This window comes from Saccopteryx leptura, chromosome 2 (assembly GCF_036850995.1).
Source record: "Saccopteryx leptura isolate mSacLep1 chromosome 2, mSacLep1_pri_phased_curated, whole genome shotgun sequence".
Taxonomy (NCBI): domain Eukaryota; kingdom Metazoa; phylum Chordata; class Mammalia; order Chiroptera; family Emballonuridae; genus Saccopteryx; species Saccopteryx leptura.
Genome location: NC_089504.1, coordinates 226,038,930 through 226,182,133, shown reverse-complemented (window position 1 = coordinate 226,182,133; position 143,204 = coordinate 226,038,930). Strand labels below are relative to the sequence as shown.

At 47.6% G+C, this 143,204-nt stretch overlaps 1 protein-coding gene across 4 annotated transcripts; it reads left to right on the top strand.

Moving 5' to 3' along the window:
- The first annotated feature begins 31,690 nt into the window (after positions 1 to 31,690).
- On the top strand, positions 31,691 to 137,482 carry HUNK (hormonally up-regulated Neu-associated kinase). Of its 4 annotated transcripts, XM_066370368.1 has the most exons (12): positions 69,370 to 69,387; positions 69,663 to 69,833; positions 70,189 to 70,481; positions 82,708 to 82,763; positions 88,265 to 88,400; positions 105,774 to 105,901; positions 116,766 to 116,901; positions 121,582 to 121,744; positions 125,178 to 125,261; positions 128,433 to 128,480; positions 132,603 to 132,783; positions 134,387 to 137,482. In XM_066370368.1, the coding sequence occupies exons 3-12, from the start codon at positions 70,276 to 70,278 to the stop codon at positions 135,043 to 135,045; spliced, it is 1,797 nt and encodes a 598-aa protein (XP_066226465.1). In that variant the 5' UTR covers positions 69,370 to 69,387; positions 69,663 to 69,833; positions 70,189 to 70,275; the 3' UTR covers positions 135,046 to 137,482. The 4 variants fall into 4 exon arrangements, with proteins under 4 accessions (XP_066226462.1, XP_066226463.1, XP_066226465.1 ...); XM_066370365.1 differs by lacking the exons at positions 69,370 to 69,387; positions 69,663 to 69,833 and adding an exon at positions 31,691 to 32,505; XM_066370366.1 differs by lacking the exons at positions 69,370 to 69,387; positions 69,663 to 69,833 and adding an exon at positions 34,907 to 34,960.
- The last annotated feature ends 5,722 nt before the right edge of the window (positions 137,483 to 143,204 follow it).

The window sequence follows — 143,204 nt, the reverse complement described above, 5'->3', positions numbered from 1 at the left end:
CCAATAATTTGATCTTAACTTCTGGCCTTCAGAACTGCGAGAAATTCCTGTTGTTTAAATCACACATTTTGCCTGACCAGGTGGTGGCACAGTGGATAGAGCGTAGGACTGGGATGCGGAAGGACCCAGGTTTGAGACCCCGAGGTCACCAGCTTGAGCGTGGGCTCATCTGGTTTAAGCAAAAAAGCTCACCAGCTTGGACCCAAGCTCGCTGGCTCGAGCAAGGGGTTACTTGGTCTGCTGAAGGCCCACGGTCAAGGCACATATGAGAAAGCAGTCAATGAACAACTAAGGTGTCACAACGCGCAACGAAAAACTGATGATTGATGCTTCTCATCTCTCTCTGTTCCTATCTGTCTGTCCTTGACTATCCCTCTCTCTGACTCTCTCTCTGTCTCTGTAAAAAATAAAAAAAAATAAAAAAATAAAAATTAAATCACCCATTCTGTGGAACTTTATTGTGGCAACTCTAGTAAATACATCCAAGGGGTAAGTGTTATTTTGTGGACTTTTAACTTCAAATGCACATACATATGCACACATACTCTTTCTTTAAAAATTTTTTAAAATGGTTTTTAGATTTTACTTATTCATTTTTAGAGAGACAGGAGAGAGAGAGAGAAGGGGAGGAGGAGTAGAAAGCATCAACTCTCATATGTGCCTTGACCAGGTAAGCCCAAGGTTTTGAACCAGTGACCTCAAACTTCCAGGTTGACACTTTATCCACTGTGCCACCACAGGTAAGGCATACGCATTCTTACTACAGAGTGATAACCTAAAATTATGGAAGAGTGTTGAGTTAGAACAAGGCCACCACATTTCCATGTTCAGGAGCCACCCAGGTGATCCCAGTGACGATAGGACATGGACCCTCCCAACCAGCGCAAAGGTGGCCTGTGGTGTCCCCAGGAACAAGGAGGAGGAAACCCCGGTTCCTGTCTGGGGAAGCTAGTGCCTCTCTTTCCTAGGGCAAGAGAATTTGTTAGAAGGAAGCCACAGTCTCTAAGTGCAGATTATTTATGTTGATTCTTTTTTTTTTTTTTTTAACAAAGTAACTTATTACCTAGTGAGCTTAGCCATTTGGAATTTACCCAGGAGCCTAGGAGAAGGCTGGGCAGCTTCCAAGTCCGCGAGCCTCCCACGAACTCCATGCTCTGAAGTTTCCCACCTTTATTCACAGGAAGCCTTCTCTGGCTCTCACTCAATCTTTTTATTCTTACTTTACACCATCACAGTTTTTATTTATTTATTTATTTATTTATTTATTTATTTATTTATTACAGAGACAGAGAGTGAGTCAGAGCGAGGGATAGACAGGGACAGACAGACAGGAACGGAGAGAGATGAGAAGCATCAATCATTAGTTTTTCATTGAGCTTGCAACACCTTAGTTGTTCATTGATTGCTTTCTCACATGTGCCTTGACCGCGGGTCTTCAGCAGACCGAGTAACCCCTTGTTGGACCCAGCGACCTTGGATTTACGCTGGTAGACTTTTGCTCAAACCAGATGAGCCGACGCTCAAGCTGGCGACCTCGGGGTCTCGAACCTGGGTCCTCTGCATCCCAGTCCGACGCTCTATCCACTGCACCACCGCCTGGTCAGGCACACCATCACAGTTTTAAAAGAAGTATTTGAACTTGAAAACATTTTAAATGACACCGTATTTGTTGGCTAAAACAAAGCGTGGATTCTCTTCTTCTCTTCCAGCCTCATTCTTGGCAATGAGGCAAATGTTGCAGGTCACTTAACACTTTGAATCCTCAGAGTCACCGGCTTTCCTCTTATTTTCTATTTAAATATAGAGTACATTAAAAAAAATATATATATATATAAATATATATATAAATATATATATAAAGAAAATCATGCACAGATCTCTGTACTGCTGATGAGATGATTTACATCTCTCTGGGTCTGAGTAGACCAGGATGTTTCAACTTGTAAGGAGCCTGTACTTGGGGTCTGCTCAGAAGGAGGGAGTGCTGGATCTTTCTTCCAGCCTCTTTCTGGGGGAAATGTGACTGACAGCAACAACAGCCACTCACATCTCCACTACCTGACTGGGGCAGGCTTAATAGGCCCGCCCTTTTCAGTTCTTCAGAACAGATTTCTTGCAAGGACTTTCTTGCAATGTTGTGAAGTTTATATCTCTGATACGGTGCAATGTAAAGCTATCAAGTTTTTTGATATTAATAAAACTTGTCTTTTTGTCTCCCCTCTTCTCTTCCCCTCCCCCCCCCCCCAAAAGAGGGAGAAAAATTACAAATGCTGAGGATAAGTAGTACCGTCAGGCTTTTAAAGAGAATATGACCAAAGATCTCCCAGGACAACCAACCAGAATTTTAGTAGCATCCTAATTAGATAGAGTTCCCACAAGCCTAGCAGTCTGACTCCCGAGTTCACAGCAGACTAGACATAGCTATCTGGAAAGCCAAGAGTACTGACAAGAGTAAAAGTGACAGCTAACAGAATAATAATGAGAGTGACAAGCAAAATATTAGAGCTAGGTGTAAGAACTTGGGAAGCTGTCTCCAGGGGCTGTTGGAAACAATGTGCCAAGTATACCTCAGTAGTCCTTGAGGGCACAGCTGTGTTTCAGACTAGAATGATATTACTGGGTAATCAGGAAGACAATCTGTGATACCACTGATTAATGACAAAGATTCTCTCTTTCACCAAACTTTAGGCGGGCACCTCAGAGCCCTCGTCTTTGCCAAGTCTGCATAACCTTGTTATAGCAAGTCAGTTTAGAAAGAATCCCTCTTGTCTTGATAGCTGTACATTGCATGCATCAGAACATCATTCTTTTTTATGGTTGAGTGGTATTCCATTGACCAGTAGACCATATTTTATCTGTTGATAAACACTGGGTTGGGTGGAAGAATGGATTTTCTGGGTCATCCGGCAAGTCTATGGATAGCTTTTTGAGGAACCACCATTTTCCATGGTGGCCACACTGTTTTACATTTCCAACAGTGATGCTCGAGGCTCCCCATTTCTCTACATCCTCACCAGCATATGTTAATTTCTTTTAAGTTTATTTTTAAGGTCTTATTTTAAAAAATCTTTATTTTTTTTACAGAAACAGAGAGAGAGTCAGAGAGAGGGATAGATAGGGACAGACAGACAGGAATGGAGAGAGATGAGAAGCATCAATCATTAGCTTTTCATTGCGACACCCTAGTTGTTCATTGATTGCTTTCTCATATGTGCCTTGACCATGGGGCCACAGCAGACCAAGTAACCCCTTGCTCGAGCCAGCGACCCCGGGTCCAAGCTGGTGAGCCTTGCTCAGACCAGATGAGCCCGTGCTCAAGCTAGTGACCTCGGGGTCTCGAACCTGGGTCCTCCGCATCCCACTCCGATGCTCTATCCACTGCGCCACCGCCTGGTCAGGCTATTTATTTATTTTAGAGAGGAGAGAGAGAAAGAGAGAGAGAGAAGGGACAGAAGCAGGAAGTATCAACTCCCACATGTGCCTTGACCAGGCAAGCCCAGGGTTTTGAACCGGTGACCTCAGCATTCCAGATTGATGCTCCATCCGCTATGCTGCCATAGGCCAGGCAGCATTTGTTAATTTCTGATTTTATTTTTGTTTCTATAGTCATCCTAGGTGGTAGGAAGTGAGATATCATTGTGGTTTTGTTTTTCTGCCAAGTACTACATAGATTCAATTAGTTGTCATGGATGAGGGATGAGTAAGGAAGAGAGAGAGAAGAGCTTTTGATGGAGGGAAGAGAGAAGGCATGGTGGGTTTGATTTGCCTTTTCCTAATGACTAGTATTGAGCATCTTTTTATGTGCTTACTGGCCATTTGTATATCTTTTTTTTTTTTGAAAAGTGTCTATTCAAGTTTTTTTAAGCCCATTTTTAAAAAACAAATTACAACTCTTTGTGTGTGTGTGTGTGTAACAGAGACAGAGAGAGAGGGACAGGCAGACAGGAAGGGAGAGAGATGAGAAACATTAATTCTTCTTCGTTGTGGCACCTTAGTTATTCAATGATAGCTTTCTCATATGTGCCTTGACTGGGGGGCTACAGCAGAGCAAGTGACCCCTTGTTCAAGCCAGCAACCTTGAGCTTCAAATAGGCAACCTTTGGGTTCAAGCCAGCGACCATGGGGTCTTGTCTATGATCCCACGCTCAAGCCAGCGACCCTGCGCTCAAGCTGGATGAGTCTGTGCTCAAGCTGGCAACCTCAGGGTTTCAAACCTGGGTCTTCTGTGTCCTAGTTTGATGCTCTATCCATTGCACCACTGCCTAGTCAGGCTTTAAGCCCATTTTTAAATTGGGTTGTCTTTTTTTTTTTTTTTTTAAGCATACAAGAGAGACAGACAGACAGGAAGGGAGAGAGATGAGAAGCATCAACTCATAGTTGCGGCACTTTAGTTGTTCATTGATTGTTTTCTCATACGTGCCTTGACTGAGAGGGGGTTCTAGCCAAGCCAGTGACCCCTTGCTCAAGCCAGTGACCTTGGGCTCAAACCAGGGACCTCAGACTTCAAGCCAGCAATCTTTGGGCTCAAGCCAGTGACCATAGGGTCATGTCTATGATCCTACACTCAAGCTGATGAGCCCACACGCAAGCTGGTGACCCCGTGCTCAAGCTGGTGAGCCAGTGCTCAAGCCAATGACCTCAGGGTTTCGAACCTGGGTCCTCAGTATCCCAGCTCAATGCTTTATCCACTGTGCCACCACCTGGATATTTTACTCTAGTCAGATATATGATATGAAAGTACTTTCTGCTATTACGTAGTTGTCTTTTTGTCCTTTGTTGGATAGTTATATTTTTTCATTTTAATTAAGTCCAGCTTACCTGTGTTTTCTTTTGCACCTTGTGCTTTGGGATTGTATCTAGGAATCCATTGCCAAATCCCATGCCATAAAAATTTATCCCTATGTTTTCTTCTAAGACTTTTATGGTTTTAGCTCTTATGTTTAGGCTGTTGATCCATATTGAGTTAATTTTTGTCTATAGTGTGAAGGAAGTGTCCCAACTTCATTCTTTTGCATGTGGACATCCCGTTGCCCAGCAACATCTGTCAAAGGGACTGTTCTTTTCCCATTGAATAGTCTCAGAACCTTTGTCAGAAGTAAATTGGCATATCTGTGTGTGGGTTTATTTCTGGACTCTATTCTATTCCACTGCACTCTTTGTTCTTATGCCAACACCACACTGTTTGGTTACTTTCACTTTGAGTAAGTTTTGAAATTGGCAAGTGTGAGTTCTCTAACTTTGTTCTTCTTTTTCAAGCTTGTTTTGGTGATTCAGAGGCCCTGGAAATTCCATATAAATTTGAGGATTGGCTTTTCCATCTTTTTTTTTTTAAAGATTGTTAAGATTTTGATGGGAATTACATTAAATTTGTAGATCACTTTGAGTCCGGCTCTGGCTTTTTTTCTGGGACTGTTAGGATTGTGGAGGAGCCTTCTTACCTGATTCCAGAGGGGCTCACCTTGGAACTGATTAGCCAGGAGGCTCGGAAACTGCCCAGTGCACTGTCCACGGTAAGCTGATGAGTTCGGAGCCCTGAGGCTGGTTCAAACACTTAGTGCCTGCCTTTCCTCCCAGCACTGGTGGAGTGCATCATTCCAAACAGCACGCCTGTCTCCTGTATTCGTCTCAGCCTTTAATTCATAGTTTAGACCACAAGTTAGGACCCACTGTCTTACTGATTGATGAATCAGCACCCAAGTAAGGAACTGAAATTGGACCAGCTCGGTGTTCTGAGGCTGATTGGGAAGCAGAATGGGAGTGATTCTTAGCTTTCCAGTAACTCTTTCCTTTCTGTGGATGTACTTTAGTACCTTTGTGTCTGAATATACTTTGCAGTTTGCATAGGTGTTGGCTAGGGATGCATTCAGTTACCTGTGACAGAGGCTTTATTTTTCTCACACAATGAGAAGCACAAAGGTAGGTGGCTCCTGGCATTAGTGTGGTATTAAGGATCTCTGAGTTGGCATCTTTGCAGTTCTTTTTGCCTTCACTCACGGTCTCAAGATGGTGTCACCACGCCAAATACCACATTTACATTCATAACAAGAAAGGGTGGGAGAGGTGCTCCAGAGCTTACTGCAAGGAGACAGAAGCTTTCCTGGAAGCCCGCAGAGTAGTCCTGTTACATTTTGGTAGTCAGAATTGTGTCCCATGGCACAGCTGCAAAAGGTCCGGGGATTCGGAGGACAAGATTATAATGACTGGTTTGACCAATCCTGATCCATTGCTTGGAGTTGGGCATGATGCCTTCCCCAACAAAACTGAGACTTTCTGGACAAGGAATAAGAAGGGGTAGGATGTCAGTGCACTAGTATATGCACATGTTACTTTACTCCATGTTTCCTGAACACTCTCTATCTCTGTGATCTTGTTCTTGTCCCTGGAAGTCTAAGAATATCAGAAGGCATCTTGTCCTCTTTATATCCCCACTGGGACTGATGGTGCTTTGGCACCTAGGAAGTGCACAATAAACATGGGGTGATCTCACCAACAGACAAGCTAGGAAGTTGACTTCTTCAGGAGAACACATGCAAGAGAGGGCTAAAAGATGGTGTTCTTCCTCCGTTGAGGAAAGTGTGATTAGGTTAGTGTAGAGGAGGCAGGATGTGGACATCTTATGTGGCTGTCAGCTAATTTGAGCAAGGTTAGGGGCTCTGTGCCTTTAAGATCTTAATTCACACTATCTTTGGGCTTTAAGCCAGCAACTGTGGGATCATGTCTGTGGTCCCATGCTCAAGCCAGCGACCCCATGTTCAAGCTGGTGAGACTGCGCTTAAGCCGGCAACCTCAGGGTTTCAAACTTGGGACCTCAGCATCCCAGGTTGATGCTCTATCCAGGCGTCCCCAAACTATGGCCCTGTGGGCCGCATGCAGCCCCCTGAGGCCATTTATCTGGCCCCCCACCGCACTTCCGGAAGGGACACCTCTCTCATTGGTGGTCAGTGAGAGGAGCACTGTATGTGGCGGCCCTCCAACGGTCTGAGGGACAATGAACTGGCCCCCTGTGTAAAAAGTTTGGGGACTCCTGCCACTGCGCCACCAACATCCTTTAAATTTTACAAATTCTTTTCTTGCCATTTAGAGGAAAAACTCATGCTTCAAAAATTCACCTCATCAATGATTCAATCAAAGAAATTTCTTAATGAGAAGACAAAGACAAAAAAACTCCAACATTATATTTGGGTATATTTCCATAGTTAATTTAGGTTTCCAAATGTGAATATAAATTAAAAAGGCTAAATACTTAAAAGTCAAAACTATTCCAAATTTGACATTAAAGTCAGTGACTTGATCACATTTGCTAAACGCAGCTAGTAAAAAGTGCTAATTTATGGCTCAGTAATTAAACAGGGGGACAGATGGAGAATCGGATGAGTTTCCCTCATGTCCAAATGTGTGTGCTATCTCTGATGGTACACATACTCCCTGCGCTGTGTGGTCCCCACAGTCCTGGAAGAACATGGGAAGCTGTTAGTGTCAGCTATGCTCACACATCCCGAAGGAAGAAGAGGGCACTTACACAGACACACAGACTTGGAAGACAAAATACAGAGCTCAGTTAGACGTTCTCACCTGTTCCTTCATTCCTTTTGCTTCCAATTCTTTTCTTTTCTTTTTTTTTTTTTTTTGTATTTTTCTGAAGTTGGAAACGGGGAGGCAGTCAGACAGACTCCCGCATGCACCCGACCGGGATCCACCCAGCATGCCCACCAGGGGGCAGTGCTCTGCCCATCTAGGGCGTTGCTCTGTTGCAACCAGAGCCATTCTAGTGCCTGAGGCAGAGGCCATAGAGCCATCCTCAGCGCCCAGGCCAACCTTGCTCCAATGGAGCCCTGGCTGTGGGTGGGGAAGAGAGAGACAGAGAGGAAGGAGGGGGGAGGGGTGGAAAAGCAGATGGGCGCTTCTCCTGTGTGCCCTGGCTGGGAATCGAACCCGGGACTCTGCATACTTCCAATTCTTAATGGGAAGAGCACACAGCTGTGAGCTCATGGAGTCTCTCCATCCTCTGTTGTGTAAGGGAACTGCTCTGGTCTGGGAGTCAGAGACCATTTAGTGCCAGTTTTCTCAGGAAGTAGGTACATGTCACGGGGTCACCCTCTTCTCTCTCGTCTTTAGTTGCCCTGTTAGCAGCTGAGTATCCCGTTGACTACTAGACTATCTCCAGGCAGTGTGGTTGGCACAGGACAAAGCATGGGTCTTTTCAATCTTGTGCCAACCACATACTAGCTGAGGGGGCCTAGGCAAATGACTTTGACTACTGTGCGACAGCTTCTCATCAGCACAATGGGACTGTTGGCGGGTTATTCTGCACATAGCCCTTAGAAAGTGCCTGGATATAACGTGATGACACGCTGCTCCCACTCTGCATCAGTTTGTGAGCAGGAATTATTTAACTGTCGGGACCTTATTCACACTGCCCTCAATGCCACAGTGCCACCAGGAGTAAGAAGTCCAGCCCCTCCAGGCTCAGACCCACTGGAGTGGCATGGATGGTTCATCAGCAGACAGTGCTGTGCTCAGACTGCTGGTGGGTCCTGCAGAAGGCAGCCGCAACTCTTCCCATATCCCATGCCTTTCATTCCACGCTCCACAGAGAGGACCTGGCTGTGGGTGTCCCTGGGGTGACTAGATGTGGGCTGGCAGATGCCTTCCTGCACCCACACATGCCCTGGCATGGAGCTGCACCAAGGAGAGGGGCCATTTCTTTCTTCCTTCCTTCCTTCCTTCCTTCCTTCCTTCCTTCCTTCCTTCCTTCCTTCCCTCCCTCCTTCCCCTCTTCCTTCCCTTCTTCCCTTCTTCCTTCCTCCCCTCCTTCCCTCCCTCCCTCCCTCCCTTCCTTCCTTTCCTTCCTTCCTTCCTTCCTTCCTTCCTTCCTTCCTTCCTTCCTTCCTTCCTTCCTTCCTTCCTTCCTTCCTTCCTGTGACAGAGACAGAGGGACAGCTAGGGACAGGCAGACAGGAAGGAAGAGAGATGAGAAACATTAATTCTTCTTTGTTGTGGCACCTTAGTTGTTCATTGATTGCTTTCTCATATGTGCCTTGACTGTGGGGCTCCAGCAGACTGAGTGATCCCTTGTTCAAACCAGTGACCTTGGGCTCAAGCTGGTGACCTTGGGGTTTCGAACCTGGGTCTTCTGTGTCCCAGTCCGATGTTCTATCCACTGCACCACCGCCTGGTCAGGCAGAGGGGCTGTTTCTTTATCAGTGTTAGCAGAACTCATTTTTTTAACCTTTCATGGAATTTTTACTTCTCGTGACTAGGATGCCTAGGTGCCAGTTGGTTTTCAAGTTCACTGCAGTTCCAGTTTTGTGGTGTAGCCACTGTTTGGGACAACAAAAGTCCCTAAGTCTTTAAAACAAAGTCCTAAAAGATATCCATGGTGGACATCACTGTTTGGGTAACTGGGCCACCTTGTTTTCCTGAACATATCTTCATTTCTGTAATGTCTTACTCCTGAGATAACCAATCAAGATGCTCTGCCCTCCCCTACACTATGGCTGAGAAGCAGGTCCAGACCAGGCAACTGAGATTCTCCTTTGACTTACACAAAATGACATAAAAATGGGTGGTAGACATTCTCTATTTGTCTCGCTAGTCCCTCTGTCCAACCATCCCCCCTGCTCAGTGTCTCGGGAAGTTGATCTTTCCAGACTGCATGGGTGGACTTGACTTCTGACTTCCACCTGGGTTTGGCCAGGGGTAGGAGGCCAAGAGTGGAGGAAGAGGAACGTGGGTATTTTTTCCCTTCCTCCCTGCCAGGCACTGGGGTTGACTCTCTCCCTCTGCCAACGCCTCGACCCCACAGAGCAGCCCTAAACACAAACAATTTCTTTCTTGCTTATGACCACCACAGAGCGGCAGTCCTGGTTACAACTCTGAAAATCAGTTTCAGTGTAAGTTGAAAACTGGAAATTCTGCTTTTATTTGTCTTTTTTTTTTAGCGTCTGAATTAATTTATAACCTCTCTCTTTTCCTGGAAAACATGACTTTCTAATCAAAGCATTGTTGCTTTTAGGGTTGTTTATTTCCCCAGTTATAGGTTTTTTTAACCACTTTAAAAATGGAAATATAATGAACAAATCAGGAAAACTCATCCTTTAAAATTGTACAGTTCAGTGGCTTTAGGTATAGTCACAGAATCATGCAATCAATCCCACTAATAATTTCAGAAGCTTTACATCATCCTGACAAAGAAACACCGTACCCATGAATCCGTCTCCCTTCTCCCTAGCTGCTGGCAACCAACCACAAATCTATTTTCTGTCTCTACGATTGTGTCTATTTTATACATTTCATATGAATGGAGTCATACACTGCATGGCTTGTGTGTCTGGCTTCTCTCATGTAGCAGAGTATGTCCAACGTCCACCCATGTTGCACTGTGTATATAAGAACTTCCTTCCCTTTTATGATGGAATAGCATGCCGTTTTGTGGATTCCACGTTATGTCTCTCCAGTCATCAGTTGGCAGACATTTTGGTTGTTTCCAGTTTTAGTTATTATGAATAATGACCAATGAGAATTCTTGCACACGTTTTTGTTTGATACACCTGTTTTCAATTTCTTTGGGTCTAAACCTTGTAGTGGAATTGCTAGGTCATATGGTAATTCTGTGCTTGACTTTTTCAGGAATGATTAACCTGTTTTCCAGAGTGGCTGGACCATTTTACACCCACCCTCCCCAGCAACATTTGAGGATTTCAGTTTCTCGATAGCCTCACTAACACTTGTTATTGTCTGTCTTTTTGATGGTAGCCATCTAGAGGATCTCACGGTGCTTTTAATTTGCACTGCTCTACTAGATAACGCCGTGAACATCTTTTCTTGTGGTTACTGTCCACTTTTATGTCTTCTTTGCACGTATACCTATTTGACTCATTTGCCCATTTCTTAATTAGTTTGTCTTTTTATTGTTGAGTTGTAAGAGCCTTTTATATTGTAGGTGCAAGCCCTTTATCAGATATATGAATTGCATATATTTTCTCCCATTTGGTGAGGAGTCTTTTCGCTTTCTTTTATTTTTTTTAAACATTATTTATTTATTTATTTTTAATTTTTATTTATTCATTTTAGAGAGGAGAGAGAGAGACAGAGAGAGAGGAGAGAGAGACAGGGGGGAGGAGCTGGAAGCATCAACTCCCATATGTGCCTTGACCAGGCAAGCCCAGGGTTTCGAACTGGTGACCTCAGCATTTCCAGGTCGACGCTTTATCCACTGCGCCACCACAGGTCAGGCTTAATTTATTTTTTTTACAGAGACAGAGAGTGAGTCAGAGAGAGGGATGGACAGGGACAGACAGACAGGAACGGAGAGAGACGAGAAGCATCAATCATTAGTTTTTCATTGTGCATCGTAACACCTTAGTTGTATATTGATTGCTTTCTCAAATGTGCCTTGACCGTGGGCCTTCAGCAGACCGAGTAGCCCCTGCTGGAGCCAGCGACCTTGGGTTCAAGCTGGTGGGCTTTCGCTCAAACCAGATGAGCCCGCGCTCAAGCTAGCAACCTCGGGGTCTCGAACCTGGGTCCTCTGCATCCCAGTCCGACGCTCTATCCACTGCGCCACCGCCTGGTCAGGCTCTTTTCACTTTCTTGATGGTGTTCTTTGAGGCACAAAAATATTTTTGCTTGGTGAAGTCCAATTTATCTATTTTTCTTGGGTTGCTGTGCTTCTAGTGTCATATTTAAGATAATACTAGTCTAGGAAATTCTCACTTAATTATATCCTGGTATTTCCTCTCTCTCATGAAATTCTGAGGACATATATTAGATATTCTGACTTAATCCTCCAAATCTCTTAACCACTCTTTCATGTTTTAGTTTTATTTTTTAAATTTTATTCTCAGTTTGAGAAACAATTGACATACATCACTATATATGTTTAAGGCATATTGCATGATGGTTTGATTTTATATACAGTATATTGTAAAGTGATTATTACAATACATTTAGCTAACATCTATCTCCTCATATAGATAAAATTAAAAGAAAAAAGAAAATAAAAAAGGAAGAAAAATTTTCTCTTTGTGATGAGACTTTTAAAATGAAAAGTTCTTCATCTGTTAACCTTCTATATTAATCATATGGAAATATTATATATAGTTATCATATTATACATTGCATTCCTTGTACTTTTAAAAGGAGCTTTATACCTTTGACCACCTTCCTCCAATTCTCCTTCTTCCCCTCTGCCTCTGGTAACAACAGACTATTCTCTTTTTCTATGAGTTGTTTTAGATTCCACATATAAGTGAGATCATACAGTATTTGCCTTTCTCTATCTAACATAATGTTAAGGTCCATCAATGTAGTCACTCACAAATGGTAGAACTTCCTCTTTTTTAAGATGGCTGAAATAAATAAATAAATAAATAAATAAATATATATATGCATTCACGCACATGCACACACACACAACTTCACAGGCTCCTTATCCATTCATCCATTGATATACACTTAGGTTGTTTTCATGTTTTAGCAGTTGTAAATAATACTGCTGTGACCATGGGGGTGCCAATATCTTTTTGAGTTAGTGTTTTTTTTGTTGTTGTTGTTTTTTCATTTTTCTGAAGCTGGAAACGGAGAGAGACAGTCAGACAGACTCCCGCATGCGCCCGACCGGGATCCACCTGGCACGCCCACCAGGGGCGATGCTCTGCCCACCAGGGGGTGATGCTCTGCCCATCCTGGGCGTCGCCATGTTGCGACCAGAGCCACTCTAGCGCCTGAGGCAGAGGCCACAGAGCCATCCCCAGCGCCCGGGCCATCTTTGCTCCAATGGAGCCTCGGCTGCGGGAGGGGAAGAGAGAGACAGAGAGGAAAGCGCAGCGGAGGGGTGGAGAAGCAAATGGGCGCTTCTCCTGTGTGCCCTGGCCGGGAATCGAACCCGGGTCCTCCGCACGCTAGGCCGACGCTCTACCGCTGAGCCAACCGGCCAGGGCTTGAGTTAGTGTTTTTATCCCCTTTATTTTTGTTTTTGTTTTTTTAGATTTTATTTATTCATTTTAGAGAAGAGAGAGAGACAGAGAGAGAGGAGAGAGAAGGGTGTGAGGAGCCAGAAGCATTGACTCCCATATGTGCCTTGACAAGGCAAGCCCAGAGTTTTGAACTGGCAACCTCAGCATTCCAGGTCAATGCTTTATCTACTGTGCCACCACAGGCCAGGCCTATTCCCTTTGGGTATAGTCCCAGAAGTGGAATTTCTGGATAATATGGTAGTTCTAGTTTTAATTTTTTGAGGATTCTTCATATTGTTTTCCATAATGGCTGAACCATGTTTTTCTTTCTGTATTGCATTCTCAGTAATTCCATCATGCCTATCTTCTGTTTCACCAATTCTCTTTGCAGCTGTGTCTAATCTGCTGCTTTTCTGTCTATTGAGATTTAATATCATTGAATATTTTGCATTTTTAGAATTCCTATTTGACTTCTTTTCAAATCTATTTGTTCTTTTTTATTTTTATTATTTTTATTTATTTTATTTTTTTATTTATTCATTTTAGAGAGGAGGGAGGGAGGGAGAGAGAGAGAGAGAGAGAGAGAGAGAGAGAGAGAGAGAGAAAGGGGAGAGGAGCAGGAAGCATCAACTCCCATCTATGCCTTGACCAGACAAGTGCAGGGTTTTGAACCAGCAACCTCAGTGTTCCCAGGTTGACCCTTTATCCACTCCGCCACCAGAGGTCAGGCTATTTGTTCTTTTTTATAGTTATTTCTTTACTCTGTAGGGTTTCATATCTCCTAATTTTTAACTTGTTTATAGCATATTTAATTTGTGTGATTTTCCAGATTGTTGATTTTTTAAAAAAATCTTAAAGTCTTAGGGTCTCTAATCTTCTTGTGTGTTTTGTCTTGTGATACTTGTGGATTATGTGTGTGTGTGTGTGTGTGTGTGTGTGTGTGTGTGTGTGTATGTATATATTATATATATATATGCAATTTTTTTTTAGAGAGAGAGGAAGGAGGTAAAAGAGAGAGGGAAACATTGATTTGTTGTTCCCCTTATTTATGCATTCATTGGTGGATTCCTGTTGTGCCCTGCCTGGGGAATGGAACCTGCAGCTTTGGTGTATCAGGATGATGCTCTAACCAACTGAACCACCCAGCCAGGGCTACTATGACTTTCTTTACAGAGTATCTGAAAGATCATGTTGTATTTTCTTCTGTTCTGGGTAATTTTTTCCTACCTCAGAATCAATTTTTACATTAATGTCCAGTTTTGATGTTTTCTGCACTCTATAATTAGTATAAATTAGAATCTCAGATGCGTGAAGCAATGGCTTAGTTTTCATGTCTTTTCATTTTATGCCCAGAGCCTGAGCAGAAAACAGATGAGCTGTCTCCTTAAGATCTGGCTGTGCTGATGGATAGATTTTTTCTGGTCTACCATGTTGCTGAGGATGTGGTTGTTAGACAATCGAGCTCCATTCAGGGATTCTCACTCTCCCTTCTTCATCTCATCTGGGGCTTCAGCATGGATCCCCGCATGAATATTGAAACCCAAGTGCCTTAGTCATTTTGACTGGGACCTACCCCGAGTTTATCTACAGTGTCTGCTCACATGGCTGCTTTCAGTTCTCTTTTTTTTCACAGCCCTGGGGTTTTTTCTTTCTTTATTGTGAGCTCCACAGTAAATTTTTAAAAGGTCTGTCAAAGCCATACTTTAGGCAGTGTCTCTAGGAGCTTACTGAGAGAGGTTGATGTGGTGTTAGCCTGCCTTCTCGCCAGCAATGCTTGCCCTCCCCACCCTTTCTCATTTTTTTTAAAGCACCTTTTGCTAAGAGATCACTGTTACTGGAATGATGTGAGCATGAGGCTTGTTCTGTCCAGCAGGCTACACTATGGGAAGAGAGAAGAACATTGAACAAGGAGAATTCTCATTGCCATGAAACTGTAATTGGGAGCCAGTTCTCTGGACTGGTCAGTTTTTCAGTTTTCCCTAACATATAGTCTAAACACGGGAAGTTGAATGACTGTTTTATGACTAATTATCCAATGTGTAAAATATCAGATCTTTTGCCTGTATTCCTTTTTTTTTTTTTCCCCGAAGCTGGAAATGGAGAGAGACAGTCAGACTCCCGCATGCGCCCGACCGGGATCCACCCGACACGCCTACCAGGGGGCGAAGCTCTGCCCACCAGGGGGCAATGCTCTGCCCCTCCGGGGCGTCTCTCTGTTGCGACCAGAGCCACTCTAGCGCCTGGGGCAGAGGCCAAGGAGCCATCCCCAGTGCCCGGGCCATCTTTGCTCCAATGGAGCCTTGGCTGCGGGAGGGGAAGAGAGAGACAGAGAGGAAGGAGAGGGGGAGGGGTGGAGAAGCAGATGGGCGCTTCTCCTGTGTGCCCTGGCCGGGAATCGAACCCGGGACCCCTGCACGCCAGGCCGACGCTCTACCACTGAGCCAACTGGCCAGGGCCCCTGTATTCCTCCCCCCCCATTTATTTAGCATTCCTACCATTGGCTGGACCATGAACAAAAGATGTCATGGGAAACACTGAACAAAATTATTGAAAACTGTTGGCAGTGACAGTCAACATTCATCCTCATTGGTTGGGAGTGATAATACCCATGTCACTGTAGTGGGTAAAGCCACACCACCATTCCCTCAACTCCACCTCTCTTCTGTCTTTTCAAGATGTGTTGTAAAATATTAGAAGGAAAAAGTCCAGAACTTCTAAGGAGGAAGAAGAAATCTACATTAGCAGAGTGCCAGGCTGTGCACCCCAAGGAGTTGAAGAGTCCAGCTCTGGGGCCAGATTGTAGAATACAGGGCTTAAAAACTAATCTGGAGCTATCCCATGCAAAACAAATCATCTGCCCAGAGGGAGCCTCAAAGGATTGCAGAGCCTGCAGGAATGAAATGGATTCCAGACCACCATGGGGGTTTCTCTTGATTGAAACAAGACCAACATATAGACTCATGCTCTTGTGAATCTATGCTTTCCACCTTTTCTGCAAAAATTTGAAGGAAAGCGTGTCGACATTTTTTTGTGGAGCTGGACTATGCAGAAGAAAAATGCTTCTTGGTGTGAAAAACGGTATCTGGAGGAAAGCGATGGTTGGATTCTGCAGTGTGGGCGGCAGGAATTTGACTCACTCTATCTTTAGCAAAAGGGAACACACTGGAAGGGTCTGTGCAAGCATGCCCTGACTGCAGAGCTCCAGCGGCCTGGCTTCTGCTCCCTCTCAGCATCACCGCTCATCCCTTGGGCCCCTGTTTCTGCGCTCCGGCCACAGCGGGCTCCTCCCCTCCATGCACAAGCTCCTTCCCGCCAATGTGCTGCAGCAGTGTGGGTCTCTTGGTCCTGCATACTCTTCATGTGACTTACTGTTCTCAGTTTAACATCTCTGTCCAAATATTGCCTCCTCAGAAAGGTCTTCCCTGACCACCCTCATCAGGTGACTGCCCTAGTGATTCCTTAAGTGTTTAGCAAGTGCCTACCATGTGCCAGACATTGTCCTAGGGCTTGGGACAGTGAATCAAGCAGACAAGAATGCCTTCATCCCGTGGAGGTTGCTTTCAAATGGTGAGAGTCAAACAATAGACATGATGGTTAATTTTGTGTGCCAATGTGGCCAGGCCATGGGCCCAGATGTTTGATCAAACAACAATCCAGATGTTTCTGAAAAAGTGTTTTATAGATGTGATTAACATCTGGATCAGGAGACTTTGAGCAAAGCAGATGATCCTGCACCTGGTGGGTGGGCCTCATCTGATCAGTTGAAGGCCTGAAGAGCTGAGATGGAGGTCTCCTGGGGAAGGAGGGAGGGATTCTGCTTGGAGCCAGCCTTCAGGCTGGAGACTGCGGACTTAGCTGTTTCATGGCTCTCGGCCTGCCCTGCAGACTGTGGACTTGCCAGGCTCCCAGTAATGTGAGCCAGTTTCTTACAATAAATATTGTGTGTGTATGTATGCACATGTATGTATTTGTGGGGCTCAGTGTGAAATGATTATGTAAGACTCCTTTTTAAAAAAAAAAAATTAGCAGCAGGCCCTGGCTGGTGGCTCAATGGATAGAGTACCATCCAGAAGCACCAAGGTCGCTGGCTTGAGCCTGGGGTTGCTGGCTCCATCCCAAGGTCACCACCTTGAACCCCACTCAGGGCACGTATGAGAAGCTATCAATGGCACAGCTAAGTGGAAGAATGAGTTGATGCTTCTCTCTCTCTCTCAAAAAAAAAAGCATAACAGCATAGGGCCCTTCTGAGAGTGGGTCTTGTGTGCGGTCCTGTGTGTGGGTCTTGTGCTCATGGAGTCGACCCTGCTCCCTGGAATGGGCCGCCTTAGCATCCCTCCAGGGCCCCTGGGAAGTGTGGCCCCAGAGCCATGCGGTCATGGATTTCAGAGCCTGCCAGGCAGGGCCCTCGGTCAATTCCCTTCCCTGTCATTGAAGTCCTGGGAGGTGCATTTTCACAGCAACCCACAGGTGTGGTCAAATTTATCATTTTTTTTTGGTGGGTTTTGCTTTTTGTCTCTTAGGAAGGCTGCGAATGAATATATCAGCCTTTATTTTCAATGACTACCTTAAAAATAGGGCTTCAATCCTAATATAATTGATTTGCACTGATGATGTGAAGTAGGGACTTAATTTGTGTGTGTGTGTGTTTGCACACCTTTCTAGGAACTCTTTATTTTTAACTAATTTTTTTTCAATTTCAGTTGACATTCAATATTACATTATTCAGCATAGTGATTAGACATTTGTATACCTTACAAAGTGATGCCCCTGATAAGTCCAGTTCCCGCCTGGCCCCGTCCATAGTTGTTGCAGTATTGTTGGCTGTACAGTATTCCCAGTGCTGTCCTAGGAAATCTTCTGAGGATAAGTTCCTGGGTCAGAAGGGTGCACATGTCTAAGTTCTTTCACATAGATTCATATGATATGATTTTTTCCTTTCTGAAGAACCATAACTGAGTATTTAAGAAAATTCTTGCTGCATTTTAAAAACTAGGTTTATTTTCTTTAAAAACAATAAAGGGTTAATATATTTTCAACTCTTTGAAATGTTTATCTTTATGGCTTTTGCTTTTCTATACTTGGTATTTCAATAAAATCAGTAGTGCTTTTGAAAAGAAATATCAGGAGGTTTTCTAAAAATACTACATCTTTGCAAAAAATGTTCAGATTTGAAAATGAAATGTGCCCCTAATAATTGAATCCCACTGAAAACCAATTCACCGCATTTCTAAGGAGCAAAGAAAATTGTATGGTGAGAGGCACAGCAGTCGTGCATTACCTATGGGTTGCAGACTTGCCTGAACAGAAACCCAGATGTACACAAAGAGAAAATTCAAGTTTTTAGTTTCATGATAGTGATGACACTTCATCTCTTAGCACATGAGAGTGGGCAATGAGTTTTAATCTTCTTAGGGACCATCTTGTCTTTTTAATTTTTGCAAACATCTTTAGTTATGTTAATGGTGTGTGTAACAATCTAGTCGTTGAAATTGCACTAAAGCTGCAGAGTAAAGAGACATGCTCTTGTATCATTACATCACATATCTATAATGCAGCCATAGGTGCACTTGCAATTATAATCTATGGGATATCAAGCTCTCCCTACACTTGTATTTTAATTTCTAGATGCCTAAAAGTTGCATGTTCTATGAATTGGTTGGTTTCACAGTATCTAATATTGAGTTTAGCCAGTGTGATATCTAACTACTTCAATCGAGTATCAGAAAGATGGTCTGTAAACATCTATCTATCTATCTATCATCTATCTATCTATCTATCATCTATCATCTATTTATCTGTTTGTCAGTTTGTCTGCCTGCCTTAGAGTGAATGATATCAACAAAATAAAATACCGAAGGCTCCAGGTTCTTAGATTGAAAATAAAAATGATTTGTATTAATTTTATTTCCCTCTCCTCCTCAATTTTTACCAATATAATTGACATATAACATGACATTAGTTTAAGGTGTACAGCATAATGATTTGATATACGTACATATTGCATAATGACTACCAGAGAAAGTTTAATTACTATCCATGACCTCATAGAGTTACAGTATTTTGTGTTGATAGGAGGATGTTTAAGATCCACTCTCCTGGAAACTTTCAAGTATACAGTACAGCACTGTTAGCCCCAGTCATGCTGCTGTGCATCACTTGCTGGACAGGGTTTGCTTGTCTTGTAATTGGAAGTCTGTACCTTTCTACCACCTTCACCTATCCTCCCCAAGTCCCAACCCCTACCGCTGGCAACCACCAGTCTATTCTCTGTTTCCATGAGTTTAGTGTTTATAGATGCCACATAAGTGAAATCATACATCATTTATCTTTCTCTGTCTGACTTATTTTACATAGCATAATGTCTTCAAGGTCCATCCATTTAGTTTAAAATGGAAGAATTTTCTTGATGGATAAATAATATTCTATGTTCTATATATAAACTTTCTCATATATATTCTAGTACATATTTTATAATATATACACACACATTCTTTATTATTTATTTGTTTGTTTATTTATTTATTTATTTATTCTTTTCCAAGTGAGGGGAGGGGAGATAGAGAGACAGATTCTTGCATGCGCCCCAACTGGGATTCACCCAGCAACCCCTATTTAGGGCTGATGCTCTGCCTATCTGGTGCCATGCTCACAACTGAGCTATTTTTAGTGCCTGAGTGGGAGGCTCCATGGAGCCATCCTCAGTGCTGGGAGGGTTGATATTCTCAAACCAATTGAGCCATGACTGCAGGAGAAGAAAAGGGAAAGAGAGAGAAGGGGTAGGCGGGTGGAGAAGCAGATGGGTGCTTCTCTTGTGTGCCCTGACTGAGAATTGAACCCAGGACTTCCACACGCTGGGCCAATGTTCTACCACTGAGCCAACTGGTCAGGGCCAAGATTGCTCTAGCTTAGTGGTTGGCAAACTCATTAGTCAACAGAGCCAAATATCAATAGTACAACGATTGAAATTCCTTTTGAGAGCCAAATTTTTTAAACTTAAACTATATAGGTAGGTACATTCTTTATTGAGGTAGTGCCTGCATGTGGTATTTTGTGGAAGAGCCACACTCAAGGGGCCAAAGAGCCGCATGTGGCTCGCAAGCTGCAGTTTGCCAACCACTGCTTTAGCTATTTAGTGTCTTTTGTGATTCCATAACAGTTTTAGGATTGTTTCTCTATTTCTGTGAAAACTGCTGTTGGAATTTTTTTTTTTTTTTTGTATTTTTCTGAAGCTGGAAACGGGGAGAGACAGTCAGACAGACTCCCGCATGCGCCCGACCGGGATCCACCCGGCACGCCCACCAGGGGGCGACGCTCTGCCCACCAGGGGGCGATGCTCTGCCCCTCCAGGGCATCACTCTGTTGCGACCAGAGCCACTCTAGCGCCTGGGGCAGAGGCCAAAGAGCCATCCCCAGCGCCCGGGCCATCTTTGCTCCAATGGAGCCTCGCTGCGGGAGGGCAAGAGAGAGACAGAGAGGAAGGAGAGGGGGAGGGGTGGAGAAGCAGATGGGCGCTTCTCCTGTGTGCCCTGGCCAGGAATCGAACCCGGGACTTCTGCATGCCAGGCCGATGCTCTACCACTGAGCCAACCGGCCAGGGCTTGCTGTTGGAATTTTGATAGAGATTGCATTGAATCCTTAGATTGCTTTAGGTAGTATGGGCATTTTAACAATACTAATCCTTTGAGTCTGTAAGCCTAGGTTAGTTTTCTGTTTATTTGTGTTTTCTTCAATTTCTTTTGTTAATGTCTCATAGTTTTCAGTGTACAAATCTTAAAGTTATTCCTAAGTACTTTATTCTTTTTGATGTAATTATAATTGGTTGTTTTCTTAGCTTCTCTTTCTGATTGTTGTTAGTGTATAGAAACACAACTGATTTTTGTTTTTGATTTTGTATCCTGCAATTTTAAAAAAGAATTTATTTATTCATTTTAGGGGGGCAGATAGAGAGAGAGAGAGAGGAGGGAAGAGGAGCAGGAAGCATCCATCAACTCCCATATGTGCCTTGACCAGGAAAGCCTGGGTTTCAAACCAGGGACCTCAGAGTTCCAGGTCAACAATTTATCCACTGCACCACGACAAGTCAGGCACGTATCCTGCAATTTTACTGAATTTGTTTATTAGTTCTAACTGTTTTTTGGTAGACTCTTTAGGATTTCCTATGAATCTGCAAATGGAGACCTTACATTTTTCTGATTTGGATGCCTCCCCCCCCCCCCCTTTTTCTTGCTTATTGCTCTGGCTGGTACTATGTTCCAGTGCTATTATATACTATTTAATAAAAATGGTAAAAGTTGGGGTTCTTGTCTTGTTCCTGATCTTTCCCTCTACATCCAGTTTGTTGAGAGTTCTTACTGTGAATTTTGTCCAGAGCTTTCTCTGCATCTGTTGAGACGATCTGTGGTGACTTTCTGGGGCTCTGTCTGTGCAGAATGATTACTACCAATGACTCGTCTCTGTGAGCGGTGCCAGCCGCTAGAGAACAGTACCACCATCTTTGTTCAGTAAGGGTTTCCTCTTGTGTCTTTCTGAGTTCTTGTCTTTGTAACACGTCCTCCCTCTGTGACATTTAAGTGACCTCTAGCATTGAGGAATCCGTTGAAATAGTGTGAGTCCTGGTCCAGCCACAGCTTTCCACACTTGCGTGTGTCACTCTGGGCTCAAACCTGGCTCCCTCTAGCCCTCTTGAACACTGGTACTTCCAGTTGTTTCTCTGCTCTGGGAGGAAGAAAAACATTTGCACATGAAGGGGATATAAATGAAGTTTAAAAAATGAAATCATTAACCTTTTAAGATCCTTTAAAAAAATAAACAAAAATGTTCAGATGTGAAATTAGCTCATTCAACAGATTCAGGCAACAGTTGTTGTTGTTGTGAGACCAGGCAAATTTCTGTTATACCATGGTATTTGTACTTTGTATCAGCCAAGATTTGGGGGCTTAAATTATTCAAGTAGTTACTGTGTACTTGTAACAAGGTGTCCTAGCTGGGCGAGGTCAGTATGGTTCCTGGGATGTTGGAGCTATAAAGTATACTAGCCACATTTCGGAGTATCTGCATTATTTTCTGTTGCTTCTCTGTAGTCCAAGCAGTTCCTTGGGAGAGAAATTTACCCTGTTGATGATGGCTTCTATTCATAGCTCACGATGTCATGACACTGCAGCTGTCCCTGTCCTGCCACCTGTGGAGATACCCAGATGTTCCCATAGTCCCCAGATTCTCTGGTCCATGTCAGAGTTGTCTGATCCCATTTAGAGTCTGCAGAAATTGTGGAAAAACATTTCTGAGATATTGTTATTCTTAATTAAAATTCCAGGAGGCCCGGAAACTCATGCACAGCACAAGTAAATTGAAATAGAAATACTTCATTATCTCAATTCATGGATGACATTTCCTTCTTAAATTTCTTTTCTTTTTTTTCCCCTGAAAAAATAAATGGGGGCGGGGGAAGCCCAGTGGTTCCTTTTAGTACATTTCTATCAAGTTATTTTCACTTTGGTGCCTGGGTCTTTCTTTCTCGGAGATTTTAACATTCTCTTGAAGGTGACGACACATCATTGCTCAGTCACCAAAGCTTTATTTTATGCCTATTTTTTTGTACTGCATTCTGTATCACCAAGAAAAAGCTATAATTGGTTAATAGACCTCATTGAAATCTATTGCATTTTTGGTACAAGTCTGGACCCTGAATTTTCTATTGTTCATTTAGACCCTTTTGCCGAAGTTTAAATGTGCATGTTCTTATTGACTCTCTCTTGAGATTGCTTTGTATTGTGAACTCTGTGCTTTTGATTTAAAAATAACATTGAGTTTTCACATTTTTAAAACTTTTTATGCCCCTTTTGACCCTGGAGGACTCTATTATTATCTGTTATCATCATCTCATCTCTCTTTTAGAGGCTGGCACTTTCCTCTTGCTTGAACATCATGCAGATCAGTTGGTCCAATCTCTCCTCCTATGAGTCCCATAGCCTATAAGGCACACTATAACATGCTGGTGAAGTGCTGGTCTGAATATAGAAGCAGTGTGACCACAGGTGGAAGGAGCTGCGGGACTTGGCCAATACATGCTGTGGAGGCCAAAAGGGAAAAGAAGGAACTGGACTCTCAGGTGCAGAATCAAGGGGAGTGGAATAGAAAGTTGGTTAAGGGAGAGCTTATCAATTTGGGAGCCCTCCCCTGGGATATAGGATCTAACAAGCTGCACAATGATTTATTTGTTTTTTAATCTGTCACCAAAATGACAGGAAACAAAAGCACATACAGGCAAATGGGATTGCATTAAAACCAAAAAGCTTCTGCATAGCAAAAGAAACAACCAACAAAATAAAAAGGCAACTTACCGAATGGGGAAAATACTTGCAAGCCACATGTATGATAAGGGGTAATATCCAAAATATATAAGGAGTTCATGCAACTCAACAGCAAAAACAAAACAAAACAAAAAACAAAAAAACAGATGATCCAATTAAAAATGGGCAAAGGCCCTGGCTTGTGACTCAGTAGATAAAATATCATTTCAGGTTTGATTCCTGGTCAGGGTATGTAGGAGAAGCAACCAATGAGTGCACAACTATATGGAACAATTAAGTGGAACATTAAGTTGATGGTTCTTTCTCTCTCTTTCTCTGAAATCAATAGAAAAAAAAAATGGGCAAGGACCTGAATGAACATTTCTCAAAAGAAGATAGACAAATGGCCAACAAGTACATGAAGAGGTACTCAATTTCTCTAGTCACTGTGAAAATGCAAAGCCAAACCACACTGAGACATCGCTTCACACCTGTTAGGATGTCTATTACCAGAAAGACACAAGATAACAAGTGTTAAGAAGGGTGTGGAGAGAAGAGAAGCCTCTTGCACTGTTGGTGGGAATGCAAATGGGTTCAGCCACTGTGGAAAACAGTATGAAGTTTCCCCCCAAAATTAAAAATAAAGTTACCATATAATCCAGCAATTCCTCTTTGGGATATATATTTAAAGGAAAGGAAGTCAGTATCTCAAAGAGGTATCTCCACTCCAATGTTCATTCAGCAGGATTCACAATAGCCAAGATTTGGAAACAACCTAAATGCCTGTCCAAGTGTGAATCAATAAAATGCAATATATAATATATATATGTACAGTGGAATATTACTCAACCATAAACAAGAAGAGTCTATGTCCATTTGTGACAACATGATGATCTGGAAAGACATTATGCTACGTGAAGTGAAGCTAGACTCAGAAAGACACATACTGCATGTTCTGATTTATATGTGAAATCTAAAATTGTCAAACTCATAGAAACAGAGAGTAGAATGGTGATTAACTAGAGTTGGGAGGAGGGGAGTCTAGGGAGATGTTGGTTAAGGCTACAAAATTTCAGTTTTATAAGATAAGTAAGTTCTGGAGAGCTAATGTCTAACAATGTGTGTCTACAGTTCACAATATTGTATTGTATACTTAAAATCTGCTAAAAGGATAGAACTCAAGTGTTCTCAACCACACACACACACACACACACACACACACACGGTAACACAGGGATATCTTAATCAACTTGGTTGTGATCAATTTCACATTGTGTGTGTGTGTGTGTATGTCAAATCAGCAAATTGTATTCCTTACATGTACGCATTTTTAATTGTCAATTAAAATTCAACAACAACAAAAGACATTGAGGCTTCCTCCTTGCCTTCTCTTAAAGACCACTGCACTGGGGGGATCCAACTACCCTGTTGTGAAGATGCTCAAATCACCCTTTGGGGAGGTAGGTCCATGTGGCAAGGCGCTGTTGGCCTCCTGCCAACCACTAGCATGAACTTCCCAGCCCTCCATCTTGCAATCACAGTTTCCATCCCCAGTCAAGCCTTCGTTTGACTGGAGCCCCCGCCCACACTTGGCTGCAACCTTATGAGAAGCCCTGTGCCAGGATCTCCTAGGTAAGTCACTCCAAAATTCCTGACCCACAGAAACGCTGTAAGATAGTGAATATTTATGGTTGCGTTAAGCCATTACTTTTGTGGGTAATTTGTTACACAGCAATAGATAATTAACATAGAGAAATGCCCAAACTCTTCAATGACTGTTTAGATCTGAACTGATATCTGGAAAACCAAAGCCTCATTGTGGGCCCCTGTTAGAGTGGTGGCTGAGGGGGACAAGTAGAGTCTTGGTCCAGGTTGAGCCGACAGTGGATCCACCATGTCCATGGACTCATGGAGTGATGTTTCTACAGCGTCCAAATGTACCATTGGATTGGACATACTTGATACCCATTATGACCACAGCACTGATTATCTGGCCTGTGGGGTAAAAGATATTGTAATGGAGAAGACCAAGTGGAAGATCCTACGACCTACAACAGAAAGACCACTGCTTATCCCAAGAGGAATGCTAGAAATTAGTTCCACCATTAAGGACTTAAAAGATGCAATGTGATGTCCCTGACCTCTTTCCAGTCGACTCACTAGCCCGGCCCCTGCAAAACTACTGACTCCCAGACAGTGACAGGGGTCATTTACTGTAGACTTAGCCAGAAGGAGCTGCCACTGTGTCTGGTGTGGTGTTTTTATTGAAGCAGATGAGCTCTAGTACCTGGTATGTGGACCTTCATCTGATGATTGTATTCTTTTCCATCACTATAAGAAAGCAGAAGATACATGATTGTCATTCCCTAGGAACAAGAAGTAATATATACTAACAGTTTCCCCTTGGGCTATGTGCACTCTCCCCCTCTGTGCCATATATAGTCTGCAGAGAGCTGGACCAGCTGGACATCCTCTATCAAAGCCTCATGCCAATCAAATGGATGAGCAGAAAGCGGCAGGTGTTCCGGAGGCCTTGGTGAGGCATGTGGGTGGCTCAACATCGCAGGAGATAAGCCCACATTTCAGAAGTCTGCCGCATCATTGTACAAGTCTAGTGGTCTGAGGCATGCTGCAGCCTGCCCTCCAAGAGAAAGGACAAATTATTGCATCTAGCATCTCTTACTGTCAAGAAGGAAGCACAATATGCCACAAATGTGGAAGTCCACATCCATATTCCATATCTGAGGGTCCTCTCCGACCTGGAGGTTGGATTACATGGAGGGCAGGCAGCTGTAAGGACGGCCCTGGGGAAGAAGGTGGGGGGGGCTCTGGAGGAGGTCCAGACTGCCAGCAAACATCCTGCTACTAGGGCTCATGAGCCAGCACAGCTCAAGGTGGCAGAGGTGTCAGTGGTGGGAAAAGACCACCTCTGCAATTTACAATAAGTCCCAATGGGAGAGTCAGAAATCTCTTCCCTCAGGCTCTGGACAAGGCCACACCATGTGCCATGGAGAGTTTTACATTTTTATAAAAAGAAGCTCTTGGTGCCTTGCTGCTGGACCCTCTTAGGTATAAAATGTCTGGACATGGGACACCAAGTGACATCCTCTAGAACTGCCCACCATGGGTTGGATTCTGTCAGACTCATCAGGACATGACTCACGGGATCTGTGGCATCTGGTGCAGGATAGAAGCATTGTGTCTGGTATTGCACATGCACAGGGCCTGTGGGCTCCAGCAAACTACACAAGCAGGTGGCTTGGACCCCCATAACCTGTATCATTTGCACCAGCAATGCCTCAATTGGCCACATTTGGGAAGGGTCCCTTACGACTCCCTGACAGAGGAGGAGGAAACATGAGCTTAGGTCTTGGGTGGCATGTGTGGGTACGAGCCCACAACAGATGGTGGCTGCCCTCAGGATTGGCCTTAAGGACAATAGTGAGGGGAAACTCCTTCTAATGGGTGGAGCTTCAGGGGAGCCCCTGGTCATCTACCTGATCTGGAAGGAGGATATTTATCACATCTATCCATCCACATGCAGATTCTTCAGCAATAACAAATGGCTTGGTCAGGTCTCAGGACCCTGAGGAGGAAAAATTAGATGATCAGAATGTGTGCTGGACAATGGGCACAGTGTGAAGACAGGTATAGCCATGCCAGGGCTCAGCAGAAAGCCTCCACCTTGCCAGGAAGAGGTGCTGAGCAACCACAGTTTCCAACCATCCACTTTTCATGTGATTTTAAGTTCATTGTTTTCTAATTTATGTTCCAGAGACTTTCCACTTTGACTTAAGACAACAAAAGCCAAAGTAGTTTCTATTTATTTTTGACAGAGAGAGAGAGTCTGAGAGAGGGACAGATAGGAACAGACAGACAGGAAGGGAGAGAGATGAGAAGCATCAATTCTTCGTTGTGGCTCCTTAGTCTTCTTAGTTGTTCACTGATTGCTTTCTCATATGTGCCTTGACCGGGGTGGGGGGGCGGGGGGGGGGGCGACTGCAGCAGAGCAAGTAACACCTTGGTTAAGCCAGCGACCTTGGGCTCAAGCCAGCGAGGGGTCATGTCTATGATCCCATGCTCAAGCCAGTGACCCTGTGCTCAAGCTGGTGAGCCCACACTCAAGCTGGATGAGCTCGGGCTCAAGCTAGTGACCTCGGGGTTTCAAACCTGGGTCCTCGGCATCCCAGTCCGACACTATCCACTGCGCCACTGCCTGCCTGGTCAGGCAGTTTTTATTTTTTTGTGGCCTATTCACATATATTTGCCTCATTTAGTCCTGAGAGCTAGAAATGACAGAGAAGAGTTATTTCCTTTACCAATGGATAAAATTGATGTTCTGAGAAGGTAAGTTCCCTGCTCAGGGTCACCAAGCCAGCAGGCGGGGTGGTTCTGGTTTCTGTGGGCAGAGAGGAGCCCATTCAACCAGCAGGGGGCGCATGCCTCTTCTTGTCGGTATCTGGCCACCTGCTGTCCAGAGCAGCCTTTCGCCTTGTGTGCGTGTATGCGCGCATGTGTGTTAAATCCACTTGAAGTCTGAGATCTCTCAGATTTTCGGAAATGAAGAGAGCTGGGCACAGGTTTCTGGGTTCAGGGAAGAGATTCAATCTGGAGAAAACGTTTTAGGGCTCCTCAGTAATGGGGGCAGTTGTGTTTGTGGAACTCTGGGGCTCTCCTGAGTGGCTTCTGTTGAGTGTTGTCATGATAACAGTATTGATGGAAAGTTCACCATGTACTTATACTGTGGCAGGCAATGGGCTAGGTGCTTGATGTTCATAATCTCATTAAACGGTCACACTTCCTCGACAGTACAGCTGGAGGAAACTGAGGCACAGAGATGCTGAGTCACGCTTTGGTTTTAGAGAAATACTTCACGTTAGGGTGTGGCCGACAGCCTGCTCTGCAAGACCAGGCACACCAACTAGTCTTTATGGCTCAGAAGCCCTTCCTTCCTCCGCCTTCATTGCACACATTCAACAGCTGGGGGTTGTGAGGAGAATCATGGTAGACATGCACTCTGGGGGACAAGGGTGCAGGTCCTGCTCGATGACTTCCTGGAAGCATCCTTAGGGGAGAACTAATGTATAGAGTTCACAGACTGTCTTCCAGGCAAAGTTTATTCATGCCTGCTGTCTTGGCTTTGCTCTCAGTTCCTTTTCCATTCCCCAGCCAGCTTTTGGCAGCCTAATCCTCTAACCAACTTCATTTCCTGGCCACGCCAGCCTGATCACTTCTAATTGTCTTTGACTGCTTCCAGCTGGGTCTCCTGGCTGGCGTGCTGTGGGACCATATGGGGGGGGGGGGTGATGGGGAAGGAGAAGGGGGGGAAGGAAGCAGCTGGTACAAGTGAAAGGAGAAGCTTCTCGAGCCTTCCTAGCCCACTGAGCTTGGTACTGTTTTTAAAGGGTTAACTTATTCAGGTTAGAGAATGGCCCATATTGTACTTATGCCCCCTCCAAAAGGCAATCAACAACTAACAGCAAACACTTTTAGAAAGTTACTAGAACTACTGTCCCCCAGGACAGATGGGATCGTCTCTCAGGAGCTATGAAACTCCACTCACTTGAGAATCAGTGAACAATGACTTTCATTCATTTCCTCCACAAACATTTATTGAACAATAACCACATCTCAGGCACTGTGCTAGGTGCTCCAGGGCAAACGAAATATAAGACACAAATCCCATTCTCAATGATTTTAAAAGAGAAGAAAAAATAGACCCCCATCTTAAGTAACACAGGTCAGAAGAGTGTGAAGTGAGGGGTATTTAGTAGGAGAGAATAGAGGAGCACCCTGACTCTTGCAGAGCTTTGACTTCAAAGGGGGTCATGGAAAAGGGACATCTGGACTAAGTAGGAAGGAGGCAGAGGCTGCAGATTGGGGGTGGGGTAGTATAGGAAAAGGTGTTGGGCTGAAATCTGGTGCCCAGGGTGACCCCACAGGGGGAGAAGAGATTCTGTTTAGGACCATGAGAAAGTCTCTAATGCTGGATGGCCATTTTCCAACCAGATATTCTTTGCATCTCTGATATGAGGGCGGTACACTGTTTTGTGTGCTCATTTGTCTTACATACACTGTTTTGTGTGCTCATTTGTCTTACATATGGGACTTTCTGGGGTTATTCCTTATTAAACAAGGTCGTTTCAGAGAGCAGGGCCTGTAGTTCAAACACCAGTTGCTAAGCCCAAGCAGGCGTAGGACTTGGACTCCTCTTTGGCATTCGTCCCAGCTGATGGAATTAGCAGTGAACTTGAATCAAACCCAGGCATCAGGCTTGAAAAAGATTTAATGGGCTTGGTTTTTCTCTATTCTTCACCCCTTTCCTGACATCCACCCTGAGAGGATAATGAAAAGGAAAGAAAACCTCTATTTTATCATTAAATGTCTTTCACCATTTTCATGACTGAAGCTAATTTTTTTCCTTTTAGGTCATAATGATGCTTTGATGAACAGTCTCTGACATTTGCCTCACACCATAATAAGAGGGTTTCTAAATTTTCTTATACAGCTATTGTCCTGAATTAAAAACAAAATAAAAAATAAACAAACATACAAAAAAAACCCCAAAACCAAAACAAAGAAAACCAAGCCATACTCTATTTTTTTTTCTTGGTAATAGCTAGCTAGCATTTTATTTATTTATTTACTTATTTATTTATCTATCTTTGTATTTTTCTGAAGTGAGAATCAGGGAGGCAGGCAGACAGACTACTGCATGTGCCTGACCAGGATCCACCTGGCATGCTCACCAGGGGGCGATGTTTTGCTCATCTGGGAAGTTGCTCCGTAGCAACTGGAGCCATCCTAGCGCCTGAAGCAGAGCCTATGGAGCCATCCTCAGCATCTGGGCCAACTTTGCTCCAATGAAGCCTTGGCTGCAGGAGGGGAAGAGAGAGATAGAGAGAAAGGAGAGGGGGAGGGGTGGAGAAGCAGATGGGCATATCTCCTGCGTGCCCTGGCGGGGAATCAAACCCAGGACTTCCACATGCCCGGCTGACGCTCTACCGCTGAGCCTGCCAGCCAGGGCTACAAGCCACATCTATTAATACAACATTGGGGCAACTCCAAAAGCTTTTCAAAAAAGGAAGATTCAGAATGGTTTTGACCCCAAAGTGAGCTCTGTATTCCCTTCACTAGGATAGTTGTCCTCCCCATGTTACTGTCCTCTTAAAATTTGATTATTGAATTAGAGACATTAAAGAGATTAAATGGGCCTTGCAGAAATCCTGGGAGGTGGGGGTGGGGGTGGTGTGGCGGCAAAGAAGTCCCTTAAACACAGCAAGAAAAACATTTGACACTGTATCTATCCTGAATACTGAAAATTTGAAACAATAAGCAGACTTGATACAAAACAGCTCAGTTATAACAAGGCTGGTGACTTGTAAACAGGCGAGTAGTGGGTTATGGAACAGTATTTAAAATTAGATTTATTTAAAGTAGACGCTTCTCTTGTCCCAGAGCTTCCACCTTCCAAGACGCTGGATTAATGACAGTGTACCCATACCCCCCCGCCCCCCCCCCCCCCCCCCCCCCCCCCCCCCCCGGTTTCAGGGCACTGACATGGATCGTGTCAGACTTGCCTGCCTAGAAGTTAAATGAAAGTGACTTGGTTGGGGCTGAATCTTCTTCCCTTTTAACTTGGACGGTGTATGGTCTGTGCTAAGTATGCGTTAAACGATGGCGCATTTTATCTGGCTGCTCAACAGGTAGCCTTTTGTAGATGTCTCTCCCCTCCCCGACCCCCCTGCTCCCCCCAGCTTCTCCCTCACGCGATTCCTCATTTTTGGTTTAAGAAGGCGTTGGGAATCCTGGAGAAGATATGAGTCGTCAGGGGAGCTGCACTTGCTCAGGAGGGACGAGCACACGGGGTGCGCAGAACAAAAGCGCAGGGAGTGCTGGCCTCAGTCGTCCCACCATGGCTCCGCGACATGGCAACGGAAAGCAGAGGTGTCGACGTGCAAGCCGAGGCTGCAAGCACCCTGGTTCCTACGATGCAGTCGCTCCTGTTGTTGCGGCTGCTCTTCCTTCAACAGGGCAGTCCCATGTGCTTGTGAGCCTGGGCAGACGCCCTGCCACCTCCCCGTCCTGCTTACCACCCACCTACCTACCCATCCATCCATCCATCCAGCCAGCCAGCTAGCCAGCCACCCATCCACCCGTCCATCCATCCATCCGCCCGCTCACCCAGGGTCCAGAGGGCCCTACTGTGTGCCCAGCCTGCGCAGGACGCCGGTCGGGAGCCCCTCCGGCTCCCTGGCTGGGTGGGTGCGGCTGGTGGGGGCTTTCACAGCCGAAAGGTCCAGAAAGCCGAAGCGCAGAAGCCGGCGGGAGGAGCCGCTGGAGACTGCCCGACTTGGGCGGCCGGGAGCGCGCGTCCGCCAGACCTCGCGGGGTCCCCCTGTCCGCCGCTCGGGTGGCTGCGCCGCGCCCCTCCCTGGCCCTCCCTCTCCAGCGAGGGTCGAGTGTGGCTGTTGCGCGCGGAGAGGGAGGGGCTACGAGGGATTTGAAAGTGCACGGGCTGAGCCGCGGAGCTCGCATCTGTTCCCGCCGCCCGCGCCCGGATTGAATTTCTGCAAATTCAGACTGAATGGGGCTTTCTTCTGCCGCCGTCCAGAGGGCGCCTGCAGCCCGCCGCGCGCCCAGCTAGGAGCGGACCTGCGAGTGGACCCAAGCCCGCGCGGACCAGCCGGCGGCGGCAGGGCGGAGGCTGCGGAGGCGCCGCGCGCGGGGACTCAAGCATCGGACCGCGCCCCCACCGCCCCTCCAGGGCCAGAGAGGTGCCCCGCGCCCCGGAGAGCGGTCACTGTCACCGGCTGCCCAGAAGGGACTAGGGGCGGGGCCGTGTCCTGAAAGGGGCTAGAAGACCCTCCGAAGAACTTGTTGGGGGCGGGTCCCCGGCCCCCGTCGCCTGGGCGGCCGCTATTGTCTGCGCGCGCTTGGCTGGCTGAGCCCGGGGCGGCGGCGACAGAAGCCGGAGCCGCAGGAGCGGCCGCGCGGGCGCGATGCCGGCGGCGGCGGGGGACGGGCTCCTGGGCGAGCCGGTGGCGGGGGGCAGCGGGGGCGGCGAGGATGCGGCCAGGCCGGCGGCGGCCTGCGAGGGAAGTTTCCTGCCCGCCTGGGTGAGCGGCGTGCCCCGCGAGCGGCTCCGGGACTTCCAGCACCACAAGCGCGTGGGCAACTACCTGGTGGGCAGCCGCAAGCTGGGCGAGGGCTCCTTCGCCAAGGTGCGCGAGGGACTACATGTACTGACTGGCGAGAAGGTGAGCGGCGGGCGTTGAGCGGGCTGGGCGGGTGGGCTGGACCGGGTCGCTCCCGCCTTTCCTTTCGGGACCGAGGAGGGTCGAGTCCCAGGAGCGCGCAGGCCCTGCAGCCGGCGACGGTCTGGGGTCATTCCCGAGGGGGTGGGGGTGGGGGGCGGAGAGGCGGCTGGCTCACCCTAGGAGCCGCCTGCAAGCCCTTTTGCTCCGGGAAGGGCGCCGCCTGGCGGACACCAGCGCGGGGTGGGGGCTCAGCCCTGGGGAGGGGGCGTTGTGGCCACAGATTAGCAGAGCGGCAGGAACCAGGGCGGGAGTGCGTGCGCCCTTGTGATCAGGGTGGGGGCGCCGATTAGCCAGCCCTTAGAGGAGCCTGAAGTCTGAGCCTCGACTTGGGCTCTGGGGAGAAGGTGGGGGACATTCCTCTCCACCTGTGCGCCGGGGCAGCCGGGGGAAGTTTTTCACGCCGGAGGAAGGTTAACCTACCCTGCCTCTGCCCAGCCCCTTATCCGCTCCACTGCCTGCGTGGAAGCTGCAGGAACGACCCTGCGCTGGCAGCTACAGACCTAGAAGTACACGCCGACACCCCCATACTGCAGAGATGGGAGATGCATTCTGATATTTTTGAAAGAGGAGAAGGCAGGGAAAGACCCCTCCTACCCTCACCCAGACCCGGAGGGGCACCGTCTTGTGTTATTAGTGAACCCTTGCCAGGCGAGGCCCAAGTCTATTGTAACTTAGATCTGTGAGAAGAAACCCAAGATATGATGACTTACTTCTGAGGTGAGAGGCCCAGGCACGGGGTCACTCCTAGCGGTAAGGCCGCTCCAGCCTGGGAGTTGCCTGGGGCTTGGAGTTACTTCAGCCACAAGCACAGGTCACCTCACTCAAGGCTGAGGTTGCTCCACCCTGGTCTGGAAGTGGTCGCTTTTGTGGGCCACAGCCCAGGGAGACATCAGCAATATGGGGAGAGGCAGGGAAACGGGGGCTCCATACCCACCCTTCCCCCAACCTGGGATTCTCTGCCCAGTCGGAGAACTCCTGGGAATGTTCTGGCCAGGGACTGCTGATCTCTGTTTGAGGTACCCTGCCGTCCTGTCCCAGGCTCCTGTGCCCTGGAGCCCCTTGCAATTTGAGTACAGGACTCCATCACCTCTGTCGTTTGCCCTGGGTTTTGATAGCTCTTTGTTTGGGGTAAGTGGGGTTAAAGTGAGTACTTTAAAAAGTGCCTCTTGCTTGAATTTCCGTTCAAAAAGGGAGTGTTCACGATGAACTCACTAAATCGAGCAACTCTTCAAAGAAGACCAAAACAAAACAAAACAAAAACCTCCAGACCTCATTCTAGTCCAAAGGGAACAGGTCACACTTCACTGGTTGGTTTTCAGCGGCTGGCGACTTACACATCCCCTCAGGGCATGGGTGCCCGAGGCCCCAGCCTCCTAAGGACAGTGCGTGCATTCACTGCCCCTTCCCTGTCCCCATTTGAATTCATGTCAGCATGGGTGGTAGAACTTTTAGTTTCATTCCAATCCTATAAGATTCAGTCTGGTTGTGTACGTTTCCTCGTGAAACTTAGCAAAAAGAGACGAAGCTTTATGCTAATAGCAAATGGCCATGATTAAGAGCACATTTACCTCGCCTGCCCTGTGCTGGGCTGTTTCTGGTTTCCCTCCACTTCCCAATCTGTGTCCTGGCTCCTGCTCCTTGCCTGTGTACATTTTTGCTCCATACTATCAGTCTGTTGGCCTTGGCTGCCCTGTGCAAGGTCACACTCCGAGCTCAGTGCCCACCCAGCTGCTCGGGTTCCTTCACACCAGGCAGTCTGGAGTGCAGGGAGTTCCTGCCCAGATGGGGTCGAAATGGCGAGACCCCTACACCCCTAAGTGCTCATGTCCCTTCTCCTCTTCCTTTTCTTAAACAGTTAATCTTGCTTTCAGCAAGGGCCTATGGTTGTACAATTACTGAGCTGGACCCTCTGTTTGGATCCAGTTAAGGATGGTGGTTCTGAGGGGGAGAGAGTGGGAGGAGGTGGGAAGATTTCTCATGTGGGCCCAGCCTCCAGTGTCATGAAGAACCTGGATTTTAGTTCCAGCTTTAAAGAAACAATGGGTGTCATTCATAGTTGTTATCTCCCAAATTCAACAACTTTAATGCTTAACTAATAGATTTGAGTTTGGGCAGATGGCAGAGATTAAAATGTGTGTGTGTATGTCTCTGCTAGGAAGGTGGCTGAGTTCAGGAGTCCCCATCCCCATGCATGTTCTGGCTCTTGTCATACTGAGGCCAAGACAAAGGTGAAGTCACCCTCACACTACTTGCTGCCTTTCTGTCTCTTTAAGAGATGAGTTATTAAGAGGGTTCTCCTCCCGGAAGAGGGCTACTCCCTTGAGCCAAGCAAAGGGGAACTTGAGATGACAGAATGCTGAGGAAGGGGAATGAAGTGACCCCCAGGATGGGTGATGTGAGTAACTCAGAAAGGCCTCTCACCCTGACACTACCCCCTTCTAGAACGTGTATACTTTTTGAAGAAAGCGCTTCACTTTTCTCCTCTCCTTTTTTTTTTTTTTTCATTTTTCTGAAGCTGGAAACAGGGAGAGACAGTCAGACAGACTCCCGCATGCGCCCGACCGGGATCCACCCGGCACGCCCACCATGGGGCGACGCTCTGCCCACCAGGGGGCGATGCTCTGCCCATCCTGGGCGTCGCCATGTTGCGACCAGAGCCACTCTAGCGCCTGGGGCAGAGGCCACAGAGCCATCCCCAGCGCCCGGGCCATCTTTGCTCCAATGGAGCCTTGGCCTCGGGAGGGGAAGAGAGAGACAGAGAGGAAAGCGCGGCAGAGGGGTGGAGAAGCAAATGGGCGCTTCTCCTGTGTGCCCTGGCCGGGAATCGAACCCGGGTCCTCCGCACGCTAGGCTGACGCTCTACCGCTGAGCCAACCGGCCAGGGCTCTCCTCTCCTTTTTTAAAGGACATAGACCATAACAGAAGGGGAAGTAAGACATGAACACTATAGTAAAATAGGTGTATGCCCCCATGCCAGCCCTGGGTGGACCCAGGGCAGCAGTGGTGGGGATCAGCTCATGAAAAAGCTGAACAGGCTGTTGGGGGTGGGAGATGGAGGGGGTGTGTGTGTGTTGTGTTTTAACTTAGTGCCCATTTCCAAAAAGATTTGGGTGAAATCCTCCATTGCTTGCTGGGAGTTACTGTGTGGGTCCTTATGACAAATAACCACTTTTTCTGACTTTCACTTCAGGCTTCAATCTTATCTTATCAAGAGGCTTCTCTTCCCACCACTGCCCGCAGGACAGTGCTTTGCCTGACTTTCCTCTGAAGTTGTTTGTTTGAAAGTCATTTGACTCTAGATGGCCCTTTTACTGCTTGAAAGGAAAGGATTTATTTATTTATTTATTTATTGGCTGAGACCTAATTTTGTCCTCTAGTTCTGAGTTGAAGCAATCTCTGTTAATGTGGCTTTAAAAATAAATAATTCACTTGGTTATATGAAACTGTTAATTGGTGCGTTCTTAGTCAGGGCTGAGCGCCTTTGACTAAACCTGAGTTGATGATTGGAGGAGGAAAAATGATCAGAAAAATCAGAATTTTGAAAAGTATTCTCTCTGGCTTTGAGACAAAGAACAAAGTTGCCGAGCAGCAGTATGGAGTGATGACTTTGAAAGACCCAGAAAGATTGTGCTCACTGCCCCTGCCCCGGTCCCTGATACCTAGGAAATGCAGAGTCTTTGGCCCATAATAGGTTCTTAGTACATTTAAAAAATTATTGATTGATTTTAGAGAGAGAGGAAGGGAGAGAGAGAACAAGAGAGAGAGACAGAAACATCAATCTGTTTCTGTACGTATCCTGAACGGGGATCAAACTGGCAACCTCTGCACATCTGGATGACGCTCTATCCAGTGAAACTATCCAGCCACAGTGGTTCTTAGTACATTAAAAAAAATCTGATAAAATTAGTTGGAAAGGCTTATAGAGAAAAGCATAGGTAAATCTCAGCTTGAGATAGAGCTGGTTTCATAGGCTGCAAAAAGGGGAGATAAGTTGATGCCACAATTACCTAATGATTAAAACACAAAGTTGGGTACATAACGTGATTGGGTACAATGCTTAAATATCTTGTTCTAACCCTTGGTTTAAAAAAACCAACCTGTTTATTACTTTCATTGGAGCTATTTTGGGGCCAAAAAAAACCTCCTGCCTGCTTAGTAAGTTTTCAGTGATTATGCTTTGAGCACGACTACCAGATACCTGGAGTGAAGGAGATGCTAAAAATACAACTTACTATGTTCTGCAGAGCAGGAAATGTGACTAATTTTAAAAGTGGCCTTTTGGCAGATCTGTTTTTAGCAAGTATTTCTGAAACAAACAGGTGCTAAATCCTGTAATTTTTTTCTTTCTTTTTTTTTTTTAGTGCTAGAAATTTAGGGTTAATGGCTTTGAGAAACAAGAAATGCTTCGAGAACTGGGGATTCCTATTAGTGCTCAGCAGGGGCTTCTTGGCAAGCTGGAGGCGTTTGGCAACAGCATGGCCCAGTGCCTCCTGTGTGACAAGGCAGTGCCCACAATTCCCGAGGTCGCACGCTGCCTCAGCGGGCAGCCTTTGAGCTTCCTGCCTGCTCCAGGTTTCTGAAGTTCTTTTGAATGATGGAAATTGGTACATAGGGCTGGCAGTGAGTGTTCATTGATACCCAGATCCTACGGACTTCAGAGGGTGCCTTGGGTCCGTATAACAGAGCTGAACACTGCCCACGGAGAGGAGTACAGCCTGAAATTTTCTCTGCAGGTGTGGAGTCACGGGCAGGTTCCAGGGCAGCATGGCAGTCATCTTCCCTGTGGTTACCCCTCCCAGAGGCATGGAGGTGGCAAGCTGTGTCTGCCCCGGGAGATGGGCAGGCCAGTGTCCTCTGTGGGAAGGCGGCTTGGGCACAGAGTGTCGTTTACCTTGGAATAGACACCCCGTCTCGATTATTCATGGTAACTGAGCGACCTGCTCTCCTGCCTAACGGAAAATCATCCATCGCCTAACCTTATTTTTGCAAACTGGCGCAACCTCTTCCTCCGCTCAGTCTGGGCTCTGGCCAGTGCCGAGTGCTGCATTAAATTTCACGCTCTCTGATGGGTGCCGCTGACTGGTAAGATGACCAGTAGGAAAGAGCTGAACCACGGGGCCTTAGTTGTGTCCGAGCTGCCTGATACCTGTACAAGGTCGACAGAGCTATTGCTTCTCCTTTGTCATAAATACCAGTCCAGTGGTGCAGTGTTTAGTGGTTCACTTTGGGTCCTGCGGGCATGCCCTCTTCAGGGGCGTGTGGGGACCCTAGGCATTGATCTGAGCACCAATGCCCCCAGTAGGCATCCCTCTGACCTTCTCCTGTCCATTGGTGGGGCTGCTGTAACAATAACCACCACCTCGGAGGGCTTAAAACTAGAAGTTTATTCTCTCATGGTTTTCCAGGCCAGAAGTCCAAAATCATGATGCCTGTAGGGTGTGCTCCCTCTGAGGGCTCCAGGGGAGGATACTTCCCTGTCCGTTCCAGCTTCTGGCAGCTGCTGACCATCCTTGGCTTTCCTTGGCTTGTGCCAGCCTCACTCCAGGCTCCGCCTCTGTGTTGACACGGCTTCTTCCCTCTGTGTGTTGCCCGTCTCCACATCTCCTTTTCCTTCCTGCTAAGGACACCAGTCGTCGGATTTAGGGATGGCCCTGATCCAGTAGGACCACATCTTGACTTGATGATATCTGCCAAGACCCCATTTCTAATAAGGTGACATTCGCAGGGACTGGGGTTTAGGGCTTGAACATGCCTTTTGGTGGGAGACAGTCCAACCCACATCATCTTCTTAAACTGTCAAGATTGTGTCGCAAGTGATTTCCTGGTGTGCAGGCCTTGAGGGGTGGGTGAATGTGGTTTTAGGGAATGCTCTCAGGATGAGTCTCTCTGAGGGGGGGAGGGGAGGGGAGAGGTGGGGGAGGGGGGAGAGGAGAGCAAAGCAGCACTGGGCAGAGGGAGAACTGGGCTCCTGTGCTGTCCTAGCTGGAGGCCCTGCCATACCTCGGAGGGCTCTGGAGCTGAGATGCTCCTTCAGAGGTGTCTGAACTGGGGTGAGGGACTGGCCTTTGTACCTCTGCATGGGTCTGTCCTTGGATGGGGGCTGCTCTGAGAAAAGGGCAGGCCTTGGACACCTGCTGAGGGCAGTGCCTGGGGCAAGCTCACCACTGAGAGCCAGCAAGCTCTTCCGCCCTGCAGCGAGATCTGGGCACTGGTCCTGGAGTCCACTCTCTGAAAGACCGGGTCGGGCCCAGGGTCTTACCTGAGTCCCAGCTGGTTCCGTAAAGAAAGTGGGCAGCTTCCCTGCCCCAGCCGCCCACCCAGGTGTTGGTCCTTTTAGCCTGAAATGAGTCTATGTTCCAGCCACTCTGAGCATCCGGATAGTCTGGCCTCACGTGTCTCTTTAGTTGGAGTCCTCTGTGCTCTCTGTTGAGTTTGAGGGTACTTTTATGTATTTATTTATTTATTTATTTATTTATTTTTTTTGTATTTTTCTGAAGCTGGAAATGGAGAGAGACAGTCAGACAGACTCCCGCATGCACCCAACCGGGATCCACCCGGCACGCCCACCAGGGGCGATGCTCTGCCCACCAGGGGGCGATGCTCTGCCCCTCCGGGGCGTCGCTCTGCGGGGACCAGAGCCACTCTAGCGCCTGGGGCAGAGGCCAAGGAGCCATCCCCAGCGCCCAGGCCATCTTTGCTCCAATGGAGCCTTGGCTGCGGGAGGGGAAGAGAGAGACAGAGAGGAAGGAGGGGGAGGGGGTGGAGAAGCAAATGGGCGCTTCTCCTATGTGCCCTGGCCGGGAATCGAACCCGGGTCCCCCGCACGCCAGGCCAACGCTCCACCGCTGAGCCAACCAGCCAGGGCCGAGGGTACTTTTAGAATGCGTTGATATATTCCCTATGTTTTCTGTTGAGGACTTTGTGTCAACAGAGTTCGGCTAACTTGTTGACCTGTGTGCTTAATGCAGAGACACTGGAGCTTTCCTGGGGGAGACCCTCCGCCCCACCTCTCCTGAGCTGGGAAGAGTGGTGAGGAGTTGTGGGAAACTAGATTGTTGTCAGAGCAGTGATTCGGGTCAGAGCCATCTGTTAACATCCTCTTATTCCCTCTACTGTGCCCTCCTGTGCCACCGAGTGAAGTGATGGCCCGAGACGGGGTTCTGTGTGGTTTTGAATCGTCTGTTTTTAAGATCCATGTGGTTACATGTTGGTGTAGTTCGTACTGACACCTGGTCTGAAATTCAAAAGTGTCGAGCGGGTGTGCAGTGAGAGGTAATCCTACCAGACCTGTGCCGTGTGCATACGAGTGTCTGTACATGTTTGTAAGTTACAGGTATAGAAAGATGTGTTTTTCACTGTACATGCTGTCCAGTAGCTTGCTTTTCTAACTTGGCATTACTTCTTGAACATTCTTCCTCAAAACTACTGTAGGGTCCCTTCATTTCTTTTTAATTACTGCACAGTATTTACTGCACGGAGGTTCCGTGTTTACTTCTCCGTTCCTTGTTGGTTATGTTGTTGGACATTACTTAAAGAATTAAGGACAATTAAAGAATAGGCCTTTAGGTGGTATGCAATTTATTTTTGTTATTCCCAAACCTTGCTGCAGTGAATTTTGTAGCTATTTCAGTTATATCTGAGGGATAAACTCCTAGTCTTTGGTGGAAAGGTCTGACTGTTTCAACTGTCGATACATGTTGCCAAGTGTATCATGAAGGCTTTCTCTGTTTATACTCACATCAGCCTGGTGTGGGGGTATCTTTCCACCTCTTGGTCCACACAGGGTGCCCTCCAACTCTTTGAGCTTTGCTAGTCTAGTAGACTAAACGTGGTATCTTATTTTACATATGGTTTCTCTTATTTGCAGATGAGTTAAGCATACTGTCATATGCAGTGATAATAAGCATACTGGCATATCACTTCTGTTCATTGTTCATGTCTGTTCACTATTCCCCCCAGGGGGGTTTTGGTCTTTTTTCTTATTGATTTATAGGCACGTTTTGTACACACAAAGGCAGTCCTCTTTTGGTGACATATCTTGCAGCCTCCTCCATCTCCCCTTACTCTTTGTTTGTTCTCTGTCTTTGTTTCTTGATAATTCTTGCTACTGCAGAGGGCATATCTTTGGGTCCATGAACCCCAATAAGTTGTATGAGTGCAATTATATTTCTGGAGGGAGGGACCGTGGCTCTCATCAGGTTCTAAAAGGAGTTATTTACTCCCAAAATGTTAAGAGCCACTGCTCCATTGCCCACGCCTGTCAGCTGTGTTGACCAACTGGGGGTTTGTGAATTGTTAGGATGAGGATTTGGGCCGCTTTGGTTTGTTAGCACCTGTGCTGACTGGGCTAATGTTGCAGAAGATACTCAGGCTAGGCAGGCTGGTTCTACAACCATGACCTTGAAGTAGGGTCCAAGGATGCCTGATTTCTGCTTCTTGCCTCCCGCCAAGCCTGCATCATAGGCACAGGGTATGATAGCGTGTCGCTGGGGCTTTAGAAAATGTTGACTGTTGCTGGGAATGCCCTGAATGTCCCATGATGTGTTCATGGAAAGGCGAGAGATACAACTTATGGTGGGTGATTGAGAGAAAGAAAGTTCGGGAGGGGGGATGGAGGGAAGTGAAAATCTTTTAAGGAGCAGTAGTTGCCACTTAATTTGCACTAAGTGTGAGTACGTGTGTAAAAATGTGCCTCAGAACCCTGTGGGATATTTTGTCTACAGAAGGGGCCCCCTGGGCCGTGGTCCTGGGGGAGGGAACAGCTGGGCCCTGCTGTTTGAAATCAGAGGTCAGCATGCCCTCACTTAATGACCCTCTCTAAAATGTCACCTGTCACTCTCTGCACCTTCACCCTGTTTTGTCTTTCCTCAAAGTGTTTCTGACCACCTGGATTACTTTGCTAGGGCCACTGCAACAAAGTACCACAAATTTGGTGGCTTAAATGGCAGAAGTTGACTGTCTCCCAGCTCTGGAGGCTAGAAGTCCAAAATCCTGGTGTCGGCAAGCCTGGTTTCTTTGGAGGCTAGGAGGGAGGACCTCCCCCAGGCCCTGTCCTTGGCTTGTAGATGGCCATCTTCTCCCTGTGCGTCCTTTTCTCTCTCTCTTTTAAAATTTCTCTTTTTAATTAAATTTAATGGTGACATTAATCAATAAGATTACATAGGTTTCAGGTAAACATTTCTGTAGTCAAACTGTTGATTGTGTTGTGTGTCCATCACCCAAAGTTAAATCATTTCCCCTGTGTTTCTTTTGTCATCTTCCCTGAGTCTGTATTGCATTTCCCCTTCTTATGAGGACATAAGAAGAATAGAGTTCTTCTCAACCTCACTTTACCTCGATTACTTCTGCAAAGACATATGCTCCACATCAAGTCACATTCTGAGGTCCTGGGGGGTCAGGACTTGCTATAGCCTGAATGTCTGTATTTTCCCCAAATTCATATGTTGAAACCTAATCCCCAAGTGATGGCATTAGGAGGTGGGGCCTTTGGGAAGTGGTTAGGCGTGAAGTCAGAGCCGTCACAAATAGGATCAGTGGCCTTAGGAGAGAGATCCGGAGAGCGCCCTGGCCCCTTGTGGGGACACAGCAAGAATACAGCTCTCCAGGAACAAGGATAAGAACTCTCACCAGACACCAAGTCTTCTGGGGTCTTGATCTGAGCTTCCCAGGCTCTAGATGTGTAGGAAATAAATGTCTGTTATTGATAAGTCACCCAGCCTATGGTGTTTTGTTACAGCAGCCTGAGTGCACGGAGACAAGACTGAAACATACGAATTTTGGGGGGGAGAGACACCATGTACCTTATGACATCGCCCGACCCCACAATATACATTTCTGTGTTTATGTTTGTCTCCTGTGAGGAAGAATGCTTGCTTCTTCCCTGGTGCTGGGAGTAGTTCCTGAGACGGAGAAGCGCTCAGTGCACAGATTCTGAATGGATCCAAGGATGCTTTGATCATCTGAGGACATGGGGACAGGACAACCTTCTGGGTGACAGTGGTCAGGTCAGCAGGGAACAGTCTGGAGCACTGTGTGTCTTGCTGGGAGCTCCTGAGTGTGCCTGTGGGAGGGATGAGATGGAATAGGTTGTCCAGCTGGTGCTCTTTGAGAAAACTTCCGGCCCTGGAACAGCTGTGCCCTCTGCAGAGCCCAGGGGGACAGGGAACCAGCCAGAGCAGGAAACATTTTGCCCTGCCAGGGGACTGTTAATGAACCCTCAGCTCCTTCCCGAGAAATTGTACCAACAGCGCAACAGATGGATGAAGTTGCTATTTGCAAACATACATTTTTTTGGATGTGCCCCATGGAGATATATGGAGGCTTGGATCTGTCTGTTTGACTGTAATTTTTTTATATATAAGTTTGTCAGTCTCCTAAGCCAAGTGGCTGTGCAAACATTTTATAATCCTGCTTGCCTTTCGCCTGTTCTCTGAGCCATGATTCCTCATATCCTTTCCTGCCTTACTCTGCCGTTTTTGTCTCCTGGTGAGTTCTGTCTTATGTCCCACCTCTTGGCTTTTTGGTAATGGGTCTGGCTGTCTTTCTGCCTCTGCTCAGATGCTCTTTGCCAGAGTCCTGTGCACAGCATAGGGGAGCGTGGACAGCAGTGTCAGGCACCCAGTCGGCTCAGAGCATGGGCCTCAGGGACTAAGGAAGGAGAGGGTGCAGCAGCTGCCTGCAAGGGTCTGGACATCCCTGTGTACAGATCATAGGCTGAGTTCAGGCTCCCCATGATTCCTCTGTCTACCTGGAGGAGAGCAGGGATTTCATGACTTCCCAAATCACCAGAAATCTCCAGGAAAGAACAGAAGCCCACGAGCATGTCACACTGATGACAGTAATGAATGTATGGGACTCGTACTGTCTTCTGGGATCTGTCCCAGATGCTTTGCTACATAATATAACTATTGCCTACAATGGCCTTTTGTGGTGGGTGCTGTCGTCCTGGTTTTGCAGATTGGGGTGACCAGCTGTCCTGGAGTGTCCAGGACCCTCTCACGTTTAACATCAAAACTTCTGCATTTTGGGGAACCCCTCAGATAACAGCAAAACCAGATTCACCCAAGAAAACATTTCATCAGAGTGTTTGAAATCCCATTGGGGGTTTTCAAATAAAAGTATGAATGAGTAGCTACCAGGTCACAAATCAGAGATGCATAAACTGAAGCCCAAAGCCCAGGGTGTGAGTGGGGTGCGTGTTGTGAACGACAATCTCCCCGTGTGGTCCCAGGTAGTGAAGGTGCTTTTCCTTTTCTTTTGTTCCAATGTGATAGGTTCACACTGTGTGCTTTCTCAAGTGTGTTACTTGGTACTGGTCTGCGGTTTCTTATAAGCTCACTTTGAAGTGAGATTGAGCTGTGTGTGTGTGTGTGTGTGTGTGTGTATCCCATATACACAAGTGCGTCTATGTGTATTCAGCTGACCCTTGAATGATGCAGGGGTTAGAGAAGCCGACCCCTCAGTGCAGTCTAAAATCCACATACAACTTTTGATTCCCCCCAAAAAACTTTTACAATTTGCCTTTATATCCATAGGTTTCCATTCACAGACTCAACCAGTTGTGGACTGGAAGCAGTGTTTTCCGTCTGTGGTTGGGAATCTGTGGATGCGGAAGGCTGACTGTACCAATAGCCTACTGTTGGCCGGGAAGCCCTACCAGTAACACAAACAGTTGACTAACACGAAGTTTTTGTGTTATGTGTATTACACACTGTAGTCTTACAATCAAGTAATCTAGAGAAAAGAAATGTTATTAAGAACATTATAAGGAATAGAAAACGTATTTACTGTGTTTGTTGAAAAAAATCCACATGTAAGTGAACTGGTGCAGTTTAAACCCTTGTTGAAGGGTGAACTGTATATATACATATATGCTGCTCACAAAAACTAGGGGATATTTCAAAATGAATGTGAAGTGATAAAAATATGTGTACATATATACAGGTGGATGCGTGCATATATATATATATATACTATTAAATATAAATTACTGAACATTATGCTAAATATAACTTTCTTTTTAAAAAAATTATTTGTTTCAGAAAGAGAGGAATGGGGAGAGAAATAGAGAAACATTGATCTGTTCCTGTGTGTGTCCTGACCGGGGATTGATCCTGCACCCTTTGTATCAGAGCAATCCTCTAATCTAACCAACTGAGCTACCCAGCAACCAGGATGGTAGCAGACTTTTCTTTTTATAAAAAATTTTTTTTCCATTGATTTGAAAGAGAAAGGGAGATATAGGGGAAGGGAGAAAAGGAGAGAGAGAGAGAGAGAGACAGAGACACAGAGAAAGAGAGAGAGATTGAGAAAGAGAAGTCCCAACATGTTGTTCCACTTGGTTGTTTCATTTAGTTGTACCTTCATTGATTGCTTCTTGCACGTGCCCTGACCTGGGATCAGACCCACAACCTCAGCGTTCCAGGACGATGTTCTATCAACTGAACCACCCGGTCAGGGCGCAGACTTTCTTAATGAAGGAAGCAGCGGGAACTTTCATTAGTTCTGGTCAGCAGCACTCAAGTTTCAGAGCCTCTTTTCTGTGCAGGAAGGAGAGAAACCTCTAGGAAGGGAGTGAGGGTGTTGAAGAAAACGGTGCAGCTGTGAGGGCTTGTCTTGTGCAGCACACCCCACCATTCCCGAGGGTCTTCTTGTTAAACCACACCCCTCACCGGAAACAACACAGATAATTTATTACAAACAAAGCCACACAGCCTGTGCTGGCTTGCTTACTGTGCAGACGACCTGGAGCTAAACCAGCTTTTCCAGGCTCCGATTGGGCTGGGAAGGGACCTCAGAGGCAAATGGAATGAGGAAGTGCCTGGCAGACGTGCAGAAGCTCCAGGGAAAGCTGGCTGTCCAGTCTGGGGTCAGAGTATTCCAGCAGTTTATCTGAGCTCTACTGTAGGGAAAGCAAAAGGACAGAGATAAGTGTTATCTGTTGTGTAATTTGTTTTTTAGTAAGAATCATGGCAGCCCTGAGGGAGAGGTCCAGCTTTATAAGAGCATGTTTTTCATTCCAGGTTAAAAATCAGGGAGAGAGACGATGACTCAGCTCTCAGTTGAACGTTTACATTTAATTATATAAATCCGAGAAAACTTGTTTTGAAAACACTTCTCCAGGTTTGTAGAAGTGTCATTCCCACAGGATGACATTTTATTCTATTAAAAACTAACATTTGTGAGCAGTAGTTGCAATTTCAAGCCCAATTTGATGTAATGAAGCTTGAATTTCCCTCTGGAGGGGCTGGGCTCTACAGCTCCCATACGGCCATCCGATTCATTACTTGAGATAGTCCTTCCTAGATTACGAATTATCATAGAGAGCCATTCAATTAAAGCACTGCAGAGTATGTGGAGTAACAGATAGTTTCTTGCCAATAATCAGACTTAGAATAATGTCTTCCAGATTCCAAAGGGGCATATTTATTTAAAAATAAATACAAATTATTTAATATAAATTAGTGTTTTCTTTTCTTTTTTTTTTTAGTGAGAGAAAGAAGGGACAGACAGGGACAGACAGGAAGGGAGAGAGATGAGAAGCATCAACTTGTAGTTGCTGCATTTCAGTTGTTCATTGATTGCTTCTCATACGTGCTTTGACTGGGCGGTGGTGGTGGTGGGGGCTCCAGCTGAGCCAGTGACCCCTTGTTCAAGCCAGCAACCTTGGGCTTAAAGCCAGCGACCTTGGGTTTAAGCCAGTGACCTAAGGCTTCAAACCAGCGACCTTTGGGCTCAAGCCAGCAACCATAATGTCACATTTATGATCCCACGCTCAAGCTGGTGAACCTGTGCTCAAGCCAGACAACCCATGCCCAGGCCAGTGACCTGGGGGTTTCAAACCTGGGTCCTCAGCATCCTAGATAAATACTCTATTCACTGTGCCCCCACCGGTCAGGCCAGTGTTCTTCCTATGGTCAACTGTAACTTTTAAAAATAAAAATTTAAAGTATAAATATTTTATTTTAATTATTTTAAAGTATTTTAAAAATTAATTTTAAAGTCTTTTTGACCAAGTACTTAGTGTTTTAAAATTCTTTAAACCAGTCCACTCACAGGTATAGTTTAGACTATTTGAAGTTACTAATCAAGCAAAATAAATCATGGCAGTTTGTTGACTGCCATGTATTTTTCTTGCCTAGCTACTGATGTCTGCTCTTTTCACTATTAAATCTGCCACCTGCTACTACACTTGACTAATCACATTTCATTTTCTACTCTCCTGTTTTAGATACCTTTTAAAAAATTGTCCTTTTTCTTCTGATTAATTAAATATGATTTTTTTTACCCCTGGTTCCTTGTGGAAAATGAATAGAAACACAAAGGAAAAAATAAAAATCATGTGGAATCACACAAGCCAGCAGTAATCACTTCGAATATTTCAGTATTTGAGCTGGGTGTGTGTGATACAGATGTATATAGACATATACATATATGGGCATGTACCATGCAACAGTGTGTGTGGATCAACAATGGACCATGTATGTGACAGTGCCCCCATAAGATTATAATGGAGCTGAGAAGTTCCTATTGCTTCGTGACCTCACCATCCTTAACATTTTATGCAATGTGGGAGTCACGTGTTTGTGGTAGTTCTGGTGTGAACATACCTGTTGCGCTGCTAATTGTATAACAGTACAGCCCACACAGTTAGCTACAATGTATCATACTGGATAAGGATAATAAACGACTGCGTGCTACTGGTTTATGTACAGTATTTACTATGCTTTTTAAATCACTATTTTGGAGTGTACTCTTTTTACTTATAAAAAATATTTGCTGTAAGTGTATGCCTTGTTAGGCGGGTGGCAGCCTCACATGTCTTGTGTTCATTGAGTCTCTTGATGCCATCATTTTCTCTTGTGCTTGATTTAATCTTGTGTCTTGTCCAGTGACATGCTCTACAGGGGTGTGTGTAGTCCAGGAGCAGTGGCTGTACCATATAGCCGAGGTGTGTAGTAGGCTACGCTGGCTGGGTGCGTGTCAGTGCCTCTGTGATGTTCTCACCACGCTGACAAACTCGCCTAACAATGCATTTCTCAGAATGTAACTCTACCATTAAGCAGTGCATGACTGTGGTTGATTTTTATACTTCTTTGAAGCTATATGTTACAAAACTGAGCTTACGATGTTCATATTGTAACCATACTTCCCTCTGCCCTTATCTTAATACATTGAGAACATGTTCCATGTTATTAAATAGTCTTTAACATCTTGATTTTTGGTGAGAAATAGCATTCCATTATTTGGAGTTACTTATAATTTTAAAAGCTAGTTCCCAACGTTGGCTGTTGAGGTTATTTCAAAATTTTTCTTACATAAATAATGCTGTTACTATCCTTGTAAGCACATCTCTGAGCCTTTCCTTAAGATAGATACTGAGAAGGCTTTTGACATGTTGCCAAATTGCACTTCAGAAAGATTATGCTATATTTTTAAAAGTGCAATTTTGTAATTAGTAGGATTGATAATTATTTGTGTACTTGACTGAAAATCTGTTTCTTCTTTTAACTATTGTTAACAATTTCCCTCCATTTTTCTCCTGTTTGTTTTATTGATTTGTACACTCTTTATGTCAACACAATACATTAAAAATTAAAATTAAAATAATTCACTTCCTGATTCTCCATCCTTCTTAGTTTTGTAAACATTTTTTTGTTTATTCTCACTCATTTAAAAAAATTACAATTGATGTACAATATGTCAGTTTCAGGTGAATATATAGCATGGGGGATTAGACATTTATATATTTATGAAGTGCTTTCCAGATAATTCTAGTACTCATCTGATACCACGTATAGTTATTACAATAGTATTGACTACATTCCCTGTGCTGTACTTTACATCCCTGTGACTGTTCTGTAGCTGCCAATTTATACTTCTTAATCCCTTCACCTTTTCACCCACTCCCCCACCTACCTTCCCATCTGGCAACCATTCTCTGTATCTGCAAGTTCTCTGTATCTATGTATCTATTGTGCTTGTGCGTTTGTTTATTTTTTATTTTTTAAGATCGCACATATAAGTAAAATCAAATGGCATTTGTCTTTCTCTGTCTGACTTATTTCACTTAGCACAGTGCCCTCTAGGTTCATCAAGGCTGTTGCAAATGGCAAGAGTTCATTTATGTTTATGACTGAGTCATATTCCATTGTATGTATGTATCACATCTTCTTTATCCACTCTCTACTGATGGACCCTATGTTGCTGCTATCTCTTGGCTATTGTAAATAATGTTGCAACGAATAGGTGGATGTTTGTGTCTTTTCAATTTAGTGTTTTGGGTTTTTTCAGATTATTACACAGAAGTAGAATTGCTGGGTTCTTCTTTGTCTCTTATGATAGCCTTTGTTTTAAAGTCCGTTTTATCTACCCCAACTTTTTTTGTTTGTTTGTTTCTATTTTTTTGAAATATCTTTTTCCATCCCTTTACTTTCAGTCTCTGTGTGTCTTTGCATCTGAAGGGAGTCTCGTATAGACAGCATATGTAAGGGTTTTGCTTTGTTATTCTTTCAGTCACCATATGTCTTTTGATTGGGAGCATTTATTGCATTTGTATTTAAAGTCATTGTTAATAGGTATGTATTTATTGCCATTTTATTCATATTTTTTATTTTTACTTTTTCTTAAAGAATACCCGTTAACATTTCATGTAATACTGGTTTGATGGTGATGAACTTCTTTAGCTTTTTCTTGTCTGGGAAGTTCTTTGTATGTCCACTGATTCTAAATAAGCTTTGCTGGGTAGAGTAATCTTGGTTGCAGGTCCTTGCTTTTCATCACTTTGAATACTTCTTGCCAGTCCCTCTGGCTTGCAAAGTTACTGTTGAGAAATCAGCTGACAGCCTTCTGGGAGCTCCTTTGTAGGTAACTAACTGCTTTTCTCTTGCTGCTTTTAAGATTCTCTCTTTGTCTTTAACCTTTGGCATTTTAATTATGATGTATCTAGGAGTGGGCCTCTTTGGTTTCATCTTGTTAGGGACTCTGTGCTTCCTGGACTTGTATGTCTATTTCCTTCTCCAGGTTAGGGATGTTTTCTGTCTTTATTTTTTTTTCAATCTTTTGCTCTCTCTTCTCCTTCTGGCACCTCCACGATGTGAATGTTGAAGTTGGAGGATCTGCTGTGCAGGGGCCCACCCCACAGAGCAGGATTTACTTCAGTAGGGGCTCTGGTGCTCACTGAGTTCACTCCCTGAGAGTGTTGATTGTGGAGGTGGTTGGGTGATGCTTTGGCTTGGTCTGAAGCTGTACACTGGGCGTGCTGGCTTAGCCAGTGACATGTGAGCCAGTGCCTGTACCCTGCCTGTGGCCAGTAGACATGAGCTACAAAGTGATCTATAGATGGCTGCTACTTGAACTGGGTTTGGAGGTGCCTGGAGGAGGCCAAGCTGTGAACCAAGGCCAGCTGCTGCTAGCGCCTGGCCTGGGGCCACTTTATGAGAGGTATGGGGTTCGCAGAAGCCAGATGCTGCTTATTTGAGAGAATTTAGCAAAGTCTTAAGCATAAGCCAAGTCAGGCCATTTGTATGGAGAAACCACTGGAAACAGCCTGAGTGAGTCTACAAGTTTGGTGGGGCAAAGTTTCAGGGAGTCACCAGGGTGGGGCAAACGGTGATAGGTTGATGGAGACTCAGATGTGGTGCCTCCTTGCCTGCTCTGTGTGTGGGGGTCTCAGAATAGGAACAATGGCCCCTGCCACACTTCTAACTGGGAGAAAGCTGCCCCTCAAGTTCTTGCTCTGATGATGGACAATTCAGTTTCTTCCCTGTGTCCCTGGTTCCTCTTAAGCTGCTGCCCACTGCTGGAGCTTGGAGAGAGTGCGTCTGAGTCAGTCCATGTACAGGCCCCTCAAGAGGAGCTGCCTGGGACTCCAGCAGCCTCCATCTCCCTCAGCCTCAATCACTGCTGGTCTTTACAGCTAGCAGTTATGGGGTCTTCTCTTCTGGGCACTGGAACCCCTGGCCCAGAGGACCTGGTGTGGGGCTGGGACCCCTCGATCCTCAGAGGGGTCCTCTGCAACTGAGATATTCCTCCCGAATTTTGTCCGCCGCAGGTGGGTGTGGGACCAGCCCGTTCTGCATCTCTACCCCTCTTACCAGTCTCATGTAGCTTCTTTAATCCCAGTTGTAGGGCTTCCATTCAGCCAGATTTCTGGTGGTTCTGAATGGCAGTTATTCTGTAGTTCAGTGGCAATTTTGATGCAGTCATGGGAGGCAAGTTACAACGGTTCCGGATGCTGCCGTCTTCACCTGAAGCCTCGAGCCTTTTCTCTTCCTTCTGTTGTGGATATTTCTCCCACTTGGTCATTTGCCTTTTGATTCAGTTTTTGTCTCTCTTTTTTTATTTTGGAGGGGGCACAGAGACATTTATGTTTTGTCTAGTCAAACCAATTAGCCTTTTTTTCTTTAGTTTTTCTCTTATTTTTTATGCTTAAGTAAGCCAGAGGAGTTTGTTACTGGGTTTTGCTTCTTAAATGATCAGCGAGCCTTGACGATGTTTCACTGTTGTTCGCAGAAAAAAAGCCTTTGTATTGGGTAGGGATTTCTAGCTGTGTTTTCTAACTTGTCGCATAGCAATTTAAGCTAGTGGTGTGTGAGCGTGTGTGTGTGTGTGTGTGTGTGTGTGTGTGTGTGTGTGTTTCTGGTAGCCTTGGGTTCCTGTCATCTCTCTGCTGCTTAGTAGCTGTGTGAGCTTCTGCAAAGGGTTCAAACCCTCTAGACTTTAGTTTCTGCATCTGTGAAATGATGATAATACCTTGCGAGAAGTCAATGAGAATTGGATTCAATATATATGTATACATTACAAATATACATATATTAAATATAGATGGATATGTATATGTGTGAAGCACCGAGCCTGCAAATGTATTCAATAGTGTGTTGGGGAACACACGGCCATGGTGGTAATTTTCTCCTGTTAGACTGTCACATTTATACTTAACCCTTCAAGGTATGTGTTAATGAGGCCTTTTCAGATACCAGAAACAGACACCCACTCAGTTTATCTTGGATGGATGACTGGATGACAGAGTTTTATTTTAAGGATAGAGAGAGGCTGGGAAGGAGGTTATGGTTACACTTCTCACTTCTGCAGTCAACACCTCCCTGAGGCCTGGAAGTCCACTCAGGACACCCCATGGGGCCGAGATGTCTGCATTCCTCGGATTCCGCATCTCTCCTTCCTGCTTCTGCTGGGAGCTTTCTGCAGCTTCTGTGGCTCCTAGAGAATGTTCCTCAGGCTGGGGCCTCTCCCTGTTCCTGGCTTCTCTCCTGCCTGATGTTTACTTTTTTTCTCTCTAGATATGACTGAGTTCCCTTACATTTCTGGTGTTGGCAACAATAGTGCTAGAAAGGTGTCTTCGAATCCTTGGCACTGAGCATCCTTTTTTTTTTTTTGTATTTTTCTGAAGCTGGAAACGGGGAGAGACAGTCAGACAGATTCCCGCATGCGCCTGACCGGGATCCACCCGGCACGCCCACCAGGGGTGACGCTCTGCCCACCAGGGGGCAATGCTCTGCCCCTCCGGGGCGTCGCTCTGCCGCGACGAGAGCCACTCTAGCGCCTGGGGCAGAGGCCAAGGAGCCATCCCCAACGCCCGGGCCATCTTTGCTCCAATGGAGCCTTGGCTGCGGGAGGGGAAGAGAGAGACAGAGAGGAAGGGGGGTGGTGGAGAAGCAAATGGGCGCTTCTCCTGTGTGCCCTGGCTGGGAATCGAACCCGGGTCCCCCGCACGCCAGGCGATGCTCTACCGCTGAGCCAACCGGCCAGGGCTGGTTCTCAAACTTTTTGAAGTCAGGGTGCATTTAAAATCCTACAAATAATTGTAGGCGCACTATATACAAATTTCTGAGAAATATGTTATAATAATTAAGTCAAATATTAAAGAAAAAAATATATAAAGTCCAAGCTTGCTTTTATGGTAATTAAACAAAATATATATGACAAATTAAATTTATTCTGACATTAAAAAACCTTTTTATGTTACATTTTTTGAGTTATGCTTTTTAGAATTTGTAAAAAAGAGGGGTTAAAAAATAAAGAAACAAAAAAGTTATCTTTTTATTTTATTTTATTTTTACAGAGACAGAGAGAGAGTCAGAGAGAGGGACAGATAGGGAAAGACAGACAGGAACGGAGATAGATGAGAAGCATCAATCATCAGTTTTTCATTGCGACACCTTAGTTACTCATTGCCCTCCCATATGTGCCTTGACCGTGGGCCTTCAGCAGACCGAGTAACCCCTTGCTCAAGCCAGCGACCTTGGTGGTGAGCTTTTATGCTCAAACCAGATGAGCCCGCTCTCAAGCTGGCGACCTCGGGGTCTCGAACCTGGGTCTTCCGCATCCCAGTCTGACGCTCTATTCACTGTGCCACCGCCTGGTCAGGCCAAAAAAGTTATCTTTTTATGTACATAGAGACATTCTTAGTAAGATTTAGTAAATTTGGCAGGTCCTAGCACGAATGTGTTAAGTTTTTTCATTCTTTTGTTTATGAGAAACATGAGCCTGATGTGTCCGAGCGATTTCTTCAATGTTTGGGCATCTATTTGAAAGGAAAACTCTCATTTCCTTGTCAATACATTGAAGAATTCCTCTCTTTTTAATCTTAATTGCGTTGTGTGCAGAAAACCCCCACCATACATATTATCTTAACTTTACACCAAACAAAGGATAGAGGAAACTTGCCTCTTGTCTTTCTGGGGAACTTGGAGGGTAGTGTAAACAATCCAGCACCACAGCTTAACAGCCTTTTGCAACCTAATCAGGCAAATGGGGGGTTGGGCAGACTGTCAGCTTACATGCAATTCCCCACACCTCCATCCCCCCAAAATCTGAACTCAAAAAACCCTGTTGGTTTTCTGGTCCTCAACAGGCACATATTTCTCTGGAATACCATAGGGCGGACCTGGAAATCTTCTAGGGCGCACACTTTGAGAACCACTGCAGTAGAAAATCACTTCAATGGTGCAAGAAAGAGGAAACCTCCAGGTGATCTCCTGTGAGGCAGATTGGTGTGGTGTAGAAACATTTATTGTGCGACTTAATTCTCCATGTTTTGGTTTGGTTGCCAACTCTTTCTCAACACTCAACAGACCATTTTACTGTCCTTAGTGGTGTTGATCTCTTTGTTTGTTAATGGGTTTTTCACTAGAAGTCCCATTATGTCCAATGGGATCCAAGATCTCTTTAGATTTCAGGACTGAGTTGAGAATTTTGTCTTGGATGATTATTGGCCAAATTTCTGTGTTTCCAGTTCTTATCGTGCTCCCCCCACCCCCCCCGCCTCCGCACCTCTCCTTCCCAAAAGCAACTTTATTCTTGTACTTTTTCAAACCACTTTTGGCTGCCAGGCCTCCTATGATGTGAGAATAGAATATCGATTGTTTTCTGTTGCCTGTAGGACAGGAATGCTTCTTGGATCAGAGCTAATTTTTGAATTTAAAGTATTAAATGTCCAATTTTGAAGACAGCATGTCTAAGATCTCTTTGTTGGGGAAGGGAAGGTCATCCAAGGCCCAGGGAAGGGAAAAGAGAAAGTCGCTGATGACTTCTCTCTCTCCTAACTCATTCCCTGTGCACGCATGGAAAATGCTTCCTCGTTTTCATAATGTCCTTTTTGAAAATTGTTTATTCCGTACTCTAAAGCCATTTGCAAGGTGTACAGCAAGGTCAGAATTACCCATTTGTAACCAGTGTAAAAAGATAAAAGCGTTACCTTTCCTTGGCCATTGGAGGTGGTCATGTGTTTCCTCTTTCCAATATTTATTGCTTGTTTATTAATGCATGGCTGCTAGGAAGGGCTTTGGTACATACTGTATTGGAATAAGATGCCTACCTGGACAGACGACTTAGAAAAAGGCGTGCTCTCAGGGTAGACCAGTTGGCATGACGTCTCCCCTCTGGGTGGCTGCAGCTCCATTGTGCCCAGTGTGGCATGCAGGCAGCATCAGGGGAGCCTGTTCCCTTTGCCCCAGGGCACACAGGTTGGCAAGCCAAGTGGGCTCTGAGCTTCTGTTCCAAATTGTTCTCTTCAGCTGATGTTTTTGTGTAAGGCACCAAAGGTACTGTTTTTAAAATATTTATTTATTTATTTATTTACTTATTTAAAGTGAGAGGAGGGGAGATACAGAGACAGACTCCCACATGTGCCCTGACTGAGATCCACCCCGCAACTCCTGTTGAGGGCCGATACTGAAACAAACTGAACTATCCTCAGCGCCTGAGGCTGACACAAATCAACCGAGCCACTGCTGTGAGGGGAAGAGGGAGAGAAGGGGGAGAGTGAGGGGGAAAGAAGCAGATGATCACTTTTTCTGTATGCCCTGACTAGGGATCAAACCCGGATGTCTGCATGCTGGGTTGATGATGGTCTGTTCACTGAGCCAATCGGCCAGGGTACCAAATGCACGACGAATGGGGGCAAGAACCCTATCTGCCCTCAGGTAGTCCTGGGTCCTGGAGGCAGAGCTGAGCTGTGAACCACAGACACGGAATTCATGGTATCATGCAACAACGTTTTCTATAAGAGTGACGGATTCTGAGTGTCCTTGAGTTTTAGGGGACTTCAAGGAGAAATCTGTAGAAACTGTCCTGGCTCCTCTGTGGAAAAGTCTACGATGTTGCTCTGCTCTATAAGAAAATGACAACAAGAAGAAGCATGAGGGTGGAAACTGAACTCAATTGTGTTTGTGTCAGTCACTGCCCGGGATACGCAGACATAGGGTGGCATATGTGAGAACTAGGATCTCGGGGAAATGCCCTTCACTGGAGCATCACGACCTGTGACCCTCTGTGTCCTGAGTCATTATTCAGCCTGAGAGCAGAGCCCAGAGCTCAGACTGCCTGTGCACTAAGAGCCAAAGTAACTGTTGACCCCACTGCACAGGTTCGAAGAGAAAAAGCCACTTGGGCTGTCTGAGCATCCGCACAGACCTTTCTTGCCTGGGTAAACTGTGTGGCAGTTTCATAAGGGGCTGGTGATAATGACATGCAAGTGGAGAGAATGAAAAGCAAAAGCCTTTGTATACAGTTTTTCTTTCTTCTTCTTCTTTTCTTCCCCCTGGGAAAGGAACGAGGTGGTTTTGGGTTTCTCTGTGTGTAATCTGAGCAGCTCATCTGTCTCTGGGTGATAGAGGAAAATGTCAGCATTAGGGAAGTAATTTCTGATTTACTGGTGATGGCTGGATAGGCCATACCTCACCGGTGCCTGAGCATCGGCAACCTTTTAAATATTACTACTTGGGATGGCTTCTGCCTCCAGAAGGGCTTGTCGGATGGTGCTTGGTATTTTGCAGTGGTTGAGCTGCTTTCATCCTAAGCACTTATTAAGGTTCTTGTTAGGGGTTTTAAGGTATTTTAGGATGTTTGTGAGGGTGTACCCCAGTACTTAGAATGTGACCATATTTGGAGACAGGGCCTTTAAAAAATTAGTTACAGTAAAATGAGGTCATGTGGGTGTGCCCTCATGCAATACTACTGGTGTCCTTCTAAGAGGAAGAGACACAGAGAGAAGACTGTGAGGACCCAGGAGAAGACTACAAGCCAAGGAGAGTGGACTCCGGAGACATGAAACCTGTTGACTCCTTCATCTTGGATGGCCAGTCTCCAGAAATGTGAGAAAAAGAATTCTGTCGGGTAAGCTGTCCCAGTCTGGGACCTTTGTGATGGCGACCCTAGCGAATGAATGTAGTATTTGCTTATCTGGACTGGCTAGGTGTCCCAGAAGCCAGACCAGCCTCAGGAGTCGTGCTGGGTGAGTGTAACCACTTTCTGATGGACTCCTCTCACTTCTTCAGTAACATTTTTCTTTGGGGAGGACCCTGGTGTTTTTCTGTCACACATCCCTCGCCTTGCCGACTTTTGCTCTGTGGTCAATAGCATAATGTCTAGATACCATACTACTGGAGACAACCTCCTTGCTCCATAAGGAAACTCATATCACCCATCAAACTCCAGATTTGTTCTTGTTGTATGCTGCTGCATGCTGTCCGCCTCCGTGTGGGAACGGCTAGAGAAATAGCTAAGTAAATAAAAAATTTAAAAATCCCTCTTTGAAAATATTTAGTCCCAGGAGTGGCTTCTATATCCCTGGTTTATTGATTTTTACAGCTTTCAGGAGAACCAAGTGTTTTAAATTTCTAGTAGGATTTCCTAAGGGGTACACTTAAGTATAAATATATGAAATTATGAGAACCACAAAGGTACTTAGATTTTGCTTGTTTCTAGGATATTGATTGGTAGTTCATGAATAATTTGCATATGGTTTGTGTGAACCCAAATGGCTATGCTGTGTACCTCCTCCAATGTTTACACTAAAATGTAACTATTGTCAGTAGTGTTTATATTAAGTTTGCTAAGGCTGTGGTAACAAAGTAGCCCAGATTTGGTGGCTTACCCAATAGAAATGGACTGTTCCAGGATTCTGGAGGCTGGAAGTTTAAAATCCAGCTGTTGGAAGGGTTGCTTTCTCCTGAGGCTGTGAGAAAGGACCAGTCCCAGACCTCTTTCCTGGATCCTGGTGGCCTCAGGCATCCCTGGTATATAGATGGCTTCTCCCTGTGTCTTCATCTCATCTTCCGTTTGTGTGTGCCCGTCTCTCTGTCCAAATTTATCTTTTTTTAAGGACACAGTCTTCTCAGAGTAGGGCTCACTCTAATGGCTGTGTGTTGACTTGATCATCTACAAAGACCCTATTTTCAAGTAAGATTCCATTCACAGGTCCTGGGGGGTTAAGACTTCAGCATCTTTTTGTGGGGGGACACAGCATCATGTGGGGAATTTTTCCCTTATCCTGTCTCATTCACTCACTAGCCCTGAAAAGACCTTTGGACCCTCGAAGCAAAGAACAAGAGACAGGCAACATCAAGGAGACAGTGAAGGAGGTAGGGTGGTCAGAGCCAAAAAACCACACCACCCAAGCAGTGGTGGCCCTTGGGCTATGGGTAGACAGTGTTGCTTGGGCTTTCCATGGGACTTCATCCTCTCTGTTCTCTGTGTTCTTGCTTTTGGGGACACTCAACTTGTTCCATTACCCCCCGGGATACTGGTCACTGTTAGGGGCTCTTAGGGCTCTGAGTGGAGTGACAGTTACTTTGGGGAGGGAAAGGAGGGAGTTGTGCTGTAAGACATCTTGCTGATGTTCATCAGGAAGACACCAGACCCTGGACCCCGACCTGAGCTCTGAGCCCCCCAGGTGGACTGGCCTCCATGGGAAGGCAAACAGGTGAGAAACATGGCAGAATTTTTTGGCCTTGTGTTTACCCGTGTGCCCCGGAGTGAATCCCCACCTTGACAAACCATTTTATGTTTTATGGTTTATCATCAGGACAGGCTTTATATTTTGTGGTTCAATCAGGGCAGAAGGAAGTATATTGAATATGTTTTGCAAGCTTTCTTTCCTTCTAGACTCTGAGGGCCTATACTATGTCTCTTGGTCACCCCTGGGTTGAAGACCAGCCTTGAACTTTGCTGTGGTAGCAGTGGGACCTGGTGAGGGTGAGGTCAAGGCTTCCAGAGGTGTGAGGAGAGTCTGGTGAATGTCAGACCAGCCCCATTTCCGATTAAGGCCCCATTCTGGGATCCTGAGCACTGGGATGTTAGTGTATCTTTTAGAGGGGACAGCGTTCAACCCCTGCCACTGCAGACCTCATTCACCGCCTTGTACCACTAACTACTGCCCCTCCCTGCTGCACCTGCTCAGTCATCTCCTCCATCTCCCTCGGCCCCTGCTGGGTCATCGGCAGCTCCTGTGGGTTCCACCCCCGAGCGGCTTTTCGATTTTATCTGCTGACCAGTCCCACTGCTACCCTGTTCTGTTTTAGTTCCTGCTGCGCCTCACTGTCCCCAGCTCCTAACTAACCATCCAGACATGGCCATCATCCTTCCTAATCGTCTAGACACAAGTTCAAATCTTGCTATAGTCCTGCTTAAAAAAAAAATCCTTATTTTTTTGTTTCCCTCATTACCTACAAAAAAAATTCCAACTCAGTATTCAGGGCTGTCTGGGATCAGTTTCCGGGCTGTGCTCCAGCTTGTCGCATGCCGTGCCAGCCCAGCAAGGTGGGTCTCCATCCTCTGAGAGTCTTTTGTGGGGCTGCTGGGAGCCCTGGCTCCCTGCTGGAGCCCTACAGACCCCCCCTCCTAGCCTTGCTGAAACGCCCCTTCTTCTGTGGAGCCCACCCTGATCCGCCCAGCTGGAAGCCAGTTCTCCTGCCTCGTTTTTCCGCCTTCTCTGTGTCACCTCTTATACTTGTGTGACCTCTGAGGTGCCAGCAAGCCCATGTTAGCTTCCTCACCCATTTGTAGATCATTCAGGGGAGAACTGAGTCTCAGTCATTAGAAGGAAACGTGTCAGTGCCTGTCCAGATGAGCCGCACAAAGGGAGCCTGGACAGCACGACGGCGCGGAGATCTTTCTGTGGAGGCCGCAGCCGCCTTCCTGAGGCTTTGTCTCAGTCCAGAGGTTTCCTCTTGGAGCCTGGCTCTCTTGACAGCATCACTGCCCAGCCCTGTGTGACACCAGGTTAATCAGTGCTCTGGAAGTAAGCTTTACCTGAGGTCAGATGCTGTTTACTGTGGTTTATTTTTAACCTCCTGATGGATGGATGTGGGTGGTTAGAAAGAATTTCCTAGAGCGTTCGGGATAGGCCAATTGCAGGTCACCCCTAGGCCCTATACTAGTTTCCAGGGGCTGCTGTAACCAAGGTCTGCAACCTGGGTGACTTTGAACAGCAGAAATGTATTCTCTCAGAGGCTCAGATGAAGGTGTAACTGGGGCCACGCCCCTTCTGAAGGCTCCAGGGAGGGTCTGTCCCAGGTCTCCCATAGGTTCTGGTGGCAGAACTCGAATCTTATGCGTGTTTCTCATGTGTGTCTTGTGTCCAGATTTCCCCCTTTTATAAGGACACTGGTCATTAGATTAGGGGCCGCCTTAGTGACCTCATCTTAACTCATTACATCTGCAAATGACTGTTTCTAAAGATCACATTCTGAGGTCTCAGGATTAGGACTTCAACATAAAATTTTTTGGGTCACCATTCAATCATAAGTACCAAGCTCTGCTCTTCTACAGAGCCTGGGGTATGTCTGCTGGGGTGACTTGGTCAAACACTGAAGTTTGCCAGGGCGAGGGGTGTACCCTTAGAGGTGGAGGGCGTGAGGGGAAGGGGGCTGCCCTGTCCAATTGCACTGTTCTCTCCCATCTCTAGAAAAACAACTTCAGGTGTGTACTCCTGGCTGTTGACACATTGCAGTAATTCTCAGGGGTGAGGCCTCAGCCTGGTGGCAGAGTGACCAGCCTGGCCTGGGGGTGTGGACAGTGGGCAGCCCTGTCTGTCTGGCCAACAGGGATTGAAGTTCATGAGATCTCAGAGTTAGGGACCTAACACAGTCACCGCTCTGTTTAACTCATGCTTAACTGGTAAGTCACCCTTTTCTGTTTACATTGTCCCACCACTGTGGTGTCTTTCTTTACTAGCCAAATTCTGGTCCTTGGTGTCACCAAGCTGCTTCTGCTGTGCTGGGACACATGGCCCAGGATGTCTCATGAATAAGAATGATGTAGAGATTTGGAAATTCTGCTTTTAAAGTGATCACTGTGGACAGTCAGATAACTTGCTTTGTTTTTGTTTTTTTTTGGTTACATTGAATTACCTGATTTGGCTGCTAACAGTGATCAAATAACCCACTCTGTAGCCATGGCAAGAAGCCTCTCAGCTATGCGTTAAAGTCAAAGCCAGGTTGCACCCTGTCCTGGTTGGGTGGCCTGTGGGCATGTTTTCTGTAAACCAAAGGAAATGAATAGGATCTTCTTACTAGGGTTGTGGGACTTATGCGGGACAGTTCACATGAAACATCTTGCTTGTCGAGTGCTTAATAAATGGGACTGGTTCCAGCTGAGGTCTGTGTGGCTTGGTGACTGTGGGCCACATATGTGCCTTTTTAGTTGTTTTCACACTAAGTTGACAAAGCAATGGCAGTTGTCCAAATAGCTCATTAATTTTATGTTTATAGACAGCTACACTAGATCATTTAGGTCACTTAAATGGATCCCCCCAGTCGGTTTGAATATTTACCTAGTTTCAGTTGCCTACATTGACGGATTGGTTTATCTGGACCACAGCAACCTATGCCTAATTACAACACGAACTTGTAATTCTATTCATGCTATCAATCTTTTCTTTATGTAGTGATAAAAAATGTGTTCAGTAGAATGAGCTTATCATTACCGATCCACTTAAGAAGCTAAGATAATGATCAAAGTGTCAATTTTATTTTTTTTGGTGGAGGGGGGTAGGTGGGGTTTCCAACCAGTAAATCTTGTCTCCTATGAAAGACACGATTAAAATCTTTCCTGCCTGGTTCTGACATAACAAAGCTCCATTGATTTTGATAGAAAAAATGGGTAACTAGTGCTTGACTCAGATTTCACAGGATGGGAATCACAAACTGAGAATAATACCTCCAATCACAGGTGCCCCTCCACCAAAATTTTAAAAAAAGTATCTCAGAATTTGAAATGTATTTTCATGGTTAGTGGTCATGATTTTTTTTTAAGTGGTAAGCATAATTCTTTTATTGGACTTGACTCTACAAGTATTCATGTTACTGAATATTGCATATTGTTTCATTAGTCGCTTTTTTTTTTGCCACTGGAATAGTACAGAAATGTTTGGTAGATACTGAAAATACTCTTGATTTGAAAATCATTTTAATCCTGGAGCCAGATTCACTTACTCTTGTTCTCCACCCCCAAATTACCTTTTTAGGTCAGGCAGTTGACTGAAAGATGAATAAAAAGTCTATATTTTACAAGAATTATGAACATTGGTGTCCTGGATAGAATGGGAATGATGGTGCTCCAGTCTGGGAATGGCTACATTGTCTGCATGACCCTGGGAAAGTTCCCAGATCTCCGCTAAATACAATGTATTCCCTCCCATTAATGGAAACAAAACAAAACGCCCAATCCTTTCTTAGATGACCCCCTTTGCAGAGGAATTGTGCTAAGAAAATTGCACTTTTGCAAGATGAGAAAGAATTTAGAGAAAATAAGAAAAATGTTTTAAGTTAGTCTTTCTAAAGCCTTCAGTATCTGATGGGTGAATAATACTAATTAAAAATGGTCAGTCCTGATGAGCTCTGTTATTCAAACCAGGGAAGGGAAGTTTCCCCACTCTTGTTTATGAAAAGACAGACTTTAATCTGTCGCTGTAGGAGGGTGACTGGAAGGGTGGCCCAGGGTCACTGCTGTCTCCCCCTGCTACATACGTAGCAGCAATTAAGAGGCCCCCGTGAACGGCAGCATGTGTGTTTGCTGTTGACATCCACGCGCTGTGAATCAGAGCCTCCCTGAAATTAGTTATAAAGCCAGCAAAGGATATTTTCTGCTTTCCATTAAATAAGCATTTCGCCACAGAACCACGTGCCACACCGATGCGTGGTGTGCAAGTACCCATGGCATTTCTTGGGAGGAGGCGTGAAACCAATTCATTTTCAAACCTTCCCAGTGGGTCACGCTAATCACCACAGTTCTCGGGCTCAGGTTTATAGCCCTGGAGCCTCAGAGCCCTTGGCCCCTTGTCATCTTCTCCATGGTTTTGGGAACATCTGCCCTTGCTCACCCCCAGCTCAAGTCATTTCATCCCAGTTGTATTGTCAGAATGAGATTGACAAGGCAAGACATTCTGTCATTGCTAATAACTTTCACCAAGGTCTGTGTTAGTTTGCTAGGGCTGGCCTAACAAAATAACATAGACTGGGTATTTTGACATAAGCTCAAACACCAGAAATGTATTTTCTCAGGGTTCTGGAGGCTGGAAGTCCAAGGTCAAGGTGTTGGCAAGTTTGGTTTCTCCTGAGGCCACTCCCCCAGGCTTGCAGAAGGCTGCTTTCTAGAACACTGTGTCCTCATAGGGCCTTTTGTCTGTGTGTGCACATTTCTGATGTCTCCTCTTTATTTATTTATTTGCTTATTTATTTATTTATTTTTATTGATTTTAGAGAGGAGAATCATTGACTCCTAGTTGCTTCACTTTAGATATTCATTGATTGCTTCTCATATGTACCTTGACTGGGGGGCTCAAGTTGAGCCAATGACCCCTTGCTCAAGCCAGAGACCTAAGCTTCCTGGGTTGATGCTTTATCCACTGCCCCACCACCCATCAGGCTCCTCCTCTTCTTATAAGGACACCAGTCCTAGTGGGTTAGGGACCCACCCGTCACTCCCCCACTTGCTCTCCATAAGCCCAGCTCCGTGCTAGAAGCTGGGTCACAGAAGTAAGGCAGCCAGACACAACTCGTGCCTTCCTGGACACTTCAGTGGAAGGTGTTGCAAACAGGGACTAACGTCCAATGGGGGTGAGAGCTGGGGACGTGCAGGGTGACCTGAACGACGCAGGACTGGAGAAGCAGCCTGGAACCTGAGGTCGAGCTGCTGTGCAGGAGGGGGTTCTGGGTGGGAGGAGGCCAGGCAGGGAGAGTCACAGAGGGCCAACCCCCGGCCAGATTGGAGGTGGTACATGGAGCAGCAGTGGGGTGTGAGGGTAGGAGGGAGGGGAGACCTTAGCTGGTGGAGTGATGGGCCCTGGTGATTCATTGGGTGTGGAACTAGGGGTGGAGTGGGTGGAGGAGGACACCCAGCTGGGGTCAGGCCACCTGTGGATGAAGGTGCTGCAGGTTGAGCTGAGGAGCTCTGAAGAAGAGCAGGGGCAAGCCCTGGTTCTGAGTGAAGATGTCCACAGGTACATCTGTCATTGCTCAGGAAAGAGGTGTGAGTGGGATATAATTGTGGGGACTCATTAGCATATGGACAATAATATGAGCCACAGAAGTGAAGTGTGAGGGCTTCAGGGTGTGGTGGGACTGGGGGAGTGTCTCTTGGCTTCTGTTTCTGTTTGCTCCTTTTGCACAAAACAGGCAAATCCCAACAGCAAACACACCCCCAGGACTTTGTGAATGCTCCTGGTATTAAACACCCATCCTGGATTTGTGCATTTATTTCTCCAACAACCCTATGACGTGGGCACTAGTTTTTTAAGAAATGAGGAAACTAAAGTTTAGAGAGGTCCAGGCTACCAAGTAGCAAAGATAGGTGTTGACGTCCAAGCCCCAGATTTGGAGCCCACGTTGCCCAGCTGCGACGTTCCGCTAGCCACAGAATCAGAGGCGTGAGGTCAGGAGAGCAGGCATGGTGCTGACCCCTGCCCTCCATAAGAGGGCACCAGCCTGCTTCTGCTTGTGCTTTTCTGCAGGAAACGGAAACCTATAGACTTGTATGATCAGTCTGCTTGGGCTGGGGTGTATGTGTGTCTAAAACAATAGATGTTGGCCGTGGCCGGTTGGCTCAGCAGTAGAGCATCAGTCCAGCCTGTGGAAGTCCTGGGTTTGATTCCCGGCCAGGGCACACAGGAAAAGCACCCATCTGCTTCTCCACTCTTCTCCCTCTCCTTTCTCTCTGTCTCTCTCTTCCCCTTCTGCAGCCAAGGCTCCATGGGAGCAAAGTTGGCCCGGGCGCTAAGAATGGCTCCATGGCCTCCGCCTCAGGTGCTAGAATGGCTCTGGTTGCAACAGAGCAAAACCCCAGATGGGCAGAGCATCACACCCTAGTGGGCATGCTGGGTGGATCCTGGTCGGGTGCATGTGGGAGTCTGTCTGCCTCCCCGCTTCTTATGGGAGAGTCACAGAGGGCCAACCCCAGGATTTCAGAAAAATACAAAAAAAAGAATACCCCCCCAAAACAAAAGATGTTTATTTTCTCATTGTTCTGGAGGCTAGAAGTCCAGGATCAAGGTGCCAACCAGGTTGCTTTCTAGTGAGGCTGCTCTCCTTGGTATGTAGATCATCATCCTCTTACTGGGTGTCCTCACCTGGTTGTTCCTCCACACTTGTGGAGGGGAGAACTCTGGGGTCTCTCCTTCTCATGTGGACAAATCCTAGCAGATCGGGGCCACACCCTTATGACCTCATTTTACCATAATTTACCCTCCCGAAGGCCCTGTCTCTAAATAGAGTGACATTGGGGATTAGGGCTTCAACATATGAATTTGGACAAGGGAGGCAGAATACAGTTCAGCCCATGACACATGGTGCCCTTGAGCCACTACAAAGAATCTGAAGTATCCCCACACATGGGTTTGCACATCTGTGTTTGTTCCTTAGCATGCACTTGGCCTGTGTTGAGTATGTTTTAGGTACTTCATAGGTGTTGGCTGAGGAAGAAAATGTTCATTTTACTTTACTGTGCAGCATTCATGGAGAAACCTACATGTTCTGGAAAGAGCTCTTTCTGGCTAATTTCCATGTGAAAGAAAATTCATGTGGTCAGGGCCTCCTATTCCCTGCGCTTTCTGAGTCTTTAAGACGTTGCGGTGTGGGATTGCATTGATGAAAGACAGACCCAAACTTTGCAAGTTGCAGCACAGGGTGTGGATCGGGTAAAACACACATGTGTTTTGTGGTACTGAAGCAACCGTCTCTTCCGTAGTTTTTCCTTCTGCTCAGTTGTGCGGAAGATGGCTTTTCCATCTGCCTTTTCATTTGGGGAGGTTGGACCCATCAACAGTCCTTGATGTGCTTCAGAGTAATGACTTTTAAAGGCAGAGAAAAGGGGAATCTGGGATGAAGGGATGAATTTTAAATCCCGTGTGCTCTGATCCTATGTAGACAGTCTCAACCGAGTCAATATTTAAAGAAGATGAGAGACGGGAGACGGATATTAAACCGCTGTCTTGGGATTTAAAAGCAACTCTATTCCAGAGTTTGAAACACCTGACATACGGTTCAGTCTTCCTTTTTTCAAGATGCAAAAACTGCAGGTCAAGAAAATGCATGTTATTTTTCTTTGTGGAGCAAAGCTTGGCTGCTTTTTCACCCTCTTCACAGGTAGGCTTAGTGAAGGTGAAACGATAATGATGATAAAGATAGAGTCAGTTTATGGAGTATTTACTGTGCTGAATGTCACTGAGGGCTTTATCTGTGTTATCTTAGGAGCCCGTGGGTTTCTGGAGGAGAGTGCCATGATGGGGGCCGTATGCCGTTGTGCACCCCTCCTCTGAAGTACAAGTTTGTGTTGTAATTTTTATCCTAATACATAGTAGGGGCCATTAGGCACAGAATCCTTTCTGCCAGGGGCCCCTGTCTTGATGCTTTGGGATCCACAGCCTCCCCTGTCCTTGTGGTGGAGGGGCGGTCCCTTTTCCCTGCAGGGCAGACCCCTCCAGCTCTTCCTCCTTCCCTTCCTCCAGGGCAAGTCTCCTCACCCACCTCCACCCCTACCCCACTGTCACCCCTTCTCTCCTCTGTCCAGGTCCCTGCAATTATAGTTGCTACCTTGTCACCTTAGATCTTTTTTTGCCCTCTAGGAATTTCCATTTTTTTCTTGCAAGCTTAGCCACATTCAAAAGTTAGTGTGCTAATTTTCTCCATCATTGGTTTGCAATTTTTTTGGCAGGAGTTGGGGTGGAGAGAAACTGAATGTGTGTCATATTGTCAGAAATGCAATTTCTTATTGAGCAGGGGAAGTTGATGAGGTATGTGTTTTAGCTGTGGTGTATACTGGACACCTCTCTCACCACTGCAAGATGTGGTTACTTACCTGGGAAATTGGAAGGCAGTTGTTGAAGACGGGTCCCTTTGTGAAATTTCAGGAGGCTCTGCGACTTGGACCTGTTGAAGAGCTGAAGTCTTCGTTTCATTGACAGCAAAGTTGTTTTTCTTGGTGGCTCAGGACAACCTTAAGGCTTAGACACTCCCCTGACACCCCCTTTCTCCCAGCATACTCAGGACAGACGGGGAGTTCCAGTCTGGTCCTTGCACTTGGTCTTGGGTGAGGACGTGCAGATTTAATTTTACCCCTTAAGACACTCCTGAGTAACTAGGCAGTTCATTGTTTTTTCAGCGAGAAACTGTTCCTCATACCAGAGTTCAGACCGGCAAACCTGTGGTTACTGCCGAATCAAATCAGGGCCTCGCACTGCTGGTCATCCATCGCCTTTCCCTCGGTATCTCATTCAGTGCTCCCCAGTTCTGTCCTTCCAGGTGGAGGTGATTAGCTGGTTCTGTGCAGCCAAGAAGGTCTTTCCTTTCTCAGCATGCTCAACACAGAGCTTACAAGTTTAGGGACAAATGAGAACAGCCCGGTGAGGGACTGGCTTTTGAAAATAGAGACAGAGCTTAACAGCTGTGGTGTATACTGGACACCTCTCTCACCACTGCTACCTTCATCAAGAGGTAGCTTAAGGATTCAAGGGGTTTTTTTTTGGAGGTACTCTCAGTATCAGTGGCACTTGGGAAACAAGGCACCCAGGGATGGTGGGGTGCACACCTGGGGTGTTAGCTTTCTGAGGCCGCTGTAACAAATTACTGCAAACTTGGTGGCTGGAAATGGCTGAAATTTCATTCTCACAGTTCTGGAGGCCGGAGGCCTAAAATCTATTTTATTGGACCGAAATCAAGGCAAATGACAGGGCTGTGCTCCCTCCAATGGCTCTAGGGGACATCAGTCCTTGGCCCCTCTGGCTCTGGTGACTGTGGCATTCCTTGGCTTATGGCCCATCACTGGCCTCCCTGCCTCCTTCCATTCACAGCCTTCCCCTCTGTTTGTCTGTGTGAAAGCCCCCCCCCCCCGCCTCTACTTTCTAAGAACACTTGTGATGACATTGAGGGCACACCTGGGTAATGCAGGTTACTCTCATCTCAGAATGCTTCACTTTATCCAAAGAAGGTCACATGCACATGTCCCAGGGATTGGGACTTAGTGTCTTTGGGTGGCTCTTATATAACTTGCTATAGGCAATTAAGGAGCTAAATAAATTATCCTTATAATAATTGTGTGCTGTGTTTAAAAAAGCAGATCATATTACCGCTGGGCTTTCAGACTATTGTTTATTCATAGTACTTTTAAGAATTTCATTGCCAAAGGGTGTAATTTTAAAAACCTGCAGCCAACTTAAGAAAGACAGAATCTAATTGTGCTCTTTAGCTTCCCTCCCCCTTCCCACCCCCATAAGATGAGGGATGTGTCTGTGTGTGTGTCTGTGCGAATATGTTGTGAACATGTGTGTGTGTGAGAGTTGGAAATGTGTGAGCATGTGTGTGTGTCTATGTGATTGTGAATGTGTGTCAGTGTGTATGAATGTGAGTGTGAATGTTGTGAATGTGTGTGTGTTAGTGTGTATGAATGCGAGTGTGTGAGTTGTGAATGTGTATATGTGACTGAGTGTGTCTGAGTTTGTGTGTATACGGTCACGGACAAGTACGGTTTGTAAAAGCTATTAGTGTAGTATCTACTGAACTAGTTGGGGCCACACTGCAGCCAGAGAGGACTGGACCGCTGAGGGTGGACAGCAGCGGCCTCAGGTTGACCTGAGACAGTGCAGCCCCCAGCTTGTTTGGTCCCATGGACTGATTGTCCCCTCTTAGTCATAGCTTTGGATTTAGGAACTGAGCATCCCACTAAAATGAATGAGATGGTCGAAAGCTCCCACCAGCTCTGCGACTAGTAAGTCCGGGATGTGGGTATGGCGCGGTGACGGCAATGAGTGGCGCTGTGGTGTGGAAGCTGGAAGCTGCTAGGCCAGGAGATCTTAAGGGTTCTATTGCACACGTGCACATGGGTAACCGTAGGTGGTGATGGATGTTAACTAGACTCACTGTGGTGACCATATACCTGGATATACACATATATCAAAGCATTAGGTTATACCACAAAAACAGACAAAATGTTATTATGTCACTTACATTTCCACTAAAAGAAGACCATTCTCCAGGACAGAGCAGAGTCAGCTGTTTATAGCTGTTTTTGCTTCAATGGTAAAAAAATATATGGTTCAATGATTTGCTTAGTAATCTACTGGTCACTTACAGTTTATAAAGTACTGTATGTGGTGAAGAGGGAGGTGGCCCCTTTGTGAAGGAGTGCTTTAAATGATGACACAGATGGTACGTGTGGTGGGGACATGAGAAGGACAGTTAGAGGGACTGTCTCACTTGAAGACAGGTGGGACTTGCATTGTTGTCTGAAGGACTGTGGGGCTTTGAATGGCTGATGGCAGTAGCGTGGGTGCAGGTGTGGAGAGACACTGAATATGTGTCCCGGGAACATGAGAATGCCTGCTTGGGAGCCAGGGGCTGGGGCTGGACGGTCCTGGGCTGAAGGGCAAGAAACCCAGCTGCTGGACTGAGCATGTGGACCTGGTACACAGCCGGGGGCCCTGGAGAGTTTTAAGCAAGAACTCAGAGTTACAGACCCACTGGTTCCGAGGCCAACCACAGAGGGACTGCGGGGGGGGGGGGGTGATGAAGAGCGGCAGGGACAAGGTGTGTGACGTTGATGCAGCGGTCCCGGCTAGTGGTGGCCAGACATTTCTTTTTCTGTCCCAAAACCTGTATCGAGAAAATACCACTTGAGTCCTTTACTGCAAACACGTACAGATGTATGTATCTACCACTTACTAATCATTTGTTATTGACCTGTATCACATTTCTCTATTAATACAGAGTGTATTATGAAACGGTCACAAAATTGATTACAAGAAAGGAAATATGTCGCAATAGAGAGTCCACTGTTTTTGCCCTGCACCCAGGTGGCTCGACAGCCTTGTGTAAGAATGTCCCCCAGGTTACGGAGTCTCAAATAAACATGGCGTGTCTGGGCACTAGGAGACCAGGTCCCAGGTGACCCAGACTGTTGGCGTCATGAACAGAGAGGAAGGACAGGGGAGAGAGGCAGTTGGCAGGAGGAATCTGCAGGGCATCGATGGCTGGTCACAGTAGAGAGGCGTGGAGATGGACAAAAAAAAACTAGCCTGTGCTTTACGGCGTGGTGGTGAGGGGACAGATGATTGCAGCAAAGGAAAAGGCAGCGCTGGGAAGGGGTCCTGGGAGGGGAGACAGTTCTCTCCATCCTTCTATTCATTCCTCCCTCCCTCCCTTTGCCCCACCTCTGTACAAGGCTGGGCGGGTCTGCACGTACGACACGTTAACTGTGGGGGAAATGACCTAGGATGAGCGTCCTGTAAGTGGTTGAGATGAGACCTTGGAGAGCTGCAGGTTGGGCGCTGACTTGGGGACGAGAGTTAACCTTCACTGTACTTTTCCAAGGGAAACACCGGAGTGCTGGAGGCCAGGGGCAGCCTGGTCCGAGGGCTGGTGCCGGGCAGGGGGGTAAGGGGGATGAAGGGCAGCAACGGTGTGTCTTTGGACGCTGCACCCCCCAGCTCCTGACCCACAGCCTAGGACTGAAGATGGAGCAGCATCGGCTGTTTCAGAAGTGTAGGCTTGTGGGGACCCACCCGGGAGGGAGGGTGGCGGGGCTTGAGAGTTGGGGGTCCCTTTGCTGGGGAGAACTTGGTATTTCACCCTGTGGAGATCCAGGTTTGACAGCAAGCCTCTATGGAGCCTCAGACCATGGTTCAAGTTGGTACATTTCATTCTCTTCCTTAGTTGTCAAATCTTTTGATCTTTGCTGTTACATTTTCCTTTTTTTTTTTTGTCCCTTGATCTTCTCTTAGACCATGTTTCCCTCCTGCAGAAAGCAGCTTAATGTTTCCCTAGGTGCAGGGGAACAGTCAGAAATCACCTTTGCTTGCAGCGCCTGATAACAGCCGTGGTCTCTGTGTCTCCCTAGGTGGCCATAAAAGTCATCGACAAGAAGAGAGCCAAAAAGGACACCTATGTCACCAAAAACCTTCGGCGGGAGGGACAGATCCAGCAGATGATCCGCCACCCCAATATCACCCAGCTGCTGGACATCTTGGAGACGGAGAACAGTTACTACCTGGTCATGGAGCTGTGTCCTGGGGGCAACCTGATGCACAAGATCTATGAGAAGAAGCGGCTGGAGGAGTCTGAAGCCCGCAGATACATCCGGCAGCTCATCTCTGCGGTGGAGCACTTGCACCGGGCTGGGGTGGTCCACAGGTAAGGGACCAGGCTGTTGCTCGCTGACTTGGGCAGCACGGTGCTTCCGCATGCCCACACAAGGCTGAATCGTTTCAGTGTATTTTGTGACTCGTCTACTCTTCATGTATTCTAGGTAATTGTTTCTGTGAATTGAGTTCATGCCATCGTGGAGTTTCAAGAACGATGTTGGAAGGCAGCATGCGGGGGGTTTGCATTCTGGCTCTGCTCTTTTAATAGTTGTGTGACTCTGGGTTAAGTTACTGCACTAGTCTGAACCTCGGTCTCCTCTTCTATAAAATGGAAATAATGATGGTGCTTCTCTCGTGGTTGGTGCAAGGGTTAATATATAGGATGTAATGAGTTACTCTATGGAAAAAAAGCTTGGAACAGTGTTCTGTACATCGTAAGGGACATGGATGTGTCATTTGCTGTTCTTATTATTTGCAAAATAATGAGACCAGCTGCTCAGGGGTCTGAAAGAAGCCTGGGTGTTAAGATAGCATGAGACTGTATCTCAGCTAGTGCCAGGGACAAGGCTGTCATTGTGTTTGCTTTCCATGTGGTTGCTGCTCGGTAGCTATTTTCTTCAATTAAATGGAATCACCATCTGCATTCTGAACTTGCTCTTGAAAGTGAGGGGTGTTGCCTATAAGTGAAACCAACCTTGCAAATAATTATGAATATCAAACATTAAAACGACAACAACAAAAAACACAGCTTGCTTCCTCCCGAGAGGGTGTTCCACAAGGAAAGTGAATGGAAACAGCGTCCTTAGAAATGTTGCCGTTGGTGGTGGGCAGGTGCCTAATTTTAGTTCTATGCCAAAATCAAATTAAAAGTTAAAAAGTGCCCTCTTCTCCTCCAAGAAAGTCTTGGCTTCACCAGCAAATGCATGGTTTTTTCTTCATGTTATCACAGTCCACAATTGCTCTGGGTTGTGGAGGAAATTTAGGGTGCGTGTTTCATTGATTCTCATTTTAGAAAGGAAGATCAAGGCATACAATGGGTCGGGTGGGTATCTGCCCACACATGTTTAAAATTTTTTATTGAGATACAATTCACATACTGTAAAACTCATCATTTTTCCCTGGCCTGTTGATTCAGTGGTACAACATCAGCCTGGTGTGTGGATGTCCCAGGTTCAGTTCCTGGTCAGGAGAATTGAAGCACACAGCAGAAATGACCATCTGCTTCTCCTCCCCTTCTCCCCTTCTCTCTCTCTCTACCCAATGTCCTGCAGCCATGGCTTGGTTGGTTCAAGCGCATTGGCTGGTGCACTGAAGATGGCTCATGGAGCCTCCACCTCAGGTGCTAAAATAGCTCAGTTGTGAACATGGTCCCAGATGGGGGTTGCCGGGTAGATCCCTGTTGGGGCACATGTGCGAATCTATCTCCCCTCCTCTCACTTAGAAAAGAAGAAGAAAAGAATAAATAAAGTTGTTTTTTTTTTTTAGTATATCACAGAATTGTGTAATGCTTACCACTAATCTAATTTTAGAATATTTTCATCACCCTATGAAAAAACCCTGTACCCAATAGCGTTCACTCACCATCTCACCTCCTGCCTGTCCCAGCAACCAGTCCTCTCCTCTCTGTTGCTGTGGACTTGCCTGCTGTGGACCTTCCCTGGACATGGAAACAAGCACTGTGTGGACTTTTATGACCGGTGTCTTTCTTTCACTCAGTGTCAAGTCTTTGAGATTCATCAGCTTTGTAGCACGTGTCAGGGCTTCAGTCCTTTTCATGGCTGAGTACTATTCCAATGAGTGCATGGACACGCCACAGTTTACTTGTCCATCATTTGCAGGGTGTGTGGTTGCTTCCACCTTTTGGCTATTGAGAACAGTGTTGCTATGAATATTCGTGTACCATTATTGTGTGATCATGTATTCTCACTGCTCTTGGGGATTGCTGGGTCACCCAGCAACTCTATGTTTAACTTTTTGAGGGAACATATAGTTTTAAAAATTCCACTTCTAAAATGGTGCCTTTTATCTGTTTGGAAGCCACTCGTAGTCTGATTCATGGAGAAAATGGCTCTAGGTCTTTTTTTTTTTGGCTCTAGGTCTTCAAGTAATCCAACTGGTAGGCTTTCACAGTGGAGAGGGCCACTTGCTTCCTAGTGGGATTGGTCCCACGGTGCTCTCTCCTGTCACGTCAAGTCCTAGGGACACTGTGGGCGGTCCCCTTAGCCAGCCTTGACCAGGCACCATTCAGCTGGTTATTTTCTCACTGAGAGAACCTCTTCATAAACCTATTTTTAGTCTCACAAGTTGTCACGAAATCACACTTCATTTGGACTCTTTGAGTTTACATCAGTAGGGAAGGGAACATTCAGCAATTTTAAGTGAATGACACTATTTTTGGCTCTTCCCAGCAATACTCAGTGTAGCCATGTCATAGCTCTGCCATTGTTGGGGGACATGCTGGTCGCATATGTCCCCCATACCATTTCTGTTTATTAGGATGACAAAGGCAGAACCTCCATGAATCAGCTTTTGAGTTACCGACTCCACCCATCACAGCAGAAGACAGAGCCCGGCAGCACTTTCTGTGGGACACAGGGTTTCACACATCCCACATGCGCCCAGCTTCAAAGATTTCGAGGACAGCAAAGGAGAAGCCGTGACAGCTAGGCGGTGATCAAGGAAATTCTCTACCACCCTTTGAAAGTCGTTTTAACAAAACCCAAACCCTCTCCATGCCCCCATGGTCCAAATGTCAAAGGAATGAATCTAACAATGTCTTGATAGCAAAGACTGGGTGCTTTGTCTCGCTCAGAGTTCCTGTGCCACCTGCTTCTTCTCTTTTTGGAAATACATTTGCGAGCCCATAATGGCAGCGATGTCGATCTCCGAAAGTCGAGGAAGATCGGAGACGCAGGGATCGCGTAAGAGGACTTCTTTGTTTCTCTCTGTAGAGACCACGTCAGCGAATGTCAGTGCTCATGGACGCCGGCGGTGGTCCATCTGGTGCCCGAGCCACCGCATGAAAATATTTGCCATCGACTTCTGAGGTGGCTTGAACCGAATGTCCAGGCTCTCAGAGATTCTGCACCGCTAATTTCCAGCCCGCCTGACCTGGCTCACCGCCAGTACCCCATTCGCTGTGACCCCTTTTCCATGGTGGAGGATCTTCCCCTTGATGCTGCAAAGGGGCAATGAATTCCATAAATTATGGTGAAGTTAGGATTTTTTTCAGATGAATCAGAGATACCCTGGAGTCACGACTGGGAGGATTTCTGAGCCAACTGAACTGGATCCTCCAGACGGACTTGGGAGGAATGTTGGTGGCAACCTTGTGTGATTTGAAGGGCTCTGGGTGTTCCTCATCGGGCTCATACCACGTTAATGTGTCATCCTTAGCGTGATGCTCAGGAGAGCCCCCTTTCCCGATGTCAAAGCTTTATCCTTCATGGTCTACCCAAAACTATTTCAATATCATTAAAAGGTCAATCTTTAAAAATCATGTCAGTATTACATTAAAAAAAAAAAAGAAAAGGAAACTGTGAGGTAGTTTCCTTCGCTGACAGAGAATTTCCTTTTCCACCAGACCAGCATAACGTTTGCGTCTTCTGCTGCAACAGGGCTGTTGTTGACTTTGGCAACGACTCAGCGTGATCTTAATGTCTGTGTTTCAGGGTTGCCCGAGATACTCCGGGTTTTAAAAAAACCTGAAGAGTTTTGTTTTTCTTTTTTGTGTTTGTTTTTTCTCAAACGTGCTCACCCAGCAGGATGCCAAAATCCAATGATTTGCCTATTATCCACAGAACTTGACTCTTCACATCCATCACGAAGAATGCTGATTCTGCTTAGGCTCTAATTGGAGATTCATCTGTTCATTCAAACTGACAAAGTCCAATCAAACTAACTGTACAGACGTGACAGAAGAGGAGAGCACAATCCTGCCATCCTCAAGCTGTGGGGGCCAGGGCAGAGAGAGGAGAGAGAGAGAGAGAGAGAGGGAGAGATGATCAAAGGGACTGGAGGCTGAGCCTGGACCTTCGTCAGTTCCACGGCCCCGCCGTGACCTTGTTCATTCACTGACTCTGGGAAAGGGTCTGTGCTTTGAGGAGGAATGTAGGGAGGAGAGGGGCCCTTCTTTGTTCCGTGGGGCCTGATGAGAAGCAGGCGCAACCCCAGGCCGGTGTGGTTGTAAGTTCTTTTAACTTTTAGGTTTTCTCAGAGGCAGTTCAGATGGGAGAGGAGCTTGAGATCACCAGACCTTCTGCCAGAGCCTGCACCTACCTGGAGGCGCTGGTTACAGAGGCCAGAGGTTTTGTGTTTCACTGGGGTTTTTAAAAAAATATGACGGAGATGTGAGAATACAAAGCTCCAGCTGACAATTTTGTGGATTGGGGTGTACGGTGGTCAGAGGGGTTGGCTCTGAGGACAGACCATGGTGAACATGTCTGCTCGCCACTTACACACCTCATCCGGCAAATCACTCAGGCTCGTGTGCCTCTTTTCCGGTCTACACAACAGGAACAAAGGACTAGCCACTTTGAGTGTTTGTTGGGACTAAATCCTTACCTAATGTCGATTGGTCCTGCGACTTGGAGCGAAATGATGTCTAACAAAACCAAGCTCGCCATAGCCCAATGGACAAAAACAAGAGTCAGGTTCCCATGATGTCTCACCGACATTATCACAGAATCACGTTGAACCAGGCAACAAGAGTAGCTGAAGAACTGCTGTACTGAGGACGAGTTCGCTGTAGTTTATACATGGCTTCCCTGCTCATTGTAATCGTGGGAGGCTGAGTTCTGGGTGCTCAGGACCCCACCACTGTTCTCCACTTTGGTGGCCCTTGCTGTCTTTGTCTGGCTGAATCCTACTCATCTTTGGGGTCTTTGTGCTGAGCTCACCTCCTTCAGGGGGCCCTCCAGGCTAAGCCCCTAGTTATAAATTCCCATGGCACGTTCTATCTGGTTTCCAAGTACTTTTCCCATGACAGTTTACTCATCTGATATGTCTTCTGCAGAGGCCACAGTCTGGCATCGCACCTAGCCCAGTGGGCACACAGTGAGACCTGCTGAATGAAGGAAGGGAAATGGAACAGCTGTCAGTCAGCCCCGGAACAGAAGCCTTCTGGAATAGTCTATATTTTCCCTGGAATTTCCAGGGAGTTTCTTCTTGGATTTAGTACCCATTTGCTTGTTTTTCAGGTCACAACTTGTAGAGTTGTGGCATCTTTCAAGTGGATGAATAGCTCTTTCATGTGATGAATATTGTGGGACCTCAGTGAAGGTTTCACTGGAATCAATAAAATCAGGTACCCACTTAACATTTCGTTTTTGTGCTTTACTAACCAAACTGCCCGTATTATAAATAAATCAAAGCTTAAAACATCATTTGGTTTTCATACTGGGCTTTTGGACATAACGCCCAACCCCCCCCCCCCCCCAAAAAAAAAAGCTCTTGCTCACTGCAAAATGCTCGTTGCCTAGGGGAGTTACTTGCTTTTCTGTGATGCTTTAGTCTCAGCTTATTGCTAACATCCATCTTGTGGCACCCTCCACAGAGAAACTTCCTCTGCAGACCTGGCCCTGTGTGAGTTTGGCCTGGCCATGTCCCCAGTGTCCTGCCCTTCTCTCTGACCTTTCATTTGAGAGCTAATGCCCTCCAGTACTGTGTGCTTATCACCAAATTAATCACCCTTTTAAGTCTTTCTGGACTCTGCCCCACCCCCCACTTGTGTTAGGGTCTTAAATTAAGCTTTATTACCCTCACTCTATCTCTTGCCTCTTACCTGGTAGTGGTTATTTAGCCCTGAGGGTCCCCAAACACGTGGACATCCATTTTCTCCTTTCCTCCTGCTGATGGCCCTGCCAGCAAGCCCTGTGTTGAGGCCATGTTTCAAAGAAGAGTCGGAAGCTCCGAGCTCTGAGAGTTGAACCTGCAGTGGGTCAGAGAGAAGCACCGCGGAGCCCGTCTCCCTCCGTCCCTGGGCTGCCGTCCTGGGCTGCCGTCGTCCCCGGGCTCCTGTGCCTGGGCTCAGGTCCCCGGGCTGCTGCCGTGCTGGTTCACTGGTCGCCCCAGTCTCACACTGGCCTCTGTCGCCTCCCTTGAACCCGGTTGGTCTCTGTTTTATGTTATTCTGTCCCTAACTTTCATGTTGGGTAGACCCTGAGTGGCTCCCCGGGTTCCTTCTTGAGGTCCAGCCCCTCCGTCTAGACCTTGGGTGTGTTAGAGTCCGACCTTCGACTTCTCCTGGGCTTGGCAGACTGGGGGAGAAACTCCTTCATCCCTTTCCCAGTATTCTGGATGGGTGTGTGTGCTCTTACACACATGTAGGTGTGCAAACAACACATACCAACACGTGTGCTCTCGTACACATACGCACTCATGAAGTGCACACACGAACGCACACCCATGCCTTCCCCAGGTGCATGCATACCCACAGACTGGCACACACATGAATGTGTTCACATTTGCAGTGTCTATGCAGAGACCCATGTGAGCTCACACTCATTGCAACTGTGCACAGGCACACACACACACACAGCTGCACACCCCTCCATGCGCCCCAGATGGCTCCTGCCTTCCTCCCTGCTCTCCGGGGTCCGGGAACCAGGGCCTCTGTATCTGCTCTGGCAACAGGGTCCCCCTACCCCTCAACTGGAGTTCAGGGTGGCTGGTCTCCAAACCACAGAAATGAATTACCATCTTTAAAGAAAGGCCAGGAGAGTTTGGATGGGGAGAGGGGAGGGTTAGGGTGCGCTTGCTGCTTGTGGGTGAACCTTTAATTGTGAGTCATGGCCTGTCTGAGCTTGCTCTTTTGAAATAACCTAGAACAAAGGGCTGGTGATTAGGGCTCTCCCCTTGGGCCCTCTCTCAATCTAACACCCCCATCCCACCTCCAAGCACAGGAGAACACACCCAGTGCCAGGTATGCTGGGGCCTGTGAGAGCCCCACGGGGCAGTTCCAGAGAAGGGACAGAGCCTCTCTGCCGTGTCCACGGGGCCTCTTCTCCTGGGCTTCCTTCCTCAGGCAATTTTCTTTGTCCCCAGGATGTGTCCCTGCTGCACCTGGTAACCGGTCCATCACCCTTTAGCGCAACTCATGCCCCATTCCCTTCTTCACTTGTCCTAACTCCTCTTAGGAACCCCTCCATCCAGGGGCCCTTTTCTCCTTCTTCCTTTCTGTTCTCAGTGATAAATTCACCCTGGATTTCCCGTTTGCCTGCCACAGGGAGAGTCCCTGCGTCTCTCTCCCTCCATGAAGTGACTGGTCTGACTGGGGAGCCTGGGTGTGAAATTAGCATCCCCTCCATCACCAAGAGCAAGCTCGTCAGTGGCCACACCTTCTGTCCCATGTAGGAAGTGGGACACGTAACACAGCCAATATTTTGCTCTCTGGGGTGGAGCTTGCTCTCACATGGGCCGCCTGTGAAAGCAGAGGGACATTTTCTGGATAACAGAGGCCTGCTAGTATTTATGAATAAATTCACCCTTTTTTCTTATTCAAGAAGGTAGCTTTCAGTTTTGTGGCTTTTGGGATCAATTGTGGCCTCTTAAGTCATTGCTGAGTAGCTGGGCAGAGGGTCTGTGGGGCCCACGGTGCTGCAGGGACTGCTCCTTCATTTCAGGCGGCCAGGACGCTCCACGGCGAACATCCGAGTGAGACACTCGGCGGTAGCCGTACCATTCCCGGGGCTCATCTCTGAGGAAAGGGAAAAACACCCGATGTCGACTTTTATAAAGTGAACAGACTGCTTTTTAGAATCGTTTTAGGTTCACAGAAAATGGAGCTGACACTACAGAGTTCCCACATCCTGCCCACTTCCACACTGCCACCACATTATTTTTCTTATTATTAATATTTTGTGATAGTGTAGTGCACTTGTTGTAATTGGTGAACCAATTGATACATTATAGTGACTAAGGTCCCTAAGTTTACATTAAGGCCCATTAGGGGACATGGTACGTGATAGTGCTCTGTATTGCACATCCTATGGATTTTGACAAATCACACTGTCCTGTCAATACCATTACAATGTTACCAGGAATAATTTCACTGTCCAAAGACAAGTTATGCTTTGTAGGTGTCATCCCGCCCTCCCTCCCCCTGAAACTCTGCCACTGCTGATCTTTTCACTGTCTCTGTAGTTTTGCCTTTTCTAGCAGGGCATATGATTGGGATCATACGATGTGTCACCTTTTCAGGCCACCCTTTTCACTTAGAAATGTGGGTGTGAGGCTCCTCCATGGCTTTTTGTGACCTGAGAGCTCATTTCTTCTTATTGCTGAATAATATTCCGCTGTCGGGATGGACCAAGGGTTCTTTATCCGCTCACCTGCGATAGGGCATCGTGGTGGCTTCCATGTTTCAGCAATGATGAATAAGACGGCTCTAAACATCTATGTCCATAAATTTACAACTCATTTGGGTGACAGACCTAGGCAAAAGCTACTGTTAGAAATAGGATGTTTAGAACCTGTTTTTCTAAAGAATCGGAAGGAACGTGGTCTTCTTCCCCTTCCTTCTGGAAGCCGTTCAGAAGGCAAAGCAGGCGGTGGAATGTTCCTTTCATTCAGGCAGGTTAGGTCGGCTGGTCTGGCTGGAGGCCAGGCTCGCTCATCTTTTCAGCAGCTGGTCCTGGAGCCTCTAGGCAGTTAGGTGGGTCACTGCTGACGTTTTTTAGAAGCCTTGCCCAAAAGGTAACATGCAGGGCAGCAACCCCGGCAGCAGGTTTGCAACGAGCGTTCCTTCTCCTGGGGCCTGTGGTGGGTTACGGTGGGACGCAGCCCGTGAGAAGATAGCGACTCTTAAATGGCTTCATTTTTCTCATGTTGCTGAATAATTACAATTTTATACCCTCCTCCCATCTCCCCGATTTTTTCTTTTGCCTTTTCTCTTGTGTTTAGTCTTCCATTTACCTCATTCTTTTCACTGTTGGGATTGCTCCCGCTTTTTCGGCCCCAGGATTGTCCAACTTAGTTTTAGTATTCTTGGCGGTTGCTTTTATTTTTCTCTTTTGACCTCAATTTTTTTAAGGTGTTTCTCTGCACAGCATGTGTTCTGAACCCAGTGTCCCCTTGAATGCCTCAATGTGGCTTCCATTCCTGCTGGGGGGTGGGGGGTGGATGGGGGTTCGTTAGCTGGAAGTGTACTGGAAGCGAGCTGCAACTTTCTTGAGCTTAACTTTTCTTTTAGATGTAACTCTTGCTGCTGCTTTGTAACCAGCTTTCCCAGAGTCACAGCCTGGGCTGCTGCTGTTGGCACCCTTTCCTGTGAGGGCACACGTGTGTGTGTGTGTGTGTGTGTGTGTGTGTGTGTGTGTAGGCGGTATTGGAATACCATATATGCTTGAATAGAAGGCCAAGGTTATGATCTGTCCTAAGTATCCTCAGGAAAGAGGCAGTGTTTTACTGAGACCATGCACAGTGTCCTGTTGGATGGGGCACAATCTCAGTTACGTTATTTTCAACAATGAAGTGGTGGTCAGAGAACACTTGACTCTCACTGATGGCTTTGGGTGAAGTCCCCCAAGGAAACCTGTAGAAAGGGGGTGAAGACATTTCACCATGGATTTTAATAGTTGCTTTCAGAGACCTCACAGTTGTTAGGGTTTGTGAGACCACTCTAGAAACAATCCACCGGATGGTTCATTTATAAAGATGTTAAATGGGTGCTTATCATGTCAGTGGCTTGGGATAAGATTTTTGAGCAAATGCGTTTACAGAGATTCAAAAAGTGGTTTATCACAAACATCCAAACAACTTAAAGTTCAGGTTACATGTCTCTGTTGTCCTGGTCTTGCTTGAGACAAGTTTTTGTTTGTTGTTGGGTTTTTGTGCCCCCTTTTTTTTGAGAGAGAGAGAGAGGGAGAGAGACAGGAAGGGAGAGAGATGAGAAGCTCATAGTTGCTGCACTTTAGTTGTTCATTGTTTCTCATATGCTCATATGTGCCTTGACGGGGCCAAGGGTGCTTCAACCGAGCCAGTGACCCCTTGCTTAAGCCAGTGACCTTGGGCTCAAGCCAGTGACCTTTGGGCTTCAAGCCAGTGAGTGACCTTGGGCTCAAGCCAGCAACCATAGGGTCATGTCTATGATTCCACGCTCAAGCCAGCAACTCCACGTTCAAGCTAGATGAACCTGAGCTCAAGCCAGCAACCGTGGAGTTTTGAACCTAGGACCTTAGTGTCCCAGGTCAGTGCTCTATCCACTGCACCACTACCAGTCAGGCTTGTGACAAGCTTTTAATGATTTATTTTTCATAAAAGGTGAGGGTGTGGGAGTAATTTCTAAAATTAATTTCATTAATATTATAGTGTATGCTCTTAAATATGATGGTACAGCTTCATAGATAAATAGCATACATAGTCATTTGATAATTCCAATTGCAGTTCTAAAAATCATATATTTTTCAAAAATATTTTTCAAAAATCATATAATGTTTTGAAAAAACCTTATTTTTGAGGGCAGGGTCTTCCCATTGGAAAAATGCAGAGGATCATTTTACATCTGAGGTCACCCTGCCTTTGGGCACATACAGTACCATCTAAGGGCTGATGCAGTGTTAACATACGCGTGTGTGGTCTCATTTGAGCTTCAGTGAAGGTATAGGTACCGTTCTTCTTCCCACTGGTGCATGGCTTTGGATCGGAGAACATCCATCTATGTTTCCGGGCTATAAGTTTGAACACAACCTCCCTTCTCATCTAAGCGTCCGGCCCTAAGGCTACCAGCCACCTTCCAGTGTTGAAATCCGTTGGACACTCTTGAGAGCTCACCCTTTCTCTGCTCGTGCATCCTTGACTCTTCCGTCTCCACATGCTGCCCTTGGTGGTTCCCAGGAGGCCGGCTCCCCTTCTGCTCCTTCCCAGTCCCTCCTCCTTCTCTGGGCTGTCTTCTGCCCCTTTAAGGCTGGGCTTTGACCTGAGTTTGAGAGTTGGTGGTCTGCGGGCTGTATCTTACCTGCAAGTCTGTGGTCGCTCAGGGCAGTTGTTATAATAATTGTTTGAAATGTGAATTTGTTGCCAACATTGAAATATTGGGGTCCGCTCCAGATGTCTAGCTTCTCTTGGTAAACGGGATGCGCGGGCCGTGCAGGGACGGAGATGTGAGCGACTGTCCTCACCAAAGGGGACCGGTCCCTGTTTACTGCAGTCCTGCTAGCAGTTTGTTCCTTTCTGTCTCAGGGCTTGTGTCTTAGTTGCCATTTCTGTGTATCATGATTACACTATTCTAGTCTTGACAATAGAGATAAGAGGGGAGAATTTTTCTTTTGTCCATGTCTCTATTCAAAATTGAGGAACTAAAAGCTGAATTCAAAATGCTATGTTTCAGAACAATAGAAGAAAGCATTTTGGGTGTGTGTGGAAGGGAGTGATACTGTAATATATGTAATAGTTATGGTGCCTCTGAATTGACAGGCTGTAATTTAAGATACTTATAATCACTGACCTAGGTGGTTTTGATAACCAAATACATGCTTTTGCCCTCATTTTTTCCTTCAGAAATGCAAAATGATCTCTTTGGTAATGTAGAGTCATTGGTATTCACCAAGCATCTGGGATCTGCAAAAGTCCTGGGGTGCAGTGGTGAGCAAGGCAGGCATGCTTTCTGCCCTCAGCACAGATTCACAGGCACGTCACACCCAACATGACCCCGAGTCCTATCTCCTTCCCGCGTCCTCCTGTCAGCTCAGTGTCAGCTATCGGAGACGCCCATCATCTGATTAGCAATCTTGATTTCATCTGTGATCCTGTAAGGTGAACGTAAAGTCAGGTGTAACATCAGAGATTTGGACCCTGACATCTTTGGGGTTCCATTTTTCTGTCCACCATCACATCCGCTTGCTAAATAAAATAGATGAACTTACTATTACCTGCCAATTTGGACTGACACATTTTATCTGTGTTCAGTTCTTTTAAAAGTGCTTCCCTGTGTCTGTTGTTCCCTGCTCTGGCTGATGCTGCCCACCGTGTCAAAACACGCAGTCACCTTTGTGCCCCTGATGGTTTGGCCGTTCTCTCTCCTAACCCGGTTCTGGTTCACACCTAGGGTTTCAGCACCCACCTCGCTCCTTCCAGAAACTTCTGCCCCCAGTGCGCCTTGTCTTCTCTGAACTCCTTGCGCAGTTGTGGTCTGAATCCAAGAATTAATTACATTGTATAAATATTTCCTTACCGTTCGTGCATGTGTGGGCAGAAAGTGTTATGGGTGGGTTCAAAGTGGCTTGGTCCTGTTCCTTCAGATGCTCATCTGATGTGTTATGTGGTTTTGTTTGTTTCAGAGACTTGAAGATAGAAAATCTGCTACTAGATGAAGACAATAACATCAAGCTCATCGGTATGATTCTTTTCTTTTCTTTTTTTTTAAAGCAGATTATCCTGTAAGTGTTGTGCTGTCGACTGTCACATATTTATTTCTGGATTACTGACTGAGAAAATTATTCCTGATCTATGATTAAGCCCCAGGCGGTACTTCCTGATCACTTCCTTTTACTTCTAGCACTTAGTGGTTTCAAAAATGAAAATTAATTTAAAACATAATTTAAACATAACGAGGAAGGTAAAAGGCTGTGCAATGAAGGCGGCAAAGTGACCATAAAATGAACTTTACAGCCCCAAATAAGTGTTTGTTGGTTACGTGTTCTTTGGGTTACTCAAGCTTCAGCTTCTCCATGAATTACTTTTATTTGGATTCACCGTAAAAAAAAACTTCTTAAAAAGAGTGGGAGTAGTTTGGGGTGAAAGTGCTGCCCTTTGCTTAGCCGTCCGTGCCTTATGTCATGTGGCAATGTGCGTTGCAGCACCAAAATCGGGAACTCAGTCTGCCCTCTCTGTTTAATGTAATCTCTCCGGCCCTGCAGCTCGAGGCGGCTCAGGGCGGCAGGCAGAGAGACCCTCACAGAGGGCCACAGCGAGCTCTGCACCAATCAGGAGGTTCCTGGAGAGCGCCAGCCACAACTGGGTCACAATGAATTCTGGTTGTGTTTGCCCGTGTGGTGGTGCCTGGAAGAATCTCCAGGCGACATTTCTGCAGCCAAGTGTTAGACGGCACCCACTTCTACTCCTCTTTTCTTCTTCTTCTCCGCTGCCTGTGCCAGGAGTTTCTCCCACTTCACTGGCTTGAAACAGACTTCTCTTAGGGGGAAGGGAGAAGGACCCAGAGAGCTTGGTGAGTTTAACTGTTGGACTCAAGAGAAAATGTTGCTTGGCAAATACTGAAAGCCATCTCAAGACTGGAGTCTAAAACATGTCACTCAAAGGACTGATAGACGCTTTGGAACCACAGTCATCTCCCCCAGTCTACTCAGACACGGGGCTGCAGACACTCTGGGCCCCTCGCTGGGTGACTAAGCACCAGAGACAGGTGGTGATGAATACTCTTATTATTAGAAGATTAGCAATTAAGAAGGAACCAATTCCCCCCCCCACACACACACAATTTCAAAGTATGTGTTCTTAGAAGAGTCTTGAACAACTCAGAAGATCTTCTTTTATCAGATTGTCTGACTTTTGCTCTTCAGTTGTCCCGAGGGCCAAACACAGCAGCGTTAGTAAACAGGCAGATGTCCACATGCCTGTGGGCCGTCATCTTGTCCTCATTGGGATCAGTGGCAAGAAGCCAACCAGTGACCTGGTGAGGAATGGAAGGCAGAAGGTTGTTTTTAGGGTCCCCAGCAGGCTGACTATCACTTGTCGTTGGAAAATATGGGACGATAGGGACAGCAGTAGAGATGGAGAGCAAACAGGCTGCGTGAAGTCGAGCCTGAGGTCCCAGGTGGTCCAGGGCCCAGTGCTGCATGCAGGGCACACACAGTACCTTTCCTTCCGTTTGCCTCCCTTCCTGCTCTGCACTGCTCTCCCTCCTCTCCCCCGGTGAGAGCCCTGATGACTGTCTGGGAAACTAGACAGGGGTGGTGCTATAAACAGTGTTGGAAAACCCCGCTCAGGAGATCCTGCAGGAACCGGGCACTGGAAATGGTAGACGTGCTTATAGGGACTTGTGGATTGGCTGCATGATGAAACCTGTACCAATAAGATGCAGAAATGAGGTACCTACATGAGAGCCCCATTCCCCTTGATGTGAGTGGGATGGTGGTTCTTTGGATACTGGAACCGTTCCTTCTTTCCTTTTATAGGTCATGCTTTTGACCTCCCTCCCTCCCTCCCTCCCTCCCACCCCTTCCTCCCACTTTTTACTTTTTTTCCAAGTACCGTTCACATGTCATGTTACTTTGCGTTAGTTTCAGGTGTACAGCGTTGTGGTTAGACAATCACATACCAGGAACCGCTTTATGTAGGTGCTTCAGAGTCTCCACCTCTCAGCTTGGCAGCTGCTGGATTGGCTCCCAAACAGGCATGTCAGCTCCTTGGGCCCAAAATAGGGCCTTCCAGAAACCAGGTGTCAGAAACCAGAATTCCCAGAACCGTGGGAAGGAGGCTGTGATCCTTGGCTTTCCCCTTTGTTAGAACTTTTTTTTTTTTTTTGTATTTACAGAGACAGAGAGAGAGTCAGAGAGAGGGACAGACAGGGACAGACAGACAGGAACAGAGAGAGATGAGAAGCATCAATCATTAATTTTTTGTTGTGACTCCTTAGTTGTTCATTGATTGCTTTCTCATATGTGCCTTGACCGTGGGGCTACAGCAGACCAAGTAACCCCTTGCTCAAGCCGGCGACTTTGGGCTCAAGCTGGTGACCTCGGGGTCTTGAACCTGGGTCCTCCGCATTCCAGTCTGATGCACTATCCACTGCGCCTGGTTAGGCCCTTTGTTAGAACTTTTTCATGCGCCCCCAATTCTGTCGTGAGCAGCTGAAGCCAAAGAGCCCTGACTCGCTATAGCCAAAGGAGCCCCCCCCGCAAGGTCCCCTGGAAATTGCATTTATTGAGCTGAATCTGCATTTCCCCATTTTCCCCCTATATGTGGGGAAAGGAAGGTGCTGAAGGGAAGCTAAGTGTTTTCGTCCCTCAGTTGGGCAATTTGGATCAAATATCTCTGCAACTGTCTTTTATTTTGCAGCTTGAAAGCCCTTTGAACGTTTTCTTCAAAGGCGTTTTCCCTAGTTGTTTTTCAGAGGTTGATTATAGCTATTGCCATTTCTTCTTCCTAGTTTTCCTTTCTTTGAAATATTTTTGATTTAAATAGGTTTACTGAAGCCGTGTTTCAAACGAGCTCTAGCTAACCAGGCGTAAGATTTGATTTCATCGGGATTTTCTTTTCCCGCCTTTGAAAAACAAAAGCAGCCCGATGTTTGATAGTTCAGGATCATCTTAAAGTGTCAGTGGCGCGGCTTGGCAGGGGCTGCCCCTGGGCTTTCCGAAGCAGCTTTCACGTGTGCGGTTCTTTGAGATTTCACAGTGCTGCTCTCAGAAAACCCAGCGATCATTGACTCAGGCACTTACCAAATCAAATTGAGGCTGACCCGTGTGACATTCCTGGGAGCTGCTCTCCCCTTTCACAATCCTAATTATAGGCCTATGTTTAAAATTTTTAATAATTACAGCTACGAATGTGAAACCTACTGGTTACTTCTCTACGAGACACTGCAAATTAAAACCCTTTTGGCTAGTTCAGCCGAAGACACTCAAGATGCAGATTTTTATCTCCTCCACTCCCCAAAACCATCAGCTAATTTGTCTTCCTGAAACTGTGCTTGAGACTCTGTGTTCCCAAACTTGCCTGGGAACTGTGTGGGGCGATCTGGCCTCTTGTCTCACTGGGGTGCCTGGGCCCCATCTGCTGTCACGCACTTCTTTGTAGACACAGGTCCAGGAGCAAAGGGAGGGAACAGAATGGGCCAGTTCTTTGCGTGACTGGAAGGAGCCCTGCGGAGATGAGGAATGGAGCCTTTTGTTTTGACTTCAGGAATCTTGAGAGAGAAGTTTCCTGGGACTCCTAGGAGTTTGACTGCTTGTGAAACTTTCTTTAAAATGTTGCCTCATCAATATAATATCTGTATTCTGGGGTGCTGGCTCTCCCGGTCATCCTAGCGGGTGCCCCTTGGGCACTCATGTTTCATTAACATTCCTTCAGGTTGATTTTCACACTGAAAGCATCTTCATATGAACATAGTCACATCTTTCCTCCTGCGGGTTTGCCCGTCCCTGTGGTAGGTTCTGACCCCTCATCTCCAGCCCTGAGCCGGAGGCTTTCAGAACCTCAAAGAGTCTGCCTCGGTGGGGTTTGGGAAATCTCTTTCCTTCTACAGCTCACCCAACTGACGGTGGGAGAAGCTGTGGAAACAGCAGGGCCCGTGGTGTGTGTAGTAGTTTTGTGGGCCCACCTGGCGTGTCTTCTTTTTCTGGGTTTTCCCACGGCTCTCCCAGTAATCACGCGCTTGGCACGCGGAGACAGGGCAGAGTCAAGGAGGAAACATGGTAATGAAGTCAGGTATAAATCGTGCCAGCTGGGGAAGTGTGAGGGTTTTGTTCAAGATGTGGAGAGAGTCCCTGACCACAGCCTACTTCTGACTGAGCCCTGTGAGCTGACAGTCAGCTGCTTGGGGACAAGAGCCATAATGTTGACATTGAAGTTCAAAGGAGGAACCCTGATCTTGAACCATGATCTTGACTCTGAGCTCAACAAAGATTATGGACAGATATCAGATGAAAGAGGACATTTAACTGTTCTTTAATTACCTGTCTTTAAGGTCAAAGGTCACCTGACTGGTGGTGGCGCAGTGGATAGAGCATTGACCTGGGATGCTGAGGTCCCAGGTTCAAAACCCTAAAGTCGCTGGCTTGAGTGCAGGATCATCTGGCTTGAGGACAGGTTTGCCAGGTTGAGTGCAGAGTCACCGGCTTGAGCTTGGGATCTAGACATGACCCCATGGTTGCTGGCTTAAAGCCCAAGGTCACTGATTTGAGCCCAAGGTTGCTGATTTGAGCTCAAGGTTGCTGGCTTGGGCCCAACGTTTCTGGATTGAGCAAGAGGTCACTGGTTTTGCTGCCCCCCCTGGTCAAGGCACATATGAGAAGCAATCACTGAACAACTAAAGTGATGCAACTACAAGTTGATGCTTCTTATCTCTCTCCTTTCCTGTCTCTCTCTCTCATTCACTTAAAAAAAAAAAGATCAAAAGTGAACACATAGCTAAAAAAAAAAGTGAACACAGCACCAAGGGCATGGGACCCAGATAGCTTTAGCCGCATTGGGCTCCTATTCAGAAGAAAAGTGACTGTGAGTGAGGTTCCTTAGTCTGGTTCTCACTGATGTCTTCCTGGCGTTATCTTTGCAGCCAACCTTCAGCGTTGTCTAGATCATTGGGTCTATCTTTTCCCCTCTCTTCAGGTCACCATGTGTTGCCCCACGTATTGAAAGCATTTTCAAAAGACTTGCATGAAGTGAAAATGTTCAGCTGAAAGAGTCAACTCTGAATGGTGGGATCGCTTATCCCTTGGGGGTGACATGGACCCCAGCTCGAGAAAATCAGTCTTCCTTCAGCAACCCGCTGGAAGCTGGGTTGCCTACCCCAAGGCCTCACTTCCTGTCTCAGTCCTGGAAAGCAGAGCCCCTCTCTTTCCTGGATGTCTCATTTCCAAGACACGATAGAAGTGGGTTTCGGCTTCACGTTGTCTTAGCTCGAGTTGGGTTTGAAGTGAGGCCTGATGGAAATGTCTCTGGTTAGGCCAGGGCATCACCAGCGCATATCTTTTTGTCCAGAGACCCGTGTGCAGAGGTGACTGCGGGCAGTGGCTGGGTTGCCTTTTGGATGCTAAATTATACATTAGCCTGAGAGAACACTTCTTTTCCTGCTGCTTTTTTTTCTTTCCTTTTATTCCATTTTCATGTCCACAATATCCTAATTCAGAGCCTGGTCTGTCCTCCCCCTCTCCGCAGACTTTGGTTTGAGCAACTGTGCGGGCATCTTGGGCCACTCGGATCCGTTCAGCACGCAGTGCGGCAGCCCAGCCTACGCCGCTCCCGAGCTGCTCGCCAGGAAGAAGTATGGCCCCAAGATCGACGTCTGGTCCATGTGAGTTACTGAGCGAGCTTGTAAAAGTGGGTGTTCCCCTTGCGGTCTCCGCTGTCCCTTCCTTGTGAAACGACATTTGGGTATGTGATGAGACTGTGTTAGATTGTAGGCTCTGGCACGGATATTTAGTGATTCTCTGGGGCCCAGCTTTTCACCTCTCTTCCTTCTGGTCTTTTCTCCACAACTTGCCCGAGAGGCCTTTTACAAAGTTTGTTTAGGTGGTCAGAAGACAAGAAAACAGAGCCCTACATGCACGCAAGTCACATCTTTTTGTTGCTTAAAATCCCCCCCTAGCTTTCCACCAGCGTCCGCATAGACTAAGCCCGGTGCCCGGAGGTGGGGGCCACACTCCTGTAGGACTCTGCTGCTCCCTATGCCTGTCCCTCCCCCACCCCACACTCTGCACATTCTTCCTCAGGCATGTTGGCCTCTGTCTTGTCCCTCCTGTCCCTGGACTTTGCACACCTATTTCCTTTGCCAGGAAGGTCATGTCCAAGAGCTCTAAGTGGCCTGTCCTGCCCCACATTCCAGTTTTTTTTTTGTTTTTTTTTGTATTTTTCTGAAGCCGGAAACGGGGAGAGACAGTCAGACAGACTCTCGCATGCGCCCGACCGGGATCCACCCGGCACGCCCACCAGGGGCGATGCTCTGCCCACCAGGGGGCGATGCTCTGCCCCTCCGGGGCGTCGCTCTGCCGCGACCAGAGCCACTCTAGCGCCTGGGGCAGAGGCCAAGGAGCCATCCCCAGCGCCCGGGCCATCTTTGCTCCAATGGAGCCTTGGCTGCGGGAGGGGGAGAGAGACAGAAAGGAAGGAGGGGGTGGGGGTGGAGAAGCAAATGGGCGCTTCTCCTATGTGCCCTGGCCGGGAATCGAACCCGGGTCCCCCGCACACCAGGCCGACGCTCTACCGCTGAGCCAACCGGCCAGGGCCCACATTCCAATTTTAACCCAGTCACCACTACAGATACTGCCGCTGAGTTCTTTGTGGCCAGGGCCTCCGACTGTCTCCTCACCCTTCTACTTTCCCCTCCAGCACCTCATAGTCCCTCACGTTCCTGCTTGGGGGCAGACCCAGTCAATATCTGCAGGGATGACTCATGAGTTCCTGCAGGGGCTCTGGTCACTGAATTCAGGTCCTTCCTGGTCCCCTCTTCATCACTTGTCAGTGGTTCACGGAGTAAATCCCTTGCCCTGTGGAAACGGGTTTCAGACAAATAGACAATAGACAGAGTGGGCTCCTGATGAAGACATAGAAGCTAGAGATGAGGAGCTGCTGTGAACCCAGGTGTGCTGTTCTAGAACATTCCTTGAATTCTCAGCTCTCCATTGTCCAGGTTGCAGAAAAGCTGGAGTCTGGTGCTTGCTTGCTGTGTGGCTGCCCCTCTGTCGTTCAGTGTTTATGGTAACCCGGGAAACCCTTACTCTCTGTTAGCCCCACTCTATGGAAGAAGAATGGATCATAAGAGAAATTAATAAAATATCCCAAGGTCACGGAGCCACTACGTGGTAACAGTGTGTGTCTCCAGGGTCTCAAGATAAAGGACTAAACCTTGAACATGATGTGCCTGCCCTAGCATGACCCCTGGGGCTCATCGGCGGTCATTCTCCCTGCCCCCATCCCTTTCCCTGTCCCTGTTCTTGTCCCCCACCTGTTCTCTATCTAACACCAGTTTCCTGTTCCTGAACACAGCCCACCTTCCTCTCAACCTCTGCCCTTGAACCCAGCTCCTTCCCTGGGAAGTCTTCTTCCTGTTCCCTTTTCCTCTTGTGTTGTTGGAGGCCAGTTCCTTGGGCAGCCCTCCTGTCTCCTGCAGGCTGGCTTGGAGGCCTCCCTGCCTCCTCAAGTGCCCTGGCCCTCACCCTGTGGTCATTGAGGCACATTATCCAGGTGAGCAGAGGTAGAGGTCAGAGGCTCTAGTTGGCAGAGGAAGCAAACTGAAGGATGTGACCATTGCCGGGGCCTAACATTAGAGGAATCCTGAAGTTCTGGTGGAAGATGAAGCAGAACCAGAATGCAAATGGGAGTCCCAGGGCCACAGAATTCCCTGCACTTGCCCAGAAAGGGCTAGCTCTCCCGGAACCCAGCTTGTCAGCAGGGGGAACAGGTCAGTCAGTAATCAGCTTCATTGCAAACTCCAGGACAAGACAGGAGAGAGGCTTGGGTGCATCCAGAAGCACCACAGCTGGAAGTGGCACACCGGGCTCTTCCTGGGCTGAGCTCTGCTTTCCTGGCCACCTCCCCACAGGAGGCATGGCTGAGAATATGGGTGGAGGGTGTGTGGTGTCCAGTGGCCCTGCAGGACTAAGGGGCCATATGCGGTGGGTGGGGATGGTGGTGGCAGGGAGGACGCCTCTTTGAGGGGCCCTGGGGTTTTGGCGCATTGCTAATCGCAGACTCTGTACTGAGTGCTGAAAGGCCTCAGATCCTTCTCAACACAGCGTCCTGACAGCCGTCACCCTGGGTCAGAGTTGGTACATGAACTGAGATGTGTTCTCAGTCCCTTCCCATGCTTGAGACTGCTCAGAGGTGCTGGGAACATAATGTCCTTCAGTGCACACTCATTGACTAGATGAACATGAGTGTTCTTTCCTTAACCATGAAGGGACCCACTTATGCTAAGTAGGATGCTCTGAAGGGGTCTAATTTTGCACCAAAAAGGGAAAAAAGGGTGAAAAAAGGGTGTGGAGAATGGGGAGCCTGAAAGACCAAATTACCATTCAGGGGTCTCATGTAACTGTGGTGACAGGCAGGGGATGGGGACATCGTGACCAAAGGGAAAGCGAAGATTGGCATGGAGAGCAGGTGACAGTTTGCTCCTGAGGTCTTGCTCTTGCGGGCACTGGACAATACAGTGTTGTCAATGTTGTCATGGTGATGGGGCTGAGCCTGTGGAAGGGGACCCTTTCCAACCATCAGCGGCGGAGCCGGCACCTCCCCAAATCTAGGAGAGCAGGTGGAAGGAAAGAGCCCTGGGGTTGTGATGCCGGTGGGAGAGGCTGGGTCTCCATTCCCTCCTGCTCACTGTTGGTGGGAGCCAGCCTAATCCCGTCTGGGCACACGCTGGGCTGTGAAAACCCAGGCCGCGCTGTCTGAGGGTCAGTCTTCAGCTTAGCCCCTCCGCTGAGCCCTCTGACCTCGGAAGGGATCCTCCTTCAGTGACCACAGATGCTCCATCCCTCTGTGTTTGGACCTTCCCATTGCCACCTGCTGTGTGCTGTCCGTTAGCCCCAGAAGCAGTGGTGGTGCTGAGGGGGAATAGAGGTGGGAAGCTGCAGGGAGGGTGACCGTGAGCCAGGAGCACGATGCCCGGACACTCCCCCCTCTTCCCCAGCTGCCGACGCGGCTGGGTTGCTCTGGGGACAGCTGGTCATTTCTTTGCAAACCTCTGCATTTTATCCACAAGGAGGTGACATGTCACAGAAGATCCTCCCAAAAGCTGTCATCAGACCTCATTCTGGGTTCAGGTCCCATAAAATAACATCCAAAAGCCTTTGCTAGGTGGTCATGTGTCTATAGACATGGTCGTCATCCAGTGGTGGCACAGTGGTGCCCATGCTCACCTTTGCTCAGCCACGAGGGACCCTCTGCTCTTTTTTCTTACGAATGTGGCTTCCCTGGAGCAGCTCTGCCTGCTGGCTGCCTGGAACATTCCCAAGGGGATGAGGCTGTGGCCCACGCCTTATTCACAGGGATAGCATAAATTAGGCCCCTGTGAGAGGCTGTGATCAAGTTTCAAAAACAAAAGGAAGCTATGTGAGCAACAAGCGGCTGACCAAAAGTTTGTTCATGTGGCACATATTTGTGAGCCAAGCACAGAGCTGAGTTCTGTGCATGCGCACAACAGTGAGTAGGACCGCTGCCTCGGTCGGTCGTGCACCTGGCGTGGTCCTTGTTGACCCTCACACACCCCAGGATGAGCAGTGTTCCAAAGGCTCCACACCTGTTGGTTCATCTCACCCACCAGCAACCATTCAAGGGAACACTTTGTTACCCCATGCTACAGGTGAGGAAACTGAGGCACAAGGAGACTTAGGCACTTGTCCAAATAGCACAGCTAGTGTGAAAAGGCCAGGGTTCGACCAAGGTGTTTGACTCCGGATTCTGCCTTGGTTGTTGCTCTCCACGGCATCTTCTGTGCTGTGTCTTCTTGTACCGGGTTTGTGTTCTCGTGAGGTCTACACACAGTGACCACTGTGGAGGAAGTGGATGGGATGCAAGGATCGAGGATGGGGTGGCCTCCTAAGGAGATGACCTCAAAGCCACCTGGGAGGAAGGAGGTGAGAGGGAGGAAGGCTCTAGGCAGAGGGAAAGGCCCTGGGGTGAGGAGGGGTGGGCAAGTGTTTAGATTCTTCCCTAAGGGCAGTGAGAGGCCATTGGAGAATTGTTAAGCAGATATGAGCAGGTAACAAAATGTTATAGGTTGACTCATTTCTCCTTCCAGAAGACATGCTGGAGTTCTGACCCTCAGCATCTCACAAATGTGACTGTATTGGGGAAATAAAGTCTGCACAGAGGTGATCAAGTTAAAATCCAGTATGGCTGGCATCTTTATTCAAGGGGGAAATTTGGACACAGAGAGACATAGGGGAATGCTATCTGACAAGGAGAGCAGAGATTGCAGTGACGGGTCTACAGGCCAAGGAGCACCAAAGATGGCCAGTGGCCACCAGAAGCTCTGGGGGGATGACTTGGTACAGATCCTCTCTCACAGACCCCAAAAGAGCCAAGCCTGCCAACACCTTCTTCTCAGACTCTAAGCCTCCAGAACTGTGAGAAAATAAGTTTCTGTTGGTTAAATCCTGAAATCTCAGGAAAGATCAAAAGTAAACCCCTGAGTGCTCATGTCAGCAGCACAGGCACTAAAATTGGAATAACACAGAGAAGATTAGCATGAAGCACTCCATATTTCTTAAAAGAAAGAAAGAAGAAAGTAAACTGATGAGGGAAAACACATCAGATTTAGGAGCCATTCTCCTTCCCAGTAAGTGTGACATAGTTCCTTTATTGAATCAACTTGACTAACAGATGAAACAGACTAACTGAATGCTTGGTCACCTCTCACCCAACAGAGTGTGAGTCTCCATGGTCAACCAACAGCGATCACCAGATGGTCATGTCATAAAATCGTTGCTGTCACCTATAGGTAATAAATTATCAGCTGCATGAAAACCACAAATAAAAGGAAAACACAAAAGTATGTAGAATTTTGTCCACATGATGATGGAAGGGTCCACTAGAGTCAGAGGGCAGGGTCAAGGTGCCTCTAATGCCATGCTGGGCAGAGCGGGTCGCATGGCCAAACCCAGTTGGAGAGATAGATTCTACACCCGGATGGGGTAGTGGCAAGGACTTTGGGAGTTTTTTTTTCCCTTTGGCAGTCTACTCACTCACCTACTGCTATGAACTAAATTATGTCCTCCCTGTAATTTCATATGTTGAAGCCCTAATTCCCAATTTGACTGCATTTGGGGCCTTCGGAAGGTAATTAGGTTAGATGAGGACATGAGCGTGAAGCCCCACCCTGATGAGATTACTGTCCTTGTAAGAAGAGACTCCAGAGAGCTTGCTTGCTCTCCGACATGTGAGGACACAGTCAGAAGGTCTGCAAGCCAGCATGAGGGCTCTCACCAGCACCAACCACGCTGGCACCCTGACCTCGGTCTCCCAGCCGTCAGCACTGTGGGAAATAAATGTCTGTGGGTTAAGCCACCCCATCTGTAGTATTTGTTATGGCAGCCCGAGCTGACTAAGGTACCTACTTACCTGCGGGTTTCACCTGTAAACAAATAGAGCATGACAGGCACAGTGCAGAGAACACATCCGTCTGAGAGCTGGTTTAAGTCAGGAAGGCTTCTGAGGTGAGTTTAATCTGCTCCTGGGGGACAAGGTGGAGTTTGCTAGATGGGGAAAGGAGGGGAACGTTCCAGGCGGCAGGGAGAGTGTGTGGAAAGGCAGGAAGAATCGGCCTCTGATGATGACGATTGCTCTTGATCTTGGAGAAAGTGTAAAACTTCAGACCTTCTGTGAGAGGTTATATTTTTCATTGCTTCAGGAGGTTGTGCCTGAGACGCAGTTGGTTTCTGTTTGGTGCCCATGAGTTTTGCTGTCAGGACTGGAAATGGAAAACCCAAAGAGAATTTAATTTAAAAGGCCGTTTAAAAGAAGAGAATGAAAACAGAATCAATTTTCTCTCTGGGTCAGACACTGTTATTACCTAACATCTCCTTTTATTGTTTCAACTCAACAACAAAATGAAGAGTTCATTTCCCAAATCAAAAGCAAACGCCCCTCTCCAAAGGTTTTGGACCTTGATGACAGACAAGGCCTTTTCTCAAGACTTCTGAGACTGACTTAGGAAGAAAACCACCTTGTCATTTCAGGAAGCTCTGGGAGAGAAAGCTCTTCCCCAAACATGGGGCCCCAGGTCCTCCTCCCCTAGTGAACCTGGAATTACCAAGGTCAATGGAAAATGTTACCCTCCATCTTGGGGGTTTTCCATAATTTTTAATGGTCATTATTTTCATCTGTGGACCACCGAGGAACATCTTTAAAATCATTCACTTCTTCCCTTTTCATACAGATGAACGAGATATCTGAATCCGTATCTCCAAGGAACTTTGAGATTTCAGATATAAAAACAAAAATATTCATTCTGGTGCAGTGAACATTTTTTTATTTTTTTAAATTGCTAACTTACTTTTCCTCCAAGTGGAATACATGGCAATTAAAAAAAACTTCAATTGCAGATGTACCTTTTACATGAAAAGAATCAAAATTAACTTTATTTTCAGAATATTCTAGTGCTTGTTTGAGAATGTTGGTGCCTCTCTGAAGGGTGAGGAAAATGGAAATGGAGAGCTCTATCCCCAAGAGATTGAGAATCCAACATTGTTTCCAACCAGAGCTGTTTTTTGCTGTCTCGGGGGCACCTGGGGTGGGAGATGCCTTCGTGGGAGGCCTGGTGCTTGTGGAGGGAGGTGCAGAGCACACTCAGACACCTTCTCAGCCTCACCCACTCTGTTTCATTTAATGGGAAACTCTGTCCCCAGGGCTGTCCTTTGGGTAGACCATTTGGCTGAGGGAGCCATGATGTTCTCAGCCTATATCAGGGGTCAGGAACCTTTTTGGCTGAGAGAGCCATGAATGCCACATATTTAAAAATGTAATTCCATGAGAGCCATACAATATGTTTAACCCTAAATACAAGTAAATGTGGGCATTTTATGTAAGACTAATACTTTTAAAGTACCATAAGTCTCTGAATCTTTTTAATAATGTTGTTATGCTGTTGCTAACCAATGATGAATAAAGTACTTCTTACCATTAATGTGACTTCTGGTGCTGCATGGTTTTGCTGATGACTTTGTAGTCTGTTTGATACGTGGTGAGGTTAAGCTTCATGCAGGCGTTGAGACTTCCATCCGTTAAACGTGATCACAGGTTGGTCTTAACGTTCTTTAGATGTGAGAAAGACTGCTCACATGCATACGTAGAACCAAACATTGTCAGTACAGCAATACTCACATGTTGCAGTGTGTGGTGTGTGACGGGAAGTGCGTTCCAGGTTTTGACAATCAGCTGGTCCGCTGGTTGAAGTTTTTTCATTTCTCCCCACTTGTGTTTGCTCGCCAACTCTGCTTGCTGTCGTGCAAGTCTTTCAAATCTTCATTCAGTGACTTGAACTTATTCACCCACATGTCTGAGGCCTTCAGGTCAGCAGCTTATAGCTCAAAATCTCTGACAGAGACACTGGGGATGTAACTCAGGTCGGCGCTGTCCACTACACACTCGTGTGGATGGGTGATGAACTTAAAAAGACGAGTGTGCTCACGAAATTCTCCAAAACGTGCTTTGAATGACTGCAGGAGATTAGATGTGAAGCCTGCTAGCTGCTGGAGATCAAGATATTGAGCAGGGTCACTTGCTGTGCATGCATCTTTAAATTCTCCTAGTTTTTCAGAGTGTAGTAAATGACCTGTTTCAATGTTGGCGATGAAGAGTTCCAACTTGTTTTCAAATGCAAACACTGCTTGTTGAAGGAATAAGACTGTATTTCCAATGCCTTGCATTTTCACATTGAACTGGTTCAGATGTTCAGTTATGCCCACGAGATAGTAGCTAACTTCAGGAGCCACTCAGTGTTAGCTAACTCAGGATGCTCGACGTTTTTCATTTCAAGAAAAGTCCGGATTTTGCTCAGACAAGCTGTGAAATGGCTAAGCACCTTCCCTCTTGACAACCAACGCACATTGCTGTGCAGAAGCAGACCAGGATAATTATTCCCAACTTTATCCAGCAGTGTTTTAAACCGGCGATCATTTAAAGCTCGGGCAACAATAAAGTTGACCACCCGAATGACCAGCAACATCACCTCACCAAGCTGCTCGCCATACATCTGAGCATAAAGCTCCTCCTGATGTAGGATGCAGAGAAAACTTAGAATGGGTCTCTTTTCATGTTTATGAAGAAGCGCTATGAATCCTCTGTTTTTCCCACCATGCACGGAGCACCATCAGTACACACCGAAATAAGTTTATTCATTGGTAGATTTTTTTCAGTGAACTCAGTGAAAGACTTGAATAAATCCTCTCCTCTTGTCTCTTTCATAGGCAAAACAGCAAGACTTTCCTCACGTAGTGTGTCACCCACAGCATACCTTGCAATCATACTGAACTGGGATGAATGGCTTACGTCTGTTGACTCATCCAAAGCGAGAGAAAAGAATGGTGCTGCATTTTTGTCCTTCACTTGTGTTGCCTCAGTTTTATTTGCCATCATGATGGTACGATCGTGAACAGTTCTTGCCGACAGAGGCATGTCTTTTATTCGTTTGATTATCTTGTCTTTATCTGAAAAGTCGTCAAAAAGTTCATTGAATGTTTTGGCATACTCCCCATCTGTGAATGGCTTTCCGTTTCTCACAATTGCTAAAACACCAGCAAAGCTAGCCGAATTCCAGTCACCTTGTTGGGTCCAAACACGGAGTTGCTGCTGACTAGCTTGCACTCTACACAGTAGCTCTTGACATGCTTTCTTCCTGCTGTCCCTGCTGGATATTTCGATGCAAATGTAGTATGGGATGTGTCAAAGTGCCGCTTCATATTTGACAGTTTCATCAATGCAATTTTATCATTGCATATTAGACACACTGCAGAACCTGCTCTCTCCACAAAGGCGAATTCCTCTGTCCATTCCTGCTGAAAAGTACGATACTCCTCACCTTTTTTCTTTTAGTCATCTTCTTCGTCAAAAGGGTTTCTGCAATTAGCTAGCTGACTACTTGATTAAAAGGAGGGAAGTTTACTCCCTGACCTCACAATGACCCGTGTACTTTACGCATTATCCAATAAAAATTTGGTGTTGTCCCAGAGGACAGCTGTGATTGGCTCCAGCCACCCGCAACCATGAACATGAGTGGTAGGAAATGAATGGACTGTAATACATGAGAATGTTTTATATTTTTAACATTATTATTATTTTTATTAAAGATTTGCCTGCCCTGGCCATTTGACTCAGTGGTAGAGCGTCGGCCTGGCGTGCAGGAGTCCTGGGTTCGATTCCCGGCCAGGGCACACAGGAGAGGCGCCCATCTGCTTCTCCACCCCTCCCCCTCTCCTTCCTCTCTGTCTCTCCCTTCCCCTCCCGCAGCCAAGGCTCCACTGGAGCAAAGTTTGCCCGAGCGCTGAGGATGGCTCTGTGGCCTCTGCCTCAGGCGCTAGAATGGCTCTGATTGCGGCAGAGCGACGCCCCAAGATGGGCAGAGCATTGCCCCCTGGTGGGCATGCCAGGTGGATCCTGGTTGGGCGCATGTGGGAGTCTGTCTGACTGCCTCCCCATTTCCAGCTTCGGAAAAATACAAAAACAAAACAAAACCCAAAACAAAAAAACAAAACAAAACACAAAAAGATTTGTCTGTGAGCCAGATGCAGCCATCAAAAGAGCCACATCTGGCTCGCGAGCCATAGGTTCCCGACCCCTGGCCTATATAGATCTGGCTGGTTCTTCAGGAAAGAGATTTGTTTCAGGCCTCCAACTCTGTTTTCCCCTCAGCTACTGCCCAGAGTAAAATATGGAAGGACAGCATTTTCTCTCCATTCAGACTCCTCAAAATGAAAGATGGCAGGAGAAGGAGATGGAAGAAATAGACCTGTAGCTCCTTTTGGACCATCTAGAAAAGCTTTTGACTTTTAAGAGAGAAGCTTCCTTTGGCTTCTGAGATTTCTCAGTTATAAAATCTAAAACTTTTTTTTTAGATAGCATGTGCATTTAAAATAGAAAAGGGAAAGGAAGAAAGAAAATGGGGAAAAGTCCTAAAATCCATAAAAAAAATGATTTCTTGGCGAAAGCAGACCACTTCCTAGAGCAGTCATGATGTTTGAGGCTTTCCAAATGTGTGGACTGCTTCCCACTCTACTTTCAAGATCTTTAACCAGAGTTGCCGTGGAAGTTGATGCTGAAAGGTGGAAAGAGCTAGTAACTCTCAGGTGCAGGGTTGTTTTTAATTCTTTCGAGGTAATTTCCATCTTGAAGAGTCACACAGATGCCAGGTGTCAGCTGAAGGCTCTCTCGGCTGTGCTCTGGCATTAATGGGGCAGTGTTCGGGGATCCTGCCCACCTGCACCGTGAGAACAACTCATCAGACCCCCACCTGCCAACACAGCTCCATGGCTGTGTCACTGCATCTTGTTACAGTTGTTGGCTGACTTCCCCAGGGGGCTGTGACTGTCTTTCTTTTTGGGGATGGTAGGTGATACCTCAGCTTTTCCTCCAGGGAACAGTTTTGTGTAGCAGACTAAACATTAGGGTCAACATCGGGCTCCTGAGTTAATTCTGAAGTGTCCACATTTCTGTTTGATGGGGACCTCTTCCCCTTCCCCAATTCTTCCAGCTGCCCCTTGGTGTCACTTTTCTGCTTTCAACACCAAAATTATTCCACACTGGCCAGTACCTTTGGGGTTTCTTCCACCCAATGATGACTCACCCGTATTTTTTTTCTGTTTGGAAAAACCCGGATTGTATTTGCTTGTTGTCTTCCTGCATTCCAGAGACTCATCACTTTATTTTAAATCACTTGTGGTTCTTGGGGGCTCTGCGCCTGCCATGGAGAAGCTAGAAAGCCCCAGGCCATGCTTCAAAAGACACGTCAGGAAATTCTGAGCATGTTTGGAATCCTTGCTAATTCTGTGCGATTACAGAGATTTATAAGCTGCATTCCACAATTTTTCCTCGGTATTCTCACATCCTTCTGAAACATCAAGGGGACTAGCTTTCTCTTTATCCAGATATTAGAAGTAGATGGAAACTGCAGGAGGTGGTATTAAGATGCTCAACCCGGTTTCCCTCTTAAAATCCCTCTAGAACCCCGTGACTGTTCACGTGGGTGCCCATCAGCATTTGGCACCTAAGATATGCATTGTAGGGTTTTTTTGTCCTGTTGTTTTTAAAAAAGTTTTGGGATGAAATAGTGAACCACGCTTGCCAGGCAGTGAATCTATGCAGGGCACAGCACTCAGCACTGTCTGTGGCTTACCTAGTTTGACCCTCACACAACCTGAGCGGGAAGGACTACTATTCCCCACATTCTGTAGACAAGAGCCCCTGGGGTGATGGTGGTGGGTGCTCTTTAAGGACTTGTGACTGCTTCTGTTGGTGATAAACTCCAAGGAAATAGAATTCTGAAGTCAGTTTGGAACAATAACCCTCTGGAGTTACTACAAAAACCACTCGCTGCGTCTGGTCTGAATCTGACCATAGAGGTTCCTGGAATCATCTTTTTTTTTTTTTTTTTTTTTGTATTTTTCTGAAGCTGGAAATGGGGAGGCAGTCAGACAGACTCCCACATGCACCTGACCGGGATCCACCTGGCACGCCCACCAGGGGGCGATGCTCTGCCCATCCAGGGCATCACTCTGTTGTGACCAGAGCCATTCTAGCGCCTGAGGCAGAGGCCATGGAGCCATCCTCAGTGCCCGGGCCATCTGCTCCAATGGATTCCTGGCTGCGGGAGGGGAAGAGAGAGACAGAGAGGAAGGAGAGGGGGAGGGGTGGAGAAGCAGATGGGCGCTTCTCCTGTGTGCCCTGACTGGGAATTGAACCCGGGACTTCTGCACGCCAGGCCGACGCTCTACCACTGAGCCAACCAGCCAGGGCTGGAATCATCTTTTAAGACAAGCATCTGTTACCTGTATATGTGGTCCCAGCCAGACCTCGGTGAATGGCAGCGACTTGAGAGTTTTGTCATCTTTTGTGGCTAGTGGTGACAAGGAGATAAGAAGTTTGATGTCTCAAGGACTCTTGAAGAAAGAAATTTACATAAAAGTTTTAGAGTTGGCCCTCCGGCCCCATGTCGCCAAGCTCCTGCTGTAACGTAAAGGTCACATTCTATAGCGATCCTGACATATTCTGCAGTATTTTACACACCGCCGCCCCGTCCCCGTGACAGGGAGCTCTGTGTTAAAGATAAAGGGAAATATATAGGGTCACAGGAGTATTCTTCAGACTTGTTGAGTATTGTACAGTCTTCTTAGAAAGAACAAACATTATGTTAACCCTTCCTCTTGACTCATTAATTTTATTTACATTTTACTTACTGTTCATGAACATAAACTCCTTTTACGTATGGCTCTCTACAGATAAAAGCCAATAATAATTTACAAGTTAAATCTAACCAAGTCTAAAAAAACCCCCAGATATTCAAATGAGCCACATGAATCATGGGCCACGACTACTGTTCCATGCAAGATGAACTAACTGCTCACACGGTCCGAGTGTGATTCTCACTGCTGGGCTGGGCTCGGAGCGGGTCAGGCCGTCTTGTGATCACTCCCCCTCTCTTCCCTCTTCCAGCGGCTTTCGAACTGGAGTGTGCACCCCAAGCTGCTGAAGGACTCGTGAAAGCAGACCATGGGCTCTGCACCTAGAGTTCCTGATTCAGCAGGTCTGGGGTGGGGGTCTCAGGATTTGCATTCCAGCAAGTTCCCAGGTGATGCCTCTGCCACTGGTCTGAAGACTACCCTTTGGGAACCACTGCAAGACTCAGATCATCAGAAGACTTTTTTTTTTTTAATCATTTTTTATTTTTCAATTACAGTTGACATACAACACTATATTAGTTTTAGGTGTACAAACCAATGATAATATATTCTATAACTTGCTAAGTGATCATCCCTATAAATCATCCCCATCTGATACCATACGTAGTTATTAGACTATTATTGGTTACTATTATAACTACTGTGCTGTACTTTACGTCCCCGTGACTGTTCTGTAACTACCAGTATGTACTTCATCCCTTCACCTTTTTCACCCAGCTCCCAAATCCCTCCCATCTGGCAACCCGTCAGAATGTTCTCTGTATGTTTCTGTTCTGCTTCTTTATTTGTTTTGTTTTTTAGATTCATCTGTTGACAGATATGTGTTTATTGCCATTTCATTGTTCATATTTTTGATCTTCTTCTTCTTTAAAGAAGACCCTTGAAGATTTTATATACTACTGGTTTGGTGGTGATGAACTCCTTTAGTTTTTCCTTGTCTGGGAAGCTCTTTATCTGTCCTTTGATTTAAAATGATAGCTTTAGCTGGGCAGACTGGTCTTGGTTGCAGGTCCTTGTTTTTCATCACTTTGGACATTTCTTGCCAACCCATTTTGACCTGCAAAGTTTCTGTTGAGAAATTAGCTGATAGTCTTACGAGAGCTCCTATGTAGGTAACTAACTGCTTTTTTCTTGCTACTTTTAAGATTATCTTAAAGGTCTTTAACATTTGGCATTTTAATTATGCTGTGTCTTGGTGTGGGCCTCTTTGGGTTCATCTTGTTTGGGATTCTCTGTGCTTCCTGGACTTGTATGTCTTATTTCCTTCACCAGGTTAGTGAAGTTTTATGTCATTTAAAAATTTTTTAAATTCATTTACTTTTAAAAATAGTTTTAGGCCCTGGCCGGTTGGCTCAGTGGTAGAGCATTGGCCTGGCGTGTGGGGGACCCAGGTTCGATTCCCGGCCAGGGCACATAGGAGAAGCGCCCATTTGCTTCTCCACCCCCCCCCCCTTCCTTCCTCTCTGTCTCTCTCTTCCCCTCCCGCAGCCAAGGCTCCATTGGAGCAAAGATGGCCCGGGCGCTGGGTATGGCTCCTTGGCCTCTGCCCCAGGCGCTAGAGTGGCTCTGGTCGCGGCAGAGTGACGCCCCGGAGGGGCAGAGCATCGCCCCCTGGTGGGAAGAGCGTTGCCCCTGGTGGGCGTGCCGGGTGGATCCCAGTCGGGTGCATGCGGGAGTCTGACTGTCTCTCCCCGTTTCCAGCTTCAGAAAAATACAAAAAAAAAAAAAAAGTTTTATTGATTGATCTGAGAGAGAGCAAGAAACATCAATTTGTTGTTCTACTTATTTATGCATTCAGTGGTTAATTCTTGTATGTGCCTTGACTGGGGATCAAACCTGCAACCTTGGTATAACAGGATGACACTTCAACACACTGAGCTACCCATATAAGGCTTTATTATTTTTTCAAATTAGTTTTCCATTTCTTGCTCTTTCTTTTCTCCTTTGGGCACCCCAGGATACGAATGGTGGTATGCTTGAAGTTGTCCCAGAGGCTCCTGATACTCTCTTCATTTTTTTGGATTCTTTTTGCTACTCTGATAGGTGTTTTTGCTTCCTTATCTTCCAAATTGCTGATTTGATTCTCAGCATCATCTACTTTATGTTGATTCCCTGTAAATTAGTCTTCATTTCAGTTAGTGTATCCTTCGTTTCTGACTGGTTCTTTTTTTCTGGTTTCCATGTCCTTATTTATGCTGTTGAAGTCTCCAAGTTCAACTACATTTCCCTAAGTTAACTGAGCATCCTTATAACTGGTGCTTTGAGCTCTGCAACTAGTTGATTGCTTGCCTCCTCCTTCCTCATTAGCCTGGGACAGTAAAAGTGATATTTTGGTAAAAGTTGTTGTGTTGGTAAATAAATGCAAAAAAGCAGGCCCTGAAATCGCGGGTGAGGGGTGGAGGATGTGCTTGGTGGTACAGTTGTCATCCAGTGTCCCTGGGTAGGCTTTGTTTACTAAGCTTTGTTTAGTGTATTACCAAAAAGAAGATAAAGAAAAAGAATTGAAGAACGCCTGGAGAGGGTCTGTGTACCTCAGCTTGAGAAACACTATTTGGGGTGGGTATTCTAAAACACCTACCTGCAGAAAATACAATATTGTGCAGTTTATCAGCCTCTTCAGCATGAGGTCTGAACGTTAAGAGCCAGGATTGAGGCACGGACAGGTGAGCAGGGGCAGAATCACCTGATCCTGTCCCACCCTGATGGCTATAAGTTGCAGTCTTTGGCTTGGTATTGTGAAGCCCCTCCATAATACATAGAGTTGCCCTAAATGGAACCAGCTGCTGGAGGCTGGAAACAGCTTGGATCCAGAGGCTGTTTGGGGGTCTCCAACAACAAGCTTTGTGGGGTGTTCCAGGGGTTTCCATCTGTAAAAACAATGTGTCCGAGACCCCTCCAGATGCAGAGATTCTGCAGCTTGGAGGCCCTCTTAGTTTCCCCTTCGTATCAATTTCCCAGAATCCTCCAACACACCCAAAATGCAGCATTGCACCACAGGCTCTCACGTGTCACTAGCCCTAGTACCCCATGGCTCCCCCCAGACAGGCTCCTCCTCTGCTTTCCTGATCTGTCGTTCTCACCACTATTTGTCCAGCTTTCCAGGTTTGAACCAGGCACGTCCCCTTCCGATGCCTCCACAGCTTCTCTGCTTTTCCTTTCCACCACACGCGTCAGACTTGCATAGCAGTGTGCGGGTTCCCTGCCATCATCTTTGCTCCCCATCTGGAGCTCCTCTAACCCACTGAATAACAGACAACTCCTCCCCACCTTCTGTGGCTGTACGCCTGTCACTCACCCAGCATCTGTTCTTGTCCTGGGGCGTGAGCCGCACTGAACACACGGACATTCCGCTCCAGACGGCCCACGTGTGCTCTGTTTGTTCTCATCCCCGTTTCTAGGTCTTCGAGGTTTGTCCTCACCTCGGCCAACTCACACACCTGTGCTTACCCCCAGAGGCCTCCGGTCTTCGCATGCTTGTTGTCCTCATCCTCCCTCAATATCACTCCTCTGTGGTCAGAAGCAGGGCAGGTCAACATTTTCTTGTTTCTGCCACACTCATCACCAAGAGGAACGGTTGTGCTTATTTATTTATTTTCCTTGTCGATTGTGTCTCCCACAAGTCAAGAAGGCGGTTCCTTGTCTGGTTCCCCTCACCCGACACCTGTACCACAGCTCGGGGCACAGAACCAGCCCTCTAGGGTGTGGGATGACCGTTTGTGCGCCTGTCTCCCCAACTCAGCTGAGTTATGGAGCAGGACCCGGTCTTAGCCCAGGTCCCTGAGAATGATTTCTAGCTGCAGCCATGGGCTCCATCCCTGTATCTGGAGTGCTGCTGTGATTCAGACACACCTCAGTGGAATTACTCCCCCAGCCCCCCTCCCCAGGTATTCATTTCAATCAGTTTCATTGGATTTGTTTTGACTGGAAATCCTACTGCCTGTTTTTAAAATATGTTCCCTTGGGCACTTTGGAACACTTGAGGCCTCTTGGCAGGCAGGGCAGGCATTACATCCCATCAGGAAATCTCATCAAGGTGATATTAGGCTTATGTCAGGAAAATAAAAATCCTCTAAGAAGACGCTGCCGTTTTCTAGATGGGCTTTGGCTATAAGCAGTGACGCCCATGCAGAAGGTATTTCGACCACGTCTGAGGTACCGGGCCAGGGCTGGGCAGTAGGATTGCGCAATAAGCAGCGATATGGAGACTAGGAGTGGGCAGGAGATGCCCTTCCCCTGCAAGGAATTTCTCCAATTACAGGCCAAACCAGAATTCACAGAGGGAGCAGAGCACAGGTGTTTGGTATGAGGCGTTGATTTCCAAGGGCTGAGCAGTGCCCAGGCCTGCTGGTCAGGCTGTGACTTGTTCTGCATGCAGATTTGGCCCTGTATTTTTTATTCTGGTCTCCTCCAGGTTCCGCCTTTGTAAACCACACTCGGAAAACCACCTAATAACCACGCTACATTTATTCAAGGTTCCCAACATGTCCCAGGTGTTTAACTTGGTCTGGACATCCACCCAGAAGGAAGGGGCACAGTGTGCCCTCCTTAGGGGCAGGCAGCTCTTGGAGAGCTGCAGACACCTCTCATCACCATCACCCGGTGCCCACACCTCCACAGTTGCACTTTCACCGTGCCTGTCACCTTAGCTGTCAGTGTGGTGCTGAAGGTTCTAGAAGGCTCTTGAAAGGGATAGAACCAAAATCTCGTCAGGCCTTGCCCTCCTTGTCTCCTCCCGGGGGCCTTCCTCTGATCTCACGCTCCAATGTCTTTCTTTTCAGAGGTGTGAACATGTACGCCATGTTGACTGGGACCCTGCCATTCACGGTGGAGCCTTTTAGCCTGAGGGCTTTGTACCAGAAGATGGTGGACAAGGAGATGAACCCCCTCCCCACCCAGCTCTCCACAGGTAATGCACTTGGCATCCTGGACTCAGGGTTTCAGAACTTGGGCGCCAGCCAGTGGGGGGTTCCATCTGACTCTGGGTCTGTTTTGCAGCAAGGGTGGGAGGAGTACCCATGGTTCAAGGTATCGTCCTACAATTAAAACTAGACTCCAGAGCGCTTGGGTTTCCCATCTCGGAATAGCCACTCAGGTCATCTCTCCTCCCTCCTTCCCTTTCCCATTAGAATTCTGGACTCCTCACACTTCCTCCTTCTGCTTAAAACACATCAAAAGGCTCGTAGGTGCTCCACTGCAAAAATAATTGCGGGGCTTGATTGCTTTAAAACTCACCACATTATCATGTTGCCTTTGAAGAGAGCATTTGTAATCACGTGTCTATTGTGTCTTCCTTGGTCAGTTCACTGCAAGAAAGTGTTAATTTTATTCAGGTTTGGTCTGTGATTTGTTTTGTTTGCTGTTTGAGGTTTTGAGCCCGTGGAAAAGCTTTTAAATATATATGTATAGGTTCAGTTACCTGATTAGGCTGAATCATCAAGTGTGTTTGGGAAGTGTCCTCAAACCTGAGCTGGTTCACGTTTCAGTAAACAGTGCATCTTAGGGTTTGGTTTCAGACCCAGTGAATTAGTACAATTGTTCTTTTGTTCGGATCAGGATTCACTTCGAGTTCCTGGTCTCAGGTTGGTCTTGACGATCATTTAATTGGCTCCTTAGCATAAACTCAGCTTCAATGAGATAAGGCATGTGACCAAAAAAAAAGTTAGTTATTTAATTTCAATGTATGATACTGTTATGTATTTAAAATAATAGTATTTTTTTTTTTTTTGTAATTTTCTGAAGTTGGAAACGAGGTGGTAGTCAGACTCCTGCATGCACCTGACCGGGATCCACCTGGCATGCCCACCAGGGGGCAATGCTCTGCCCATTTGAGGCATTGCTCTGTTGCAACCAGAGCCATTCTAGAGCCTGAGGCAGAGGCCACAGAGCCACCCCAGCACCCGGTCCAACTTTGCTCCAATGGAGCCCCAGCTGCAGGAGGGGAAGAGAGAGACAGAGAGGAAGGAGAGGGGGAGGGATGGAGAAGCAGATGGGCGCCTCTCCTGTGTGCCCTGGCCAGGAATTGAACCCGAGACTCCTGCACGCCAGGCCAACGCTCTATCACTGAGCCAACCGGCCAGGGCCTAAAATAATAGTATTTTTATGTTACTACTGTTAGCTATTATTCTCTTGTGTTTATAAAACATCCATGAAGCGGACCCTGAATTTGTGCTTGCAGAATGGAATCCCAAGCAGAAATGCATTGTCATATGAAATGACCTGATTTGTCCAAATTTGCACCTTTTCTAGAGAGCTGGTAGCATGGAGGTGTGTGTACCTGGGCAGGTGGGGGAATATGGACTCAGGGAGGATGAGTTGTAGCTCTGACACTGTCGAGGTAGTATTTCCACACTGAGAGCAGTAACTTGGAGTTAGCAAGTGTGCACAATGCTGAACGAATTGTCCTATCTAGGGTTAGAGGTCTCAGAAGAGCCGGAGGTGCCACAGAGCCCTGTGAGGGGGACTCCTCCATTCGTCCCACAGTCCACACTCACTCATCTAGTTATTCCAGGAGTATATATTGTGCACCAGCTGTCTGCGAGTCATACGCTAGGAACCCGGTAAACAGGAGACACAACACGTTCTGTCTCCACCTGTACAGAGCTTACAAATCAGCAGGGGAGGCAGAAAAAATAAACATACATAAACACGTGTGATTTGGTAGTGTAAGTGTAAGAAAATCAAATAAATCAGAATGAGAGGATAGAGAGTCAAGATATTTTTTTCTTAAGTGAGAAGCAGGGAGGCAGAGAGACAGACTCCTGCATGTGCCCCAACAAGGATCCACTCAGCAAGCCCTGCTATGGGATGATGCTCTGCCCATCTGGGGCTGTTGCTCTGTTGCTCAGCAACTGAGCTACTTTAGTGCCTGAGGCAGAGGCCATGGAACCATCCTCAGCACTTGAGGCCAACTTGCTCCAACTGAGCCATGGCTGTGGGAGGGGAAGAGAGAGATAGAGAAAGGAGAAGACGAGGGGTGGAGAAACAGATGGCCACTTCTTTTGTGTGCCCTGACTGGGAATCGAACCTGGGATGTCCATATGCTGGGCTGATGCTCTATCCACTAAGCCAGTCAGCCAGGGCCAAGATTTTTTTTTTTAATAAATAAGATTTTTTTTTTTTTGTATTTTTGTATTTTTCTGAATCTGGAAACGGGGAGAGACAGACAGACTCCCGCATGCGCCTGACCGGGATCCACCCGGCACGCCTACCAGGGGCGACACTCTGCCCACCAGGGGGCAACGTTCTGCCCACCAGGGGGCGATGCTCTGCCGTGACCAGAGCCACTCTAGCGCCTGGGGCAGAGGCCAAGGAGCCATCCCCAACGCCTGGGCCATCTTTGCTCCAATGGAGCCTTGGCTGCGGGAGGGGAAGAGAGAGACAGAGAGGAAGGAGGGGGGGGGGCGGGGGTGGAGAAGCAAATGGGCGCTTCTCCTATGTGCCCTGGCCGGGAATCGAACCCAGGTCCCCTGCACGCCAGGCCAACGCTCTACCACTGAGCCAACCGGCCAGGGCAATAAATAAGATTTTTTTGCCTGATTAGGCGGTAGCGCAGTGAATAGAGCATCGGACCGGGATGTGGAAGACCCAGGTTCGAAACTCCGAGATCGCCAGCTTGAGCTCGAGCTCATCTGGTTTGAGCAAGGCTCACCAGCTTGAGCTCAAGGTTGCTGGCTCGAGAAGGGGTCAATCTGTCTGCTGTAGCCCCCCGGTCAAGGCACATATGAGAAATCAATCAATGAACAATAAGGAACCGCAAAAAAAAAATTAAATAAATAGAAATAAGATTTTTAACAACTTTTTCATTATAGATTCACATGTAGTGTAAGAAATCATAGGACTCTGTCTGTCCTTACCAGTTTCCCACATTGGTCATATATTGCAGGGGTCGGGAACTTATGGCTTGCGAGCCAGATGTGGCTCTTTTGATGGCTGCATCTGGCTTACAGACAAATCTTTAATAAAAATAATAATAACATTAAAAATATAAAACATTCTCATGTATTACAATCCATTCATTTCCTACCACTCATGTTCATGGTTGCAGGTGGCTGGAGCCAATCACAGCTGTCCTCCAGGACAACACCAAATTTTTATTGGATAATGCGTAATGTACACGGGTGGTTGTATTGCTCTCACGGAATTACATTTTAAAATATGTGGTGTTCATGGCTCTCTCAGTCAAAAAGTTTCCCAACCCCTAATATATTGGGTACCTCTAGGAAACTGACATTGATGATGCCCATGGATATTAGTCACACTTCTATATACCCATGGTGCATGGTCTCACAGTGTGGATTTATATGTCAATAGCACAGCAAGGTATAGAACCATTAGTTGCCTGACAGGGGTCCCTTGTGCTACCTATCTATAGCTATGGACACCTTCCTGCCTCCCATGCTCCCTAACCCTGGAATCCACTCAGCTGTTCTCCATCTCTAGGATTTTGCCATTTCATAAGTGCTACACATCATGGCTGTTTCCCCTCAGCTTAATTCCCTTGCTCTCCATCCAAGTCATCATATGTACCCATCCTTTGTCCCTCTTGACTGCCGAGTTTAATTCTGTGGTGTAGACGTGCTGCAGTTTGCTCACCATTCACCCATGGAAGGGCACTGGGTTGTGTCCAGCTTTGGGGTATAAGGAATAAAGCCACTGTCAACATCTATGTGCAGAGTAGGTGTGCAGTCATGTTTTCATTTCTCTGGGACAAACGCCTAAGGGTGAAACTGCGGGTCAGAGAGTGAGCGCATGTTGAGTCATGGAAGGGCCTGCCTGTCACTGTCTTGTTCTGAGAGGCGGAACCATTTGTCCTTCCCCCAGGCAGTGGATGAGTGACCTGTTTCTCTGCAGCTCTGCCAGCACTGGACTCTGTCACTATTTTTTATTTTAGCCATTCCGTTTGGGGGGGAGGTCTATGATAACTTATGACAAATAAGATGTAATGTTTGCAAACAGTGGTCCCTTTTTGGAGTTATATTGTTGTCTCGATGTCATCATCTCTCAGAGTAATTCAGGAGTTCCTCAACAAAGGACAATAGGAGGATGCTTGTACCCTCATGCATGCAAGAGGCAGAGCCTTTGACTCTCAGGAAGACCTTGATGGTCTGGAGAACTGCCTCTCATTATATTAGTCAGGATAGCTCAGGTTACACTGCAGTGACAAATAGCCCCCCAAATACAGTGGCTTAAGATATCAATGACTTACTTCTCTTTCATGCCACATGTTTATTGAGAGTTGGATGAAGGGGTCCCAGACCAGTGGAGCCATAGCTTCTGACTTCCTAAAACATGTCACATGGGGGAAGTGCAGCCCAACTCTGTGTCTAGAAGGCAGAAAGCCAGAAATGTCTGTTGCGCAGCATTCATGTGAGGCACAGGCTGGGGGACGAGGAGCAGGAGGTTCAGCCTATGATCATCACTGGGGCGGGTCAGCCAGGCAGATAACAGCACAGGACAGCCAGTCTCGTTCCTTCAGAACCAACCTGTTTTTACCCTCAGTGCTATACCCAAATGTAATAGGATATGCCCTAAGTGCTTTCTGATTGTGGGAATTAAGTTCACCTTAAAGAAGTAGCCTGACCAGGCGGTGGTGCAGTAGATAGAGCGTTGGACTGGGATGTGGAGGACCCAGGCTCGAGACCCCGAGGTCGCCAACTTGAGCATGGGCTCATCTGGTTTGAGCAAAAGCTCACCAGCTTGGACCCAAGGTCGCTGGCTCGAGCAAGGGGTTACTTGGTCTGCTGTAGCCCCATGGTTAAGGCACATATGAGAGAGCAATCAATGAACAACTAAGGTGTCAAAACGAAAATCTGATGAGTGATGCTTCTCATCTCTCTTGTTCTTGTTTGTTTGTCCCTATCTATCCCTCTTGCTGACTCTATCTCTGTCCCTGTATATAAAAAAAAAGACTAACCTTCTAAAAAAAACAATAAATCTGAAACTTAAAAAAATATATATTAAAAAAAAGAAGTAAAAGTTGTACCCCTGAAGAAGTTTAAAAAACATAGTCCAAAGGGTATTCCAAAGCACATAGAGTAGAAATGTTCCCCAGTGATTTCGACATCTCCAGAGTTTGTGTTCAATCTCGCATGGCTTCTGTTCTAAGCCGGACTTGGCTTGAAGTACTACGTGCTTGTTAGAGATCCTCACATTCCTGCTGGACCTAGTCGTCTTGGCTCGCCAGGCGTGAATTTCTATATCTAATTTTGCATTAAGGAATCTGGAGCCCCACCCTTAAAAAACAAACAAACCTGTCTGGATATGTAAATATCTTTCTCTCCGTGACGGTTCTGACCCCTTGTGCTGGTATCGGGCACAGTGTTTGCATATGTTGAACATTCATGTTGCTCAGAGAACCTAGTTGCTGACTCTAGTGTTAACATGTGTGGCCTGGGGAGGCAGCCCATGGGTTCATTTGACAGCTCAGGTTGGGAATTAGACCAATGTCATAGGGTCCGAGCTGTGCCCCAGCTGCCAAGGAGGCTGGGGCATCTGATTGTGATCACAGAGCAAATGACTTCAGTTTTGGGGATCAGCTGCTGTCCCCCATTTCTCCATCTCTTCATCCTTTTCATGCCACCAGATTCATCTCTCCTCCTTTCCCCCAAGCCTGGCCCACCATCGCTTACAATGCTATCTGTTTACACCCCAAGTATTGGTTTACCAGTTTAGAGTATCTGCTGTTTATGAATGTGTGCATGCTTTTCACACTATCTCTTTGTTCTCATCACAACCTCAAGGAAGGACTGTTATTTCCAGTGTACCCATGTGGATAAAACTGAGTCTCAGTGAGATTAAGTAGCTTCTCTAGTTTTGAACTTACATGACCCCCAAACCTGGGGTTTCCTACCACAGTCTATGCTTCTGTCTCTTTCCTTATTTTATTTAGTATAAGATGCCCTTTGCACCCCCACGCCCCACTCAGATTTGGTAGTAGTATCTGTTGTCCTTAATGTTTTGAGAAATATCAACATTTTTGAAAGTCCAGGTTAAAAATATGCCGTTTTATTAAGTGTCTCACTAACACAGCCTATTCATTTGATGGTTCTGTCCCTCCCATTTGTGACGATGTCACCACGTCTACTGATTAGTACAGTGGTACCTTGACACACAAGGACTTTAAATCATGCGCAATTTGGGAGATGAGCTGTCACTCATGGGATTTTTTGCTTTAAGTTACAAGCGGATATTTGAATCACAAGCTTCCACCACCCTCCACTAGATAGCCTGCTGAATGCTCTGAAAGGGAGGAAGAAACACACTTCCATGGAAAGGTTTTTGTTGAAACAGCCTCTAAGTGAAAGTGAGGAAAGTGTGGCGAAACCCCAAAAATCAGTGAAGAAAATGATTGTTGGGCAAATGAGTTTGTAAAATTTGTATTTTCTGAGTTTTCTCACTTTTATTGTTAAAAATGGCACTGGGCAGCTGTCTGTGAAATTGCTAATTAGCATCCTGCGTGGGAAGGGCCAGTGTTACGCTAATGTCTCCTCCCTCTCCGCCAGCATCTTCACCTGACCTTGAAGGTAAATACAATTCATAAACCAGTTTATTTCTTTACATTCTCTCTTATTATGTATATATATACATATATGTATTATTTATAAAGCACATTTTCTCATTTAAAAGCATATAAAACAAAAAATTTGTGTGGTTTTTGTGGGCCAGAATGGATTAATTGCATTCCCAATAACTTAAAAGGGGAAATTTGACTTGACACACGAGCAAATTGAGTCATGCTCTTGGCCATGAAACGAATTAAACACCTGTGTCAAGGTACCACTGTATATGTTTTTAGATTAAGTTGGAAGAAGTTTTGCCAAATTTGAGTTGGAAAAAAATGCAGTATCACTGCCCTTGTGAGGTCCCTGTGCATGCTTCTGAAGAACGGTCCCTCATCTCTACCATGTACACACATGCTCCCCAGCTTGTGACACCGTTGTGCCTGGCTAAAGCTATCGTAAGTTGAAAATGCGTTTAATACACCGACCTACCGGATGTTATAACTCAAATGTGCTCAGAACATGTACCTTCGCCTGCACCTTGGCAGAATCATCTAAACAGCACAAAGTCTAGTTCATGGTGAAGTGTCCACTGCCTTGTGTCATGCACTGTGTGTCTCACTTTCATGCCATTGCAAAGTCCAAAAATCGCCCATCAGACCATCTACCATCGGGGACTGTGTGTAGTTGGAGCACAGAGGCTTCTGGGGCCTTCCCAGTTCTCACCTTCTGTCAGTCCGTGCCTCTGCTTGTCAGTGCTTGTGTCTCACAGCATCAGGAGTGCCTTCGCGGCCCAGACATTTTTCAGACAGCCTACTTTTCATCACCGCACCTCTGTGACAGCCCTTATAATCCATTCCAAACAGTCACTCAGATCAAACAGCTTTTATGCTGTGAAGTCACCGAGGCAGAGCCACAGAGGCGGTGTTGGCATTTGTAGGGGTGGGGACAGTGCCTGTTAGGGTTTCTGAGGCGCCCTATCATCAGATCAGCACCACACTGCTGCTCTGTCGTGTGGGGTAGTGCGGGCAGGGCCTGGGACGGGGCGGGGCTGCTCTCTTCCAGTGGGCCACTCTGATGCAATGGGCTGGTGCTGTATGTCCTGTGCCTCCCCACCCCCCCATCCCACCCCCGGGCTCAGTGTCACGGTGCTCACACAAGTCAGTTCCTACTGGGGACAGCTGACATCTCCTGGAGGACAGTATGCTTCACACCAGAGGGGTGTGTGCACACATGTGATGGGGACCACTGGAGGGGTGCACCCCTGTGGGTCATCCCCCCTCTCGGGCCTGAATGGGGAGCCCCTGCAGTGGCTGAGAAGAGTCGTGGGCAGCGCCTGGCCGTGCTTGCCACTCTCCCAGGATGGTGGAGAATGTTTTACCCCTTTGGCTCAGGAGTTGTAGGGATACTTTAAGACCCAATGCAGACTTCGGAGGGCTTGAAGGATATCTTCAGAGTCCTTGTCAGATCACAATGCAACACTGTGATGTCCACAGTACTCGCCTTTGCCAGTGGAGGCTCGCGCTAAAATTACTTGGGCTCGTCAGCAGATTGTGATGAGGCAGAGGGCTCGGTTCTGAAAATAGAACAGAAATGCATTTCCAGTCTGTCTCAGCTCCTCTGTTAGTCACAGTCAGCAGGAGCCCGCGGCGGCCGTGCGGGTCCTCGGAGGGCAGGCGGCACCACGTCTCGGGAGCGTTGGTCTCTCAGCCGCCTTCCTCCTTCAGTTCATCATGCCAATCTTTTTTTTTTTTTTTTTTTTTTTACATTTTTTTAAATGATCCTTCTGCAGGTTCACCTACGGAAACCTTGTTACGACTTTTACCTCTTCTAGATAGGCAAGTTCGACCGGCTTCTCAGCGCTCCACCAGGGCCGTGGGCCGACCCCAGCGGGGCCAATCCAAGGGCCTCACTAAAACCATCCAATTGGTAGTAGCGACGGGCGGTGTGCACAAAGGGGCAGGGACTCAATGCAAGCTTATGACCCGCACTTACTGGAATTTCTCATTCATGGGGAATAATTGCAATCCCCAAACCCCATCACGAATGGGGTTCAACGGGTTATCCGTGCCTGCCGGCGTAGGGTAGGCACACGCTGAGCCAGTCAGTGTAGCGCACGTGCAGCCCTGGACATCTAAGGGCATCACAGACCTGTTATTGCTCAATCTCGGGTGGCTGAACGCCACTTGTCCCTCTTAGAAGTTGGTCACCCGTCTTTTTGCTCTGACCAACAGATGCTGCCGACTGAGCATTCAGCAGACTCTTGCAACGTAGGGGCATTGAGAGTAGGAAGAAAGAAACTCCAAAAAAATAGAAGGATCCCTCAATTTGGAGATGTTAGCTTTTCAGACCATTGATGAACATCTCGGAGGGTTTTATTTGGAGACCCAGCTGTCAAGCAGAGAGTCTGAGATGGATCTCATGCCCCTCTAGAGTCTCCACGTACCTTTTCACCTGCTACGGTTTTTAAAGGGAAACGACCTTTGGGTTACCTCATCCACTGTACAGGAACTCACCTGGAGGGGTGACCTGGTGGCATGACCTTGCAAAAGTTGTTTTTTTGGTGTTGGTGATGGTATCACAATCAGCACCGCTTTTGATGGCTTCATTTCTCCCCCGCAGAAAATGGGTAGGCAGGAAAGAAAAACACCATTCTGTAAAGGACAGCTTTCAAATGACAGTGAACGCCTGTGAGGAAGTGAGAATTTTCATGGCTTTTCCTCAAAAGGTCAGATTAGCTCAGAACACTGAAACATAGCTTTGGAGAGGAGGATAGAAAAACTTGGAGACCCAGCACTTGAAGATGACTTGCCAGAATCTATGTATTGGTATATTGGAAATTGAGTATCAAGTAGAAAGCTACATAAAAAACATTTTTATATTGCAAAGTTATGCTGACAAGGCTCTGTAGAATCAGAAACTTCCAGGGTCCCACACTCCAGCAAGACAGGCCGTCTTCGCGCTGAAGCAACCCCTGGCGTTCTTCATCCACATGAGGACGTGCACATCTGCATGCCCAACAGTTTGGGAGCCCGTGACCTTCGTGTGCCTTATAGACACATTTTCCCATGTCATGCCGTTGTCTCCATTGTCCTGCATCTTAAAGGAGGCGAACATTCTACCTACAGACGAGCCAGCTTCCTGTCCTGGTGCTCTGTAAATGTTTGCTTAATGACAGGAGATCCTAGAACATTTGAGCAGACCGTTTTTGCCCGGAGGGAAGAAGGGGCCACAGGGGCCTGGTAGTTGGTCAGTTGTTGCTCATACTGTCCTTCTCCAGTGTGCTCAGCATTAGTGACACGACTGCAGTGACTTTCCGTGTGCTGAAAGTAAGGCTGCAGTTCACAGGCCCTTTCCATGTTGAGGGTCAGCACAAAAGGAAAGGGTCCGTCAGGGAGACATGGGGTTCCAGTGTGACACTTGCTGAACCTTTGGACACACACTAAGACTTTAAAACTTGAGGCACTTAACACTTAAGCAACAACTGTTGAAGTTTACTTAACACTTAAGCAACAACTGGCTCTGTGGTATTGCCTGGGTCTGCTGGGCTCCACTAAGTGGACCTGGGCTCCTGCTGGTCTGGGCGTTGCCTAATTCAATCTGGGGACTATGTGGGCGGCCATGGAGAATGCCTTCAAAAGAAAGGACTGGGTCCTGGCTGGTTGGCTCAGTGGATAGAGCGTTAGCCTGGTGTGCAGACGTCCCAGATTCGATTCCTGGTCAGGGCACACAGAAGAAGTGACCATCTGCTTCTCTCTCCCTCCCTCTCCCCCTTCTTCTCTCTTCCCTCCTCTCACTTAAAAAAAAGGAAAAGAAAGAAAAAAAAAAAGCAGAAAGAAAACATAACCTCCTTGGCTTCTTGAGACTCTGGGTGTCACACAGCGAGGGCCATGTCAGAGGGTCTGGTTTCCAATGCCTTTACCCTTTGGTGCCTTTCTGGGCATTCCTTTCCAAAACTTGCCATGAGACGAAGCATTTTCTCTTTACTGTCATCCCTTCAAGCTGGTGACGAGGCCATCTGCTTGGCTCACCTCCAGAGGGTGACACAGCACAGATCACAGGTTGTGCTGGGAAGTGCAGGGCACTGGGCTTTCTCATCTACCAGGTGTACCCGTTGAGCAGGTGTCAGACTCCTTGGACTTGTGGCACCCAGAGACCCAGGGGCGGGTCCGTGCTGTGGTGGCTCAGGAGGGATGGCGGGTCACCTGCTTCAGGTCCTGGTGGTGTCTGCATTCAGCTTATAACGTGTGCTTTTGGCCGGTGTCTCCATAGGAGCCATCAACTTCTTGCGCTCGCTGCTGGAGCCCGATCCTGTGAAGAGGCCCAACATTCAGCAGGCGCTAGCCAACCGCTGGCTCAATGAGAACTACATGGGCAAAGTGCCATGTACTGTCACCTATCCCAACAGGTAAGCCCGCGTGCACAACAGAGGGGCCCTTCTCGGGCCAGACGGGCCAGTCCTATGAGCCCTGAATAGTTCTGGACAGAAAGCTGTGTGTGATTCGAGAAAAAGCTGTCCTCCCCACTCAGCACCCACACAGCCCCACCCCAGACGGGCCCACCTCGGTGCACAAGAGGAGTGAGGACAGACCACACCATGCACCCTGTGGGGTGCCTGGCGGAAGGTGAGTAAGGCTGAACCCAGGCCTCGACCCCCTCGTTACACCTACTACTGAGGGGCTTTCTTCCCAGAGAGGTGCCTCTTATTCGTACAGAGGAGCCCTTTAGACCAGTTGTGGTGCACTGACCCTCTGTGCGTGAGAGCATGAGTGTGTGTGAGAAAGATTGTGAGTTTGGGTGAGACCCACCCACAGACTCTCTTGCCAGCATCAGCCAGACCCTCTTCCAACCCCCGCCTCCCGCCCCCCGCTCCATCTCTGCCAAGTCTTTGCTCTGATGTTACTTCAGCCCTAAGTGAGTCCCTCGCCTTAAACGTCGGGGGCGGGAGAAAGGAGGCCGTTTTCCTCTGATTTCCTGTGCAGGCTTCCCATAGCAGACTCCACAAGGCGGAATCTTTAGGGAAGGCTCGCAGGCAGGGGTCTACAGCGTGGGGACATGAGCAATACTTGTCTCCATGCTGGGGTTTGAAAACAAGCGCATGGAAACAGTTCCTGTACTTTCTCCTGGACATGGTTGTAGCTAACCTGAGCAAGGGAGCGAGGGCCCTCACCTGGGTTCTTAGAGCAAACACAGAGACCACATGGGTCAGATGCCTTTCAGGACTGGGACCCATCTTGGCCCCTTCCTTCAGACCTAGGACATCCTGCACATTTGACCCAGCTTAGATAAGGACAAGAAAACCACTGATGAAAGGGACAGAGGAGAGAGTGACAGGGCAGGGAAAAGGATATCCTTGCTGGTCATAGTTCAGAATGCCCAGGCAGGTCTGGAGACTTCCACCAAGCCTTATAAACACCATGCTGCTGATTGTCCAAATGAGATGGGCCAGCCGGGGTCTGTCTTGGGGAGGGAGCTCTAGAAGAACTTAAGGGGACATGCTGGACATTCTTGCAGTGAGCATCCACTCTACCGGCTCGAATTTACACTCGCTGGGGCCATGGACAAAGGGGGTTTTCTCAGTGGTCATCTAGAATTCTAGCATTTGACTCACAGGAGGTAATTTAAACAAAGTCTAGGTTACTTGGGTTGCCAAGGGAACCTGAAAATGGACTGCTGGTTTCCAAATGAGCCAGTATCTGAAACAGACACCAGAAATAGAACCCCAGTGTGAGCCGGAAAGCGAAGCTGGGGGCCAGGTCTCGTCACCAACGCCCGTGAAGAGGGCAGCACACAGGTGCGCTTTCTGTTACAGGTGGGATGTGGAGGGCCACTAGGTGAATCTGTGAGCCACTGTAGTTGCTAAGTGAGCTCAGTTGACCCACGCAGTGCGGCAGCTGTTGAAGAAAGCAGACGTGGTACTAGACAGAGTCTCCCCTGCTTGTCGGTCGGCTCCCCATCCACAAAGAATCATGCAGTGGCCTCTCATTCTGTAGCTTTCCTGCAGGGGGTACACAGGCTTTTGTAGGTGAACACTTAAATTCAAGCGTCCTTTACTGGTTTTGCCCAGATTAGGTTTTTTGAACTTGGACTTGGTCAGAAGCATGAGGCTTCATGTGAACCGTCAGGTCGATATAGAAATATTTCCAGTCTTGTCTATTCAGGAAAATGGTACTCAGTGTCTCCTGTTTATGGAAGGCCCATTGCTCCTGTTCTACTAGAGGCAAATCAAGGTTCAGTTTTTAAGTAATGAAACCAGAATTCTAAACTGTCAGGGAGGCATGTATTATTTACTGTCTTTATTTTGGAAAATGTTTAAGGTGAAGGGAAAAAGTGATAATTATTTTTCTGGTTTTACTAGCCCCCCAGATAGATGGATCAGGAACATGTGACCCGAGAAAGAAATATTTTCTTTATAAGGGGTAGTTTATAGCTTCTCCACACACGCTGCCCCAGATTTAACTATTTTAGATGTTATCAATGTGTCTGGTGGGGAGGAAAAGAAATGAAGAGCCCCTGTTTTATGTCCCTCTTCTGGAAAACCTTTGTTAAGTCCATTAAACCTCCAAGTTGATCTCCAAAAGGCAAGAGAAAACTGTCCTTCCAAGTGAACTTGTAAATGTGCACACCAGTCAGCTGACATTTGCTGTGTTCGGGCCTGGACCGCCTCCCGTCCCTCCGGTTAGCTCTGTGAAAGGAGGGAAGACGGGAAGTCATTGGTGACACAGGGCAGAGTTGTACCTGGTGTTCTGGAACGTTCTACCCTGGTCCGTACCGTCTAAACATGGAGAGAGAGCACAAATTCAGTACCTGATGTTGGAGAGCAGCACATATACGCATCGCTTACTGGGAAATGTTTAAATACTACTCTGAGTCGGCAGTTTGTCGACAAGGGTACGGTTTGCCAGAGCTGTCCAGTGTTTGCAGAGAAAGGACATGAAGTGCAGAGATGGGGTGTCTGCCCCTGCTTCTGTCCCTCCTCTCACTGCCACCACGTCAGCCACACCTGGGTGGTACCCAACACCCAGAGCACTCTCCTGGGGTTCGCTCCAGGTAGAGAGTAGGGCTAAGGTTGCCCGTGGGTTGACTGGCCAGGGATAGGGTTACCTGACTGTTCAGGGGTGCTGCAGTGAGGCTGTGGTCTGATTGGCCAGTGTCAGGGCACACAGCCGTGGTCTGTCTGGCCAGGGATGGGGTCAAGTGACACTGTCTGATTGGCCAGGAACAGGTCCTTTCAAGCAACGAAACCTTCAGTGTTAAGCGTTTTGGCAATCTTCACGTCATTGTATTCTTTTCTAACAAACATTACTGTTTACCATGCGTCATGCCAACTCCCTTCCTGCCCGTGATGTAGAGCGTGTGACTTTGTGGCCAACGGAAGTGAGGCCGGTGGGTTTCCTGGTTCTCGGGCGTTTGGTCTGGATGGCGGAGGGAGGGGTGTGGACTAGCTGTGAACTCGGACGATGAGTCTCCTCTGCATGCACTGTGGTGATGGGGTTGCTCTGTGAGGTTTCCAGAGAGTCCGCCGAGAATTCCCTCACTCCTTCCGTGGAAGCTGCCGAGTTCTCTAGGCAGTGATTTTCAACCTTTTTTGAGCCGCGGCACATTTTTTACATTTACAAAATCCTGGGGCACACCACCTATCAAAATGACACAAAATGACACTCTAACACAGTACATATTATACATATAGTTAATAATATAGTTTCTAAATGTATTTATACTCACACCTGACCATGTCTCACGGCACACTAGTGTACCGCGGCACACTGGTTGAAAAACACTGCTCTAGAGGCTGCACCAGCCTTCCACTCACAGAGCCCCTATTTGTATCTTCCTTAGGGAGGTAGAGTGTTCTAGCTGATGGTGCCACCCACTCCTGGCTACCAGCGTACACGCCCTATACCCCTCGACCCGCATGCTAGTTCTCCTAGCTGTTCCACTTGATGTTTATTTGAGAGGCGGTGAGCGTAGAGGAGAACCATCAAGTCAGGGTCTCTGGACTTGAATTCTGGGGCTGCTACTTCCTGTCTCTGTGACCCTGGCAAGTTGCTTCACTGCTGTGGACCTCATTTCTTATCTGTAAATAGGGATGATAAAGGCACGAACTCATAGACTGTCTTGGAGACAAAATGAATTATTCTCTCTCTTCCTCACTGGAGTGTAAACTCCATGAGCCAGGGAGTTGTTGAATGAGTGAATGAATAGATAAAGGAACGCCTGGTCTTTCTTTGACACTTCATCCCAAGGAATTTGTCTTTAAAATATGCCCACGAAGGTTTCGCTTGTCTGCTGACAGCAGCCTCCATTGCAACTGAGCCCCCCAATTTTTTATTTGTGAACTGGTGAGCTCACACTGTTCCTTTAAATGCCATCTGGGCTGGCTCCAGGGTCCCCTCCTTTATTACCCCACTTAAGTGTGGACTCAGCCTGTGTCCAATAGCTACAGTTTAAGGAAAGACTGTCAGATTGTAAAGAAGTCTGGGGCAATTTGAATATAGTCTAGATATTACAAAATATTAAGAGATAATATTACTACACTTTTGTTGGGTGTGTTGATGGTATTGTGATTCTGCAGGAGATGTCCTTGGGTTTTAAAGATGCACACTGAGGTGAGGGAGGGAGGGAGGGAAGGAAGGAAAGGAAGGAAGGGAAGGAAAGGAAGGGAAGGAGGGAGGGAGGGAGGGAGGGAGGGAAGGAAGGAAGGAAGGAAGGAAGGAAGGAAGGAAGGAAGGAAGGAAGGAAGGAAGGAAGGAGGGGAGGGGAGGGGAGGGGAGGGGAGGGGAGGGGAGGGGAGGGGAGGGGAGGGGAGGGGAGGGGAGGGAGGGAGAAAGGGAGGGAGGGAAGGAGGAAGAAAGGAAGGGAGGGAGGGAGGGAGGGAGGGAGGGAGGGAGGGAGGACAAAGTGTGAACATTGGCACAGCCAGGTTACACATAGGGTAGTTACATCATTCCCTCTACTGTTTTGTATGTGACATTTTTCACAATGGAAAGTCACATGAACAAACAGAGCGGATTGTCCTGTGTTGCGTGTTTGTGAGCATCTCTCATGAGGGTGGGGAGGTGACCGCTCTCTGTCCCCCGCTGCACAGGATCTCACTTGCAGACCTGAGCCCGAGCGTGGTGCTGCACATGACCGAGAAGCTGGGCTATAAGAACAGTGATGTGATCAACACGGTGCTGGCCAACCGCGCCTGCCACATCCTCGCCATCTACTTCCTCTTGAACAAGAAGCTCGAGCGCTACCTGTCAGGGGTGAGTGGGGCCCTTGTGGCCGTGTCCTGTCCCTCCATGGAGAAGGAACTCTAGCACCCACCGTGTTCCCCATTGCAGACACCTATTCCAGTTGTTCATTCAAACTGAGGCGAGGCTGCATTTCCCGCATACAGGCTGAAAGAGAGGTGAACAGGGCTTCTTGTGCACTGAGGTGCTTTTCAGCCCCCCTCTTAGCTCCCTGGGTTCCCTCATTAGAGGCAAAGGGGACTTGTATGGTCACAGAAGCCAGGAGCAGTGCTACTTTTAGAGCTGGTATGAAGAGAGACCTGTTTATATTTATTCTCCCAAATTGTGAGACAGCTTCACTAACTTGACTCTGGCCCCTCTCCAGGTCTGGGCATCAGAGAGGTCAGGTGGCCTGTGTCCCATGTGAGGCACAGCCTGCTGGAGACCCCCAGCCTGGGGGTGGGGAGGGGACAGTGGTGCCCTCACACTGAGGTCACCTTCCATCTCTGCCACAGCAGCTCTGATGTGCCTGGGTGAGGGGGAAGGGTTTACAAGTTTGGTGTCTAGGATTTAGTTTTGGCTGAATCATCTCTCTTTAGATGGACAGTGGTTTAAAAATAATCCTGCAAAGAAAATTGGGTCGAAGGCAGTATGGATTCTGCACATCATGCCTCCCATTTCTCCTACTCAGAACATTGGGGGCTAGTCAGCTCTAGCAGGAAGTCAGTCAGAGAGATTCAGAATACCCACTGTCCTGAAGGATGCCCCTAACCTGCTGTGTAGGACATCATGGAATCTGAATGTGCAGGGGCATCACCGTTAGGAAGACAGAACCCAGACCATGAACTTCTAGAGGTTTTTTTTTCAGTACTATTTAAAGTTACATGATAGATTCATATTTCACAAAATTTCACTAGACCATAGGCTCAGAAACCTTTTGTGAGGTTTCTGCTTTAGCAATAAAGATGAAAATCCACCCACAGGTGGGGAAACAATGCTCTCTGTGCTGTGCAGAAATGACCCAGATAATGTCCAAGAGACAAGGTGGTTACAAGTGCGTCTCTCTAGCAGATGGACCAGGGAGACGTCTAGAAGACATTGCTGACGAGGGGGAGAACCCCCGCGGGAGGCTGGATGAGAGAGGACAGGTGTGTCTGAGCTGATTCAGCCTAGGATCTTTGCAATGTTTCGCTTCAACAGGAGATTAGCCACAGAATTACTTTTTTTTTTTGGCGAACCACTGGGATAAAAGATATACACTCTTAAGAGTAAAAGACTTTTTAAAAACAAGCACTGTTTTACAGGGGTGGGGGGAGTGCTCTGTGTAAGCAGGGGTGACGGCATGGGAATAGAAAGGCAGTTTAGAAGCTGGGATTTAGGGATTGTGCCAAGGTCACAGGAGGCTGCTGTGGGTGAGACGCCAGGGCCGGAAAGACAGGACCTTTGGCACATAGTGTATTATTTATATCCTATTTATATCCTTTTCTCATGTCCTGAGGAGTGATTAAGGAAGTTTCTCTGTGCTCCCATGACAATGAACTTTATGGACAGATAAGAATGGAAACTGTTTCTCATTTCTCTTTTATAAGAAGACTAGATGTCCCTCATTTCTTTCTCATCACGTTTAATTCCTGTTTTATTATGTATTTTATAATATACATGATCCATCAGTGCAGTGGCACACGCTTGCAATTTATAAGTAAATCTGCACATATTATAGGTACCTGCTCACAACTTTTTCACTCCTGTGGGCTCAGGGTCACACCATGTGGGACCGCTGTGCTAGAGGCCAAGAGTTAGAATTTACATAAGCTAAGGGAAGGGAAGAGGATCAACGCACTGATTTTCTTTTTCAAAAATGAGTTTTGAGAAAGTGTTTCCACGAAACGAACTGGAAAGTTCACGATGTCACGTGTTGAAAGGATGATGTTGCCAGTTCCCTAGGTGAGCCAGCAGATTCAAACATTCTTCTTTGGCAGAACTGGCTCTTTGGCTGCTGATCAGGAAGATGGAGAGATGTGGGCTTTTAAACACTTCCTTCCCTGTGTCTGCCCCCACATCTATAGATACAGACTTGGCTCCTCACACTCTCCTTCCACACCGAGGCAGCTCACCCTGAGCGACAGAGACCTCTGTCAGAAGCTCTGGGGCCCGTCCCGGACATCCAGGTGTCTCGCCACCTGCTGTGTGTCAACTCTTCTGCTGCCCAGCTTGGGGCTGCAAAGCTGAGCGTGACTTTGTCTGCCGAGAACGTCCTCCGGAAACTCAGCTAATGGAGTTATGACAGGAGAAGGTTCTCGTTTTACTGTGTCCGTTTCACACTTGACCCCTAAGTCCTAGGACATACCTGGCCAGAGAGCCGCTTCTCAGTGGGGTGAGTGCCCGCAGACAGCTGCTGCTGGGCTGCTCAGCAAGCGCGCAGGTGGCTAATTTAATCGCGCTGCACGCCCCCTCCAGGTTCTTCATCTCAACCAGTTTCAGACAGCTCGGGTACAGTTTTGAAAATGAAACTAGTGATCTAAAGAGTAAAAGGTTAGACCTTAATTATTTGTTATTTTCCCCCCTTCTCTCTTGAATCTTGTTTCTTTCTTTCTTTCTTTCTTTCTTTCTTTCTTTCTTTCTTTCTTTCTTTCTTTCTTTCTTTCTTTTTCTTTCTTTCTTTCTTTTTCTTTCTTTCTTTTTTATCTTCTAAAGCCAGGGGGCATGGATTTTAATTTGGAGATCCTGTAGAAACATTCTGTGAATATTTGTTGGTTGATAAAATCAGTCAGCTGTGTAATTTCGCCGGTCTGCAGACAGGCTGCCCCTAGATCATAGGTGCAGTTGCTTGTCTTCTTTAAACTGGATGAACTGCTGTGACTTTTATTGGGGTGGGGGGACAGGCAGGGAATAAAGTTGTTTTTATGTTTTTATTTTTTTTAATTTATTTACTGAGTTTAGAGAGGGAGACACACACACACAGAGACAGATAGAAACATCAATCTGTTCCTGTATATACCCTGACCGGCCCACAACCTCTGCGTATCAGGATAATGCTCTAACCAACCGACCTAGCTGGCCAGGGTACTAGGGCTGTTCTTAAATAAGCAAACAACCAAAATCTGTATCCTATGTAGCAGTTCCAATAACATAAGTTACTCTTTGCGGCTCAGGTGTTTGGTTTCTGCTTTCCTATTTCCCGTCGAAGGGTAGACTTCATGGCAGAGATGAAGGAGCTGAGGTCAGCGAGGAGCAGAAACCTGCCTCGGGCCACCTGGCTTTTCCTGGAAGAGCCAGTGACAGGAGCAGGTCGTCTGACTGTGGGCGGGGCTCTCCCCACCACATCCTGCCCTGGGCCAGTTACCTGGCTTGCCTACAGCTCTCAGGGTCCTCTCTCAGCCTAGCACTGGTGTGAAAATGAACGACTGCTTAAGGACATTTCTGTTTCCCATGAGTTAAGCAGGCTTTTTCCTCTTTTCCTCGGCAGAAATCCGACGTCCCGGAGGGCATCTGTTCCAAGACCCAGCTCTCCCCGATGGAAAAGTGCAGGCCCAGTAAGGAGCCCTACGAGGTGAGTCACCCCACAGCAGACCCGGGCTATCGAGAGGCAGCCGGTTTCCACTGGGGTTGAGGGGAGTGGAAAGAAAACCAATTATTGGAGGACCGAGGAGGAGCAAATGACAAACATGCACTTGCCCAAGCCCTTAAGAAATGGTTTACGACGGAGTCACTGCGGCTCAGGCTCCAGATTGGTTCTCAGATGTGGCTGCGCATCTGGATGACCAGAGCACTGAACAGCGGGTGCCCAGGCTGCACCCCCCAGGAAAGATACGGGAGACCTGAGAGGTAATGATGCCGGGGGACTGTGGGCGAGGTCAAGTATAAAACTGCCAGTGGTGTCCCTGGCAGCTCGTTGAGCCCTTGGGGAGACCAGTGGTGGGAGTGGGAAGGGCGGGAGGGAGATTGTGTGGGTGGTCTGGATTTAGGGTAGGAAAACGGTGAGCATGGATCTCTGTGGACAGACCAGACGGCTCTCAGTGAAGAGAGGGAGAGGGCAGGGCCTCAGCTTGACGGACATGTGGGGTTGGGAGGAGTGGGGAGGGGCACAGAGTTAGAGCAGCCAGGGTGGGGCTTGGCCTTGACCTCAGGTTGGTGGCTTCCTTCCTTGGGACAGGCTTCCGGGCACCGGCAGGATCAGAAAGGAGGTGCGCTTTGGAAGGCGGTTGTAAGGGCTGGGGCTGGGCAGGGGCACAGCATGATCAGTTGCCTACAAACCTCCCCTGGCACGAGTGAAAGTGTCTCAAATCTGACCTGCCCGAACCAACCCCCAACCCCATTGTCTGCCCCCAGATGGTAATGCTACCCTCAGCACAGGGCAGAAACCTGGGCGTCCGTTTCGCTCCTTTCCCTCACCCCCAGAGTCAGTCTGGCACCGGGTTCTGCCAACTTGACTCCGGAAGCTCCTGAGCCTCTCTCCCGTCCCCATCCCGCCCCCCTGCTCTGGGCACTGCCACCATCCCCTCTGCCCTGGACTGGGGCCATGGCCTCAGGACTGGTCTGTCCCCTGTTGGATCATGTCCCTTGTCTGCACAGACCTTTGAAGGCTTCCTTAACCCGGGAGGCAGACACTGTAATGTGGTCACCAGGGGAGGCAGGTTTGATTTCACTCCCAGTCCTCCTTCCTGTCTCTTGGTGTACATTTGACTCTTTAGGGACGCAAGTAACAAAGCAAACTTAGGTGCACTCACCGATGTGTGTGCCCTACGTGGCCTTGTTGCCCTCATCCCCACCTCCCTTGGTTGTGTGGTTGAAGGTGTGAGGATGGTGATGGGAAAGGGGCCTCTTTCCTCCTCAGGATGACTGTTCTTAGATAATTATTCCATTGGCCCCAAAGCACACGGCGAGCATTGTACACAGTTGTTGAAATATTTAACAGCTAGGGTTTAGATAGGAACGCTAATGGGAATCCAACGGCATTTCCATTTTCTATGATCTGTGTGTTTTCTCCAAACGGTGGCACCGCTCCCGCTTATTAAATCACAGGCGGGACTATGGTGTCGGGTTCACCTCTCTGGAGTGTGGAGAGTGAGTAGAGCCAGGGAGGGAAGGTGTCAGCCAAATCAGGACGAACCCGGTGTTGGAGGGAAGCCCATGCTGAGCCTCGGGGTTCCGCGTCAGCTGCCCTTGGCTGGTCCAGGAGAAGCCGCTGGGTGGTGGCTAGGAGATGGAGGTGGTGCGCAGGCTGCCTGGGGAGTAGCTCCGAGCCCCGGGCCCTGAGCCCCGGGCCCTGCACTGAGCCCAAGCAGGCCTCTGTGTTCTCAGTTCCACTTCGTGCCTCCTGGGAAACAAAAGAGCTGGATTAAGTGGGAAAACCTTTCCTCTTGGGATGTTACGACTTGACTGCTATCTCTACCTCCTCTAACTGTAAAAGGCAGAAATTGTGTCTGTAAAAGTGGGACGCATGTCTCACCTGTGAACACCTCGGGCACATGCTCCAGGGACTCTTCTTCCTGAAAAGGGGGCCCTTGAGGACCGAGGGGGTCAAGGTGGGGGTAGTCGTCACTTTTCAACTGGCTCATGAAAGCCGCATAGAGCCAGGGTCGTTTTTGTGAAAGTTCTTACAAATCGTGTTAATTTGTAGAAGAATATCAGAACCAGGAGGGCTTCTCTTCAGTGTCAAAGTGATGTCGCAGTTTGGGAAGAGAAGCTGGGCAGAGGGTGATGAGGGAGTGTACCTGTGTGCTGGGGCTGCTGTGACAGACTACTGCAGACTGGGAACTTCAACACCAGACAGGGACTGTCTCCCAGCCTGGAGGCTGGAGTCCAAGCTCACAATGTCAGCAAGGCTCGTGCCCTCCGAGGCTGCAAAGGAGGAACTGTACCATCCTCCCTCCCAGCTCCTGGTGGTCGCTGGCCATCTTTGTCTCCTTGGCTTGTAGAAGCATCAGCTGATCTCTGCTCTTATCCTCACGTGGCCTCCTCCCTGCGTGCGTGTCTGTGTCCAGCTTCCCCTCTTTATAAGAATAGCAGTCACACTGCATTAGGATCCACCCTAGGGACCTTATTTTAATTTGATTACTGCACAGCAACACCAACGGCCCCCTTCCAGAAGGCAAAGAAAGGACAGTGAGCTTTCACATACCCCACTGTCCCCATTCCTCAAAGGGGACATGATAGGCTTGTCCCTGACCCTGTCTGAAAATAAGGTCCCCTTCTAAGGACCTGGGGGGTTAAGACTCCAATGTAGAAATTTTGGGGAACTACAATTCAACCCATAATGGGGACTATATGTTTAAAGGTAAAATATTAAAATGTTCACTTTGTGTCTTAGGTCAAAATCTTTACAACTTTTTAAAAATGAAATTTCTCAAGCAATCTGTGCTGTTGGAAATCGGAATGGTGGTTACCTTGGGAACTGGGAGAGGACACGGGTTGGTAGGAGGGCCCTCCAGGTGCCGTTTCTTGACCCAGGTGCCATCTGTCTGGGTGCTTTTGCTGTTTGAAAAAAATGCATTGACCTGCTTACTCATCACTTGAGCATTCCTCCGTGGTGTCTGTGGAAAAGGTGTTCAGCACATGAACCAGGACACCTGCTGCCTGCTTCCATGATGACTTAGGAGTTTGGTTTCTTGCATAAACATGGACATGAATAACTCAAACAGAGGTGCAGGCGGTATCGATAACGTCTAAGGAATAAACAGGAAGTGCTTCTTGAACGGTTAACAAATACTGCTTTCCACAGGCCTCCCTGGACACCTGGACAAGAGACCTGGAGTTCCATGCTGTGCAGGTAAGAACCTGGGATGTTACAAAGGATTAGTCAAGAATTCTCCAGAGAAATACATACAACTAATAGAGTATGTGTCTCGTGCTTGGACACCCAGGGAAAGAGTTGATATCTCTCTTCAGGTCCCAAAGCCTTTTGGAAATATAACTCCTTCTTCTTCAGAACCCTTCTGTCTTTCTTCTCTTAAAGCCTTCAACTGATTGTGCAAGACCCACTTATTATGGAGGGCAATCTACTTTACTCAAAGTCTAGGATTCAAATGTTCATCTTATCAAAACAAATAAACCAAAAAACCCCAAACAGACCTTCCCAGCAACATCTAGACTGGTGTTTGACCAAACACTGGGTACCATGGCCCAGCCAACTTGACACATGAAATTAACCACCCCATATGCTCCTGAAAGTGGGTAGAACTCTGCCCAGGGCCTTGGGCTCCGCACACCCTCCGTCCTTGTCCTGAATTAAAACATGCAGAATTCTGTTCTGAGTGGGGTTACCAGAATCCCCTCTGATCAGATCAGTTCTTTCTGTTTCACTGACTCTTGTATATCATCTTGCTATATATAACCACATGCTTGGCTGTGCATCCATGTTTCTACCTGTGTGAGCGACGGGTTTGCGGCAGTCCAGGGCTTTCCGGCTCAGTAGCCTAATTTATGAATGAAACCCTCTTTTTCTCCCCTCATTCATGTTTTTCCTGTGGCAAAACCAGTCTCTGCATCTTTCCTTTATATGGGGTGGGCAGCAAGGAACCTAAATCAACCAGGAAACACCTGAGCCCCTGGACCATCCCAGGTGTTCACAATCCACACCTAGTTCTGATGTTCCAAACAGCCAGGCAAGGTTAGCTTATCGTCAGGGGGACACCAGGCCCAGAAAAGCCATGCTGAGCTGGACTTGATAGGTACTTGGAGTGTCTTGAGCCCGCAGGGCTCCTCGGCTGCTGGTGTCATTCTCTGTGGTCAGAGGTCACAGTGCAGGGCCAGGCGAGTTTCCTGGGTGGCCATGCATCCTACAGCCTGGGTGCTGAGGAAGTGTGGCCACATCTATCCTTGTTAGGTTGATGAAGCAGGTGAGATGCAAGGTTTGTTTTATGCTTAAAGAGCTGGAAGGGCCTGCCCTGTTGATTACAGGTGGGGAGGTCCTTCTCCTAGAGGGAGGGGACTTGTTGAAAGTTACCCTGCTATATCCACAGGAGGGAAGCTGGGAAGGAAGACGGAGGGGTATGGTGTTTGGAGCACAGGAAGTGGGGTCACGGGAGAGGAGTGCTGGAACTCAGGTCACAGGGGCTGAGGACTGGTTTCTTCTTCCACTGGCTGTCATGCCTGCGGACATCTCCCCAGAAGCCCAGGGGCTCCTCACTCCCTGTTTCTTCCTCTTCTCCATCAAACTACCCGTGACATTAAGAGTCTTGGTGGGTCATCCTTATGGAGCCACATCGTCAGCGTCCACTCTAACAAGCATCCACACACATGGGCATTGGGTGGTTTAAAGGAGAGGTGCTGTCTGTGTGGGGCTTGTGTCTGGCCCCCTGCAGTCCCCTCTCTGATCTGCCTCGGGGGTTCGGGACTGCATGTGCGGCTCCTGAGTGGACCTTTGAACCAATAGTTCCAGATCCATCAGCTGCTCTCTGGCTCGCAGGCGTGGCGAGCGGCACGGGGCGGCTGCTGCCCAGGAGGGGTGCAGGAGTGGGTGCAGGCGTGAGGCAGGGGAGCATGATCCATCGTCCCTCTGAAGATCCGTTCCTGTTACATAAGGCAGTTTAGCATCTTGCTCCCTAGGAAATCTCTTAGAAAAAATAGGCCATGCAAATGAGAAGGTGTAATTGGTAGCCTGTGTTTGGAGGGCTCTGAGATGGTACACAGCACGCTGCCGGTGGGCTGTGGATGCTTCCACATGGGCTGACCCGGCGCATTGTCCCTGTCAGGGAGCAGTTGGGTGGGCACTCTTGGCAACCCATGAGAAATCAGTCACTATGAAATCACCCATTATTTTAGGCAGGAGAAGGGGGCTCAGAGGGGTTTGGAGAACAGCCAGGTGCTGTCTCCTGGGGTTAAAGTCCAGCAGAGTGGCTGGAGCAGGTTCCCATAATTTTCAGTCCTCAGACTGTTTCCCTTCTGTCCCCACAGAGCTTTCTGCTCGTCATCAAATGCCCCTTTGTCGGTCACAGGAGAGATTTCTAGGGCACCTTTGGTCTCTTTCTACAGAAAGCTGATGCCTGTGACCTCTTAGTGCTGTGACCTTTGTCAGGGTGATGGAGTTTTGCGTCTTGATTCTTTAGCTTTTGAGAACACAAGGAGAGCTGGACAGGAGCTCAGATGACCCCATGAACCCTCCCGGCATAAGGACCACAGAGCAGCCCAAAGGAGGGTGTGCTTGGGTTTACAGGACAGACTGTCTTGTCCCCTGGGGGGGAGGTGGTAAAAGCTTGCTCTCTCTTGCCTTCAGGAAAGGAGGCCATTTTGCAGAAGCAGAGGGAGGTTAAGCAGGGGTAAATTGCGATTGGCCTAGACCAACCAAGGTGACCTGGAACAGATGGGCCCCTTCCCCCTGAGCAGCGTCCTGCATGGAGACCTGGAGCAGAGGACTTTGTCTGTGGCATCCCAGATACCAGCCGGGAGCCTGGGGACTCCCATTTGGTCCCTGCCCCTGGCCAGCCACTGTGTCCAGCCTCTCTGTTCCCCACCGTTGGGATGGCCTGGCCCTGCCCCAGGCTCCCACAGGGCCATGTGGAGTCATGGGTTAAGAACTCTGACTTTAGGATCCATGACAATCCGAGTTTTCCTCGGGCTCTGGGGGAATTATTGAACCACTCCAGCTGTCCCCTTGTCTGGAAGAGGGGATGGACAGCAGGATTAGCCTCGCTGCGGGTCATGCTCTGCGTGTGGCGTCTGGCGCCCGAGTGTCCTCAGCCGAGGCTGCCAGTGGCCACGCAGATGCTAGGGGAAGAGCTGGCAGAAGCGTGGCCTCTCTTCTCTTCCCTGGGGACAGGCCACCTCAGCCAAAGCTTCGACCTTGCACGATGACACTCGAGGCTCAGCTCAGTGTCCCCACTTCTTCCCGGCCGCTCTTTCCCACTCACCAACAAGACATAGCGAACCTCCAAGTCCATTAAGGCTGTGAACGTCCTCACTGGAAAAGGCAGTACCGTGCCGAGAGCTGCTTCCTTGAGAAGCTTTGCAACATCCATGAAAAATAGATGAGGGCTTTTGAATCTAAATGCTCTTACTGTTTAAGGCAAAAATGTGAAAATCGGTCTTCTCCCCTCCCCCCACCCCCTTTCTTCATGGTTGAAGTCAGGGATTTAGTTGCCTCTGTTTAAAAGAGAACAAACATCAAATGCAGTTTCTAGGGCCAGAAAAGGAAACTCTTCTTAGGGGCGTCCCGCTTCCCAGAAGCTTAACTCAGTTCATTTTAATTACTTTAGATTTTCATTGCCTTTTTTCTTTTCTTAACATTTTGATAACTATTTATTAAACCTTCTCTATGTACCTGGCTTTATACCTGAGCCCGTGGGTTTGAAGATACCATGGTCAAGTTCACTCCTATCAGAGGGGTTGCAGTTGAGTTCATTAAAGGCAAGATCACAACAAAAAATGTCTAAATGGTGCCAGTTTTAAGGACACAAGTAAGTGCCAGCGTGACCAGAGGGTAGAAATGGTCAGAGACTCGCCCAGGATGGTTCAGGGCCAGTGTGTGGGTTTCTTGTCCAGCTCCTCGGCTTGACTGAACCCTCAAGAACTGTCACATTTAGAGAAGTGGCTACATTTAAGTTGCAAAGTTGCTTTTTGCAAAACCCCTACTGTGGGCAGACTATTAGGGCCTTACTTTGAGTCAGATGGCAGGTTTTGCCTTTGTTCATTCAGCTTGTTCTAAAATAAGAATAATCGACCTCCTCAGGATGACCTTGCCTGAGACAGTGCAGTGCAGGTTGCTGGGGGGATGGAAGCCTGCTGTGGCCCAGGGGTGGGGAGGCAGGGTCCCTTCAGTGTCCCCCGGCATCAGCTCTGTCCGCAGAGTGGTCCAAAGCTGGGTTTCTCAAATCTACTGGGATAACTCTGCAAACAGGAATCACATTGTAGATCCTCGTGCGTATCTGAGTCCATGTTTACTTCTGATTTGAAGGATAAGAAGCCCAAAGAACAAGAAAAAAGGGGTGATTTTCTTCACCGGCCGTTTTCCAAGAAGTTGGACAAGAACCTGCCCTCACACAGGCAACCCTCAGCGTCGCTTGTGACACAGATTCAGAACACCAGGGCGCTGCTGAGGGACCGGAAGGCCACCAAGTCTGGCTTCCCGGACAAAGGTGGGTCAGCCCGGGCCACTCTCTAGGCTACTCATATTTAGCTGTGTGGCCACGGAGTGTGAGCCCCTGGAACAGACAATTCCTGTGCCCCTGGGGAAGTAAAGCTAATGCACCGGAGGCAACCTGGGAACAGTCAGGGTCAGGCCACCGGTGCAGGAGGGATGGAGAAAGCAGAGATGGGTGCAGGTATTGCGGGTACAGGGACAGGCTACAGGTGTCATGGGAGCAGAGATTGGGGTGCACAGTATGGGAACAGAGGTCAGAGGCCATGGTGTTGTGGATCCGGAAACAGGTTTCTATCTGCAGGGGCAGAGATTGGGGTGTGGGAGGCTTCACTAGGGAAGTGGACCCTGAGAGGCACGGAGGTGTGATTGATAAGGGTCTGGATTCTGGGATGGAGATCAGCGCTTATACCCCAGCTCCTTGTGGCCCAACATGCCTTACCCTCTGAGGGTCTTCCTTGGCTCCCTTCTTGTGATGGGAGACCTACCTGTCCGAGCTTTTGGGGGGATTAAAGGAGAGACATGTTCTGAGTCCGGCACATCAGACAACTGATAAATAAATCTGAGTCTCCCCTCTCTGGGTTGAGCACTAAAGGGTGTGGGGAGGAAGCTCTGCCCAGGAAAGGGGAGGGCACAGGGACCTCCAGTGTCCTCAAGCAAACCTTGGTGGAAGAGAACATCTTATTCCTGCAGGGGGTGGGAGAGATCAGGAGTCCAGTCTTCAATCCCTTTGTTCTACATATGAAGAGACAGAGGGTCAGAGAGGGCCTTGGCTGTCTGAGATCAACCAACAAAGGGCTGGGCAGGTCCACAATTGGCTTTCACCCAGAGGGCAGTTCCCCTTGGTCTGGTCTCTTTCTCCAGGTTTCAGAAGGGCAGGGCCCCCTGGAGGAACTCTGCTGGCCCTTCCTCAGTGGAGTCTCCCTTCTGGCTACGTCACCAGCAGCAAATTCAGGCCCTTGACTATGACATGCTGGGATCTCCCGGGGCAGCATAGGTCAGTGCTGTGCACCGAGGGGCACCTTTGCCTCCCAGAGCTGCAGTCTGGCCCTTGGTAATTACTACCCCAGGGCATGAGCGCCTGTGTAAGTGCTAATACGAGCACTCCCTGTAGGGCAGGCACGGTTTCAAGCTCTGACTCAACCCCATGAAACTATTCTCAGCCCCCTTTCTGGAGACGAGAAATTAGGCACAGAGAGTTGTCCAGAGTCAGAGAGCCCGGCAGCCTGGCTCCAGAGTTTTCCGTGCTGACCAGTGTAACCTCCTCTGTCCTGATAAAGATGAGGGGGAAGGGGAGCAAAGGTGTCACAGGGCCAGCTGCTGACCATGCCCTTTCACAGCATCCAGGGTGGTGCCCTGGGGGCTGACGCTGAGGTGGGCAGGCACCCTCTCAGGACCCACACCTCTGGGAGGGCAGGAGGCAGGGCTGTACAGGGGCGAAAGTGGGCCACAAGTTGGGAGCACACAGCCATCTCAGGGAGGGGAGGGATGCCCACATGCCCGCCAGCACCCTGGAGACATCGGCCTGTGATGGAGTGGGGCTTGTGTCTGCAGGGAGGACCGGCTGTCCTCACGGTTTCCTTTGCTTTCTTGGTGTGCAGAGTCCTTCGGCTGCCGTAATATTTTCCGCAAAACCTCGGACTCTAATTGTGTGGCTTCTTCTTCCATGGAGTTCATCCCCATCCCACCGCCCAGGACTCCCAGGATTGTCAAGAAACCGGAGCCCCCTCCGCAGGGCCTGGGGAGCGGCGGCATCGCCCCCAGGGAGGACGCCCTGACGCTGGACATGGTCCGCTCCTTTGAGTCAGTGGACCGCGATGACCAGCTGGAACTGCTGTCCCCGTCCCACCACTGCAGGGTCCTCAGCTCCCCCGGGGGCTCGATGCGGGGGAACCCCGGTGAGCGGGCGCTGTCCCCGGCCCTGCTGCCCCGAAGCCCATCCCCTCTCCAGACTGCTTTGCCTCCCACTCTGGTCTCCTTTGCTCATGAAGACAAGAACTGCCCCCTGAAAGAGGGGGGTGTGTGTACCCCTCCCCCGGTCCCCAGTACCAGCACCACGCAGCCTCTGGGGAGCCCGAACTGTGTGAAAAGCCGAGGCAGGTTCCCCATGATGGGCATCGGGCAGATGCTGAGGAAGCGGCATCAGAGCCTGCAGCCCCCCGCGGACCGGGCCCTGGAGGCCAGCACGCCCCCGCTGCAGCCTGCGGCACTCACGGGCCTCCCCTTTGATATGGTCGATGGCGTCCAGGGCCAGTGTTAACCGGGGCCAGCCAGGGGCCGGGTGTTTCTGACAGCAGAGGGACAGAGCACCACCTTCCATCAGGAAGAAGAGTCAGAGGCCTGTCCTGCAGCGTCCTTCATGGCCTCAGCCTCCAGCCACGCAGTGTCCCTCCCACCCAGGCAGCAGCTGAAACCCACAGGCCCAAAGCCTGCACCACCCGGTCTTGAGTCGGGATCCCTGAAGGAGCTGGAATTTACTAGCAGGGTTGGCTGCGGGTGCAGCTAGCAATGTTCCTTCCCTCCTCCCTTCCTCGTCACTCCACTGGGCTCGGGGTCCCATGGATACGGACTGTTCCCAGGTCTTTCCTCACTGTGCCCTCTGCCTGTGCCTCTGGAGCCTTCTCTCTTTAGCAGTCAGCCACAGTCATAGGGGGACTGGCGGTGATGACCTGCCGCAGTCCCCTCAGGCCACGGATTTCCTTCCTTTCATGGCGGTGAGCACCTGGAGCGTCCGCCCTGGAGCCTCGCAGGAAGATGGGCAGGGATCTCATCTCAGCCACTAGTGCTGGCCCCTCTGAGCAGAAAGGGACAGCTGGGCAGAGACTGACCCAGATGGTGAGGACCCAGAGAAAGGAAACAACTGAAGGGCACTCCCATCTAAAGCGAAGTGTTGACAGATTCTCTTCTTTGGGGCTGAAATTTGCTAATGGTTGGATTATTTTCTCCAAAGATGATTGACATTAAATCAGAGTAACAATTTTTAAACACCTGACGGAGAGGTGAGAAGTGACTCCACCAAACTCCTGTTTGCCTGAGAGGATGAGCTTAGAGGGTGTAAAAACTTACCCAGGCGATGTCTGTAGAAGCTGGTGGCCCACGGTGACCTGCAGGACAGTCCTGATCACAGCCGGCCCTGTGTTCATACCATTGTGTCAACAGAACCCTGATCCTTCCAGAAAGCGTGGAACAGAGTTTCAGCTGGTTATTTAGAAAGAGAGACAATGGTTAAGGTTGGTTTGGATGTGTCAGGAAGGCACATTACTTCTGTGCAGGGCGGTTTTCAAGCCCACAGCACACAAGCTCCAAGCGTGGCTGAGACGCAGGTAGTCTGCTGTGAGCGGTGAGCAGGCTTGCCCGGCGGGATCCTGTTCCAAGTCAAGTCTGTGTATTCTCTGCAGAAGCTGTCTTCCTCAAACAGGCTCTGAGTGTCTGTCTGTCTTCACACCTTTTGTGCAGGAGCCAACCAAAGATGCATCTCCATTCTGTGTCCAAGCTGTCCCTGTGTGTGCATTTTATGGACCCAGTGTTGTATGACCGTGCCTAGTGGGAGTCTACCAGGGGTCCGTTTCCATGTGGGATGTGGCCCCAGCACTGGGGTCCACTCGATCACAAGGAGCATTGGAAAAAGAATTGGCACAGGTTGGAGAGTAGTTAATTCAGGAGACACATTCCACAATGGCCTGGAATCCTCAACTGTTGACTCACAGGGAAGTGTCAGGGGCCACTGTGGTGGCCACCCCCGGGCGTGTCCTCTCAGCCTGCAGTCGTTTGCACTGGTGGCCAGGTGGTCCCGGAGAGCGAGAGGGGCTCATCTGTGCTCATCTGCCAGTGGTAACCTCCTCTGCCCCCTCCATCTCTGACTGAGAAGGGGAGGGTGGATATTTGCTGACCCCTGAAGCCACTGCGATGCTCTGTCTTGGCTGACCCCCAGCTCTTGGGAGGGATTCAGGCTCTGGCTGTTGCTGTAATTTGTTTGTATGGCTCCAGACTGGGTTCTGGAACATTCCATTGAAAATAGAACTTCTGAAGCAGAGAGAAGACAAGACCCTCTCTCCATGAAAAATGAAAGTTTGGTTTTCGATTGGGGCAGAAACCTTCTTGGGAGATGGTTCCTGGCGGCATGTGTCCTGGGGGCAGGCTTGCAGGCTGTCCCTGTGCCTTTGAATGCCACACCGGGGTCTCTTCCCTGTGTCGTACTTTCCTGGAGAATGAGAGTGCGTGTCCGGGTCGCTGTTTCCTGTCCCTCGCGTGTATGTTCCGAGAGCTGCCACTGACCAACCGCGTCACCACTGGTAACTTGAACTGTGAACTCGGGTTAATTTCAAGCCTGGGTGAGAGGCCGGGGGACGAGATGGGGGCTAACCTGTATCCTCCGTGTGTGTGAGCACCTGACAAATCTATGGAAGCGAATGAGAGAGGAAATGTTGAATCCTTTATTATGTTAATATATTTATATGGAAACCTTGACCGTCCCCTATGGTGAGTACTAAGTGTGCTGTCTCCCCGGAGTCTGTGCCTGGATCGTGTCAGCCTGTAGTTAATGACAGAAATGAATGAACTGTCGCCGTGGGAAGTCCAGGAGGAAACGTCCACTTTCTTTGTATGGTTTAGTCATAAGTACTTGACTGTATCTGTCACCGTTATTAAATGTATGTACTTTTATAATGACTGTGAAATACACTTCTTCCTCACTGTGACTGCTTGCTTCATTTATTTGCTGATAAATCTTAACACACTAAGTACGTTGCAAAGCAGTGGTATCATTGTCTGGGTTAAGTTCCTGGCCCAACAGGTAGGTGACAGAACACAAGTGGGAATCGAGTTGTGGGTGTGGGAGGGAATTTCCTGCTCTAGGGCCCCTGCCTTGTCTATAGAAGTCTGTGTGACTGATCCAGGGCAGATGGCAGTTCAACATGAACGAGCATTTGTCATTTGGGGGGGGGGGGGATTCAGGATCTCCTACGACAACCCTGACAGTGGCACATAAAGAAGGAATGACATCTGTGGACACTCCCTGTAGGTTCGGTCCTTGTTCTGGGCCTTGGTGAGGGATGGGGAGAGGGGCGATGAGGTGGAATGGGAAGAGTCTAGGTGGCTGGACTGTCACAGTTCTGAGTTCATGCACAGCTGGGCACAGAAAGTTCTTCATACACACAACCTTGCTTACACCCTGTACCTCCTGTCCGTGGGGGCTTGGAGGGTGGGTGGGAGAAAGTGAGAGCCCCTATAACGGGTAGTCAACCTTTTTATACCTACCACCCACTTTTGTATCTCTGTTAGTAGTAAAATTTTCTAACCTCCCACCGGTTCCACAGTAACAGTGATTTATAAAGTAGGGAAGTAACTTTACTTTATAAAATTTATAAAGCAGAGTTACAGCAAGTTAAAGCATATAATAATAATTACTCACCAAGTACTTTATGTCAAATTTTCACTAAGTTTGGCAGAATAAATCTTTATAAAACAACTTACTATAGTTAAATCTATCTTTTTATTTATACTTTGGTTGCTCCGCTACCACCCACCATGAAAGCTGGAACGCCCACTAGTGGGCGGTAGGGACCAGGTAGACTACCACTGCCCTATGAGGAACCTGAAGGTTGGTGGTATGGGGAGGTAGGCAAGAATGACTGTCAAGTTTTGGTGATGATGTTTCTTTAGTAACCAGAACGTTTCAGAGCAGAAAGAGACCTGAGGTTATCTGGCTCGACTCCAGCTTTTTTGAAAAAAGAAAATAGAGGCCCCCTGAAAAGGGTTTATTTCTTACACAAATTTTTATGTGTCAGACTCCCCAGGGTTCTTGAACGAGCAGGTTTAAGAGTGGGTCTGGGGTACAGGGGGGGACGTGGAGAAATCAGGATGTATGGGCACGATGGATGGAGGGGAGCATCAACAGCAAAGCAAGCTGTCATAAGCCTCCTTGAGGTCTCTACATGGACCAAGTCTGAATTTTAAAATCATTTTCAAATTGTGAAGCTTCTTGTGAGTCTGACCATCAGCCTCCACCATCATGGACTGAGCCTCTCCCTCTGTAGTCCTCCAGCCCACTGGGAACTAACTACCAGTGTCGTGTGGAAGTGATAAAGAAACCTTCTCAAGACACAAACTTACATAAAGAGGGAGAGAGGGAAGCCTGCCAAGGGAGGCAAAGAAGACCTCCTGAATCTCCTTCTCCCTTGGCTTTTATTGATCAGAAGCAGGACAGAGGTAACAGGATTACAGGGGAGAGAGGCCAGGTGATGAGGAGAAAGAATGACTAATAGCAGTTTTGCTGACATGGAGAAAGGGCTAAATTGGTCAGTACATTCCTTTTCTTTTGCTAATTAACACACAAAGGAAGGGACAATCTAGAACCTCTAGGCTAATTTTCTAAAGCTGGTTCACATGCATTCCTTTGTGTTTGCACAAAGGTCACTCCCACAGTTTCTTGGTGTTTGCATCCAAGAGACATTCACTCAGGGCTTTTAACTAAAGTTCCCCAATCCAAGTCATAGAGGGTTCAAGGTTAAATGGGCAAGCCCCTACATCCCTCCACCATCTGCCACGGACCGAGCCTCGTCCTCCACCATCCTCCATGGACTGAGCCTCACCATCATCCTGCATAGACACTGTGGGTCAAATAAGTTTGTAAATATGATATATATGTTTGCTTGCTTATAGTTTGCATTGGGTGTGGGGGACAGGCTGTAAGCAGGCAGGATCGTTATAGCTTCAGAGGCTTAGTTTTAAGACAGCTTTTCCCCACACCCTTGACTGTTGCATGATAGGGGGTGGTGCACTCTCATGAGGAATCCCATTATGCCTCAGATAAGTGACTTTGTATCAGAGACTTACTTATTTGTATATTGGATTAAAGGTTTTGATTTCTACACTGTAAAATGGGGGCAGACCAGGAGCTTGCTCTCTTGGTTCCTGAGATTAGCATTAAAGCAGAGGGCAGATAGGAGAGCAGAGTAAGCTACGTGGAGGAGAGGAGAGACAGCCAAGATGGCAGAGTGCTGAAGGAGAAGCCAGTTAGTGCAGAGTTTGTATAGAGAGAAGGAGATGGGGAACAAAGGAGAATGAGGCTAGTGAGCTAGAAACCTTTGATCCTAGGAAACTCGGATAAGTCAGTAGCTTTGTGAGCGCTGAATGAGTGGGTTTTGGAGCCCAGTGTGTGGTTTTACTTGCCTGCTGGGTGCAAGCTAGAATTAAAGATAATGGCCCACCAGTTCGTGGCTCTATTGTTTTATTACTGTCTGTCCGAATCTAATGCGAACCTGCATGGGCCAGGTGGCTGTGATGGTGGCAGTGGATACTAGCCATACAGACACTTTTAAAAAAATTATTAATTTGAGAGAGAGAAACATCAATTTGTTGTGTTACTTCTTTATATTCACTGGTTGACTCTTGTTTGTGTTCTGACTGGGGATCAAACCTGCAACCTTGATGTATCAGGATGATACTCTAACCCAGTGGTTTTCAACCGCCATTCCGCAGACCGGTGCCAGTCCTCCAGAAATTTTGTGCCAGTCCGTGAAAGGATTAACCACACTGATATTGTATTATTGGGTCTATAATCATCTGACGGACTGGCACTGATCTATAGACTGGTGATCGAAAACCACTGCTAATCAACTAAGCCACCTGGCCAGTGCCCACTGTGGACTCTTGAAACTCGAAATTCAAGACTGTCCTTTTCAACAGGTAGCCCAAGTAAGCAGCAACCCCTAGATAGCCTTGTAATCTACTGTAGCTCTTAAAGGGCTATTGGGTTTTACTAGATTAAATCAATAAAACATTTTATATTGCCATGTCATAAAGTGGGACAAATTCAGAGAGAATGCAAGCCTGATTTTTTTGTTTATTTTGTGTGTGGCGGGGGGGAGGGTCTGGAAGCCTCTTGGTCATTGTGCTGGTTTTCGTTGTGGGACCCTCTCTGTGCTGCAGGCGCAGGCGAATAACCCAGAGCAGACTGGGCGCCGGTTCAACCTGCTGTCATCACTTTTCAATGAAAGGAGCATATTCCCCGAGCAGTGAATGAGCGTATTATTTGTGGCAGCTTGTTTTTGTCAAGGGAGCTTTGCAGACACCTGGTTCCAGAGACCAATGGGAGAGAGATGTGTGTGTATTTCTTTTCTGTGGACCTGTTTTCAGGACAGAGTCGCCTTTCAAGACCTCATGTCTTCAGCACTGAGGGCCCTGGGGAGGGGGATAGGTGGGGAGGGCATCAGCCTTTGCTTTTTCATGTCTGAGCCATGGTGCAGATGAGGATATGATGGAGATGGAGAGGCATTTGGGGGAACCAGCTCTGGGAGCGTGGGGTAGCTTGATGCTGGGCACACAGGGATCGCCCGGGGCTGGGAGGTATGAAACTAGCCGAAGGGACCCTGTGGAGGTGCCTGCCAGGGAACTGTACTGCTGCAGGTGGAGAGACGAGGCTCCGACTGGAGGGCCTGGGCCAGTGACAGAGCACGCTCCCCACTCAGAAGGTGGCCCGGAAGCTGTGTCGAACGGAAAATGTGTGTCTGATTTTAAAGCCAGTGGCCACGGCCACCATCAGTGCTTCCTGGCCCATGCAGGTTCGCATTTGATTCGGACAGATGGTAATGAAACAATGGAGCCAAGAACTGGTGGGCCATCATCTTTATCCTAGCTTGCACCTGGTGGGCAAGAAATACACACAGTGGGGAAACACTTCCCTTTCCATTCAGGGCTCCCAAAGCCACTGACTTATCCGAGTTTCCTAGAATCAAAGGTTTCTACCTCACCAGCCTTATTCACCTCTGTTCCCCATATCCTTCTCTCTGCACAAACTGGCTTCTCCCTCAGCACTCCGTCATCTTGGCTGCTTCTCCTCTCTTCCACATGGCCTTTTTCTGCTCTCCCCCAGCATGGGCTCCTCTGCCCCATTTTATAGTGTAGAAATCAAAACCTTTAATCCAATATACAAACAAGGAAGTCTCTGATACAAAGTCACTTAGGGTGGGAAAGGCTTAGTTTTAAAACTAAACCTTAAGCTATAACGACCCTGCCTGCTTACAGCCTGTCCCCCACACCCAATGAAAACTATAAGCAAGCAAACATATATATCATATTTACAAATTTGTTTGACCAGCACTGATATTTTATGAACCCTCTGGCAGAGTAAACACTTCTCCTTTCTAGATCTTGTTACCACAGCCATCAGCACACCAGCACAGGGCAAGCCTTTTTTGGGGAACCAGGCTTTTTGTGCACAGTTGGGTGGTGAATTCAGGGCAGGTGTGAGATGAGAACACTTTCCTCTGTGTTCGTCTCCAGCCACCAGCGTGTTGGATAGATCAGGCTATGCTTTGACAACAAATTTAACCCCAAATCTCTGTGACTTGCCCAATGGAGGTTTATCTCTTAGACAAAATTATGTGGTTCAGACTCCAGAGCAGTGAGCTCTCTTCCTTGGTGGGGGGGGGGGGGGGGGAATCAGGGATCCAGGCCTCTTTCTAGCTGTGGTTCCAACCTCTCAAAATGTGTGTCTGGCTGCTCCAGCAGAGGGAGGACTGCAAGGAGTCCTTGGCCCTGCCTATGAGCCAGAGGCTGAGGAATGTTGGGACCATGTAGGTATTTGGGGTGCAGTTAATGTTCTGCACCAGGGAAGGCACAGATGCTTAACACTTAAAAGGCCCCTAAAATTGGAATGAACTTTCCCATTGTTACATGAGTTTGGTATCTCTTAATGTGTAAAGATTACTTGTTCTTGATAAAGGGATAAGTGTCATTAATTATTAATATTTTACTTAATTTAAGGGGGTGTTATGGGCCAAATTGTATCCCCCCATCAAATTCATATATTGTAGCCCTAACCCCCAGTGCCTCAAAATGTGGTGGTACTTGGAGATAGACCTTTAAGAGGGGAGTAAGTTAAAATAAGGCCACTGTTAGGTGGTGTCCGAATCGAATCTGACTGGTGTCCTTAGGAGAGGAAGTTTGGACGTACAGAGGGACACCAGACAGAGTAAAGACCTGGTGAAGACTCAAGAAGGTGGCCGACTGCAAGCCAAGGAGAGAGACCACAGGAGAAACCTAACCTGCTGTCACCTTGACCTTGGGTCTGGGACGTCCAGCCTCCAACACTGTGAGGAATAAATGTCTGTGGTTTAAGCTGCCCTGTCTGATATTTGTTAGGGTGGCCTCAGGGGGCTAGCACGGGGGGAGGCCAGAGATACTTATATATTCTGCAAATCTTACCAATTTTGTCCCATTTGCTGAAACCCAGTTACCTTTTCTTTTTTTTTTTCTGAAGCTGGAAACAGGGAGAGACAGTCAGACAGACTCCCGCATGCGCCCGACCGGGATCCACCTGGCACGCCCACCAGGGGTGACGCTCTGCCCACCAGGGGGCAATGCTCTGCCCATCCTGGGCGTCACCATGTTGCGACCAGAGCCATCTAGCGCCTGAGG

Excerpts from the sequence above, each read along its gene's own strand:
- HUNK (XM_066370365.1), top strand. The coding sequence starts at position 32,248 with ATGCCGGCGGCGGCGGGGGACGGGCTCCTGGGCGAGCCGGTGGCGGGG. Across the intron at positions 70,482-82,707 it reads CGGGCTGGGGTGGTCCACAG|AGACTTGAAGATAGAAAATC; the intron begins GTAAGGGACCAG and ends TGTTTGTTTCAG. Across the intron at positions 132,784-134,386 it reads GTCTGGCTTCCCGGACAAAG|AGTCCTTCGGCTGCCGTAAT; the intron begins GTGGGTCAGCCC and ends CTTGGTGTGCAG.